At 40.6% G+C, this 139,661-nt stretch overlaps 1 protein-coding gene across 4 annotated transcripts; it reads right to left on the reverse strand.

The window, feature by feature from the left end:
* Positions 1–50,266: 50,266 nt before the first annotated feature.
* Positions 50,267–119,108, reverse strand: postnb (periostin, osteoblast specific factor b). 4 transcript variants are annotated; one of them, XM_063054362.1, is made up of 22 exons: positions 118,818–119,108; positions 118,522–118,620; positions 105,767–105,831; positions 104,001–104,158; positions 103,197–103,361; positions 99,229–99,375; positions 98,291–98,432; positions 95,909–96,121; positions 86,202–86,333; positions 85,290–85,438; positions 83,624–83,760; positions 81,914–82,044; positions 80,217–80,347; positions 79,086–79,188; positions 76,002–76,069; positions 71,849–71,894; positions 69,112–69,186; positions 66,937–67,017; positions 62,503–62,550; positions 61,025–61,111; positions 59,362–59,394; positions 50,267–50,496 (listed from the first exon to the last, which is right to left on the reverse strand). In XM_063054362.1, the coding sequence occupies exons 1-22, from the start codon at positions 118,934–118,936 to the stop codon at positions 50,435–50,437; spliced, it is 2,391 nt and encodes a 796-aa protein (XP_062910432.1). In that variant the 5' UTR covers positions 118,937–119,108; the 3' UTR covers positions 50,267–50,434. The 4 variants fall into 4 exon arrangements, with proteins under 4 accessions (XP_062910432.1, XP_062910433.1, XP_062910434.1 ...); XM_063054363.1 differs by lacking the exon at positions 69,112–69,186 and having other exon boundaries at positions 118,818–119,105; XM_063054364.1 differs by lacking the exons at positions 66,937–67,017; positions 69,112–69,186 and having other exon boundaries at positions 118,818–119,107.
* Between the last annotated feature and the right edge of the window lie 20,553 nt (positions 119,109–139,661).

The following is a 139,661-nucleotide window of genomic DNA, read 5'->3' on the forward strand; positions in this document are numbered from 1 at the left end:
GTATACAGGTAGGAGAAGGACAGCCAAAGGATCCGATTTACGATCCTAGTATAACAGTAGTCTAGTGTGTTGGGACCTGTGGTGCTACAGGTTATATGCTGATAGTAATTGGGCAAGGTTTTCTTCAAACAAGCCTGATTGAAGTCCCGGACTATGATCTGAAATGTGCTGGGATGAACTGTTTCTTGTTTGGAACAATATCTTAAGCACTAGATTATCGTCGGCTGCTGGTGTTATGTAAACTGAGGTCAAGGTTATGGAGGAGGACTCCCTAGGTAAATAGAACAGATGGTATTTGACCATCAGCTATTCAAGATTGGGGGAACACAAGTTCAACAAAACCTCCACATCAGCGCACCACCAAGAGTTTACCATGAAACACACACCTCCAGCTTTTGCTGTTTCCGAATCAGCAGTTTGATCCATTCTGTAAATTGAGAAGCCTTTGGGTCTGATCTTTGTATCTACCATTCTGGAAGAAACCCATGTTTCATTCAGACATAGGACAGAACAGTCTCTCATTTCCTTCTGATACAGCAATCTTGCCCTCGGGTCCTCAGTCTTGTTCTCCAGCAACTGCACATTTGCTAACAAGATGATGGGTAGCGGGGGCCTCATCCCTTTGCCTTTCAACCTGGTTTGGAGTCTCCCCATCCTGCCTCACTTCCGGCCATGTTGATGAACCTTTGTCTGCTTAAGGGTGCCGCACCTGCTTGAGTCCTTCCAAAGATCATGAAATCTGCAGATCATTAAGCTGATTTAAAAGCGCGTTGCTTAGGGGAGATTACATGCTACAAATTGCAGTGAGAGTAATTCAAAAGAGTGATATTGTACATAGCCTGGAGAACCTTGCTGTGGTTCATCAGTGCCATCTTGCATAAAAAACATAAAATAAGTTCACAGCTCTTGCGCCTTGCTATATGAGGCTCTGAACTAGGTTATAGCATGAGCAGAAATATATTCCAGGCAGCTGACAATGTAGCTCTTCCCATATGCCGCCCCATGCAAACTCCTCCACAACACATATGCCCTGGGACTTTTTGTGTCCACAGCCTTATTAAATTTATCCCACTCTTCTCCTCATGGCTTTCCTTTAAATTACAGGCCCAAAGCTGTGAAGGAGTCAATTTAGGAGTGCTATTTCAAAAATCACTAATACTAGCTCTACATTTAATAAAATCATTAAAAAAAGGCAAATAAAGCACTTTGGACAATTTCCAGAAGGTGTAAGTGTAGAGAGAACTTTGGTTAGAATACATTAAGAGCACGGAACACAATTCTAATCTCCACATTCCAGTGCAAAATAAAATTACCCTGATACATGATCTGTGAGGTTGAAGCTAACAGGAAAGGATATAGTCCTTTTTTTTCTCCAAAGGTCTGGGAGAGCATCATATTAATCTTTCTAGAGATTATGAAATTCTGATAGAGTAGATGTGACAAAAATTAGCTCCTGAGAGAGAGAGCAAAAATGTGATCAATAGAAGTGAGATGACTGATAATGGAGGTATCTTCCCAGAGTATGGCTAGAACATAGAACACTAACACATGGAATAGTTGGTGGTAATTAGAATATCTGCATTAAACTCAATCTCAATGAGCAATTGAGTGCAACAGGGTGAGAAGGTTGTGCTCATAGGCTTAAAGTAGAAAGGGGGTAAATCATTTGGATCAAGGAACTTGGTTCTCTACTGTTATAGATATAAACACTTCTCCAATGTTAATGCAGCTGTCATTTTTTTCATCGTCCTTAAACCTCAAAATCAGTATACATTTGAATTTGAGTATAACTACCTAAAATGGTTGCCCTTGACATTTAAATCCCTTTCTCATTAACAGGGTTTCACAGAATAGCAACTCGGTCCTTAATCAAGTAGAGAACTACCAGGATTCTATGCTCAGAGTCGTACATTGTGTGACCCTTTATTCATCACTATAGAGTCATTAAAATAAACACAGTTCACCACCATTCACACTTGCTTTCTTACTTATTAAAATCTGAAATTAGCTCTTACATTATTTTATTCATTGTCACTGTAGCACAAATTGAAATATTTTGGACTCTGTTGGATTAAACTGAAATGTTTACAATAATGGACTAACATGTAAAATGGAATGATTGTTAGTACAGAAGACTTCTCAGCTCTTATTTTCATTACTGGCAATGAAACAAACTCTTCTTTATAAAGCTAAGCTATTGTGAAAAACATGACAATTTACAAGTTCAAACTGGACAGTCATGGAGTAACACAGCACAGAAACAGGCTCTTCGGCCCAAATGGTCCATGCTAACCACAGCATCCTCTCTGCAAGTCCTGGCTGCCAACGCTTGGCCCATAACCATCCAATGCCTTCCCCTCCAAGTACCTATCCAAATGTCTCTTAAATGTTGCAATTGTACCCATCTTGACCACTTCCTCTGGCAGCTCGTTCCAGGTACCCACTACCCTCTGTGTAAAGACACTACCTCTTAGGTCTCTTTTAAATCTCTTCCTTCCTCTCTACTATCTCTGCCCTCTAGTTTTGGACTCTACAGTTGTGGGGAAAAGTCTTTTAATGTCCACCTTATCCATAGCCCTTGTGATTTTATAAACTTCAAAGAGTCCACTCCTCGTTCCCCAACACTCCAAGGAATAAAGAGTCAGAGTGACCAACCTCTCCCTATAACTTAGGCTCTCTTGTCCAGGTATCTTCCTTGTAAATCTCTTCTGCACTCTCTCCGGCTCGACAATATTTTTCCTATAACCGGGTGACCAACACTGCATACCATATTCCAAGAGAGGACTCAAAAGTAAATCACAGAACTACAACATAACGTCCCTACTCCTAAATGTGATGCCCTGGCTGATGACGGCCTTCATGCTGAAAGCCACTTTCACCACTCTGTGTCCACACATAGCATGCCACACACTTGTAAACACATGGTGACATACGCATATTCACAACAGGCACATGCAGAGGCACACTCAACACATGTATTAAACATGCAATGTCACAACCTCCCATGTATGACACACACACCCAGATATACGTACACATGCACGTCTAGAGACTCATATGTACTAATCCAAGCATGTGCCACACATGAGCACGTCTGACTTACACACTCAGTAACACAGTTACACACACACGTGATTGTTGATGCACCCTCACACTGAACCACTCTCATGTCTGACTGGATTTCTCTCCTCAGAACCGGTTCCCATGCTCAGCACGTCTTCAGAACCGATCGTGATTCGTGAGGTCGAACCCATCCCAGTGCCGAGCGGAGGCTTGTGTCGGGTCCCGATCAGCTGGCATTTGATAGGGGCTCGGGATATGTGTGTGCCTGTGTCTGATTGAGGGGTATGTACGTGTGCGCGCATTTGTCCCTGACGAGTGCACGTGCGCGGTGAATGACTGCGTCCAGTGTACGTGTGTGTGTAAATCTCTCAAACAGTGTAGACAGCACTCCTGATATGCAAATCAGCTCCCCGGCGCCCCTCCACACCCCCACCAGCCACAATTCAGTCTTTCACAGATTAGGAAGCCTGCCTCGGCCCTCCCTGGTGGGGCTGCACCCACCCTCATGCTCCGGCCTACACCGCGGCCCAACCCTGACAGCCCCCTGGGTCCCTGCATCTCAGTCTGTCTTGGTTGTGGAAGGAGTTTACTCAGCTCGTCATCACTGGGGAGAAAGTGAAGGAGGCAATGATGACCCACCAGAATCCCCAGCCCCGAAAAGCCCTTTGTAAGCAACAGGAGCCATGGGAGAACCCTCTGGTGTGCCTTCTGAACTGGAGGTTCCAGGAGCAGTTTCATCTATAAACAGATGGGGAAGATTTAATGCTGATCCTCCCTCCACAGCGTCCCATCACACAATCCCAGGGACAGGGTCAGATTCTTTACAAAGGGAGGGAGGCAGAGGAAAGGTAATTGCAGGCTTGTTAGCCTGACTTCAGTGTTTGCAAGATGTTAGGATGACCATTGTTAAGGATGAGCTTTCGAGGCACTTGGAGACTCCGAATAGAAGATTGAAGAAGCCGAAGTCAACATGACTTCCTGAAGGGGAAATCTTGCCTGACAAATCCATTGGAATTCCTCAAGGAAATAACAGGAAGTATAGGCAAAGGAGAGTCGGTGCATGTTGCTTATTTGGGGTGGTACTGTGGTGCAGTGGTTAGTGTAATGCTATTAAAGTGTCATCACAGTAACCGGGTTCAATCCTGCTGCTGCTGTCTGTAAGGAGATGTGCATCATCCGAGGATACATGAAAATGAATGTCCTGCCTGTTTCATAATCAATATGGATACATTCTCACTTGAAAATTATTTATTATTTAAAATTTTACTATTTACAACTTTTCCCTAAGAAAACAACAAGTCTGCTGTGGCAAAGAGCAACATAAGCAAGGACTCATGATGTGAAATTCCTCTCATTAATGCCCACATTTCCAATAATATTTTAAATCAAATTAGAAAATCTGGGTGATTTTTATATGTAGTAATAGCAATAGCAAAAATGTGGTAAAATTCTGCGTTTAAGAATTAATTGGAAGATCATGATTTTTAAAATGGGTCTTTTCATACAAAGAACATAGAACATAGAAATCTACTGCGCATTGAAGGCTCTTCGGCCCACAACATTGTGCTGACCATGTAAACTACTCTAGATACAGCCTAGAATTTCCCTAGCATATAGCCCTCTATTTTTCTAAGCTCATGTACCTATCTAAGAGGTTCTTAAAAGACCCTATTGTATCCGCTTCCACCACCGCCACGCACCCACCACTCTCTATGTGAAAATCTTCCCCTTGACATTCCTCCGGCATCTATTTCCAAGCACATTAAAACTATGCCCCCTCGTCTTAGTCATTTCAGTCTTGGGAAAAAGCCTCCGGCTATCCACACGATCAATGCCCCTCATCATCTTATACACCTCTCATCCTCCATCACAGGCGGAAGTTTATTGTGGTCAAGAGTGGTTGATGCATCTATGTTGTTCTGGGTTACTGAAAGTGAACTATTCACTTTACACTCACAACACATAATACTTGCTCAAGTATGTTCCTGAAAATTTCTCATTGATGCATTTCCATGGTACCTAGTTTAGCACACAGGGTTCACCTCTGGCAAAACGGCACCTCATGGAATCAATACTAAACAGAGTCATTATAGCATTAGAAAGGAGTTACTGACGGCAGTGGTGTACCAGGAAACTGGTATAAACTTCTGTCTCCTCATGGCTTCGCACTGTTGTGCTGAGGAGCTGGTGTAAATCAAGCAAAGAATTACCCTTCAGCTCAGTGTGGAGGCATATGCTTAGTGGCCACTTCATTTGGTACACCAGTTTGTTTGTGCAAATATCTAACAAACTAGTCATGTGGCAGAAACTCTGTGCGTAAAGGGAATGCAGATGTGGTCAAGATGTTTATTCAGACCAAGCGTCAGAATGGGGAAGAAGTGTTATCTTAAGGGAACGAATGTTGCTATCATATGGGGTGATATGAGTGTCTCAGAAACTGCTGATCTCCTGGAATTTTCACACACAACAGTCTCTAGAATTTACAGAGAATGCTGACAAAAACAAACAAACAAAAAGCATCTAGTGAGCAGTAGTTCTGTGGGTGAAAATGCCTTGTTAATGGGAAGGTCAGGGGAGAAAGGCTGAAGCTGATAGGAAGGTGACAGTAACTCAAATAATCACTCATAACAAATGTGGCAAGTACAGAAGAGCGTCTCTGACTACACAGCACATCAAACCTCGAAGTGGATGGGCTACAGCAGCAGATGATCAGAAACATGCACTCGATGGCCACTTTATTAGGTACAGAAGGTGCCATAGAGTGTCGTGCTGGGAGGAGTGATGTGGTTGCTCAGTGTTGAGATGTGGAACTCAGAGCTTTACTTGGTCAGCACACTGAGTGTGACCATTGTTGCTGGGGTTCGGGAGACCCTGATCTATGTGTTGACAGTCTTTCTGGGTCCTATGGGCCCTATCCCTCATCATCTCCTTGGATCACAACGGAAGCTGCCAATGAGCACAAACCCCATGAAGTCTCATGGCATTTGGCTAGATATGGATGAGGAAACCTCCTCCAGAACACCATCTACCACCCTCTCTCAGTGGATGCTGCTCCATATTGAGAAAAGCGATGCCAAGTAGTGAGGACATGGAACATGCCTGGGTTTCTGGCTCTTCAATACCCAACCCCAAGAATGGGTGTTAGCAATATCAACGCTGACTGATTACTGAAGGGCAGAGCTGGTAGGTTTGGTATGTGGCAGATAACCAATCAAAAAGAAGGATGAACCTATCTGACCTTGTTCCTCACTAGTCTATCTCAGATACAGTTTGGAAATTTCACACGTTTCTGCAGGTGTACTGTAGAGAGCATGCTAACTGGTTGCATCACTGTCTGGTATGGCTGGATCATTTGTGATCAATTCTACTTTCCTGTTTAATTCTCAGCTCCCTAGAACTCCAAAAATAAATAAAATCTGAGTTCAGAGAACAATCAATCTGTGATGCTAAAATGACAGAAATAACTATACTTGTACCATAACTGGGATTAGTAAATGTTTGTAATTTAGAATATTATTGAAAGAAATTCATGTTTGCACTTACAAATGGCACTTCAAGTATATTTGTTCTTCACAATCTAAATTACCTTGTAACGTAAACACGAGGAAATCTGCAGATGCTGGAATTTCAAGCAACACATAAAAAATGCAGAGCTGCGTTGACTGTACTTCTTCCTATAGATGCTGCCTGGCCTGCTGCGTTCACCAGCAACTTTTATGTGTGTACTTTGTAATGTGCAGCTTTTCTTAATAAGCTCATTTGTGAACTAAAATTGATAATGGGACCATTGTGAATGGCGAGGCCTCTGATTTGAAGTGCATCATATATCAAAGGTGCATATTCTGCTATCCGTCATGCACAGCACCGTGCACTAACTTTTAATTCACCTGCTTACCAACCTGCTGAGTTCCTCCAGCATGTTGCTCAAGATTTCCAGCATCTTCTGAATCTGAAGGGTCCTGCTGAAGTGTCTCAGCCCGAAATGTCGGCTGTACTCTTTTCCATAGATGCTGCCAGGCCTGTTGAGTTCCTCCAGCATTTTGTGTGTGTTGCTCGAGATTTCCAGCATCTTCAAAATTTCTTGCATCATTGATTCATCTTCTCTCATTTGTGACTAGTAAAATTGTTTGTACACTTCTTTTGATGTTTGGTTTCTTAAAACAAATAAAATATTTGAAAATATCTGCTTTATAAACTGAAGCAGATTATCAGACCAACAAATGGCAATTCTATTTATGTTCCAAATTTAACATTGAAAATGTTGCTTTGTTGGCAGGATGAGCTTGTGTCTTTCTGCGTAATCTATAGACATATCATTTAACAGAATCTATAGACGTATCGTTTAACAGAATCTCCAAGGCACTGTATATATACATAGAAACATAGAAAATAGGTGCAGGAGTCGGCCATTCGGCCCTTCGAGCCTGCACCGCCATTTATTATGATCATGGCTGATCATCCAACTCAGAACCCCGCCCCAGCCTTCCCTCCATACCCCCTGACCCCCTGTAGCCACAAGGGCCATATCTAACTCCCTCTTAAACATAGCCAATGATCTGGCCTCAACTGTTTCCTGTGGCAGAGAATTCCACAGATTCACCACTCTCTGTGTGAAGAAGTTTTTCCTAATCTCAGTCCTAAAAGGCTTCCCCTCTATCCTCAAACTGTGGCCCCTCGTTTTGGACTTCCCCAACATCGGGAACAATCTTCCTGCATCTAGCCTGTCCAATCCCTTTAGGATCTTATACGTTTCAATCAGATCCCCCCTCAATCTTCTAAATTCCAACGAGTACAAGCCCAGTTCATCCAGTCTTTCTTCATATGAAAGTCCTGCCATCCCAGGAATCAATCTGGTGAACCTTCTTTGTACTCCCTCTATGGCAAGGATGTCTTTCCTCAGATTAGGGGACCAAAACTGCACACAATACTCCAGGTGTGGTCTCACCAAGGCCTTGTACGACTGCAGTAGTACCTCCCTGCTCCTGTCCTCGAATCCTCTCGCTATAGATGCCAGCATACCATTCGCCTTTTTCACCGCCTGCTGTACCTGCATGCCCACTTTCAATGACTGGTGTATAATGACACCCAGGTCTCGTTGCACCTCCCCTTTTCCTAATCGGCCACCATTCAGATAATAATCTGTTTCCCTATTTTTGCCACCAAAGTGGATAACTTCACATTTATCCACATTAAATTGCATCTGCCATGAATTTGCCCACTCACCCAACCTATCCAAGTCACCCTGCATCCTCTTAGCATCCTCCTCACAGCTAACACTGCCACCCAGCTTCGTGTCATCCGCAAACTTGGAGATGCTGCATTTAATTCCCTCATCCAAGTCATTAATATATATTGTAAACAACTGGGGTCCCAGCACTGAGCCTTGCGGTACCCCACTAGTCACTGCCTGCCATTCTGAAAAGGTCCCGTTTATTCCCACTCTTTGCTTCCTGTCTGCCAACCAATTCTATATCCACATCAATACCTTACCCCCAATACCATGTGCTTTAAGTTTGCACACTAATCTCCTGTGTGGGACCTTGTCAAAAGCCTTTTGAAAATCCAAATATACCACATCCACTGGTTCTCCCCTATCCACTCTACTAGTTACATCCTCAAAAAATTCTATGAGATTCGTCAGGCATGATTTTCCTTTCACAAATCCATGCTGACGTTGTCCGATGATTTCACCGCTTTCCAAATGTACTGTTATCACATCTTTGATAACTGACTCCAGCAGTTTCCCCACCACCGACGTTAGGCTAACTGGTCTATAATTCCCCGGTTTCTCCCTCCCTCCTTTTTTAAAAAGTGGGGTTACATTAGCCACCCTCCAGTCCTCAGGAACTAGTCCAGAATCTAACGAGTTTTGAAAAATTATCACTAATACATCCACTATTTCTTGGGCTACCTCCTTAAGCACTCTAGGATGCAGACCATCTGGCCCTGGGGATTTATCTACCTTCAATCCCTTCAATTTACCTAAAACCACTTCCCTACTAACATGTATTTCGCTCAGTTCCTCCATCTCACTGGACCCTCTGTCCCCTACTGTTTCTGGAAGATTATTTATGTCCTCCTTCGTGAAGACAGAACCAAAGTAATTATTCAATAGGTCTGCCATGTCCTTGCCCCCCATAATCAATTCACCTGTTTCTGTCTGCAGGGGACCTACATCTGTCTTTACCAGTCTTCTCCTTTTTACATATCTATAAAAGCTTTTACAGTCCGTTTTTATGTTCCCTGCCAGTTTTCTCTCAATCTTTTTTCCCCTTCCTAATTAAGCCCTTTTTCCTCCTCTGCTGAACTCTGAATTTCTCCCAGTCCTCAGGTGAGCCATTTTCTCTGGCTAATTTGTATGCTTCCTCTTTGGAATTGATACTATCCCTAATTTCTCTTGTCAGCCATGGGTGCACTACCTTCCTTGATTTATTCTTTTGCCAAACTGGGATGAACAATTGTTGTAGTTCATCCATGCAACCTTTAAATGCTTGCCATTGCATATCCACCGTCAATCCTTTAAGTGTCATTTGCCAGTTATCTTAGCTAATTCACGTCTCATACCTTCAAAGTTACCCCTCTTTAAGTTCAGAACCTTTGTTTCTGAATTAACTATGTCACTCTCCATCTTAATGAAGAATTTCACCATATTATGGTCACTCTTACCCAAGGGGCCTCTCACGACAAGATCGCTAATTAACCCTTCCTCATTGCTCAAAACCCAGTCCAGAATATCCTGCTCTCTAGTTGGTTCCTCGACATGTTGGTTCAAAAAACCATCCCGCATACATTCCAAGAAATCCTCTTCCTCAGCACCTTTACCAATTTGGTTCACCCAATCTACATGTAGATTGAAGTCACCCATTATAACTGCTGTTCCTTTATTTCACACATTTCTAATTTCCTGTTTAATACCATCTCCGACCTCACTACTACTGTTAGGTGGCCTGTACACAACTCCCACCAGCGTCTTCTGCCCCTTAGTGTTACGCAGCTCTACCCATATCGATTCCACATCTTCCTGGCTTATGTCCTTCCTTTCTATTGTGTTAATCTCTTCTTTAACCAGCAACGCCACCCCACCTCCCCTTCCTTCATGTCTATCCCTCCTGAATATTGAATATCCCTGAACATTGAGCTCCCATCCCTGGTCACCCTGGAGCCATGTCTCTGTGATCCCAACTATATCATAATCATTAATAACAATACATGGATTAACTTAATCTATAAGAACTTCACTTAATTTAAGCAGGCAAATTCCATTCTGTTTTATCTGATACTTTTTTTCCACTAAATCTACCACTGTTGTGCTCGAGGTTTTTAATTATTGCTTCCTTCTCTCTTCATGTTGGATAATAATAGTCATCTAGCAGAAGTAAAATTTATTTTGATGCAGTGCTAAGAGACTGTGTTGTGTTATATGGGACTAAATGTTAAAGTCAGGAGATTTCCATGGTAACCATCATCTACTTGTACAGGAACTGAGGGTGACATTTCATTCTGAGACACCCATATTATAATATACTGTAGATCACTCTCCTTAAACAAGTGTCAAATCAGACACAAAGTGATACATGAAATACAATAACATTTGTAAATCAAAAAAAATCAGCTGTTAGAAATATTAAATAAAACGAAAACTGTTCATGCTATAAACAAGAGGTCACACAGCATTTGTAGAAAGAAAAGTGATGTTAATGTTTCCAGTCGAAGACTCTTCTGACAGATGCTGCCTTCCGTGCACTTAAAGTTGATGGCTAAGAATGGTTTCCTGAGGGAGTGGTGAAGGTGAAGGTATTCACAGACATGGCCCAGTACAGTACATGTTCACAGAATGGTCCCTCCCCACTTACTTTCCACACCACTCAAATCAATTGCATGGAGTTTGCACTCTGAGGCAGTGTTTGACGGAGAAGAAGGTGTACCTTGTGTAATCAGTGCAGAACAAAATGGCAGTGAATTTACACTCAGCTGAGCTTCTGATCAAGTAGTTCCACTTTAGCCTCATGTCAAAGCAGGAGACTATTGAATCCAAGCAACACACATAAGAGTTGCTGGTGAACGCAGCAGGCCAGGCAGCATCTCTAGGAAGAGGTACAGTCGACGTTTCGGGCCAAGATCCTTCGTCAGGACTAACTGAAGGAAGGGTTATCTCTTACTAACTCTTCCTTCAGTTAGTCCTGACGAAGGGTCTCGGCCTGAAACGTCGGCTGTACCTCTCCCTAGAGATGCTGCCTGGCCTGCTGCGTTCACCAGCAACTTTGATGTGTTTAACTTTTATGTGTGTTGCTTGAAATTCCAGCATCTGCAGATTTCCTCGTGTTTACAAGGCTATTGAATCCATTGAGTCTCTGCCAGTGCACGGAGATATTCTATCCTTCCTTCATTTCCATCAATGCTATCATCCACTGATTTACAGTCACCAGCTAACCTACCAATCTGTACATCTTTGGGAAGTGGGGAGAAAATGAACCATTTGGAAGCAGTTTACACCTTCACAAGGAGAACTTGCTAACTCCCCAATGGACCGCACTGGAGGTCAGAAATGAACCCAAGTTCCCCCAGTCTACAAGTCCACGGATCTATCGGTTGTGCCACTGTGCCATGCAAAGTATCAGCCCACCTCATAAAAACTGGCCTGCCTCCTGCTGTGGACCGAGTCAGTAAGCTACTCCAGCATGAGATCCCTTAAGGCAACGATAAATAGATTGCAGGAATATTTCGTACCTCTTCAAAATACATCTGAACCAAGCACACAGCATTACCCAGTAACAGACAGCCTGCTAAATGGAGGGCTATGAACACAGTGATGGGAGAACAAATTCAGATTCCAACACAGCTTGCAGATGTGAGTTTGCCCTTGGACTGGCTGCCTCAGTTTATCAATGGCAGATTTCTTTTTCTCTCACTTAAGTGATTTGCTGCCCATTTTGTCTACATTGTGCTGACTTTCCCCAAGCCTCCTTCCTTCCATGCTGATTTTGCAGCTGTGAAATGAACAGCAGTCAGCACTGAGGAAAGAAGCAAGCAACACTCACAACACGCTGGAGGAACTCAGCAGGTCGGGCAGCATCCATGGAAAAGATCGGTCGACGTTTCAGGCTGGAACCCTTCGTCAGGACTGTAGAGGGAAGGGGCAGGGGCCCTATAAAGAAGGTGGGGGGAGGGAGGGAAGGAGAAGGCTGGTAGGTTCCAGGTGAAAAACCAGTAAGGGGAAAGATAAAGGGGTGGGGGAGGGGAAACAGGGAGGTGACAGGCAGGAAAAGTGAAGAAGGAATAGGGGAAAGCACAATGGGTGGTGGAAGGACATGGAATCATGAGGGAGGTGATAGGCAGCTGGGGGAGGGGGCAGAGTGACATAGGGATAGGGGAAGGGAGGGGGAGGGAATTACCGGAAGTTTCAATGTTCATACCAAGGGGCTGGAGACTACGCAGATGGTATATGAGGTGTTGCTCCTCCAACCTGAGTTTAGCCTCATCATGGCAGTAGAGGAGGCCATGTACGGACATATCTGAATGGGAGTGGGAAGCAGAGTTGAAGTGGGTGGCTACTGGGAGATCCTGTCTGTTGTGGTAGACGGAGCGGAGGTGCTCGACGAAGCGGTCCCCTAATCTGCGTCGGGTTTCGCCGATGTAGAGGAGGCCGAACCGGGAGCACCGGATGCAATAGGTGACCCCAACAGACTCACAAATTAAGTGTTGCCTCACTTGGAAGGACTGTTTGGGGCCCTGAATTGTGGCAAGAGAGGAGGTGTAGGGACAGGTGTAGCACTTGCGCTTACAGGGATAAGTGCTGGGTGGGAGATCCGTGGGGAGGGACGTGTGGACCAGGGAGTCATGGAGGGACTGATCCCTGCGGAAAGCGGAGAGGGGTGGAGAGAGAAAGATGTGCTTAGTGGTGGGTTCCTGTTGAAGGTGGCGGAAGTTGCGGAGGATAATGTGCTGGATCCGGAGGCTGGTGGGGTGGTAGGTGAGGACAAGGGGAACTCTGTCCCTGTTGTGGTGGCGGGAGGATGGGGTGAGAGCCGAAGTGCAGGAAATGAAGGAGATGTGGGTGAGGGCATCATTGATGACAGCAGAAGGAAACCACGATCCTTAAAGAAAGAGGACATTTGAGATGTCCTGGAACGGAAAACCTCGTTCTCGGAGCAGATGTGGCGGAGACGGAGGAACTAGGAATAGGGAATGGCATTTTTGCATGTGGTGTTTATGAAAGAAGCAAGCTGCCTTCCATGTAATAGTCCTGCTGAGAGGCTACTTCAGCAAATGGGGCAGAGGATGACATTTCTCTTTCCTTGCCTTAGCCACAAAAATGCTAAAACCGAGACATATGAGGAGTGGTACACAGGCCAATTTCTTGAGAACAGTCCACAGGATATAAATACAGAATGTAGAACATTGCATAAACTCGCTGGACCACAAAATTACACAAATCTAATTCTTCCTTATTTCTGTTCAGCAACATGTGCTTTGCCTACTGTTCAACTCTCTCTGCACTCATGACTGCGTGTCTAAGCACAGCTTAAGCACCATCAATAAATTTGCAGATAACACCACTGTTGTTGGTAAAACTTCAGTTGGTAATGAGAAGTCGTACAGCAGTGAGATAGATTGGCTGATCGAATGGGGTTACAATCAGCAAGAGCGAGGAGTTGATTGGGAGTTTCAGACAGGAAAGTCCTGAACACATACCAATCCTACTTGAGGGATTCAGTGATGGAAAGAATTCCTGGGTGTCAGCATCTTGGAGGATGATTCTGGGCCCAAAACTTTGAGGCAATCATGAAGCAGGCATGTCAATGACTCTGCTTCATTAGAGGTCTGAGGAGATTTGGTATGTCACCAAATACTTGCAAATTTCTAACCAGTAGAGTGTTTACACTGATTACAAAACAACCTGGTATGGAATCTCCAATGCATGGGATTGCAGGAGGCTGCAGACGGTTCTAGACTCAGCCAGCTTCATCACGGGCCCTACCCTTCCCTGCACACCACCTCGAGGACATCTTCAAGAGCTGGTGCCTTAAGAAGCTTGCATCCATCACTAAAGACCTTCAGCTTCCAGGACATGACCTCTTCTTGTTACTACCATTGGGAAGGAGGTACAGAAGCTTGAAGAACCACACTCAGTGATTCAGGAACAGTTTCTTCCTTTCTGTCTGTCTGTATCAGCCATCACACTTCTGAATGATCCATGAACTCCTGAACACCATCTATTATTCCTTCCTTTTACTATTAATTTATTTTGTAATTTACAGTAATTCTATATTTTTGCACCGTGCTGCTGCCACAAAACAAAACATTTCACATTGGATGGAGTTGGATTGCTCTGGGCCCTGAGCCAATTTGGAGAGGTTGAGAACGCCAGCAAAATCTAGGCCTGGAGCAATTTTCAAACGGTGGAGTCCGGCTCCTGGTGTGAGGTTCAGACAATCTAAACATCAGACCAGATAGTCTGGGAGCTTTTCTTTCCATGATGCTAAGACTGTGAGACTGGATGCTGTACTTCATGTCTGTGAATTTTGAAGTGATTTGCCCTGTTAATATGATGAACTGAATAACGAGGCTTTGGGCCTACTCTGGACTGCTCCGGGGATTTGGATCTAAGGACTCAATTTGGTTTGGAATGCTGTGCTCGCTTCTATTGCTTACATGACTTACTTTGTGTTGTTTTCTCTTTTTCGCTGTGGGCGCGGGGGGGATTGGTCTTTTTCTTTAAATTTTGTTTTTTTGGGTTCCTGTAAGCAAACAAATCTCAAGGTTATATAAATTTACATATTCTTTGAAAATAAATGCATTTTGAAATTTTGAACATTGATATAAGACAGTGATAATAAATCTGCTTTTGTTTCCTTATTTTTCTTTCTTCCTGTCCAGGTTGCTACATTGCACACTTATCTCGAATATTTCTAGGCAGCTTCAAAAACTTACAGGCATTCTGTTAAGAACCTGTTCTCTGTCTTGTTTACGTTGAAACAATGATGGATGGACCTCCATCTTTAAACACAAACCATACGGAAGGCTCAGAACAGGCAGATCAAATTTTGCAATGAAAACAGCAAACAAAAGGAGGCATTTGCTCATTATTTGAGGCAGGAGTCAGTTATGGTTTAAAAATGGATCTGCATTAAGGAGGGACAGACATTAGGACAATAGTTTGCAGAAAGAGGCAGAACGTGGGGAAATCACGCAAACAGCGACCATGCAGCATTGCGATTTAAGATTCCATCCTTAATCACATTTCTGCACACCACTGTTGTAACACATGGTTATTTGAGTTACTCTCACCTTCCTGTCAGTTTGAACCAGTCTGGACATTCTCCTCTGACCTCTTACATAAACAAGGCCTTTTTTCCCACAGAACTGCTGTGCACGAGTTTTTTGCTTATTGCGCCATTCTCTGTAAACTCTAGAGACCGTAGTGCATGAAAATCCTAGGATACAGGTATCAGCAGTTTAAAAGATACTCAAACCACCCTGCCTGGCTCAACAATCATTCCATGGTCAAAGTCACTTAAGTAATATTTCCCAAGGATATTCAGCTTAGAAGTGCTTTCAACAAGGTTTTGGAGGTTAACCATACTTCATTTTTAAGACTTCATGTTTCTGTGTAAGGTTCCTTTACCTTTTCACAATGGTATTGAATACTGTCTAGGGTAATGGGCAAATTGACACTTGATGCTTCAGCTCCTCTTCCTTTCATGGCACACTGTGTCCATACCTAGCTTTTATAACGTTGCACTCCAATTTCCCATGACCCCTGTCAGAATGCTTACACTGAATATTCCACATATCACCAAAAATTGTTACAGCTACAGTATACTCAGACTCCCTGAGTCCAAACAATAGCCAATTGTAGTGCATTAGAACAGGGCGTGCCTTTTTACTCCTGCTGTTCACTCCCATTGCATTTTAAAGGGAAGGGTTAGCTGATGGATGGATGATATGGGGTTGCGAACTGACAGATTCTTATATCATACTGGAGTCAGTCCAATACTTGATTGCACTTCCCCTCCATTCCGGCTCCCCAATAGGTCAGCCTCTAGTGGCACATACCGAGGCCCTGGCTCCAAATTACCCCGACAACTTCCTGACAGCCTTTCTCCGTCATTCCTAAATGACTTAAAAAAAACCACTTCAAATAAAAATAAATTCAGTTAGAAATACGTTGAAGTTAATTAAAACACAAGTTAATTAATTAGAAATACTGAGTTAATTACAAAGCAATTATATAATGAAATATAGAGAAATAATTCAAAACTTGCACTTGTTTATCTTTTGGTGAAGCGGGGGTGACCCTTTCCAAAGAAACAGGACTTCATTAGAAACATCAGCATGACTGGAATAAAACTGAGAAGTGAGGTAATGGGCCAACGAGCTCAGGACAATCTGGAACTGCTCCTAGACTCACTAACAGAGTGGGATATCAGTTGCAACAGTGCCTGCAGAGTTTCCTTACAAACTTTTGGGACCGACTTTGCACATCGTTATTTTCTGAACCAGTATCCAACATTAAGCAGAGTCTCACCAAATAATGCTCAGCAAAGCAGTGTAAACATTAGGAGAATGCATTTTATTCAGGGTGATGCATGATTTCCAATCCCCATGAGGAATATCCTAAAACGGCACTTTCCATGAGTAAATTTCAACCCGAGAAACAAAAAAATTGGAAAGCATTTTTCAGAAGCAGATTCAGGGATAGCAGTAATTAATCACAGTCTCTTCATCTAGATTAATACATACTACATAATACATGTTAGCAGTGAGGAGGATGCTAAGAGGATGCAGGGTGACTTGGATAGGTTGGGTGAGTGGGCAAACTCATGGCAGATGCAATTTAATGTGGATAAATGTGAAGTTATCCACTTTGGTGGCAAAAATAGGAAAACAGATTATTATCTGAATGGTGGCCGATTAGGAAAAGGGGAGGTGCAACGAGACCTGGGTGTCATTATACACCAGTCATTGAAAGTGGGCATGCAGGTACAGCAGGCGGTGAAAAAGGCGAACGGTATGCTGGCATTTATAGCGAGAGGATTCGAGTACAGGAGCAGGGAGGTACTACTGCAGTTGTACAAGGCCTTGGTGAGACCACACCTGGAGTATTGTGTGCAGTTTTGGTCCCCTAATCTGAGGAAAGACATCTTTGCCATAGAGGGAGTACAAAGAAGGTTCACCAGATTGATTCCTGGGATGGCAGGTCTTTCATATGAAGAAAGACTGGATGAACTGGGCTTGTACTCGTTGGAATTTAGAAGATTGAGGGGGGATCTGATTGAAACGTATAAGATCCTAAAGGGATTGGACAGGCTAGATGCAGGAAGATTGTTCCCGATGTTGGGGAGGTCTAGAACGAGGGGTCACAGTTTGAGGATAGAGGGGAAGCCTTTTAGGACCGAGGTTAGGAAAAACTTCTTCACACAGAGAGTGGTGAATCTGTGGAATTCTCTGCCACAGCAAACTGTTGAGGCCAGTTCATTAGCTATGTTTAAAAGGAAGTTAGATATAGCCCTTGTGGCTACAGGGGTCAGGGGGTATGGAGGGAAGGCTGGGTTCTGAGTTGGATGATCAGCCATGATCATAATAAATGGCGGTGCAGGCTCGAAGGGCCGAATGGCCTACTCCTGCACCTATTTTCTATGTTTCTATGTTTCTATGTTTCTACTCTTGACATCTCCAACATAGGTCAACGTTCTTGCTGTGCTACTACAACAGGGAGGTTTGAAAACTGCACGTGACAGAAACTATTTCGAGATGTTGACATCCAATCTCCAATAAAGGCCAATTTTAGGTAATATTGGAAGAAAATATTATAAATTTTCCTCATGTTTAATTATAACACTCCTGAGAAGTCAATGCTTAGCTTGTTTTTTCATGGATCAGACTTAATTAAACTACAAAACTGAATTAATTTTCACAGGCTGGAGAGATCTTGGGGGATATTATTATATTTAAATTCAGGGCTTGAAGGAGGAATCATTTCCCAGTGACCAGAAAGGGCATGGGAAGATGGAACTAATTAATCCCACAGCTCAAAGAAGGGAAAGGAAGAGGCAGACATTTGAGGAAGGAAATCATTAATAAGTTCTGCAATTTAAACATGAAAGGGAGAGTGGAGAATCTATGCCACTTGCTCTACCTCATTTGACATTAAGTCAAAACTGTTTCCAGAAAAGGAGTACGATAGCTTTTTCAGCTATTTATAACTGGCCTTAAAAATGCCCAGTTGATTATCTTAATCCAGCCTGTCACAAGCAAAGCAGATTTAAACAGATGTTGAAATCTATATGAGAACAGAAAAATATTGGAAATAATCAGCAGGTCAGGTAGCATCTGTGGAGAAAGAAGCAGAGACTGGTGACTATTCACCATAACTAGGGAAGGTTAGAAAACACATACAGTAGGATGCCCTGGGCTAATTGCCTGTCACTTTAATTCTCTATTCCATTGCCAGTTGGACTTCTGTGTCTTTAGCCTGTCACTTTTCCAACAAAGCCGAAAGAAGACTGAAAGATGAACATCTTATCTTTCAACTGGCTGTGAACTCAATACTGACTCAGTAATTTTAGATCATCAGTGTTTCTTGTTGATAGTCTGACTGGACAGTTCTGAAGAAAAGTCATTGAACGATGCCATTGGATATGTTTTTCTCTTTCCTATGTTGTGTATTTCACCTCTAATTTTTACTTCTGATATGCCAATATAAGAGTGTTTTGTGAAATACTCTTAAAGGGCATCGGATTATTTATTTTTTTTATTGAGGAATAGGCCCTTCTGGCCCTTTGAGCCGTGCTGCCCAGCAACTTCCAATTTAACCCTAGGTCAATCAAGGGTTAAATTTACAATGACCAATTAACCGGTACATCTTTGGACTATGGGAGGAAATCGGAGCACCTGGAGAAAACCTACACACTCAACAGGGAGGATGTACAGATTCTTTACGGATGATGTCGGAATTGAACTATGAAGTCTGACTCCCTGATATCGCGCTAATCACTATGTTACCATGGCACCCAATGAGAGGGACATAGTCTGGCTTTGCTACTGAGGAACCAGTCTGTTTGAGGCTTTTCCTTATACAACCAGCCGCTAAACAGCTTTGACATTGGTACTGCAAAAGATGTTTAGAATGTTCCTCTGTAAAGCACAGAATGCAATATTGCTTTTCGTCAGGATCCTCAGGTAGATGAAATTTGAGCTGATTGTGATCTCAGATTCTGTTTGGTTTAAGTTAAGTGGCACAAGTGATCCACAGATGGAACATGCATTACCAAATTCCATATTTTCTTATATCAATGCAGGAGATGATTCAGTCCATTGAGAATTTGCCAATGCCCGGAGTAATCCTATTCTCCCTTCATAGCCATCAGTGAGAATTCACTCAGGGATCAGGCTACTTTAGATCTGCTAGTGCGAAATGATGCAGAATTACTTAAGGATCTAATTCTACACGACCTCTGAATGGATCCTCATTGTACAAGAGATAATTCTAAATAACTTTGTTCTCAATGCTATCCTCAGAAATTTGACTTGTCCTATTTGTATATTATTACCTTTCTCACAAACCGCCAATTATTCTTAATTTATGCTTTATCATTTTAGATAGATAGATACTTTATTGATCCCAAAGGAAATTACAGTATTACAGCAGCATTAGAATTGCACAGATATACTAATATACAGATATTAAAAGAAATAAATAAAAAACAATAATTGGTATTTTTACAGTACCAATGTCAAAGCTCTTTAGCGGCTGGTTGTTTAAGAAAAAGCCTCAAACACTCCAACAGGAGGGGTCATCGCTGCCCCAGCTATGGGTTGACTCATTATAGACCCTAACGGCCAAGAGTAAGAATGACCTCATATCGTGCTCTTTAGAACAGTACAGTTGTCTTAGTCTATTACTAAAAGTGCTGCCCTGTCTAGCCAGTTGTGTAGAATGTACATATTCCTTCTACCTTATTATTCTTTACACTTTTCAATCATCTTGCTCCCTTGCTGAGCACCAACCTGCTCTCTAGTAGTTGCTCCAGCACTCATTCCTCCTGATGAATCAGCTAATAGACAGACAATCTATTTAGGGGAACAATCTGCTGGAATTTGAAATCCAGTGTCAGGGTAACAAACTTGGTGTGAAGATAGTGTCCAAAACTTTAATAAAGGCAATTTGTAGAGTATCAGGACAGACGTGGTTAAAATGCTATGATGAAATAGGTTAAAGTGTAAGATGGTAGATTGATATGTTGAAAGAGACATTTCGTATAATCTTGGCCAAGATATATTTGAGGATAGTTGAGAAAGAATTGCTCCATGATGACTATAGATAACTAACACAGTTGCAGATTGTATCAGATTGAAAGAAAACGTGTGGAAATTAGTAACCAGAGGATTGGGAAAATGCTTAAAGACCAATAAACTAAAAAAAATGGGAAAGATAGAGTACAAGAGTAAGGGGTGAACGTCATCTAGACCGGTAGAGCAGAACGGTGGTGTGCCACGTAATGTAACACTATTATACCGCCAGTGACCTGGGTTCACCCCACTGGTGTCTGTGAGGAGTTTACACATTCTCCTTGTGACCACATAGCTTTCCTTCAGGTCTCCGGTTCCCCATATTCCAATGATGCAATGGCTCAAGGGCCAGAGGGGCCTGCTGCTGTGCGGTATCTTTAAATAAATAATAAACAAAACATACAGGAAGAGATTTTACAGGGGCATATAAAAGAAAAAGCAGCCAAAGGAAACTTTGGGTCCTTAGAGAATGAGATAGAGAAATTAATATTAGGAACCAGAGAAAAGACAGCGTTTTATATAATTGTTTGGAATCAATCTTTATAACAGACAACACAACAATATACCAATGGCTGTAGATAACCAACAGGTTGCAGGCAGGAAGTAGGTTAAAGCAATCACTCACTAGAATAAAAGTAATGACTAATGGGGCCAAAGGCCAACAAGTTTCCTGGAATTAAAAGCCCGGTTCTTAGCATCTTAAAGGAACTGGTTGAAGAGTTAGCAAGGCCATTGGTTGCAATCAACCAAAATTCCTGGTGAGGTGCCAGAGTTGGAAAACCACAAAAGTAATGTGAGAGAAACCCAAAGCAGAAAGCTGGAAAGTGGAAGCCTGTTAGTCTGCCATGTATAATGCAAGAACCCATTACTAAGCTGTAATAGCAGGACACTTCAAAAACAATGAGAGAGTCAAACAGAATCAACATGACTCTGTGAAGGGGAAGCTGTGTTTAATACATTTTCGGGAGTTGCTTGTATTCGATTTTCATGAGGCACTGATTGAAAGGTAACAGAACAAAAATGGACATAGAGGGTTGGGAGGCATGTGTTGGATATGGAACGGCGAACCAAGGGAAAATAGAGACAGGGTCAAATTGGGGATCAATAATTAGTGGTTAGTGCAGCATATCGATTACTTAAGATCTGTATTTTTAGCCTAGATGAAGTTCAAGTTCAACTTTAAATGAATTTATTGTGCACAAGCGTGGTGAGGTACAGGTAGAATGAAAAACTTGCTTGCAGTAGCATTCCAGGTATGTGGGTACAGACAACACACAGAATATCAACATCTTCATAGTATTATTGTTCTCTATATTTATTTATCATCTATTTCATATTACTGCTGCCACAAAGTTAACAAATTTCACAACATGTGCTGGTGCTATTAAACCTGATTCTAATTCTGATGCTCCGTGTCGTATGATGTGAGCAATCATGGTTTTATCCATGACTAACAAATACTCTACAGAAGTAGTTTGCCATTGCCTTCTTCTGGACAGAGTCTTTACAAGACAGGTGACCCCAGGTATTATCAATACTCTTCAGAAATTGTCTGCCTGGTGTCAGTGGTCACATAACCAGGACTTGTGATATGCACCAGCTGCTCATACGACCATCCACCACCTGCTCCTTCATGTGACCCTGATCAGGGGGCTAAGCAGGTGCTACGCTAGCAGAGAGGAGGAGTGCCTTACACCTCCTTTGGTAGAAATCTATCTCCATGCTGCCGCCCAAACACAGAATAAAATGTATACATAAATTATACATAATTATATAAAACAGTGAAGAGAGAAAGAGAGAAAAAAAAGACTGGGCAAAAAATAAAACACACTCAGAGACAAGTCCGTGGTAATGCGAGAGGTGGGCCACAGTGTTCCCTTGCTTCAGTAGGGCTAGGGTTATGCGAGGCAGCAGTGTCACCTCGATAGCATGAAGACCAGGCCTCAAGCCATGGGTTTGCGTTGTAGCAGGGCATGTGGGCTGACCTGCCTCATCAGTACTGCCCCCTAGTGTTGCATCAATAGAATTATAGGCTGGACTGCTGGGAAATAAATTGGTCTTGGACTAAATCTGTGCTTTCTTACGTGACCGTGTTCTTTTTTTTCCCTTTCTCGCTACTTTGAATGCGCGTGTATGTTTTTTTTGCACTTTGGCCCCAGAGGATCACTGTGTTGTTGGGCTGTATCTATGTATGGTTTGAATGACAATTAAACTTGATTTGACTGATTGATTGATTGGCCCATGGTATTCCCTTGCTAAGGTAGGACTAGGGTCATGCAAGTTAGTTCAAGAACCTGATGGTTATGGGGAAATAGCTGTTCCTAAAGCTGGTGGTGTTTCTCTTCAGGCTTCTGTACCTCTTGCCAGATAGTAGCAATGAGAAGAGGGCTTGACTTGGATGGTGGGGATTCTTGATAATAGATGTCGCCTTCTTGAGGCAGCAAGTCCTCTGGATGTTCCAGTGGTGGGAAGGCCTGTGGCTGTAATGGGCCTGACTGTGTCCACTACCGTGTGTTGGAATTGTCATACCAGGCAATAATGCAACCGGTCAGGATACTGTCTACAGTGCACTTGTAGAAGTTTATGGTTTCCTAACATGCCAAGGCTCCTTCAGCTTCTATGCAAATTGAGGTACTGGCATGCGACTAATTTTGCTGCTGATGGAAAAATGGGTGGTCAGCAAATTGTGATGTGAATGTACTAAGAGATATAAATATGTTTAGTGATTAGGAAACTCGTTGCCAGGCAGAGTGCAATTTAGGAAAATCTGATGCTATTCACTTCAGTGGAAAAAAAACTTTTTACTTAAAAGGAATAAGACTACAAAGACATTTTGGTGCAAAGAGATCTGAGGGTTCCAATGGCAGAAATGCAAAACGCTCTCAGGCAGGGAGGCTAATTGAATAATTGCCTTTATTGTAAAGGTTGTGCAGCATAAAGTGGGAAGTGCTGATGCAAACTTGTAAGGTGTTGACAAGACCATACTTGGAGTTTTGGCAACAGTTATGTTCTGCTTATTTAAGGGATGATATACTTGCATTGGAAGTGATTCTTAGGAAGAAAGGGTTAGCATTTGAGGTATTATGCAGTGGTTTCAGTCTCAACAATTTCTTGCCTCTCACCAGTGCTGCTCAAGCTGCTGAGTTCTTCCAGCAGATTGTGTTTCCCCTGTTCTTGTTCCTTATATTTTAGTTTTCTGTCTATAAAGTTGGAGTCAGAGTTGGACTGTGGTCGGGTGCTTCCAGGATGTTGCATCGGCAAGTTTGCAGTGCTGGAAGCTCATGGCAGGGAGAGTTTCTTCCTTCTACCGTCTGCATGAGATGTTGGGGCTTTCGGGACTTTGAGACTTTTTTTTACCGTGCCCATGGTCTGCTCTTTATCAAATTACGGTATTGCTTTGCACTGTTGTAACTATATGCTATAATTATGTGGTTTTGTCAGTTTTAGTCTTGGTCTGTCTTGTGTTTCTGTGATACCATACCGGAGGAACATGGTATCATATTTTAAATGCATGCATTTCTAAATGACAATGAACAAGGACTGAATGTCCTCAATCTAATCTAATATGCTAATTTCTACTTTGCCATCCTGCATCCCACATAATCTCAACCTCTCAGTCCCTCCTGATTCACCTCAAAGTTCAAAGTATGTTTAATATCGAAGTAGGTATACTATATACAACCTTGAGATTTGTCTCCTTATAGACAGCCACAGAACAAAGGACTCAGTAAAACTCATTGAAAAAGACCTGCAAACCCCAAATGTGCAAAAAAAATCGTGCAAACAATAAAAAGTAAGCACATAACATTCAGAACTGAAGTTCATGAAAGAATTCACAGCCACGGAACCAGTCACAGCTGAGCTAAGAGTCCGTTACAGAGATGAGTAGCAATCAGAACACCAGCCCATCTATTACCTCCAGCCCCGACACCCCGACCTTTCCAATCTGGCCCTGTTGCTTAAATTGGCCAACCTCTGCTTGCTGTTCGCTCATGGACCCAGGCCCCGCCACTTCAATACGCTCTCGGCTCTGACCGTTCCAATCTGGCGTGATGCTTAAATCGGTCAAATATTGGCTTGCTCCTCGCCCTCGGGCACGGGCCCCTCCTCTGCGACTCACCCTGTGTACGCCTTGCCGCAACTGTCCTGTATCTTCGAGACTTCAGTTCACACGGCAAAAATGCCAGGTTGTTCAGCCAGTTCAAAATGCTCAGCTCTGAAACGGAACTTACAGGCTATTGATTGAACAGATTGTTTTCCAGAAGAAGTGTGATTAAAAAACTGGTTAGTTTTGTTTGTTGCCAGCACAATTTTAAACTGGAATAAACTAGCTCCTTCCCTTACCTCAGCATTGACATTATCCCTTAATTTTTTTTCGATAAACCAGCTGTTGAGACAAAGGAAAAATAAACCTTATTGCTCAATCTGAGAGTTGCAATCGCAGTTTAGAGGGATGTTCTGTTTACTCTCTCTGATCTGCACCTCAGGTGTCATCAGCTGGGGTGGGGCGTGGGTGAGAGGGGGGAGGGGGGAGGGGAGGAAGTGGGGGGGGGAAGGGGGGTTGAGGGCAATGTTGTCCAGGTACCCATTCGATTGATAGTGAGGTCACATCTCAGCGGCAGATGCAGACAGTTAGCAGGGTTAATTAACATGGGTAATGTGCTGTCCAATTTTCTAGTAAGAGTGATTCTCGTGCAATATTTTCCAAGAACTAAATTCCAGGAAAATCAGCAATGGGAGGCCAAAAAAGAACATAGTGCTCCGAATAGGTTGGCTATCATTTCGTCAACAAATGTCTTTCCTGCATTATGGTGTTCCATGATTTTCCAGGATTCCCGTGCTTCATCTCATGCACCACCCCTTTACTCATAGTTGAAACATTCAAAATTCAAGATTTCCAGTACACAAGGGTAAAGGAGAACAAGATAATTGTTACTTCGGATCCGATGCAGCACAGAAAAAAAACACACGGCAATAAGATAAAGAACACAATAATAAAAATCAATAAATATAATAATGTAAGATAGCTTATATACACACATGGATTGATTGCATGTGCATAAAGTAATGGTAAGCACAGGAGTGTCAGACAGAAAATGATAAAGCAGTTGGTAGTGTGGAGGGGTGGGTTAGTGGGTGATGTTGATCAGCCTTGCTGCCAAGGGAAAGTAACTTGGTTTTGAGTCTGGTGGTACTGGCGTGGAAACTACGTAGTCTCTTCCCTGATAGGAGAGGCACAAACAGTCCATGAGCAAAGTGGGTAGGATCAAGATATATTATTTGGTTAAATTAATAACCAAGAGTACCATGCAGTGTTAGGTGGAGAAAATGCCTGAATAAATTGGATGTTCTGAATTGCTATAGTTTGCTGCATGTTATACGGTGCTGTCAATGGTAAGAAAAAATGATTAACATTCAAGAGGACAAATTGGAAAATGACCAGCTTTAGCAGCTTGCTGAAGCCTTGGTGATGAGTTAAACCAAATGAGTGCCTATAATCTAGAAACCGAGGAAACTTAGGTTCCGTCTGTGTGGTAAGCATCCCTCTGGCAAGCTGTCACAAACTTCAGAACATAGATCACAGAGCCTAGAACAACACAGAACAGTACAGGCCCTTCAGTCCAGGATGTTGTGCTAAGTTTTTAACCTACTCCAAGATCAATCTAATGCTTCCATCCTGCACAACCCTCCATTTTTTCTTAATTTTACCCATACAGCCTTGCAAGTTCCCTTCATAGACCTGGTGAATTCAAAGGAATGATGATGATACTGTTCCCTTGGGCATAAGATAACTTTTGTGTTAGCTTAAAAAAAAATGCCGTAATGGTGCTACTGTTGCAAAGAAGGAATGTTCTCTCCATGCAAAACATTTTACTCCAAGTCATAACTAGATTTTTTTTTAAACCACCTATCAAAATATTGCAACCTTCATGAGGAACACTTTCAATCAAATGAGATCAGGGCAATATCACAACAAAGTCCATCATTTACCTTCATCTTCCTTCCACAATTACATCGATTCACTCAACTGTTGATTTCAGATCCTCATATTTATTTATTTATTTATTGAAGGTCAACGTGGAGTAGGCCCTATGGGCCCTCCAAACCATGCTGCCTAGCAACCCCTAGTTTAACCTTAGCTTAATCACAGGACAATTTACAATGACCAATTAACCTACCAACTGGTACTTCCTTAGACCGTGGGGTAAACTGGAACACCCAAGAGAAACCCATGTGATCACGGGTAGAATGTACAAACTCTGTAAAGGCAATGTCAGGAATTGAACCCAGGTCATTGGGAAAGTTGGATTTTCAATGGCGAATCAAATGAATGCTATTCACCAGAGATTATGGCTGTATTTGACTGCAAGCCTCTAGTGTGATCTAGGCAAGAATGAGTTAGTTAATCCATCAGGCTGATTCTCCTATTGTAGGCCAGCTCTGTATCTGTAACCCTATACATACTGAATACTCAGAGATGTCACCCACCTTCAGAAATCCTGACATGAGGTCACAGGAGCTCCACTGAAGTCCAGGATCCTTCATCATAAACCGACAGTGAATAGTCTGCCGATAGTGACTGAAAATAAGGAGGCTACACAGAAAGCAACAAAAAATTCCAGATACCAACAATACAAAATAAAAGCTGGAAATACTTAAGTCAGTCAGCATCTGTGAGGAGAGAATGAATTAATATTTTAAGTTGACAATCTTTTAGCAGAAATGATCATCACAGAACTTAGAACAGTACAACACAATATAAGCCCATAATGCTGTGCTGGCCCCTTAATCTACTCCAAGATCAATCTAACCCTTTCCTCCTACATAGCTTGCCATTTTTCTGTCACTGCTGAGTTTTTTTAAAATCAGAGTTCATCGACTTGAGACATCTACTTATTCTGTGATCATGGTCTGACATATTCCACACTCTCACAGTACTATCAAACTAAAGGGTCAACTCTGGGTCAATGAGGAGAGTGAAAGTCAGCACCAAACATACCCAAAAATGGTGAGGTTCCAGTCTGATGGTGAGGTCCTGTTACTAGCGGTGTGCCACAGGGATCAGTGCTGGGTCCATTGTTATTTGTCATCTATATCAATGATCTGGATGATAATGTGGTAAATTGGATCAGCAAGTTTGCTGATGATACAAAGATTGGAGGTGTAGTAGACAGTGAGGAAGGTTTTCAGAGCCTGCAGAGGAACTTGGACCAGCTGGAAAAATGGGCTGGAAAATGGCAGATGGAGTTTAATACTGACAAGTGTGAGGTATTGCACGTTGGAAGGACCAACCAACGTAGAACATACAGGGAAAACAACAGGAATTCTGCAGATGCTGGAAACATACATCAAAGTTGCTGGTGAACGCAGCAGGCCACGCAGCATCTATAGGAAGAGGCGCAGTCGACGTTTCAGGCCGAGACCCTTCGTCAGGACTAACTGAAGGAAGAGTGAGTAAGGGATTTGAAAGCTGGAGGGGGAGGGGGAGGGGGAGATGCAAAATGATAGGAGAAGACAGGAGGGGGAGGGATAGAGCCGAGAGCTGGACAAGTGATAGGCAAAAGGGGATACGAGAGGATCATGGGACAGGAGGTCCGGGAAGAAAGACAAGGGGGGGGGGTGACCCAGAGGATGAGCAAGAGGTATATTCAGAGGGACAGAGGGAGAAAAAGAAGAGTGAGAGAAAGAATGTGTGCATAAAAACAGATGGGGTACGAGGGGGAGGTGGGGCCTTAGCGGAAGTTAGAGAAGTCGATGTTCATGCCATCAGGTTGGAGGCTACCCAGACGGAATATAAAGTGCTGTTCCTCCAACCTGAGTGTGGCTTCATCTTTACAGTAGAGGAGGCCGTGGATAGACATGTCAGAATGGGAATGGGATGTGGAATTAAAATGTGTGGCCACTGGGAGATCCTGCTTTCTCTGGCGGACAGAGCGTAGATGTTCAGCAAAGCGGTCTCCCAGTCTGCGTCGGGTCTCACCAATATATAAAAGGCCACATCGGGAGCACCGGACGCAGTATATCACCCCAGTCGACTCACAGGTGAAGTGATGCCTCACCTGGAAGGACTGTTTGGGGCCCTGAATGGTGGTAAGGGAGGAAGTGTAAGGGCATGTGTAGCACTTGTTCCGCTTACACGGATAAGTGCCAGGAGGGAGATCAGTGGGGAGGGATGGGGGGGACGAATGGACAAGGGAGTTGTGTAGGGAGCGATCCCTGAGGAATGCAGAGAGAGGGGGGGAGGGAAAGATGTGCTTAGTGGTGGGATCCCGTTGGAGGTGCCGGAAGTTACGGAGAATAATATGTTGGACCCGGAGGCTGGTGGGGTGGTAGGTGAGGACCAGGGGAACCCTATTCCTAGTGGGGTGGTGGGAGGATGGAGTGAGAGCAGATGTACGTGAAATGGGGGAGATGCTTTTAAGAGCAGAGTTGATAGTGGAGGAAGGAAGCCCCTTTCTTTAAAAAATGAAGACATCTCCCTCGTCCTAGAATGAAAAGCCTCATCCTGAGAGCAGATGCGGCGGAGACAGAGGAATTGCGAGAAGGGGATGGCGTTTTTGCAAGAGACAGGGTGAGAAGAGGAATAGTCCAGATAGCTGTGAGAGTCAGTAGGCTTATAGTAGACATCAGTGGATAAGCTGTCTCCAGAGACAGAAAGATCTAGAAAGGGGAGGGAGGTGTCAGAAATGGATAATAATTTCTTAATAATTTCTCCTTTTGCTCCTCCCATTTCCTCCAAACTAAAGGTGTATCTATGGGCACCCGTATGGGTCCTAGCTATGCCTGCCTTTTTGTTGGGTTTGTGGAACAATCTATGTTCCGTGCCTATTCTGGTATCTGTCCCCCATTTTTCCTTCGCTACATCGACGACTGCATTGGCGCTGCTTCCTGCACGCATGCAGAACTCGTTGACTTTATTAACTTTGCCTCCAACTTTCACCCTGCCCTCAAGTTTACCTGGTCCATTTCTGACACCTCCCTCCCCTTTCTAGATCTTTCTGTCTCTGTTTCTGGAGACAGCTTATCCACTGATGTCTACTATAAGCCTACTGACTCTCACAGCTATCTGGACTATTCCTCTTCTCACCCTGTCTCTTGCAAAAACGCCATCCCCTTCTCGCAATTCCTCCATCTCCGCCGCATCTGCTCTCAGGATGAGGCTTTTCATTCTAGGACGAGGGAGATGTCTTCATTTTTTAAAGAAAGGGGCTTCCCTTCCTCCACTATCAACTCTGCTCTTAAACGCATCTCCCCCATTTCACGTACATCTGCTCTCACTCCATCCTCCCACCACCCCACTAGGAATAGGGTTCCCCTGGTCCTCACCTACCACCCCACCAGCCTCCGGGTCCAACATATTATTCTCCGTAACTTCCGCCACCTCCAACGGGATCCCACCACTAAGCACATCTTTCCCTCCCCGCCTCTCTCTGCATTCCGCAGGGATCGCTCCCTACACAACTCCCTTGTCCATTCGTCCCCCCCATCCCTCCCCACTGATCTCCCTCCTGGCACTTATCCTTGTAAGCAGAACAAGTGCTACACATGCCCTTACACTTCCTCCCTTACCACCATTCAGGGCCCCAAACAGTCCTTCCAGGTGAGGCATCACTTCACCTGTGAGTCGGCTGGGGTGATATACTGCGTCCAGTGCTCCCGATGTGGCCTTTTATATATTGGTGAGACCCGACGCAGACTGGGAGACCGCTTTGCTGAACATCTACGCTCTGTCCGCCAGAGAAAGCAGGATCTCCCAGTGGCCACACATTTTAATTCCACATCCCATTCCCATTCTGACATGTCTATCCACGGCTTCCTCTACTGTAAAGATGAAGCCACACTCAAGTTGGAGGAACAACACCTTATATTCCAGCTGGGTAGCCTCCAACCTGATGGCATGAACATCGACTTCTCTAACTTCCGCTAAGGCCCCACCTCCCCCTTGTACCCCATCTGTTACTCATTTTTATGCACATTCTTTCTCTCACTCTCCTTTTTCTCCCTCTGTCCCTCTGAATATACCTCTTGCCCATCCTCTGGGTCAACCCCCCCCCTCCTTGTCTTTCTTCCCGGACCTCCTGTCCCATGATCCTCTCATATCCCCTTTTGCCTATCACCTGTCCAGCTCTCGGCTCTATCCCTCCCCCTCCTGTCTTCTCCTATCATTTTGCATCTCCCCCTCTCCCTCCCCCTCCAGCTTTCAAATCCCTTAATCACTCTTCCTTCAGTTAGTCCTGACGAAGGGTCTCGGCCTGAAACGTCGACTGCGCCTCTTCCTATAGATGCTGCTTGGCCTGCTGCGTTCACCAGCAACTTTGATAGAACATACAGGGTTAATGGTAAGGCACTGAGGAGTGCAGTGGAACAGATGGATCTGGGAATACAGATACAAAATTCCCTAAAAGTGGCGTCACAGGTAGATAGGGTCATAAAGAGAGCTTTTGGTACATTGGCCTTTATTAATCAAAGTATCGAGTATAAGAGCTGGAATGTTATGATGAGGTTGTATAAGGCATTGGTGAGGCCGAATCTGGAGTATTGTGTTCAGTTTTGGTCATCAAATTACAGGAAGGATATTAATAAGGTTGAAAGAGTGCAGAGAAGGTTTACAAGGATGTTGCTGGGACTTGAGAAACTCAGTTACAGAGAAAGGTTGAATAGGTTGGGACTTTATTCCCTGGAGCGTAGAAGAATGAGGGGAGATTTGATAGAGGTATATAAAATTATGATGGGCATAGATAGAGTGAATACAAGCAGGCTTTTTCCACTGAGGCAAGGGGGAAAAAAAACCAGAGGACATGGGTTAAGGGTGAGGGGGGAAAGTTTAAAGGGAACATTAGTGGGGGGCTTCTTCACACAGAGAGTGGTGGGAGTATGGAATGAGCTGCCAGATGAGGTGGTAAATGCGGGTTCCTTTTTAACATTTAAGAATAAATTGGACAGACACATGGATGGGAGGTATATGGAGGGATATGGTCCGTGTGCAGGTCAGTTGGACTAGGCAGAAAATGGTTCGGCACAGCCAAGAAGGGCCAAAAGGCCTGTTTCTGTGCTGTGGTTTCTAGTTAATCTGTAATACAGGGCTACTGAGCAAGAAAAGCAGTATGCAATGAAGACAACCATCTTACTGCCAATTGATCATAGCAAACCATCTAGTTGTGAATAGTGGTGGCCAGTTAAGCAGTTGTTGGGAGAAGGAGTCTCCAGGAATAATCCATTCTCAGTGATGCTGGAGCCTCTAGTCAAACTGTTTCAATACAGGGCAACACTTATCTATGCATCGATGTGGAAAATTGCCCAGATCAGAGCTTCCACAAGATCAGAATAAATAATCCACCCAGTATTCTGCTTTGAATCATCAGTGAAGTGATGGAAACAATGGTCAACAATGCTCACCAATAACCTGGTCATTGCTGCACAGTCTAGGGTTCATCCGGACCACTCCACTCCAGGTTTATCAAGGGCTTGGTCCAAACAAGGAGCAAAGAGCTGAATTAATGGTTACATGAGAGTTCTTGCCTTTACCATTAAGGCAACATTTGACCAAGTGTTGCCCCATTTCAAGATGCCCTAGAAATACTGAAGTGAATAGATATCTCACTTGAAGGCAGAATATAGGGTTAATGAAAGGTCTTGGCATTGTGGAGAAGCAGAGGGATTCTGGGGTCAATGTCCATAGTTCCCACAATGTTGCCACTCAAGTTGATAAGTTAGTTAAGAAGGCACATGAAGGCCTCCAGTAGTCAGGGGATTGAGATCAAAAGCCACAAGGTAATGCTGCAGCTCTATAAGACATTGGTTAGACCACACTTGATCAGTTCTAGTTGCCTCATTATAGGAAGGATGTGAAAGGTTTAGAGAGGGTGCAGAGGAGATGCACCAGGATGCTGCTTGGATTAGTGAGTGTGTCTTATGAGGAGAGATTGAGTGTGCTTGGGTTTTTCCTCCTTGGAGTGAAGGAGATGAAAGGAAACTTGATAGAGGTGTACAAGAGGTAGACTGCACAGCTGGTGCCTTTTTTTCCAGGGTGGAAATAACTAATACAAGAGGGCATAATTTTAAGGTGATTATTGGAGGAAAGTATAGGGAGGTAGCTTTTTTTTTTTAAAAAAAAGAGTGGTAGGTGTGTGGAACACCTTGCCAGGGTGATGGTAGGGGCAAATACATTAGGGACATTTAAGAGACTCTTAGATAGGCATATGGATGAAAGAAAATTGGAGAGCTATGTGTGAGGGAAGCTTTAGATTGATCTTGAAGTAGGTTAAAAGGTTGGTACAACATCGAGGGCTGAAGAGCCTGGACTGTGCTGAACTATTCTATGTCCTAAACTGAATGAACCTCAGACAAAGAAAGATGGTTGTGTTTGCCAAGATCAATCACACCAGCCCTAGGAAGTTCCTTAGGGTTGTGTCCTGGGCCCATCTACCTTCAAGTGCTTCAGAAATGACCTCTCTCATCATTGGGTCTGAGGTGGGAATGTCCCCTAAAGATGGCACAACGTTCAATTCCATTAACAACTCCTTAATAAATGAAGCGGTCCATGCTTGCATTCAGCAAGAGCCGAGCAACATTCAAGCACAGGCAAGTGGTAAATAATATAAAAGTTCTAGACAATAATCACCTCCAACAAGAAAGAATCTAAGTACCTATCCTTTGCATTCAATGTTGTCATTATCTCTGAGTCTCCCAATATTGTAATCAGCCTGACCAAAGGATAAATACTGCAGCAAAAAGAGTTATGAGATTGAGTATCCCGTAGTGAATGAGATCTCAAGACCTTTCTGCCATCTACAAGACATAAATCAAAAGTATGACAAAATAATCTATAATTGACTGGACGATTAGCACTCACCTCTCAGAACGTCAACAGTTTTCAGCCCCTTAACTCTGAAAGGATGTGCCGTCATTGGGGAGTCCAGAGGAAGTTCATGAAGATAATTCTGGGAACAAAGGGGTTAACATATGAGGAGTGTTTGGCAGCTTTGGGCCTGTACTCACTAGAATTTAGAAGAATGCAAGGGGATCTCTTTGAAACCCATTGAATGTTGAAAGGACTCCATAGGGTAGATGTGGAGAGTATGTTTCCTAAGATGGGGGTTGCCAGAACTAGAGGGCACAGCCTCAAAATTGAGGGGCTGTCAGGTTCTGTCAGGTTTCAGTGGGACTCAAGTGCAGACCAATGAATACTCTTTCACCAGGATTTATTAGGGAGCACAAAGGCAACAGCCTTTCAAAAATGGAAGGTAGGCACGAATCCAAAATGGCAGGCAGAAGTCTTACCAGGAAAGGCAGTCAGGTGAGGGCAGACAATCTAGAGCACACAGGCAAAAATCAGGTTCAAGAACAGGCAAAATCCAAAACACAGAATCAAGCAAAATCAGTTGGCAGAAGTCACAATGACAGGCTAAAACAACACAAGTCAGAATCTGGGACAAACTGGCAGAGAATGCTAGTCAAGGCAGGGTTTAAATGGACAGGGTAATGAGTGAAAATTAGACACAGGTGGGGGCAAATGAGGAGACAAGCAGGTAATTGGAGGAAGTCCAAAAAAGAAAGGGGCTGGGCCAGAACCCACATGGCCAGGTGAAAGAAAGCAAAAATTAAAGACTATCGTGATCCAGAGCTACCAGCAGAGGCCCTTCGACCCAGTGTTCAGGCCGGATCCTTAACAGTACACCCCCACCCCACGGGCGTCTCCAGACACCCTTCTCGCTGGTACGGGATGGCTCCTATGAAAGTCCTTAATGAGAGAGGGATCCAGGATATTTCGAGCGGGAACCCAACATCTCTCTTCGGGGCCATAGCCCTCCCAATCAACAAAGTATTGCAGTCCACGACCTCTGCGTCGAACATCCAGTAATCAGTGCACAGTGAAGGTCTCTGAGCCATCGATGAGATGGGGAGGGGGAGGGGGAGGGGGAGGGGGCTTGGGGGTGGGACAGAGGGGACTGCAGACAAAGGGCTTAATCCTTGAAACATGGAATGTAGGATGGATTCTGCGAAGGGTAGGGTGTAGTTTTAGACGTACCGCCGAAGGGCTGATCACCTTGGTGATGGGGAAAGGTCCAATGTAGCGTGGAGCCAGCTTGCGGGAGTCCACCTTCGAGGGAATGTCACGCGAAGATAACCACACCTTCTGACCCTGGCGGTAACGGGGGGGCCTCGATGCGGTGACTGTCTGCTTGCTGCTTCATTCTGGCTGTAGATTGAAGCAGCGCCTTTCGGGCTCGTCTCCAGGTCCATGAACACCTCTGGACAAACGCTTCGGCTGAGGGAACACCCACTTCCTCCTCCTGAGATGTGAATAAGGGGGGGGGGGAGTTGATAGCCAAGACAGCCCTGGAATGGTGATAAACCTGATGAAGCAGAAGGCAAAGAATTAATGGCGTACTCGACCCAGGGAAGTTGCTGACTCCAAGAGGAAGATTCCTGAGACGTCACACAATGGAGCATCACCTCCATCTGCTGATCAGCCCGCTCAGTCTGCCCATTACCCTGTGGATGAAACCCAGATGAGAGTTTAACCCTGATCCCGAGTAGTTTGCAAAAGGCCCTCCAAAAGTGGGAGGTAAATTGCGAACCTCTATCAGATACCACTTCAACGGGGAGACGGTGAATACAGAAAACATGCTGAATCACCAGGTTGGCAGTCTCCTTGGCAGAGGGCAGCCTGGGAAGGGGAACTAAGTGGACTGACTTGGAAAAAGGATCCACTATGGTAAGAACGGTAGAGTTACCGTCGGACAGAGGGAGTCGGGTGACAAAATCCAGTGCAATGTGTGACCAGGGCCTTCTAGGAACAGGCAGAGGTTGCAGGAGACCAGTTGGTGGCTGGCTGGAGGTCTTGTTCTGTGCACAGACTAGGCAGGCAGAAATGAAGCTCTCAACATCCTTCCTCAGGGATGGCCACCAAAATCTTCAACTGATGAAAGCCGTCGTGTGTCTGACACTAGTGTGACATGCCAGTCTGGAGGTGTGTGCCCACTGGAGAACCTGGGAGCAGACAGACTGGGGAACGTACAATAGATTATCAAGGCAGGCACTAGGAACAGACTCACCCTGCTGGGCAGATTGGACCACAGGTTCAATCTCCCACTGTGCTGCGGCGACCAGACATTGCTTGGGGAGAATGGTCGTAACCTCGGGCACCCCGTTGGTTGTTGGAAACTGCTTGGAGAGCGCATCAGGCTTGCTGTTCTTAGAGCCAGTACAGTAGGCCAGGGTGAATATAAAACGGGCAAAACAGGGATCACCGAGCCTGGCGGGAGTAGAGGCGTTTAGCTGAACGGAGATATTCCAGGTTCTTGTGATACGTCCAGACTAGAAAAGTAGTCGTTCCCTCAAGCCAATGCTGCCATTCCTCAAGAGCAAGTTTAACAGCCAATAACTCTTGATTGCCGATGTCATAGTTGCATTCTGTGGGCGAAAATTTGTGAGGAAAAAGGCGTACAGGTGTAGCTTGTCGTCCTCTGCTGAACGCGATGACAGTAGAGCCCCTACTCCTACATCAGAGTCGTCAGTCTCTACGATGAACTGCCTTGTAGGATCGGGCTGAAGGAGGATAGGTGCCGTGGTGAAACAAGTCTTTAGATCGGAAAAGGCTTTCTCAGCCGCTGGATTCCAGGCGAACTTCAACTTGGAGGAGGTTAGAGCAGTCAGCAGGGTGGCCAGGATGCTGAAATTATGAATGAATCGGCGATAGAAGTTGTCAAACCCAAGAAAACGTTGGACATCTCGTCGAGAGGCGGGTTGTGGCCACTCCTCTACTGCCTTGATCTTTTGAGGGTCCATCTGGATTCCTCCAGCGCTGATCACATATTCCAGAAACGAAGTTGAACTCCGGTGAAATTCACACTTTTCCACCTTCACAAATAACTGATTCTCCAGGAGTCGTTGGAGCACCCGAGGGACATGCTGGATGTGTTCAGAGAGGAACCTAGAAAGTATCAGAATGTCATCTTGTTACATGCCTCGAGGAGATCTGTTTTTTTTTGTGAGAATGATGTAATGGTCTTTTGGAGGTCTCCTAATGTAATTTTCCTGCCGTTGTGAGGTCACGTGATGACATGTGCACCACAGGTATGTAAAGGGAAGACCCAGATGACGCAGTTAGTTTTCAGTTTGTAGATTTCCAGGTAAAACATGCCATGTCTCCGTTTCTGTTGTATGTTTGTTTTTGTGATGCAGTTTCATTTTTAAAATGGAGTGTTGCGTTCTGTTGCAAGATACAATATTATTGGACTGGAAATTTTTGGCTAGATGTGCTGATTTACTCAATTCCAGCAGTAGAAGGGAGAATGAAGACTTTGTCGAAGTACAGGACCGAAGGATCGAGAGGAGTCGGCATCGGTCAGCAGCTTAATAAAGGATCGACCTTATTGAGTCTTCGTTGAAGGAGTTGCGACCTGCATCGAGATAACTCTTGCCAAAAAAGAAAAGAGTTCATGCAAAGGGTTGCTCTCTCTAAAAGAAATTAAGGTCAGTTGTTTTAAACTGTTTATTTACTGCATTGTGAATCCTTTGGACAGAACCAACAGGAAAGTTGCGTCTATGAAGAAATCCTTCTCCAGAAAAGTCTCTCCCAATTGAACGTATAAATCTGTTGGACTTTCGAATTTACCGTTTTAAGAACTATATCTGACTTCATCGCTTTACGAACTGTTTTCGCATTTAACGCTTTAAGAACCAGTGCTGAGTGACGATTTGTTAAATGGCTGCATATTTGTTAATTTCCGGTTAAAGTTTTCGTTTGTTTTTTTCCTTATCGTTTATCCTTGTTTAATAAATGTTTTCACCACACATAAAAGTTGCTGGTGAATACAGCAGGCCAGGCAGCATCTCTAGGAAGAGGTGCAGTCGACGTTTCAAGCCGAGACCCTTCGTCAGGACTAACTGAAGAAAGAGTCTTTGTCATAATAAATGTTTGGTTGTTTTTATATAACCTGTCTCAATTGATATTTATTGTTGCCATTTACGTAACATAATCTGTGGGGGCTAGTCCAGGATGTTCCGATTTTGAGTTTAAGTGCTGGTAATTGCCATTTTGATTTGGAAAAGAGAAATATCCGATTTTCTTTGGTTTGATTAGTGTGAGTTGTATTCGGTGACAACGGATATTGATGGGTTTTTGGACACGCCTAACTCGGGGTCTTTAGAGAATGCGAGAAAACCTGAGGTATTGGAGATTGCTTGGAAGTTGGATATTAAAGGAATTACAAGGAATTCCACCAAGGTTTTCATATAAAGAAAAATCGCTGAACATTATATTACTTTGAATTTGTTTGATGAGGAGGTGTTAGATAAGTTTCCAATGAGTAATCTGGAAATTCAGTTACATCTTGAATAAATAAAGTTAAAGCAATTAGAAGCTGATTTGGAAAAGAGTCGGTTAGAAGCTGTAAATAAACAGAAGGAATTCGAGGCTAGGGAGGCTATTAAGATAAGAGAATTTTAAGAAAGAGAATTTGAAAACCAGAGGAGATTTGAGCTAGAGATGCAGAAATTAATGTCCGGGAATCAGTCTTCTGGTTCTACAAAACAATTTATTGCTAGTCGTGAGGTTATTTTGGCTCCTCCATTTAACGAAGCTGAAGAGGACAAATATTTCCAGCATTTCGAAACTATTGCTCTGAGTTTAAAGTGGCCGAAAGACCAAAGGCCAGTGATGTTACAAAGTGTAATTAAAGGCAAGGCACAACAAGTTTATACGGCTTTAAATGCTGAGCAAGCACTGACTTATGATATTGTTAAACAGCATATATTAAAGGCATATGAGATGGTTCTGGAAGCGTACAGAGAAAGATTCAGAAGTTCGAAGAAATCGGTGGAAAAAAGCTTATGTGGAATTTGCCCATGAGACATCTGTGTCTTTTGAGAGATGGGTTTCCTCTAAAAATGTGAATGCGGAGTATAATAAATTAAAAGAGTTGATTTTGCAGGAGGAATTTAAAAGAAGCATTTCTGTTGAAGTGAGAACATACTTAAATGAATGGGACACTGCTACATTGCAGGAGATTGCTAAATTAGCTGATGAGTACGTTTTAATTCACAAGAATAAATTTTCTCCAGGAAAAAATTTTAAAAGGAAAAATAACACAGAGAATCAAGGTAAACCAGAAATTAAACCTGAAGTTAGTGAGAAAAGTAAGGATGAAGGGAGACATGTGAAGGAAAGACATTCTGGTATTATTTGTAATTATTGTAAGAAACCTGGACATGTAGTAGCTAATTGCTTCCAATTGAAACGGAAAGAGAAAGAAGTGGCCCCAGATGCTTGTGTGCAGCATATTGAAAAACCTGTAAAGCCACAGGGTTTAGAAAATACTAATGAAGATGTGTCAGAATCTGACCAAGTTAAGAAGGGATGTGAAACTTTTATAAGAGAAGGATTTGTATCCTTGAAAGAAAGATCCAATTCAGTACCAATAAGAATACTTAGAGATACTGGAGCTTCTCAATCACTAATATTAGACAGTGTGCTAAAGTCTAGTGATGAGTCTGACATTGGTGAGGTAAATTATATAAGCGGAGTAGGGAGTGCCCTTATGCCATTATATTTACATAGAATAAATTTAAGGTCAGGATTAGTTACAGGAGTTGTTAAAGTAGGACTGCAATCCAGTTTACCTGTGAATGATGTTTCTCTTTTTTTTAGAGAATGATTTAGCAGGTGGACAAGTTTTTCCTGAAGAGCATTTGACAATAAATTCAAATTCTGAGGAACCACAGAGGGATCCTAACACAGATTCTTCCTGTGTTGTAATAAGAGCTATGGCTAAAAAGACTGATGTAAAGGGTGAGGTTGTTACCCATGATTGTTCAAATCGAGATTTGAATTTTGAGGATGTATCAGAAACTACATTATTTGATCAGGATTTTGTTGGTAAGTGGGACCAGGAAGATTTGTCTTTATCTCGGAAGGAGATGATAACAGAGCAGGGTAGAGATCCTGAGATAGTTAAATTAAAAGAACAAGCTCTTCCAGATAGTGAAATTGAAAAAGTACTAGTTGAATATTATTTTGAAAAGGGAGTATTAATGAGAAAGTGGAGATCACCTACATTTCCTGCTAGTGAGGAATGGGAAGTTAACCACCAGGTAATAGTTCCTAAATTTTAATGAGATTTTAACTATGGCTCACAGTATTCCTTTGGGTGGTCATTTAGGTGTAAAGAAAACTATGAACAAGGTTTCTAAACATTTTTATTGGCCTAGTTTGAGACAAGATGTGGCGTCATTTTGTAGAACGTGTCATACGTGTCAAATTGTGGGTAAACCTAATCAGGTTACTCCAGTGGCCCCACTGCAACCAATTCCAGTATTTGGTGAGCTGTTCTCAAAAATCATTGTAGACTGTGTAGGTCCTTTGCCAAAAACTAAAACTGGACATCAATATTTATTAACTATTATGTGCACAGCGCCTAGGTTTCCAGAGGCAATACCTCTTAGGAATATAACAGCCCAAACTCTGACAAAGGCTCTTATAAAATTTTTTACCTATTTTGGGTTGCCTAAGGAAATACAATCAGATCAAGGTAGTAATTTTATGTCTGGGTTGTTTCAGCAGATAGTTTATAAATTGGGAGCAAAACAGATTATTTCATCAGCCTATCATCCAGAATCACAAGGAACCTTGGGGAGATTTCATTCTACCCTAAAAATTATGATTAGGACATATTGTGTGGAAAATGAAAAGGACTGGGATGAAGGTATACATTTACTACTTTTTGCAGTAAGGGAGGCAGTACAGGAATCATTATGTTTTAGTCCTTTTGAACTTGTGGTTGGACATAGAGTTCAAGGACCTTTGGCCTTGTTGAAGGAACAGTGGATTAATAAAGTAGTACACACTAATTTGCTAGATTATGTTTTGAAATTTAAAGAAAGATTGTATAAAGTTTGTAGCTTGGCCAAGGAAAATTTAAAATTAGCTCAAGAGAAGATGAAGACTTGGTATGATAAGGAAGCTAGGATGAGGTCATTTAAGCCTGGTGATAAGGTGTTGGTTCTTTTCCCAGTGCAAACAAATCCATTACAAGCCAAATTTCATGGTCCTTATGAGATTAAATCTAAGGTAAATCTGTTAAAAACCCCAGATTGGAGAAAGACAACACAGCTGTGTCATATAAATATGATAAAACTGTATTATAAGAGAGAAGCCGCTACTATGACTGTTGTGATCAATAATGAGTCTGATCTTGATGAAAACTTAATAGAGGATTCATCTGAAACTCATTTTAAACTCAACATTATTTCAGCCAGGTTACCAAATTCAAAAATTCTGGAAAATATTGATGAAAAATTAGCTCATTTACAGCCAGAGCAGAGAGAGCAGATGAAATCGTTAATTTTTAAATATAGAGGTTTATTTCCAGTAGCTACACATGATGTAGATGTTGGAGATGCAAAACCCATAAAACAACATCCGTATCGAATGAACAGGGAAAAATGTGAACTTGCTGAACAAGAAATTAAGTATATGTTAGAGAATGATATTATTAGACATTCTAATTTGAATTGGAGTTCATCGTGTGTTATGGTGCCCAAGCCAGACAATAGTATTAGGTTTTGTACGGATTACAGAAAGGTGAATGCTGTGACAAATACTGATGCATATCCAATCCCTAGGGTAAATGATTGTGTGGATAAAGTTGGACAGGCCAAATTTCTTACAAAAATTGATTTGTTAAAAGGTTATTGGTGTGTTCCATTGACGGATAGAGGTAGAGAGATTTCAGCATTTGTAACCCCATCTGGGTTATATGAAAATAATGTTCTTCCATTTGGGATGAAGAATGCACCAGGTACTTTTCAGAGGATGCTTATATTGATGATTTAGTTACAGGAAATAATACATGGAAAGCACATATTACTGTGGTGGAGAAACCATTTGAGAGACTTTCAAAAGCTAACTTAACTATTAACTTAGCTAAAAGTGAATTTGGTCATGCCACAGTGACTTACCTTGGTTACGTTGTGGGTCAGGGAAAATTAGCACCTGTTCAAGCAAAAGTTTAGGCAATTTTAGAAGTACCCACTCCAACTGGTAGAAAAACTCTCAGAATATTCTTGGGTATGGTAGGATATTACAGAAAATTTTGTAAGGATTTTGCAAACATTGCTCTTCCATTAACTAATCTCTCAAAGAAAAATGAAAAAAATTTGTTTGGACAGAGTCTTGTCAGGAGGGATTTGATAAATTGAAAACTATAATATGTAGTCAACCTGTACTTAAATCTCCTGACTTTGAAAAACCATTTTCGTTAGCTGTAGATGCTAGTGATGAAGCTGCAGGAGCAGTGTTACTTCAAAGAGATGATGGTGATGAAGTTGATCGTCCGGTAGCTTATTTTTCTAAGAAATTTAATGCCCATCAAAGAAATTATTCAACAATAGAAAAAGAATTGTTATCTCTTGTTTTGGCTTTACAACATTTTGAAGTGTATGTTGGTACTACTCATAAACCACTCACAGTTTATACCGATCACAATCCGTTAGTGTTTTTGAGTTAGATGAAAAACAAAAATAGAAGGTTATTAAGTTGGAGTCTAATGTTACAGGAATACAATATCTTAATCACTCATATTAAGGGTAAAGATAATGTGATTGCTGATTGTCTGTCTAGATGTTAAATGCACAATGAAAATTTGTTTTTTTATGGAGTGATATTTTAACATTTGTAACACTCCTACTGTACATTAGTTTGTAAAGGACTGAAAGATAAGATTGTATATATTGTGTATGTTGTAAATTTTATACCTTTGTATTTTTTTATATAAATTGCTAAAATTTTGTTCTTTAAGAGACCAAAAATTTTTTTTGGAGGAAGGTGTTACATAAATCAAGGAGATCTGATTTTTTTTGTGAGAATGATGTAATTGTCTTTTGGAGGTCACCTAATGTAATTTTCCTGCCGATGTGAGGTCACGTGATGACATGTGCACCACGGGTATATAAAGGGAAGACCCAGATGACGCAGTTAGGTTTTAGTTTGTAGATTTCCAGCTAGAACGTGCTGTGTCTCCGTTTCTGTTGTGTGTTTGTTTTTGTGATGCAGTTTCATTTTTAAAGTTTACGTTTGTTTTTTTCCTTATCGTTTATCCGTGTTTAATAAATATTTGGTTGTTTTTATATACCCTGTCTCGATTGACATTCATTGTTGCCATTTACGTAACAATCTAAGTACACAAATACAAATTGATTCAACATGTCTCTGAGGACGTCATTCACCAGGGACTGGAACACAGCAGGACCATTAGAAAGTCCAAAAGGCATTATCAGATATTCGTAGTGCCCAGATGGCGTATTGAACACGGTCTTCCACTCATCCCCCTCTCTCATGCGGACCAGATGGTAAGCGTTGTGGAGGTTGAGCTTGGAGAAGATAGAAGCACCCTGGAGCAATTCAAATGCAGATGACATAAGAGGAAGAGGATAGCGGTTCTTAATAGTAATCTCATTGAGACCGCTATAGTCCACACAAGGACGCAGGGACCCGTCGTTCTTGGCCATAAAGAAGAACCCTGCACCTGCTGGGGAGGAAGAGGGATGGATAATTCCTGCAGCCAGGGCCTCCTGGATATACTGGTCCATCGCTTCCCTTTCAGGTGGAGACAGGGAATACAGACGGCCCCTAGTTGGTGCAGTTCCCAGAAGGAGATCTATAACGCAGTCATAGGGGCGATGTGGGGGTAAGGTGGTGGCCCGAGTCTTGCTGAATACCAGCTTGAGGTCCAGATATTCCGGGGGTACAGAGGACAGATCGGGAAACTCTTCTGTAGGCAGAGGATCAGGACTTTGAGTAGCATGAGCAACACGCAGACAATGATTTAGGCAGAAAGCACTCCAGATTAACACTCTGTTATTAGACCAATCAATGTGTGGACTGTGCTGAGCTAGCCATGGGTGGCCTAACACAACTTCAGCTTTGGGGGAGTCCATTACATGGAAAGCAATGCTCTCCTGGTGATTGCCAGAAACGAGGAGACTCACTGGAGCTGTAGAGTGGGTAACCATGGCAAGTTTCACTCCGGTTAAGCCGCTGGCCTCCAGGGGTTGCTTCAGACGGGAGAGTGGCATCCCGAGATTGGCCGCAAAGCTGGAACTGATAAAGTTTCCCTCAGCCCCAGAGTCGATAAAAACTGAAATGGTGCATCTCCTCCCTTCAGCCAGTATAAAAGCAGGTATTAGGGTTCGAGTGACGGGGAGCTGGGGGAAGGAAGTGCTGCTCGCCCGTAGTCCCCTCTTTACAAGCGAGTGTTGGCTTTTACAGGACAGGTAGATACATAGTGACCAGCCTGACCACAATACAGACAGGAGTTGGTACTGACTCTCCTCCTTCTTTCCGAAGGAGACAGATGGGTACGATCAATCTGCATGAGCTCCGTTGGGCTGGATGGGGGTGACTGAGGACTCGGGGAAAGAGATCTGGGTGCTGGCTGGGAAAAGGTCAGACGCCTCCAGTGGTTCTTCATGACCCCCGGACATCACGCTCCTGCTGACGCTGTTTTATGTGGCTGTCAATCTTAATGGCCAAATCGCCAGCTCTTGGAAGCCAGCAGGCAAGTCGCGGGTGGCTAGTTCATCTTTAACCCCTTTGCTAAGCCCATAGAGGAACACATCTGATTGGCCGCCGAATTTCAGTTGGTAGTGGTGACTAGTGTGCGGAACTGAATGGCGTAGTCCGAAACGGAACGGTTACCCTGACGAACTCGCAACATTTCCCTTGCTGCCTCTCGCCCCTGCTGGGAACGGTCAAAGACTCTTCTCATCTCCTCACAAAGGTCCTTAAATGTGTGGCAGAAAGGGGCTCTGCTGTCCCACACAGCCATACCCCACCCTCTCACTCTTCCTGACAGCAACATGATAACATAAGCAATACAGGATCAATCAGTGGGAAAGGTAGTGGGTTGCAATTCAAACATCAGCGAGCATTGAGACAGGAAGGATCTGCAGGTGCCTGGTTCACCATTGTAAGGTTCAGGTGGAGGTAAACGGGGCTCTCAGGCTGGTTGGGTTGGAGTCTGTGGGGCTGATGGCACAGCAAGAGAAGGCAGGTTAGAGCTCAGCACCAGCTGAATCTGCTGTAGCTGGGAGGTCATACTGGTCAGAGTGGCAGAGAAGGCTTCCATCAACTGGTTGATAGAGGCAAATTGCGTTTCATGTCTCCCTAACAACACACTCTGTCAGGAGAGGGTGTCACGCACCTGGTAGGGGTCCACTGAGTCCATCTTAGCCAGTTCGTTCTGTCAAGTTTCAGTGGGACTCAAGTGCAGACCAATGAATACCCTTTCACCAGGATTTATTAGGGAGCACAAAGTCAACAGTCTTTCAAAAACAGAAGGCAGGCACAAATCCAAAATGGCAGGCAGAGGTCTTACCATGAAAGGCAGTCAGGTGAGGGCAGACAATTCAGAGTGCACAGACAAAAATCAGGTCCAGGAACAGGCAAAATCCAAAACACAGAATCAAGCAAAATCAGTTGGCAGAAGTCGCAATGAAAGGCTAGAATGACACAGGTCAGAATCTGGGACAAACTGGCAGAGAATGCTAGTCAAGGCAGGTTTTAAATGGACAGGGTAATAAGTGAAAATTAGAAACAGTTGGGTGCAAATGAGGAGACAAGCAGGTAATTGGAGGAAGTCCAAAAAGGAAAGGGGCTGGGCCAGGACCCACATGGTCAGAAGAAAGTAAGCAAAAATTAAAGACTGTCGTGATCCAGAGCTACCAGCAGAGGCCCTTCGACCCAGTGTTCAGGCCGGATCCTTAACAGGGGCGACCTTTTTGAACAGAAGTAAGGAGAAATTCTTTTAGTTAAAGAGTGGAGAATCTGTGGAACGCTCTGCCACAGACTGTGATGGAGGCCAAGTTTGTGGGTATATTCAAAGCAGAAGTTGACTGGTCGAGGCAACAAGGGATATGATGAGATGGCAGGTGTATGGGGTTGAATGAGATCCAGGATCAGCCATGATGGAATCGCGGAGCAGACTTGATGGGCTGAATGGCCTAATTCTGTTCCGATGTCTTATGGTCTTATGGTCCAAAGTCAGTATCATGCAGGAAAAAAACAGGCCATTTGATTAAAACCTCATCAACCATCCTAAACATTCATTCCCTTGACCACTAGTGCACAATGGCTGCTATGTGCTCCATTTCACTGTAATTACTCAACCAGGCTTCGCTAACAGCTCACACCAAATCCGCAACATCTGTCACTAGGGAGAGTCGGGAGAAGGCAATGACGTTAGTTCTTTCCTTCAGAGCTTTCTTCATGATTTTGTAAATATTTCACACCATATATTCATGCAATTCTTCCTGCAAGACCACAATGGAAATTGCTTTTACCTAATCTACAGGCAGTGCATTTCAGATTCCAATCATTTGCTGTGTAAATGTTTTCCTCATGTCACTCTTATTTATTTTCCCTTTAACCTCTAGTCCCTGACACCTCCATTAGCAGAAATGTACTCCCACCATTCACTTCGTCCTAATCACTCTTAATTTAATTTATATTTTTCGATAGACTTCCTTCAGTCTTCTCTATAGGGAATCACTCTAATCTATCCTTGTAACCTTAGCCCTTCATCCCAGGAAGTATGCTTATAAATCTTTTCTGGATCCTCTGAAATGTCTCTCTAATACTGAGGCATCCAGTACTAAACACAATACTCTAGCTGTGGAAGGAACAGTGTTTTAAAAAGGTTTAGATAACTCCCATGTTTTTATACTCTATGCCTCTGTTGATGAAGACCAGAATGGTGCTTGCCTTAATAGCTAGTCATTTCTATCATGGTCCTAGACTTTATTAAGACAATAATGATATTCCCAATTTCTTCTGAGCAATATGTTCATAATTAGCATTTTGAAAGGCTATACCTGAAACAGATTTTCAATCCATTTAAATTAAAAGATAAGGAATGAGCTATGATTCTGAAATTTCTGAATCAGCTTTTCCGGGTTTGTCTAACCTCTGCTATAGATGTGTGGTGGAAAGTGTGCTGACTGGCTGCATTACAGTCTGGTATGGGAGCACCAATACCTCGGAGTGGAAAAACCTACAAAAGGTAGTGGATTCAGCTCAGTATATCCCGAGCCGACCATTGAGCACATCTACATGAAATGTTGCTGTAGAAAAGCAGCATCCATCATCAAAGATATTCACCACCCAGCCCATGCTCTTTTCTTGCTGCTGCCATCAGGTAGAAGGTACAAGAGCCTCAGGCCTCCCATCACCAGGTTCAAAAACAGTTACTACCCCCTCAACCATCATCTCTTGAACAAAAGGGGATAACTACACTCATTCTATTTCTGGTGTTCCCACAACCAATGGTCTCACTTTAAGGACTCTATCTCATTATTTCATGTTATTGTTACTTATTGCTAATTATTTATATTTCCATTTGCACAGTTTGTTGTTTATTGATCCTATTTACAGTTATTGTTCTATAGATTTGCTAAGTATGCCCACAGAAAAAAAGAATCTCAAGATTGTATGTGGTGACATGCATGTACTCTGATAATAAATTTTACTTGGTACTTTGTAATCAGGATCCAATCCTTAAAGTGTCAGATCTACTAAAAATTAAGCTGGATTGTCACACAGTTACTGTATTACAGACCATTGGTGTCGCTCACTCCTGTCTGACATCCTAATTGCACTCAGGATGAGCACAGTGAGGATCCTCCTGCCCTCTGCTTTGTGGGAGACTTCAGTCAGCTGTGATCTATGGGTCATCAAAATTTACTGCCACTCTAGGATTGATAAAATGTTAGTGAAATCACACTGAGTAAAACTATGAAAGAAATGGTGTTTCCACACTTAATTTAAGTCTTGGATTGTGGTCGATGATGAGATGTTACTGCATTTAACATTTTTCTTTATTAATGCCAATACTAGTATATTTGACTGTATCCGACTATAGTTGGGTAAAAAGGGCAAGAGCAAATGAAATAGGCAGTCCTCCCCTCACACCGCTGCCTCCAAGTGTCCGATTTGTCTGCTGTGTGATGAACGGAATCAATTTCTGTGGAACATTCAAGAGGAAAAGTAAAGTTATATTAATGAAGAACAGGCCTCGATTTTGCACCCCAAATGCCTTCTGAACTCTAATTTACCAAAACCTTGTACAAGGTAGTTAGGCTTCCACTGACCTATTCCTGTCAGTTTGTATTGTAATTAGAATAGGGGTAAATGCTTAGTAATTGAGGGATTAGGGAGAGGGTGAATGCTGGCAATTAACTGGAAAGTAAGTGTTACATTTATTCCTGTCAGTGTGTATTGTGGTTAGAATGGGGGGAAATGCTTGGTCATTGGGGGATGGGGAGAAGGTGAATGATGGTGAGTATCTGGAAAGTGACTGTTTGACAATAGAGGTATCATGTGACAACTACTAATGTTATCTCTTGAAATATCAAAGGAAAACGAACCAGATGTTTTATGATACTTTCTTCTGACTTTTATAATCCAGTCACTCCACAAGGCAGTGATAATTAGCATGCAGGCTCTAAAGCGGAGGTTACATTTCCTTAAATAAAGGCAATTAACCTTGGTACGTATCTAGAATTGATCCAAAGGGAGAGACGTTCAGGAGGAAAGACGTTTTTGGAATGTTGCATTTGATGTTCAGTCACTTTGACTCAGCTTTGCTTTACTGTCTTGCCAAACAAATCACTTGCAGACAGGATTGAGTTTATGGCATTAAGGTATGTTGCCCAAATTCTCACATTTTCAAGTGTCTATAAATTTAGAGGAGATAATGTGTCCACATTAGTGATACGATATGCCAAGTGAAGCAATGAAATGATTAACATAGCCTCCATGTGTTACCCCAGTGCTTTCAAGGAGAGATTTTTTTTTAATTAGTGGGCTGGAGGGAGGGGTTGGGAAGTGGATTACAAAGGGTGGGCATTTCAGTGGGGATCAGGAGAAACGATAGGGTAGATAATCGAGGAGAGATTATATGTCATCCTGATCATTAGGGGTGACGGTAGCTCAGAACCAGAAGGGCACATGCTGTCTGACCAGTGCCTGGCTCAGTCTGAGACTGTTGGAATGGGCGTGGAGCACAATAGCTAGAGCTTGAAAAAACAATTCAGCAACAAGGTGGAGATAGGTGCACATCTTCCTGAATCCAACAGTTCTTACTTACTCAGCTATAAGCCCACACACACTTATTTTTCAGTTTGATGACTGTGGGGTTGTACACTACTGAATGATCATCAATTGTGAATGAACTAACTGGGCTGGGTGAAACCGAGTCTTTCTACCAGGCTTCTCTACCATCACTGTAGTACTCAGTAACACTGACCTCTCACACACTGAGGAGCTGTGCAGCAAAGCCACCAGTATCTATATCACTGCTTAATACTGGTGCTAAAGACATTAAACCTGGTTTCCTGCCTGTGTTTGCTGTTTGTTTAATATTGCCATCGTGTGATAAGCACCTCACATTCTGCCTTAATAGTCTACAGCTCAGCAACATTGAATTGTCCAATTTCAGGTAGCCTGCTCCACCTCTGTCCCTTTTCTCCTATTCCTCGATCTGCCTAATTCCCCCTACACACACCCCATCTCCAACTCTTGTTTTCCTCTACTCCTTCATCTACCAGGTCTGCCCATCACTGACACACTACGACCACTGGATCCTGACAACACCTCCCCCTGCATCTGACCACCCCATGTCCCTTGTAGCTTTCCAAGCTCCACCTTCCTATCTTATCAAATTCCATCATCTGCAGCCTTTTGCTGAGTGTTGACAGCATTTTCTGTTTTTGATTGATATTCATAATGCATGCTACAACATAACTTTCTATTTTCACATTATGAACAGTGGTCGAACTTGTAGGACAATTTTACTCCCATGTTCCTTAATGGATTATGCCTGGCATCATGGGCATGAGCAAAGGCCAGGTTGTAGATGGCTTGCATCCACCAGTGAGACCAGCGCAGCCCTGGTTTTGCTGGGAGAGGCGCTACTGATCCACAATGAGAGTCCGTAGCATCAAGGAGGCTTTGCCATCTGGCATTTATTGCAGTTGCCATAAGAAGTAGAAAGCTGCTTATTGTCAGAATGAACGTTCAAATACATCCATGTGAGAAAGCGGGTAACAAAACCAGGCATGAGGAAATATTCTTTAATGAATAATTGTTTCTAAAAGAAAGTACAAAAGAAAGCACCAAGTTCAGCATATTTTCTATAAACCTTTAGCCATTTTTAAGATGGTTTTCTAAAATGGCATCATGGCAGGATTCAAATTGCAAAATGCAGGAAAGAAAGAACAAGTTTTTCATTGATACAGAACTTTCATAGACAAAAAAGTCTTTCATTGATACAGAACTTTGTAGAAAAAATTTGGAAAAATATTAATACAATTCAATTTATAAAAGTACAATCAATCTGAATCTGTGTTTGTGAATTGCAAAGCTTTTTACGCCTTAATACAAAATGCATGTCAGAAGTAACCTATAGATACACTAGAGCAAGCAGTGACATTAGCTTTGAAATTTACATTTGCAGGATATCAGTTTCAATACATTAGCTAGTTTCCTATCTGCTCTTATAAAGCCCAGCTTCAAAAGTGGAAACAAATATATGAGACAAATAAACTTTTGATATGTTCTTGTACAGATTCCTGCCATGCTTATGAATATCCTACCACTGATAAAACTGGAAGATATGACTTTTTTCAGCTAGGACACATTTTAACTGACAGAAGAAAATGACTGCTATTAACTGGAGTAGGTGTTACAAAAAACCCACTATTTAGTAAATTACTCATTTTACATTTTCTAATATCCCTGATTTATTTGTCCAATAGTTCCAATGAAAAGCCTCTAGAACCTAAATGATGTTATTTCTAAAACATACCATAAAATAATCGCAAAACACAGGGAATTTGATAATTTCATATATTTGTTTTTTTGTTATTCAACATTCATGTGAACTGATGGGAATTTTGTGACATGTGCAAAACTTGACATCCTTCTCATCTGAAATTGCTATCGGCTAAGCCTCAAACTTAAGATCTTCTTCTTTGGTTGGATGTCCTCCGTTTTCAGAGCAAAAATTTCATATCTTCTTTAACCCTGTAACTTGTTGTTTGGGAGTCTCTTCATTGTGTTCCTTGTCCTTCTTATCCCAACTGGAAATTACAAAAATAAGACCCCTCAAACACTTGAATTCAAAGGTACATTTATGTAGTCCAGTATATTTACAAACCAACTCTGCACTAGAATTGCTTTAATATTTTTAAATTAGAGCTATTATTAAAATTAATATTGTTATTTAAAAGTTTAAAAAAGGGCAAGTTTTTCAGATTCAGATTCATTTATCATACTTACATCAAATATAATAAAGCGTGTTGTTTCTGTAAACAACCAATGCACCTGCAAGTGTTGCCATACATTCCAGCAGCAACAGAGCATGACTACCATGCATGGTAGACAACATAGAATATGCTAAGCAACATAGCAACAACAGCCAAACAAGTCTCATTCCTTCCACCCTTGCACATACACGATCCTCTAACCCCAGTCTTTGGTCTCCAGCCTCCAGTGGACTTGTGAATTCACAGACATAGGGCCTTTGACTTCCCCGGCAGACTCGTAGAGATCCACAGATTTAGGGCTCTGTTTTTTTTTGTTTCTGTTTCAGTTTTTTGTTAACAATTGAACTAGTTTATCTTGGTTAACCCGGTTTCAGAGTTTTGTACCAATTGATTTATGAGTCTGTAATACGTTTTTGAATAATAATTACAATAACATTTTAGGAAAAATTCATACAGCACCAAGCTGTTTCATTTTCTTTGGTGGTCGGTTAAATTGGATGTTTAATTCTGCTGATGCATTGACCAGCACTCAAGTATAATGTCAAAAGAAATACTACATGGATTACAGCCAGAAGTATTTACTGAGAACAGGAACTAAGGAACTATTTATCTGTATTTATATGAATAAACAATACAGCTAATTCTTTTCTCCCCAGAGGAGATGGGGATGAAAATTAACATTTTTAAGGAAGAAGTCAACGAATGCTGTGGTATTTAGGGAATGGTGAAAAGTGTATGAAAAATATGATTATACCCAGTACTTTATAGATTAGGCTTGACTATTTCTACACCACCTCTCCAAAGATTCTAATGGTCATACAGTTGTGCCTGTAGAACTAAATAAAAATGATTTACAGGGAGAAACACTTGTAAATGTAATTCTGACATTTTTTTTGCCTGAACAGGCATCTTTGGAATAGAAATTCCATAGAACCGTTCTCATTTTCCAGACACAGGACTGCTGGAATAAGCATCTGGTTTGGAGGACAGGGCATGCACATTTTACGTGCCCAAAGAGAGCTGTTAATGTATTGAAGGAGGCACAAAAAGAAACACCTGGAGCCCATGCCTAAAGCAGTGTTAAACACTTTCCATATTCAAACAGGGGACTGAACATGTGTTGCAAAACACAGTCAGTTCTGATCCTTAAAGGGACAGATGGAGGCTACTACCAAGATTATCATAGTAAGAACTCTTTATGAGTGTGAAACTGAGAGAAGCTTGCACTTTGGAGAAGCTAAATTGTCTTCCTCTGTTAAGTTACTCATGCTATTATCTGGCTGTATTATGGAATTAGAATTGTCTTTACTGGTACTGTGTCCCTCATGTGCCAGCAATTGGACTGGAACTTTTTTTGATGTATGCCAACTTTATTGCATTAGAGACTAATGCCAGAGTGGGCTTCCTTTAAAAAGAATGCAGAATTGGCTCCATTTGTCTGGAATAAGGTTAGGATGATTCACAGTCAAAACTGATACATTTGTAAAAAGACCTGCACAGTTCTCAACAGAACCACACAACTGATGGCAACGTCATACAGTTGGCTGTACAACACCAAGGGCTTACCACCCAGGACACACTGTGGAGAGGCAGCCGTGGGTTAAAGGAATAAGGACTCAAAGGGATGTGGAAGACTTGATTAATGAGACAAACAGCACAAGAGAAGATGTGCACCAAGGGAACCAGAAGACCCAGAGGGGCCATCATAAGGAGATATGAGCATTATTCTGTATTGCAGTGCGTACAGGCCCAGATTCATCAAATTCTCCTCATATGCTAAGCCTTTCAATTACAGAGTCATTTTCGTGAACCTCCTTTGAACGCTCTTTAATGTCAGCACATCTTTTCTAAGATAAGGGACCCAAAACTGCTCAAAATACTCTAAATGAGGCCTCATCAGTGCCTTATAACACCTTAACATTTATCCTTGCTTTTATATTCTAATCCACTTGAAATGCTAAAATTACATTTGCCTTCCTCACCACTGACTCAATCTACAAATTAATCTTTAGGGAAACCTGCATGATGACTCCTTTGTAGCTCAGATTTCTGATTTTTTTTCTCCATTTAGAACATAGTCTACGCTTTTATTTCTTCTATCAAAGTGCATGACCATATACTTCTCGACACCATATTCCATCTGCCACCTTTTTTGCCCATTTTCCTAATCTGTCTAAGTACTTCTGTAGCCTTTTTGCTTCCTCCACACTGAACACTCCGCCAACTATCTTTATATCATCTGCAAACTTTCCTTCATCCAAGTAATTAACAGATAACGTAAACACAAGCAGTCCCAACACAGCCAACCTGAAGAAGCTCCCTTTATTCCCAGTCTTTACCTCCTGCCGATCAGCCAATGCTCTACCCATGCTAGTACCTTTCCCGTAATACCATGGGTTCTTAACTTGTTAAGCAGCTTCATGTGTGGCACCTTGTCAAAGGTCTTCTGAAAAACCCAAGTACAATTTTCCAGTTCCCCAGAACCTTTCCAGAATCCATTGATTCTTTGAAGATCATTACTAATGCCTTCATGATCTCTATAGCCACCTCCTTCAAAACCCTGGGGTGTAGACCATCAGGTCTGGGTGACTTATCGACCTTTGGGCCTTTCAGTTTCTCAAGCAACTTCTCCCTAGTAATGGCAACTTCACTCACTTTTGCCCCCTGACAGTCTTGAACTTCCTTCATCTTGTAGTGCAGTTAGAGATTGGCAGGTGTGATGTTGTGGGCGATACTGAGTTGTGGCTGAATGACGATCATAGCTGGGAATTTAGCATCCAAGAATACATCTTGTATCGAAAGGACAGGCAAGTAGGGCAGAGAGAATAGGGTGGCTCTAGTGGTATAAAATGAAATCAAGTCCTTAGAAAGAGGTGATATACTACAGGACTGGAAGATGTAGAATCCTTGTGGGTAGAGCTAAGAAACCACAAGGGCAAAAAGACCCTGAATAGAATTGTATACAAGCTCCAAACAGTAGCCAGGAAGTGGGATAAAAATGTCAACAGGAGAAAGAAAAAGCACATAATAATGGCAATGTTATGATAATCGTGTGGGATTTCAAAAAGCAGGTAGATTTGGAAAATTAGGTTCAAGAGAGGGAATTTGCAGAATGCCCATGAGATGGCTTTTTAGAGCAGTTTATAGTCAAGCCCCTCCAGGGGAAACGCAATTCTGCATTGGAGCTGTGTAATAAACCAGCTTTGATTTTGTGAGCTTAAGTTAAAGAAACCCTGAGGAGACAGTGATCTATATGATAGAATTAACCCTACAATTTGAGAGGGAGAAGATAAAAGTCAGTTGTATCAGTATTACAATGGACTAAAGGGAAATACAAAGGCATGAGAGAGGAGCTGGCCAAAGTTGAGTGGAAGGGGACACTAGCAGTGATGATAGCAGAACAGCAATGGTTGGAGTTTCTGGCTGTAATTCAGAAGGCACAAGACAGATACATCCTAAAGATGAAGAAACATTCTAAAGGGAGAATGAGGCAACCGTGGCTGACAAGGGAAAGTCAAAGACAACATAAAAGCAAAAGAGAGCGTATGTAATTGAGCAAAAATTAGTAGGGTGCTAGAGGATTGGAAAGCTCTTAAATATTAATAGAATGCAACTAAAAAAATCATAAGGAGAGAAAAGACAAAATATGAGAGTAAGCTAGTTAATAATATAAAAGAGGTTACAAAAACATTTTCTGATTATTGAAGAGTAAAAGAAAGCAGAGAGTGGATATCTGACCACTGGAAAATGATGCTGGAGAGGTAGTAGCGGGGCAAAGAAATGACGGCAAACTTAATAAGTATATTGTGTCAGTGGAAGTATGCAGTATACCAGAAATCCAAGAGTGTCATAGGACAGAAGTGAGTGTCATTGCAGTTCCTAAGGAGTAGGTGCTTTTGGAAGCTGAAAGGTCTGAAAGTAAGCAAGTTACCTGGACCAGATACCTACCACCTCAGAGTTCTGAAAGAGGAAGCTGAAGAGATTGTGGAGGCATTAATAATGATCTTTCAAGAATCAACAGACTCTGGAATGGTTCTATAAGACCAAAAAATTGCAAATGTCACTCCACTCTTTAACAAGAGAGATGGCAGAAGAAAGGAAATGAGAGAGGAGCTGGCCAAAGTTAATTGGAAGGGAACACAGTCAGTAATGATGGCAGAAAGTCAGTTAGCCTGACTTTAGTGGTTGGGAAGGTGTCTCAGTCTATTATTAAGGTTTCGGTGTTCTTGGAGGGGCATGTTAAAGTAGGCCAAAGTCAAAATGGTTTCCTTAAGGGGAAAGCTTGCCCGACACATCTGATGGAATTCTTTGAGGAAGTTACAGGCAGGAGGGACAAAGCAGAGTGAGTGGATGTTGTTTACTTGGATTTTCAGAAGGCCTGTGACAAGAGGCTGCACATGAGGCTGCTTAACAAGATAAGAGCCCATAGTATTACAGGAAAGATACCAGCATAGATAGAAGATTGGCTGACTGGCAGGAGGCAAAGAGTGGGAATAAATGGAGCCTATTCTGGTTGGCTGCCAGTGACTGGTGGTGTTCTGCAGGATTGGTATTGGAACAGTTTCTTTTCACATTATATGACTACAATTTGCATGAAGGAATTGATGGCCTTGTGGCCAATTTTGTGGATGATATGAAGTTAGGTAGAGGAGCTGATAGTGTTGAGGAAGCAGGGAGCCTGCAGAGGGACTTTGACAGATTGGGAGAATGGGCAAAGATGTGGCAGATGAAATATAGTGCAGGGAAGCGTTTGGTCATGCACTTAGGTAGAAGAAATAAAAGCATAGACAGTTTTCTAAATGGGGAGAAAATTCAAAAAGTAGAGGTGCAAGGGGACTTGGGAGTCCTTGCGCAGGATTCCCTAAAGGTTAACTTGCAGGTTGAGTCAATGGTAAGGAAGGCAAATGAATAAAGGCCTAGATAGAATGGATGAGGATGTTTCCTACAGTGGGTGAGTCTACAGCCGGAGGGTACAGCCTCAGAATAGAGAGATGTCTATACAGTACAGAACAGAGATGAGGGAGAATTTATTTAGCCAAAGAGTAGTAAATCTGTGGAATTCATTGCCACGGATGGCTGTGGACGCCAAGTCATTGAATATATTTAAAGCAGAGGTTGATAAAACCTTGATTAGTCAGGACTTCAAGTTCTAGGGAGAAGGCAGGAGAATGGAGTTTTGAGGGATAATTAATGGTGGAACAGACTTGATGGGCCAAGTAGCCTAATTCTGCTCCTATGTTTTATGTCTAGTAGGAATAGCTAAGAGACTATTAATTAAAAGTGTTTGATAGTGCAGGTAAGCATGACAATACAGTGATCATTCTCAATTGTGTTGAACAGGAGGGAACTATGAAGGTCCTATTTGTGAGATTGATGAGTTATTCCCTATTATGCACCTAAACATTTTCATTTAGTACTGTGACTTAAATGGACTTCACCTCCAGTTCTGTGAACAATTTTCCTTCACTGAATGAATGTGGAATTTGTTGGTTTGAAATGTTAGCTTCTTAATGATTCACTTACTCATTATTTGCCAGTTGGATCAAAGGATTACAATATTAACTCCCAGATGAATTAATTATTGAATAGGCACTATCTATATTGAACAGCGGCACAAAATGTTCAAGTTTTTGACCAGTGCAGAGCTCAGATGTGCAAAGGAAGTGTTTTTTTCTGGTGCACATGCACAAAACTCTGGAGGTTCCAGCGTTCTGTGTGTTTTTCTCCACATTGCCAGCAACTACAGTCTTTCCTATGCCTCTGTTTTAATGTGGTGTTTAGAGTTCTTTTATCGAAGTGCCACTTGTCATGAAATGCAAGATGTTGCATCAAGCCATATAAATTATTGGATCGGTACAGGTGGACACGCACGACAGAATGAATGGGATTATCTTGAAACGTGACACTTCCCCACCTACTTATTGATGTCTTCTCTTTTTTTTGTGTGTACCTGTTTCCACTCTCACTTTGTTGGTTCTAGGGTGACTATAGTAAAGCTGAAGTGGTGTCTTTAGACTGTGCCACACCTGGGGCAGAAGGTGTTTGGCAGAGCATATCTAATTAGAAAGGAGAGGTGCTCCTTCTACCATTTATATTAGAGTCTGTGCATAGGCTCTAGGTTTTCAGTGCCACCTCGTTCTGTCCTTTGAACAGTCATGGCCATTAATTCCCAAGAGCCAGTAGCATATTCTTAAAGGAGGCTTTGCGAATATCTCCGAGTCTTTTCTTCTGTCTTCATGGCAATTTCTTGCTACGGAAGAGTGTCTGTTTTGGGAGTCTGGTGTTGGGCATGCAAACCTGAAGAAAAGCCCGCCCAATGAGTGAATTAGAGCCTTAACACTAGGGATGTTGGGCTGGGAGAGGGCACCGATGTTTGATCATTTCATCTTTCAGTGGCTTTAGAAGATTGTTCAGAGACAAATGTTGATACTACCTATCTCGAACTTATGGTGCCTATTGTAAATAATTCAAGTCTCTGCAGCAAGCTGGAGGACTGGGGGCATTGATATCTGGTAGATCAGAAACCTGTTGCTGCTTGAGCTGGTCTTAAAATAGTTTTCCTCGGAAATCCAAAGGCTGCATTGGTGAAGTCATCATTAATATCCACTTTTACTGGGTGATGATGTTCCTTCTGAGGTGTGCACACATGTTTTTTGCTACTAGTGCACAAAGGATTTTAAACTGCACACAAAAGATTGTCACCCTCTACCTCATTGGCATGTTAAATATATTTCATGATCATACACAATCACATTTCTTTTTCCTGTTTCTGCTGCGGGCAGTGCGACAACGTGGAGTTTGCGATAATTTGTCTGCAGATTTTAGAACTGGCTTATTTGTTCTGTTTTTCTTGAAGAAGTTGTTCAGTGTGCACATGTTGTCACGGAGGGAAAAAATTGCACAGCTCAAACTTTTTGCGCACACTGGTCATTACAAATTAGAGAGAATATTGCTGAGTGGTGACTATCCAAATATGTGGTCTTTGTTTTAGAAATGTGGTTTGGCAAGCTCTTATAAAAACAATCGTCGTGTCATGTTCCTCCTGTAGCCTAAACACAGACCGTTTGTCTCATCCACTGAGCTGAGAGCTGGATTTGTGGAGACACATCAGGGGCTTTCCTCCGATAGCTGCCTCATGCTCTTGATACTCTCTATCTTCTGTTTCATGGCTCTTAGGCTTCAGGTCTTCTTGGTGCTTTGTTTTTGATTGGCATGACTGCATGGTGTGTACTAAGGGATGGTGAAATCTCTGCATCTGCCTGATATATTCTGGCCTGCTCTTCATCTTCAGGAGATTTGAGTATTTTTCATGTGTATCCTGTCATTTTGGTGATTCTCATTATAGCTGCATTCAAGTTGAGATTTGTACTGGTGTGAACAGTCACAGAAGCTGATGCTAGAATTTATCCCTCAGATAAATGCTGGTTGGTTGCTGAAAATATCCAGTACTACAGACTCCTTGAGAATAAGTGAGGCAGATATGCTTCATGGAGATGAGGCATTCATAATTAGAAAATTCTCATGATTCACAATACTCTGCACACCAAGGGCGAGAAAAAACTTTCCAGATCGTTAGAAGATAAGGCATTAGAAACTATAAGTTAGGCCCAGTCACTGAGGTCTGAGATGAGAAGAAATTTCTTCACCTGTAGGATAGGATAGAGAATTTTGAAAATGACTTCTTAAGAGGCTATTAATGCTCATTCACTGAGCTACAAGGGAGAGGTTGCCTGCTGAATGGATATTTGTAGATCAAGGAATATTTGATAGGTGTAGGAAAGTGATGCTGAGGTAAAAAGATCAGTTCAGGGAATGGCAGAGAAAGACATAAAGGGCCAAATGTTCCAGTTCAGTTCTATTCTTACTATTTTGTTTGTAATTGCAGAGCAGACCCGATGGGCCAAATGGTCTAATTCTGTTTCTATACGTTATGGTCTTTATAACCGTGACAATCTGAGATCTGTGCCTTCTGGGGGATTTTGGATTAACATTTGAAGTTATTCATGAATTACCGTAGTGCTAAAAGGGCAAAATGATAACAGCAGGGCATTACGAAACTCATTTCCATTTATTACAGTAAAATGGAAAGTTTGAACTGGAGTGCCAAGTCCTGCTGCTACAAAGGGTGAGTTTCCAACAACTAAATTTCTGCCATTCTCCAGAAGATTTTTTAAATAATTATTTCATGTTTTATTACAGCACTGAAACAGGCTATTGCTTCTCTGCTGCTGGAATCTCATCTGTTGTTTAATTAATCTCAGTCAATATGCTCTTCTGCCACTTCCTCTATCACTGCATCCAATAAAATTCATGTCACCCATTCTACATGGTCACAGGGCTTGGTAACAATTTGGTGGACCTGAATATGGGGAGGAAAAATATCAAGTCCCTGTTGGGATGCCAACCTCTTTGTGTTAATGGCCAAGATAAATTTGTACCTCAGAATGCTTTCAGTTATGGGGGAGGTTGTTAAGAATGTGAAAGTATTTGCAGAAATATTACTCTGGATGCTACTTCTATAAAGTACTCTTCCAAAAGACAGAAGTTGCCATGACTCTAACCACTGGAGTGATTATTGCAGCTAAAGGATTAGCATTGTGCTAAAGTCTGTTAAATAACATTGGTGGCAATTAGCAGCGTGCCTATCATTCTTATAATAAATAAGGAAGTTTAACATACCTGCAGTGCTTCTGTGACTAAGTTCAGTCCTACCTGAAATTAATTTTAAATGGAAAAAATGAAAAATCCAGTTGAATTCTTGGTTGAATATGGAGTATAACAATTAAAAACAAAGTAAGTTTTGCAAATTCCAGACCGAGCTCTATAGGAGAGCTTGTAAATTGCTTTGATAAGATCTGTTTTATAACACAGCTTCTTCCCCTCCACCACCAGATTTCTGAATGGTCAACAAACCCATGAACTCAACCTCAATAATTTTCCTCTCTTTTTGCACGACTTGTGTTTAGTGCCAGCAAATAATCTCTGTTTAAATGGAGGATTGTGTAAATATGTTTTAAAAATGTCATTGAATGTCTTCTAAAAATCAAAAATAAATTACATATTTATGATTGCTGCTAATATAATATTATGTGGGTGTTGCAAAAATGGATAATCTTGCCACCTGTAGCAATTTTTCCTTTAAACTGAAAGAGTTGTAGTACAACACTTGCTAATCTACTTCTGAACTTGACTATGTTGACTAACTTATATTGTGACATCAAAACCTTGCAATACCACTTTTAGTTATTCTCGATCACATTTGTCATCACAACACTATTAATTTAAATAAGAGTTTCCTTACAATAGTATGGGAAGACTTGAAAATAATTATTCACAATTCAGAATGCAGTAATTGCTCTTTCCCTCTCTCTCTCTCTCTCTCACACACACACACGCACACACGCACGCACGCACGCACGCAAAAGACACACATGCACACACCCAGGAAATTCCTTTCCCTCACAGGCATTGTTCAACCTGTTAAATTCTTCCAACAGATAGCTTGTTGTTTTACACAAAAATTATTAATTGTGAAACATGCAAGGAAGAGGTTTCCATTGGCTGTGCATGAGCATTCCGGTATCTACAGTAAATAATTATTTTCCACATATTTGCATGTCCCATTCTTCCAGTGATGTTTGCCAAATCATCACAAAATGTAGATTGGAAGTGTTTATCCGATATCAGTTGTGATACCTGTTAACTGATAGATAGAAGTTAATGCCCTCAACCATACCAGCTCTTCAATAAAAATATTTACCGAGTTTAGCCAGGTATTTTTAATTTTATCAACATCCAGTATAACATAACCTTAATAATAAGTAGTAAAACATTTCCATGCGTCATGAATTAAATGAACAACAAAAGGGTTCCATTTATAAGGATTAAGAATTATTGCAAAAAGTTCAAAGTAGATTTATTATCAAAGTACGTATATGTCACCATATACTACTTTGAGATTTAATTTCTTGCAGGCATTTACAGGAAAGTAAAGAAATAATGAAAATAAAGAATACAAGTATCATAGGTATAAAGAAATGCAACCTTGAATTGTTAATAAAGGTTAAGAAGAACTTTTGACAAAGTTTTGACATCTCACATTCAAGAACATCGCAAGCAATTACAGAAGTCTTCTCCGATTTACGAGTAGTCTTCAAGTTTATCCAAGTATCACATGTCCAAAGAAAAATTAGCAAACACATGTTGCTATGTTAACTCTATTTAATAGAAGGCAAACAGATAGTACATACAGGCAATTAGTCAACTAGATTGGTAAATAGGAATGGGGATCCCATCAATCCATGCTTCAGGGTGAAAGGGTCAGAGCTTGCAGTGCACTAACCTCCGTGAACCAGTTTTTTGAGTTCTTCATCCTCAAGCATTTTGTGATCACCCTCTATTATCTTGGTGACCTTGCTGTACCGTGTTCCTGACAAGATACATGTCAATTGTGAACCTCTAACATTTTCTCTACTTCTACTATAGGAAGGTAACAGATGTGATATTCATTAGCATATGTACTTTAGATACATTAACACATATACTTTTCAGTTAATGTCATCATTTAAGTAATAAGCAGCAAAGTTTAAGACAATTACATGACATGCTTAAACAGCAGTATCTCAGAATACTTAGAGAGCAATAGTTTAAGTGGAGCAAACAGTATAATTTTAAAAATGCCTAATTCTTCCTGTGATACTTACCTTATCATTGGTCTAAGAAGTGATGGAAGCAGATCAACATCTTAAAAGTTGTGCTAAGGGAGTAGATTTTAATTTGTTTTCCTGAATTATTTCAGGCTCAAACCAAACCGTTTAGAATATTGATTGCTCTTGGAACAAAAAAGGGGTTTATTTAACATTTTTGATCAGATTCCACACTGGGACTATATTGTTTATTTCAAATCTTACTTTATTGGAGGCACAAGCAATTTTGTTCATAGAGGAACAAGTTCAACACCACAATGCTGTTCTTCACTATAATGTGCCATTTTCCACTATTCTGAGCTCCAAGAATGCTTCTATGGTCTCTGAACAAACAACATTTATAAGAAAGTAATACCTTACTCATTTATGTATGTAGAATTTGACTAGATTTTAGATGTAAAGAGACCCAAGCCATTTACTTGCATGTGTATTTTTGATCAGGTATATTTAGGTAGGTGAAACCAATTGAAGGAGCTTGATCACTGGAGATACACATGTTAATTGATATTAAAGCTGCCATATGAGTGCTATCAAGTAAATATTTAATTAATAGTTTATTTTTTTTGTTTTTTTATTTAATTTATTTAATTTTTTTGTTTGTCAGTTCAATAGAAAAACTTGAAGACAAGCCAACATTGAAATTCTGTTTATACAATCCAACTAAAATATATTGCAGCATCTTTTACCAGACCCACCAGCTCAGTGACTTCTTGTTTCAGAATAATCTATATGACTTGCAAGGAAATGAGGCATCAAAATTGAATGCAGTTGTAAAATGTTTGCCAGCACATGTTTAAAAATGTAAAACAATTCCCTATCAAAAATGAACCAAACATACTTCCCCTTTTAAGTTAAACCTATCAGAAACAAAGTTTGCAATTAGTCCCAGGAGTTAGATACTGCTAAATGTCAGGATGTTTTTTTTTTAAATGTGTAGGGAGAGAATCTAGTCAAAAACAAAAAATGACACAAGTCATTTTGGTTGGGGTACTGGGGTGGGAGTGGAAGGGTTGGGGAAGAAGAAGGAGGAATTTTATAGCAAAAACCCATTAGTCTCACTATAAAATGTAAAATTGAAAAATATATCAAAATATACTTTCAATAAACTACAGACCTCTTTCAATAACTTTGGAAAGGGCCAAAGCATCAGCATCACTTGTTCCTGAATCATCACCAAGGGAGAGAGACAGAGAGAAAAAGTAAACGATAATATTACATTAAGCCTCTGGAGAAATAATATCAATGATTAGTGGGCCTGAAGATTGTTACTTGCCCTTTTCCCATGATCTACTTGTATGCCACAGCTGTAATAACAACTGTATCAGTAACCTTTTCCTCAGGATATGGAGTAAATCTCAAATGTTTGCCAAGCTAATTCTAATGAGGTGACTAAGTAATGTCTGTCCAAGGTTGTCCATTATTTATCTACAGATCTTCATACAATATTGCTGTTCCAAAGCCCCAATTGGAATTATGTCACTATGTTTCCCAACGTCTAACCACTGGCTCCATACTTCTCCCTCTTCCTTTTGTCCTACTCTTTCAGTTTAAAAGTTCTTTGATCCAGTTCCTGTTTTAGCACAGTGTCATTCTAGCTTTCTGTCCTCTGAACATTTTTGCTCATTGCTCGGTAACCTCTCCTATTCATGTACTTATCCAGTTGTCATACTTGCCCAACTCCAACTGGAGTTTCACTAATGATGGTTTCAAATGTTGGCTCCTCATCCCAGCTCACAGAGCTTGCTCCCACATCCACTATCCTGTACTCAGTCACTGCCATTTTTGCTGGACCAACATTTGAGGATGACTCTTTCCTGTTCTGTCTCATTCTATGCTGGTCCCAAAACTTCCATCTATGTATCCTTTAGCTGTTTTCCTCTTTATTTAACACCATGAGTAGTTTTACTAATTTATTATTTATTTTTATGAGGTTCAAATTAGTATGAATCCTATCAAATATTATTGAGTAAATGGTGATGACTAATGTCTGATTTTTTATTATAGGATCATGGTGTCCTTTAACCCAATTCATCCATCCCTCCCTAGCTGTGTTCCTGAGCTAGTCCTATGCCTGCATTTTGCCCATATCCCTCCGAACCATTCCTATCAATCAACTTGTCTAAATGTCTGTTGAATGTTGTAATTGTATCCACCTCTACCACTTCTTCTGTTTGTTCCTTTTGCCCACCACCCTCGGTGTGAAAAACTTGCCTCTCTCACCTCCTTTAAGTCTTTTCTCCTCTCACTTTAAACCTATGCCCTGAAGTTTTGGACTCTCTACGCTGGGAAAATGACTATGGCCATTTACTTTATCCCCATATCCCTCATAAGTTTTATAAATCTCTGTCAGCTCATCCTTCAGCCCCCTTTGCTTTAGAAAAAACAGCGCCAGCCTATCCAGTTTTTTATTACTCAAGGTCACCAACCCCAGCAACATTCTTGTGAATCTTTTCTGAAAATAATCATAAATATAATACAATAAATAATAAGAATCATATGCCTTTTAACACAAGATAAAATTAAAGTGGTTAAATTATTTCATACGTCTGGGAAACAATCCATGGGTTCAAGTCTCACTATAGCACCTGGAAAAAATAATAGTGAAAATATCTCGAAATACAAAAGACAGTATCAGTAAAAATAATATTGGATTGTAAAATATCAGCTCATCCTGGAATTTTTACAAGAATGGAAATCTACCAGAGTCTGGCAGGTGATTTCAGAACCATTGCAGAATGGTTGACTCTCAGCTATCCTCTGTACTGATCCACTAGCCACTCAGTTGTGAAAATCTGCTATATGAAAATGCAAAAATGCTACAACTGGAAAGGCAGCCTAGCATCAGCACAGAAAATGGACATGAAAAAGGCACATCCAGCTTACTTTATTCACCAAAGTCCACTCAAAGATTAAACTTGGAGTCTTGTCCCTCAGATCAGTTAACAGACGTTATCAGACTCACAGCTATACTTTTCTGTATAGATTTCACATTGCAATCTATATACGTTTCCCGTCCTATTGGCAGGAAAGGCAAAGACAAGGTGTTTTATCAAAGGCATTAGGAGAAAATAATTGTGGAATTCTTGATATGTTTTCAAATCATACAAAATTTTATGGCAAGAGGTCTCAGAAAGGCAAGGAAATTTGCAGAGTATGATATACTTCTGCCCTTTAGTTGATGAATCAATATTCAGTATCCACATACACGACTGAAGAGAGGGTGCACAATATATTCAAGGTGAGGAACACCAATGTGGATTAACAAGAGTGGTAAAATCGCACCACAATTCTGAATCTGACATGGTCCTGAAGTTCATTGCAGCCAGAATAGCTGAGCCAGAGGGTGAGAATCAAAACAAAATGATTTTCTCATCCTCACCAATGTAATGATTACAGATACAGGAAGGACCACTCCACATCCCTCCTGTTTGATGTGTTGTGCTATCATCAAGCAGAATAGATCTCTTTGACAAGCCAGGGGAGCAACCTAGTTCAATGAGGAGCAGAAACATTAACTTGTGTACTAAGTACTGTGTATTAGCCAAATGAAATTGCAACAAATAAGCAGAATAAGCAGAAGCTGTTGCATGCTAATTTACTGGCAGTTCAGAAAAACATTTCATAGCCCTGCCTCATCCAGTGATGAAGTGTAGAAGACAATAAAAAAAGAGCAGGATGAGACCATGTAGACATTCCCATACTCCATGATGGTAAAGACCAGCAACGGAGTGTAACAGGGACAGCTGAAGGGCCTGCAAACATCTAGAGTCATAACACCTAAAAATGCTATTTGGTGCAGCTCATTCACGCTAATGAAGATGACCACATAAGCCCCATGTTTGGTCCATATCGCTCTGAACCAAATAATGGCAAGGGTCCAAGGACCCCTCGGTTAATGGTAGCGGTCCATGGCATAAAAAAAGTTGTGAACCCCTACTCTAAGCCTTTTATATCTATGTACTTATCCAATTGTTTTTTAAATATTGTAATTTTACCTGCATCAACTACAGTCCTTTCTCTGGCAGTTCATTCTATATACACTCGAATGCCTGTAGAACAGTTTTCCCCTCAAGCCCCTTGTAAATCTTTTGTTTATAACCATATACTTTCTAGATTTTGTTTCCCCTTCCCTGGAACCCGAGATGCCTTGACATATAGAAATGTTGAAAAATGTACTTAAATTAATCTTAGATATCTGCGATTTATCAAAGGATTCAATGCCTGTAGCAGCAATATGCTGCTTTGGGGTTGCGGTCTTCAGCATCTGAGACAGAAGTGTCAAACAGAGGGCTTATACCTCCTCTTTGATGGCAGCCTTCAGACAAATCATTTCACTTAAAATAATATGAAGAGTGGTTTAGACCACAGGGGTCAGGAGCCACCCAACAGAAGTGAAGACATTCTGACCACATACACACACACACACAAAAAAAATAATGATAGGTCAAATCTAATCCAGCCCATCATGGCCCCATCAGGTTACTCTTCTTCATAAACTGATGAAAGATATCACCGATCCTTCTGTCAAGTTGATAGTAGCATCAAAGAGCCAAAGTGAAATTGATAATGAGAATCACAGTAAAATTACCCCACAGACTGGAGTGATATCCATTGTTAGGAAGGTAGTCCTATTTGTTGGTGGACAACTTCATGACATCACTGCAGACGATCTTATCCTCAGTCATCTTCAGTTGCTTCATCAGTGAGTCTCTAACCATCATAAAGTTAGAAATTTGTATGTTGATTGAATAATGTTTGGTTCCATTTGCAATTCCTCAGGAAATGAGGCTGGCCATGCCCCACATGCAGCAAGACTCACATAACATATAGACTCAGGATGATGTAAGAAAACTAACACCTGCACCAGATGAGGGCTAAGCGATGGTTATCCCCAGCAAGAGGGAAGCTTAATTACCGTTGACATTCAACAGCATTGCCATCACAAATTCTCCACTAGTGAATCACCATTTCAACTAGATAACCACTTAAATCCTTGTGGCAGGTGATGGGCCAGGGAGTCTGTTGTCACCTTCCACTCCCAAGCCTTTCTACAACCTGTAAGGCACACTGATCATGTGGCAGATCTCTGGTTGCTAGATGATCACCATCTCAATTAAAAAAAAACTACTCAGGGCAAAGCCATCCACTTGTTTGAGGCTCCACCACCATTCTCAACCTTCATCCACCACTTAGGTATTCTGAGTTCAGTCTGTACAATCTATGAAACGTATTGCAGAAATTCAACAAGATCACTTCAACTGTATCTCTCTAATTTGCATCTTCTATCAACTGGGCTTAGAGAAGGCGGCCACTGCTTGTATGTTCCCTCCTGGAAGCAGGCGCTCTGTCATGTTGTTATTGTTTATTGGGTGAATATAATGAGACTTGCTATCTAAATCATCTCAACAGAACCCATCTTACATGGACCAGAGTGATTTAGAAAGTGGCTCACACTATCAACTCACCAGGATAGGTATTAAACGCCAACCTTGCCAGCGGTCAACATATCCCATGAGTGAAGTTTTTTTTAAAATAATTAATAACTCACCGCTTTGAATGACCTTTCCACTAAATACTCTTATTTCTGGTTTAGTTGTAACAACTCTTGTAATTTCTGTGACCTTAGTTTCTGAGAAGCAAAGATATTAGCGCTGTTATTTCACTAAATTCACTTCTTTGACATTCAAGTTTAGCAAACATAGCACCTTCAAAATAATAAGAAAAGGAAAGTCTTTGTTGGACTGAATTTGACATCATATTGAAAGCCAGTTGAATCTAATGAAACCATTAGTAATTTTGTCCCACTATAAACAAATGCTATCCCATTTAAAATGGAAGCTTACTTCATAAACTGCAGGAAAACCCTGCCCTTGGTGGGTATTAATCCTGTGATTACATTGAAGCTCAGATTTCAGAATAGTTTGTGATATTTCTATTTTGAACGACCAGCTGAGGTAAATGCAATCAATTTCACTTACTTCAGTTTAAAAAGAATCAGGTTATTTGCAATTTGTGTTTAGCAGGAATGGATAGTTCATATAACAATAGATCTCAAATACCCCAACATAAGTATAATGTTATTATATTTTAGTAGTCTCCTGTCTTATTATTCTAGTTGTGTAATTTTCCAAAAAGTGACTGAAGCTTAGTTGAATATTTAAGTGGGCTGATTACCAAATAAAGTGGCTAAAGTTACAAGACTTCACACCCAAATTAATTCTATATTATGGTCATGGGACAGTCCCTGTTACTGTACAAACATAATAAAATTAGTCCCTCGTCTATTTCTAGGTAGCCAAAGTATAGATAAAAATGATCTTCAATAAAAATCTATATTGGAAATCAAATGGATACAAATCAACCCAGTTTAACAGTAGGGCTGACTGAAAACCTTACAGGTGATGGTTTCATTTCTGAATTAGTCAGATCCTTGCGGCTATCATCCCAAAACTGAAGTTAGCTCTTGGCTGAGCCTTCTTAAGATATACAGTGAGATCCCAAATCCCATTGATTTTTGTACTTCTTAGATTATACATAATATGATTATGTCATTTTAATTCAACCTGCTACAGCCAATAGGATTATGGTTCCACCAGCAACATGTCCCATTGTTGCCCCATTGCACCCAGATAGTATTTCAGCCATTCAATCCAATGTAGACTGTCCTTTGAATTGCTGCAGGCATCAGTTTCCTGTTGCAGCTAAAGTTTTTTCTTAACTTTAATGAACAAAAATCCTGTTGGATGGCTTTTGAAATTATGATGGCAATCTGCACAACAGGAAATAATTTGGATCATTGCTGACTAATTCTTCCAGATTATTTTACCCCAGTGCTGTCAGCCAAAAGTCACTTTTGGTTTCCAACTCAATTCAACTGTACAGAAGGTCACATTTCATATGTAGATGATTTAAATTCTGTTGATTTAAATCCACAGAGGTGACTTTCTTTGGAAAGGCACCTTTAAGTTTGGGTTAATACCACATACGTAACTTTAGAAGTTCACATTCCCGTCGCAGATGACTATTTCTACGTGCAATTAATTATGAATTCACGTACATGCTCCTCATAAACTTCGATTCATTGATCATCGCATATGCTTAGGAGGTCAATGACTTGGGTAGCAGGTTTCTTGCAGGTAGGAATGGCTGGGATCATTATTGTAAAAGATGTACTGTAAGTTAGAGGTTAGAGATTATTTGTTACACAGGTGTTATTGGAGAATAAGATGCCATAGCAGAGAGAGCATGGCATCTTTCAAAGGTGAACGTGGGCAAGTGTTTGAAGCTGAAGAAGATACAGGACTAAGGAAAAGTGCAAGATCATAAAATCATTTTTGGATTGCTACATTGAGATGCATACACAAAGAGGAGACATCTTCTTCTTTTCTCTAAGTATCTATGGCTCCATTCCTGGCAGGCAAGGGGAATAAGATTATAAAATGATCCCTTATGTTTGATAAAAATCAAATTCCTGCCAAGACATGAGGCCAAGAACAGATTAAGCAGTCAGGCCAGTCCATTATTTAAAATACAGTTGCACCACAATGAGCTTAGGGTGCTCACTAAAAATTAAATAAAGAAGAAAAATAATTCATTTCCTTGCACCACCACAAAGCCTGTGCCCCGTTGGCTTCAAGAAAGAAAAAGGTAAAATAGGGAAAAGATTAGCAAAAAAAAAACTTTAGAAGAGAAAGAAGAGTTGCTGCAAATACAGTGTATCTACCATACGGAATCACTTCTTTGGTAATGCTTGATCCAATCTGTCTGATATCTGGTTGTATGACCTTAATAAAACGAGCTGAAAATTCAAGGACAACATGATTTACAGACAAGCACTCTCAAGCAATCATACATCAATTAATCACCATTTCGTCCAGTTTAACAGCCAGCCGCAATCTGTCTCATTGAGGTAGAAACATTGTCTTGAAACAATTAAGGCATTTTGTAATAATACAGATAGAGCACATAACTAAATAAACTTATCTGATTGTCAAACAGCTATTAATCAAGCTGGACAAGGTTACTATAAATTCTGATGACATTCTCTTTTCAGTCATCTGGTTCTGGGGGTGGAACTGGATTCCCTGGTGGTTGTGTCTGAGAGGAGGATACCTCTGGTCTTCCATTACTCACTCACTTTGTCTTAATAATTTTCTTTTTCTTTCTTTATCTTTTGACTTTATGCCTGGTCTTTGCCATCCAGACAGGATCTGTATTCAAATCAAGTTGCTTGACAAATTGGCTTAGTCTTACTCTGTCACTAAAAATTTTTAGTTGATAATGATCTTGATATCATGAATGCCATGCACTTAACCTTACTTCTGTTCCTTTGAAAGAGCCCATGTTTCAATATCATAAAGTAATACCATACACTTTCCATATTACTTATCATATTCTACAATCTATAAAGAAGAGAGAAACATTACATCATTGCAAATGTATAAAGCAAATGTCATCGCTTTGCTCAATGTGGTCCATGACAATACTGTACATGAAGGCTGGACATCTGGCATAGTGCATGGACTTGATTCCAATGCCCATGAAAGTTAATGCTTAATTGAATATCCACTAATTCCTCACCATCAATGATCCATTTCACTGTGCCCACAAATTATTCTAGCATTTCTCAATCAACTATCCAGATCTATTCAACATCACATCAACTGAGTTGCACTGATTACAATATGTAGTTTAAGTTCTATTCAGAAGTAAATAAACAGTTCCCCTGCACTCTGTACAGATATTTTTGGAAGTTTTATACTCCTCTTATTTAGCATTGCAATCAGTTTATTTTCTCGTAATATTTCTTGTTAATCTTCTCAGCTTTGAACTGTAACAACGCTATTTCTTTTGGCCTCTTGCCACTCATATAGTCTGCCCAGCAACACCTGTTATTCCCTTCTTGTAAAAGAGGGCACTACTGTTTGACAGGAAGGGAGATTCACTTTGTTTGTTTCTGTCCTGTTTGAGTTATCTTTTCACTCTTCTTTTCTTACCTTTTTTAGCAGCAGAATTTCATCCTTGCAATAAAAAATATAATTGTGAAAGCAAAGTACAATATTATTTTGCACATTCACTTTATGTATTCTGAGGCGAAATTTTTCTCCTCTTCTAATTTTAGCTCTTTTTATTAATTACCTTTTATTTTAACTTTCATCAGTTACATCTACAGCTTATGCCACTTCCAAATTGTGTGTACTTCACCCCGATCAGAAACAAAATTGGTCTTGTGACACTTTTCAGGACTTTGCAGTCAGACTGCATCATAAACTCCTGAAGGAATTCTATTATCTTTCCACCTCCTTCCTCAGCCAGAGTGACATTAAGGATGCATTGTTTGCCTATTCCCCCATGAGAAGGTTATTCTGTCAGTATACTCAGTTTGGTATTATGGACGTTCTTCCTGTCTTTCCTTGTTATATTGCCTAACAAAAGTCCAGAATTATCTCACTTAGATATCATTTCTTACACACAGAGACTTTGTGTCCTTTTCCTTACATCTAATTACTTAATGTTCCAGTCATAATGTTTTTGGATTTCCAAGTTAAGATGACTTACAATTAGTTTTATATAAATTGCTAATTGGTTCTGGCTAAAGCGTAACAGACATTTTCCGTGCTAACCTTCTGTGCCAATTATATGTCAACCCCAGAACAGAAGCATGATTTCATGTCTGGGAATTTGGCATAGATGTCTTTCATTTTATTATGGCACCAGTTCTTTATCTATCCTTTAAACATTTTCCCTTCATGCAGTCTGTAGAAGTTATCCATAAATTTTCATCATGGGTTTGAAATTGCTCTTTAAATTATTCCTTTTTAAGTCAATAGAAAAGGTCAGAGAATAAACTAGTAACTCAAGAGTGTATGGATCATTGAAGACATTTAATTTGGTCTAAGTAACCCTTTTCTCCATTGTTAAGCCCAGGAGTAAATGTTAGTACCAATCACTCCGCTTCTATGACATGTAAAACGAAGGAAAAACAGAAGAAATACCCAACAATTTGAAAGTCTGGAAGTGTTCTGAAGATCCAAAATCTGGCACCTGGCTAGATTCTGGCACAGATCAAAGCCAGCCTAAATAAGACAACTTGGTTAAGCAGGAGGAAGAAGGAACCACTACAACACTTTGCTTCTCCAATGTTTTCCTTCATTTGTTTCTTAAGTCCTACCCAATAACGGATGGCCCTGTGCACCAGACCCTTTTACTACTGTGAGGTCAGGACAGGACTCAAATCTGGCAGTTCTTCTCAGCTTCAATGGAGTTCAAACTATTCTTCTTATAACTCATGAGACTTTGAAGGCTTAAGCAGCATAGCCAATTAATCCAGTTATCCTCTAATACTTAATCAACTATTATTTTATATACACACATACATATATATATATTTCTTGAAACTAATAATGACATTAAGAACAATTATAAACTTTAAAAAGTGCAGATAATATTGAAGGACTTACTGATAATAGGCATTTCGATCCTGTGATAGGTATAACTTGGGATAAGCTGACAAAAAAATGACAGAGACAAACGAGACATTAAGTACTTATTATGCTCATTAGTCACACCTAAATGAAAACTTACTGAGGTTACATTCCTCCGGGGTTGATTTTTATTCATTTTAAAGTAACACATTAAGAAACTGCATATAATGCTGGCAACTCTTAGAATTAAGGATTATCTATCTGTAAAGAATTTGAAACACTCTTAATATTTATCCACTTGAACAAATTTTGCACATTTTTGTTTAAAATCTGCACAATTTAAACAAATTGATTTAGACAGATGGTTGCGCTTATTCTAACAAGTGAAATGAAATAATGGATAGTACACTATACGTTACACATTATTCCAGCTGTAATTTGCAGCTGGAAGTGAGGAAATTGAGGCCATGAGAAATTGCAACATGGATAGTAAATTTATGAAGGGTTACTTGCAGAAAAAGACTACCAGACTAATCAGGTATACTGCTGCATTGACTTAAGTTAATGACTTGTATTTGGGGCAAATTATATGATTTCAAATTTGCGACTGATGACATTCACTTATTTAATCTCTTAATTCATGGAGTTTCAAAGAGATTTATTAGAATGGATCCAGTAATGAGTATAAGTTGTTCTCCTTAGAGAAGATTTAAATTGAAGAGTTTAAAATCATGAAGAACTTAGATAAGAGAAAGGTTTTCCAGGATCTGAAAACCAATAAACAGAGTGCTCAGAACACACAGATGATAAGGACCAGATGACATGAGGAAACCTTTCCTTTAATGCATGTTAGGAAGGAAATGCAGTCTCATCTGAAAGAAATATGTGAAAGAGTTGGGAGGGGCAGTAGGGTGAGGCTAAGTGGAATATTCTTGGAAAGATTTAGCACAGATTTCATGGGTCAAATGGCCTTCTATTATTGAATGATTCAATTGTGTCACGGTTCTTTTCTTTTGCCAAGTTTTATATCAAGTATAATCTTTATGATTCATCTCCCTACACTCAATTCCATATTAGTTTTCAAAATATTGAAAACAGTGGACTCAAAATCTTAGGCGCTGCACTGTAAATCATCCTGATCTGCTTCCACCCACTTGCCAGTGCACATTTATAGAATTATGGAAGATCATAAATAAAACAAATAAATATTACAAACACACACTCAGTGACCACTTTAATAGGTACAGGAGTGGAATCTGGTGCGGTTTCAAAGGTCATAATTTGAGGTAAATTTATTATCAAGATACATATATGTTACCATATACAACCCTGAGATTCATTTTTTTGTGGTAAATCCAAGAAACATAACAGAATCAATAAAAGTCTGCACCAAACAGGACAGGCAAACTCCCAATGTGCAAAAACAAAACCACCAAACTGTGCAAACATAAAAGAGAAAAAAAGCAAAATAAGAATAAACAAATAAGCAATAAAAATCAAGAACATGAGATGAAGAGTCCATAAAAGTGAGTCCATAGGTTGTGGGGACAGTTCAGTGAGCAAAGCTGAGTGAAAATATCCCCACTGGTTCAAGAGCCTGATAGTCGAGGAGTAACAACTGTTCTAAAACTGGCAGTGTGGGCCCTGAGGCTCTTGCACCTTCTTCCCGATGGCAGCAGTGAGAAGAGAGCATGTCCGGGGTGGTGAGGGTCGCTGACAATGGATGCTGCTTTCCTGCGACAACATTTCTTGTAGATATGCTCAATGGTTGGGAGGGCTTTATCCGCGATGGACTGGACAGTATCTACTACATTTTATAGGTTTTTCCATTTAAGGGCAGTGATATTTTCATATCAGGCTGTAATGCCACTAGTCAATATAAGCTCTACCACACATCTCTAGAGGTTTCTCGAAGTTTTAGACATCATACCGAATCTTTGCAAACTTCTGAGAGAAAGTAGAGGCACTGCTGTATTTTCATCGTATGTGTTGGGACCAGAACAGATCCTCTGAAATTATATCACTGAGGAATTTACTGATCGTCTCCACCTCTGATCCCCCAGTGAGGATGGTTCATGAACCTGTGGTTTCCTCCTCTTGAATTCAATAATCAGCTTCTTGGTCTTGCTGGGATTGAGTGAGAAGTTGTTGCTGTGGCACCACTCAGCCAGACTTTCAATCTCCCTCCTATATGCTGATTCATCACCACCCTTGATTCAGGCAATGACAGCAGTGTCATAAGCAGCCCTAAATATAGCTTTGAAGCTATTCTTAGCATCACAGTCACAGGTGTAAAGTGAGGAGAGCAGGGGACTAAGCACACAGCCTTGTGGGTGCATCAGTGCTGATGGAGATTGCAGAGGAGGTGTTGTTACCAATCTGAGCTCAATGGGGAATGGAAGCGAAGAAATCAAGGACATCATTGCCCAAGGAGCTATTGATGCCAAGATCTTGAAGCTTATTGATTAAATAAGATAAAACTTTATTCATCCCGAAGGAAATTATCGTTGCAAGCTTGCTCAGTCAGAAACATATCCTTTAAGATACAAAATGTATGCGCCAAGGTACAAGCAAAGAATACAACATGTGCATTAAAAAAGTAATAATGCAAAATACGGATGTGCAATGAAACCATATACTTAAGGAGCAGGAGTTGTAGTCTTATAGCCACAGGGAGAAAGGATCTCCTGTGGGTTTCAGAGGTGCATCTCAGTGGAATCAGTCTGTTACTGAAGACGCTCCTTTGTTTGTCCAGGACGTCATGGAGGGGGTGAGAGGGATTGTCCATAATGCTCCACAGCTCCTGCAGCATCCTCCTCTCAGACACAACCAGCAGGTAATCCAGTTCCACCCCAGAACAGAACCAGCCTTCCTGACAAGCTCATCGATCTCTTTGGCATCAGCTGCTCTCACGCTGCAGCCCCAGTAGACTGCAGCGTAAAATAGAAAGCTGTCCACCACTGAGTCACTGAACACCTGCAGCATGGTACTGCAGATGTTGAATGTCCGGCGTCTCCTCAGGAAGTACAGTCGGCTCTGTCCCTTCTTGTACAGAGACCCTGGATTTTTTACTCCAGTCCAGTTCATTGTCAGGTGAGTTCCCAGGTATTTGTAGTCTTGGATGACTTCCACATCCGTTCTCTTGATGGAGATGGGTATGCAGGGTGTTTTAATCTTCCTGAAGTCCACCACCAACTCCTTTGTCTTAGTGATGTTGAGCCGCAGGTGATTCAGCCCACGCCACTCAACAAAGTCTTCCCCGACTCTTCTGTACTCAGCAATGGCATCTGCTGTGGTCCTGTTGCTGTGGTAGCTGGAGTGGAGTGGAACGAAGTCACCTATCAGGCAGGATTTGGTATGTTTCATCAGGAACCTCTCAAAGCACTTCATCAAAGTGGACGTAAGTGTGACTGGATGACATCATTGAGCCATGTTACCACATTCGACTTATAATAATTCAAGTCTTCTTGAAGCATGTGGGTACTTCAGATGACCGAAGTGAGAGGTTAAAGGCATCATTCTTCTGCTGCAGTAGCTCATCCACTTCAAGGTTTAATGTGTTGTGCATTCAGAGATGCTCTTCTGATCACCACTGTTGCAACGCACAGTTATTTGATTTGCAGTTGTCTTCTGTCAGCTTGAACAAGTCTGGCCATTCTCCTCTGACCCCTCTTATTAACAAGGCAGTTTTGTCTGCAGAACCGCTGCTCACCGGGTGTGTTTTTGTTTTTCACACCATTCACTGTAAATTCTAGAGTGTTGTGCATGAGAATACCAGGAGATCAACAGTTTCTTAGATAAACAAGCCACCCCGTCTGGCACCAACAATTATTCCATGGTTAGACCCGATTTCTTCCCCATTTTGATGCTTGGTCTGAAAAACAACTGAACCTCTTGTCCATGTCTGCATGCTTTAATGCATTCAATTGCTGCCACAAGATTGGCTGATTAGACATTTCAATTAGTAAGCAGGTGTACAGGTGTACTTAATAAAGTGGTCACTGAGTGTACAATATGTACATAAAGAGTATGTTCCTTTGTTAGTGTCATGATAAGAGATCACAGCTGTAAACCATTTGACACTCTTCTTGTAAAAACTGTTAATTGTATCTCACTACTGAATATTGTTATTTCTATGAGTAGTGTTAATTATTAGTATTGTGTAATACATTTGCGGTTTAAATCTTACCTGTATCTCTATAGTCTTGACTAGTTTTGAGAGAATTCTCCGCAAATTGTCATTTGTAACAGGCAGATCTAGTAAAGTACATTATAAATTTTAAGTAGTTAATTCATGAATGCTTATAAACATTTTTTAGATAATCATTACATTAATAATTCAAGTAAGCAACAAGTCCAAATTGTCCAACACACACAAAATGCTGGTGAACACAGCAGGCCAGGCAGCATCTCTAGGAAGAGGTACAGTTGACGTTGCGGGCCGAGGCCCTTCGTCAGGACTAACTGAAAGAAGAGATAGTAAGAGATTTGAAACTGGGAGGGAGAAGCGAAATGGTAGGAGAAGACAGGAGGGGGAGGGATGGAGCCAAGAACTGAAAAGTTGATTGGCAAAAGGGATATGAGGCTGGAGAAGAGAGGTTCATGGGACGGGAGGCCTAGGGAAAAAGAAAGGGGGAGGGGAGCCCAGAGGATGGGCAAGGGGTATAGTGAGAGGGACAGAGGGAGAAAAAAAAGAGAAAAATAAATAGGCAAACAAACAGATAAATAAATAAATAAATAAATAAGGGATGGGGTACGAAGGGGAGGTGGGGCATTAACAAAAGTTAGAGAAGTCAGTGTTCATGCCATCGGGTTGGAGGCTACCCAGACGGAATATAAGGTGTTATTCCTCCAACCTGAGTGTGGCTTCATCTTGACAGTAGAGGAGGCAGTGGATAGACATATCAGAATGGGAATGGGACGTGGAATTAAAATGTGTGACCACTGGGAGATCCTGCTTTCTCTGGTAGACAGAGCGTAGGTGTTCAGCGAAATGGTCTCCCAGCCTGCATCGGGTCTCGCCAATATATAGAAGGCTGTATTGGGAGCACCGGACAGAGTATATCACCCCAGCCGACTCACAGGTGAAGTGTCGCCTCACCTGGAAGGACTGTCTGGGGCCCTGAATGGTGGTGAAGGAGGAAGTGTAAGGGCATGTGTAGCACTTGTTCCACTTACAAGGATAAGTGCCAGGAGGGAGATCGGTGGGAAGGGATGGGAGGGACGAATGGACAAGGGAGTTGCGTAGGGAGCGATCCCTGCGGAAAGCAGAAAGAGGGGGAGGGAAAGATGTGCTTAGTAGTGGGATCCTGTTAGAGGTGGTGGAAGTTACGGAGAATTATATGTTGGACCCGGAGGCTGGTGGGCTGGTAGGTGAGGACAAGGGGAACCCTATTCCTAGTGGGGTGGCGGGAGGATGGAGTGAGAGCAGATGTGCGTGAAATGGGAGAGATGCGTTTGAAAGCAGAGTTGATGGTGGAGGAAGGGAAGCCCCTTTCTTTAAAAAAGGAGGACATCTCCTTCATCCTAGAATGAAAAGCCTCACCCTGAGAGCAGATGCAGTGGAGATGGAGGAATTGTGAGAAGGGATGGCATTTTTGCAAGAGACAGGATGGGAAAAGGAACAGTGCCCCACCTCCCCTTCGTACCCCATCCCTTATTTATTTATTATTATTTGTTTTTTTTCCCCCTTTTTTCCTCTCTTTTTTCTCTCTCTGTCCCTCTCACTATAACTCCTTGCCCATCCTCTAGGTCCTCCCCCACAACCTTTCTTTCTCCCTAGGCCTCCCGTCCCATGATCCTCTCCCTTCTCCAGCCTCATATCCCTTTTGCCAATCAACCTTCCAGCTCTTAGCTCCATCCCTCTCCCTCCTATCATTTCGGATTTCCCCCTCCCCCTCCCAAATCTCTTACTATCTCTTCTTTCAGTTAGTCCTGATGAAGAGTCTTGGCCCGAAACATCAGTAGTACCTCTTCCTATAGATGCTGCCTGGCCTGCTGCATTCACCAGCAATTATTGTGTGTGTTGCTTGAATTTCCAGCATCTGCAGATTTCCTCGTGTTTGCGAAGTCCAAATCATCAACTGTTTATTCCTCTGCATAGATGCTGCCTAACCCGTTGAATTCCTCCGCAATCCTCCAATTTAGTCCAAGCCTAATCACGGGATAATTTATAATGACTAATTAACCTACCAACCTGTACGTCTTTGGACTGTGGGAGGAAACCAGAACACGTGCGGGAAACCCACACGGTCACAGGGAGAAGGTACAACGTCCTTAAAGGCAGTGGCAGGAATTGAATCCGGGTCAGTGGTTTGTTATGCATTGTGCTAACCACTACGATACCATGCAACGACAGTAAAACACTATTTTTTGGCGCAATCCTTCTTTGTATTCATTCATGGACATTTATGTTTTCAGTGTGCCTACATTATACTGTGTACATAAATAAATAAGAAGTTACTCGATGTCTCTATGATTGATACTCAACATGCAGAAGACTGCTGGATTCATTCCCTGCTGCTCAGAAAGTGGGATGAACCTGAGGGATAACAAACAGGCTTTACACCCTTCAACTGAAGCAGGGGAATGTCAATCATAGATCCAGAAACTTACAGCTGATGTAGATTTATACTGAAAAAGCAAATATGTGTCTTTTGTAAGATCTCATTTCCTACATAATTTGCATGGACTGTCCATCTTTATAGCGAGCTGAGAAACACTTTGTCGAACATATGCAAGATCCTCACCCACCATTTAATCCCATCTTCTGTCCATCAAGAATGCGGACAGAAGAGTACAACTGGTAGTTGGTATTTTGAACATCCAAAGTTAAGGCTCCCCCCACCCCCCCCCCGCCCCACCACCACCCATGGGCCAGGCTGGTTATATGGCTCCAAATAAAAGCTAAAGTATATACCCTGACTTGTCACACTGGAAATATGTACATATCAGCCAAACACTTCACAAATCTTTTTGTAATAAACTATTAATACCAAAAAAATTCCTTTGTGAATTTGCTGATCACTTTTGTAACCCTGGCAGGACTTTTGAGAGAACTTTGCATACATTATGTAAAGAGGGTTGTTGATTATCATTCAGTAAACCATTGCAGCTGGTTAAAGGAATCTCAGATGTTGCTCTGCCATTATTCTGAGGCCCACATGATCAGAGAGGCAGGCAAGCAGGCAGACTGAAAGAATCAACTTAAAAATTCCAAATTTTACTAAATATAGTTTTCTACCGAGCATCACACAGAAAACAGAAAATTTACCTTTTGGAAAGAGTAAAGTGTTGACTACATGAATAACACCATTGCTGGCCATAAAATCGGATTGCTTGGTCTTCATGTTATTCACCATCAATGTATTGTTCAGCTAAAAGCAAAGAAGATTTATCATATTTCTAACCTTTAATTAACACTTTGCTTTCTTTACAAAAGATGACCCAGATACATCTTGAGTCATCTTTTCTTGGCTTCTTTAACAAAAAAAAATCCTGGTTTAAAGTTTCAGTGAATTTATGCACTGATAAGTCAAGCTGTATGAATAACAATGACTTCACATTCAATTCTTTCAAATTGGTTGACCCTTTCAAGATGTCTACAGCACCTCTGTGTAATGGAGGATAAATAGTCTGCAATTCTGACTCCCGAGTGGTATTTAGCAATCCCCATAACAAATATAGGAACAAACACAAAAGGGTTGATATGTAAGTGGTGGTAGTTGTGGGGTGGGAAAGGTGTCGTTTGGCTGTGAATTCCCAACATTTGTATTCTCCACACAGTTGGAAGGACTACTCACGTTCATTGAAAAGATTATGCATAAATAAAAGCCACTTAGGTAAATTCCCAAGAGTCTTGTGCATCAGTAGATCAGTAAACAGTCAATCTTTCCAGTTCTTACTGATATACTTAAGGGGAGAAACAGATCGACATAGGATTAATAAATCATTCCTCTTAGAGAAAGTGTTGTGCGTTAAAGATATATGTTCCACAATCAGTATTATTGTTTATCCCAATCAAATTTCAGTCGACCTTCCTTGCCAAGATGTTCCTCACAGAATTCAATCAGATGTCATACCATTTGATTTTGTTTACCTAATTATTTAAATGTTCTGAAGCCCGATGCCTTATGGGCAACATCCTGTTCCAGTACATTTCTTTAGAGATACAGTGCAACAAGCCACACTCGCCTATTTAAAACTATTCTAGTTTACAATTACAAAAAATTATTAACCTACTAAACGGTATGTCTTTGAAATGTGGGAGGAAGCAGGAGCACCTGGTGGAAACCCACACAGTTTACGGGGAACTGGGAATGGAATGCACATATTGAGGAATATTTCACCATTAATAAACTGTGCTGGGACATGCATGAATTCAGAATCCAGAAGTGAATCTTACCATTTTTACCATGACTTTGCTGCCCTGCCATGACTTCAGCACATTGGTGACTCCAGTTTCAACACCTCCTCCAATGTAAACTCCATTAAGGAGGTGATAAAATATGATGTGCCTGAGAATATTTTTGTTTTCTGCGAAATAAATAACAAACTTCAATGTAATTTACCCTCGAGAGTGAACTTGAGAAATCTCTCATTGGAACAGGATTTGAGCACATGGTCAAGCAGTGCAGATTTCACCAGTTGGATGACAAGGCCTGGATACTGTACTATGGTACATTTTTAACGTGCTTCTAGTTAACTTTGCTTTCTCTTCAATGTTTATAGCTTTTAAATGTCTCCAAATATCAGAAACAACTAAAAGCTGTTAAAATCATTTGCAGACTTTACTACTGCAAGCTTTGCCCAGCTTGACTGGTTGTCAGAGACATTTTTGTGAGAAAATTCCTCACTGTGTTGCCTGAAGCCCAGCTGCCACTGAACTCTGACACGTAAAGGATCATTCAGATACACCATTCATGTCCAGCTAAGGCAAATGTAAAAAAGTATAGGGACGTGGCATTGGATATGTCTTACACAAGGACACAAAGAGCCCTATTCTGTACAAGCTTGAATGGAGAACAACGGAGGCAAATGAAGTATGGTACATTCTGGATTTGAGAGTGGAGATGTAAGACGGTTGGTGAGGATGATAAGGATGACTGTGAGTTGGGTGTGGAAAATGGTGCTCAGGGGCTGGGGCCAATGGGGTGGCAAACTATATTGATGGCCATTGAGGAAGATTGAGAGATGAGTGGTGGGTAGGAGACTTGTCACTGGAAGGTGCTTGGGAGATCCCTTGAGCATGTTAGTAGCGAATTATAATTTCATATGCATGCAGCATCCAGATCAAATATCTAGAAGTGTCCTATATTCACATAGGGAGTCTAACAACATTCAGAAACACTCAAAAATACTCAAAATCTTCTAAGACACACAAAATGCTGGAGGAACTCAGCAGGCCAAGCAGCATCTATAGAAAAAAAAGTAGAGTCGATGTTTCAGACTGAAACATTGACTGTACTTTTTTTTCCCCATAGACTGTACTCTTTTCCATAGCAGGTCAGGCAGCATCTGAGTTCCTCCAGCATTTTGTGTGTGTTGTTTGGACTTCCAGCATCTGCAGATTTTCTCTTGTTTGTGTTTTTCAAAATCTTGTAAAAGGGGTTAGAAAAAATATTTTTAGTTAAAACATATAAGCAGTTTAAAATAATGGAAAACACTTAAACTACCTAAACTCATTAAAACTACTTAAATAAAATAATGTACAATTCAATAAAATGAAAATTAACATATGTTTAATAGTATTCCTCTGCACTGAAGTAAATGGAAATGTTGTCCCTGTGCTGAGTCTAATATGCTACAGGTTACCCAAGCAGAAATTGACAGTAAGTGAAAAGGAGTTTGTCACAAATTTGCACTCCACTATGGAAGAAAATCAGTGGCCAGGGATAACGGTGTGAATTGCTGCCTGAAATTGGGAGTTTCAATATAATCACATGCCTAAATGTGGGCGTCTGAAATACTGATATGGATATACGGAAATGTTGCAGTTCCATGCTCTACAGTGGTTTCCCAAAAAATCTGATAAAGTTAGAATCCACTGTTTAAAAAGAATCAGAAGCCATCAAATAGATCGTTATATAGCTGGTCACTTACTCATCAATTGATCTATCTCACTTTTTGAAAGGCTGGCAAATGCATCATTGGTTGGAACAAATAACGTCCAGTCTGTTCCTTCCTTGAGTATTTCAGTAAACCCAGCAGCTTCTACGAGACGCAGGAAAATGCTGATAAGGAACGTAAACAAAACCTCAGATGAAATTCATCGGCAGCAGAATTATGTAAAGTTGATACTAAAAAGATGGGCGTTCATACTAATCCAATATGATTACTTTTATTGAGAATCTAAATGGCTCAGTTTCATATTCCTTTTAATGATTCTGCATCATTTTGCTTCCTGCTGAGTCATTCAAATTAAAAAACCTGTCCCAAGTTAAAATTTACATATCTGATATCTACAGTATCAGTTTGGTTCAACGTTTGACTAATTTGTAAGGTTAGCTAATGTATTTCCTTTGGATGAAATTTTTGGAATTTACTTGTTATTAACAAGGCTGACTCAAGGCCAATCATATTCTTGTAGCCCAAACTCAGTCTCCCTCACCTCCACCCCTCTGACTCTCAACAGAGGAACCCCTCAGGGCCGTGTGCTCAGCCCCCTCCTTTACTCCTTGTATACCCATGACTGTGTCGCCACCTGGAGCTCTAATCTGCTGATTAAATTTGCTGATGACACTACATTGATTGGCCTAATCTCAAACAATAACGAGGTGGCCTATAGTGAAGAAGTCATCTCTCTGACACAGTGGTGTCAAGAAAACAACCTCTCCCTCAGTGTCACGAAAACAAAGGAGCTGGTTGTGGTTTACAGGAGGAATGGAGATGGGCTAACCCCTATTGATGTCAATAGATCTGGGGTTGAGAGGGTAAACACCTTTAACTCCTCAGCATCCACATCACCGAAGACCTCATGTGGTCTGTACACACCAGCTGAGTGGTGAAAAAGGCACAACAGCACCTCTGTCACCTCAGACGGTTGAGGAAGTTTGGCATGGGCCCCCAAATCTGAAGAACTTTCTACAGGGGCACAATTGAGAGAATCCTAACTGGCTGCATCACTGCCTGGTATGGGAACTGTACCTCCCTTAATTGCAGGATTCTGCAGAGGGTGGTCCGGATAGCCCAGTGCATCTGTGGTTGTGAACTTACCATGATTCAGGACATTAACAAGGACAGGTGTGTAAAAAGGGTCGTAGGATCATTGGACACATGACACCAACCACATTCTATTCCAGCTGCTACCATCCAGGAAACGGTACCACAGCATAAAAGCCAGGACCAACAGGCTCCGGGACAGCTTCTTCCACCAGGCCGTCAAACTGATTAACTCACACTGATCTGAGTGTATTTCTATGTTACATTGACTGTGCTATTTATTATAAATTACTATGATTGTGCATTTAGACGGAGACGTAACATAAAGATTTTTATTCCTCATGTATATGAAGGATGTAAGAAATAAAGTCAATTCAGTTCAATTCAATTCATTCCATCCCTTACAGCTTTCTGATTGATGTGCTGGCCTCAAAAAGGCTGTAGTCTACTTCCCTTTAGAATGAGGCAAGAATGCTTCACCAGTCAACCAATGAAAAGTTAAAGTTTGCTGCTGGATGTGAGGATGTACGTGTTTACTTTCCTTTATTTTACTATACAAAGAGTACAATATATAAAGAAATTGACTGACAGACTCTGATAAATGGTTGAAATGACAAAGGATTTTCTCTGCATGAACAGTGGAATAGTTACCTAAAGCGGGAATTCTCTCTCAGAATTTTCATAATCGACTTCTCTGCAGGAAAAATGATCTTTTTTATTGAGTGCAACACGCCATTTCTTCCCTCCTTACTGCCACGGTACATGCAAGAATTCTCAATGCAAACTGCCTGCCAAAGAAACAAATATAAACTCATTACATCAGTCTCACATTATCAGCGCTGTCTTAGATCAAAAGCAGTGACTCTCTCTGTAATTCCTGCCTAGTATGTGTGCTTATCAAAGATGATTTAATGTTTCCTTTGTTTCATTGGTGCATATGGCCAGAATTATTCTATTCTACTATGTTGAATGAGTTAATTTTAAATAACAGCAACCGCTTAGGATGTTACAATTTAGAGTATATCTGCCATATCTGTCATGACATTTTACAGGACAATTCTTTCCATATATGCAGTAGCACTAAAGATTTAGTCTCATAGAAATCAGAGTTATTCCCCCCAAAATTTTTCATTGAATGTATTATTGCCATTTTTTAAAAACACAAACTTTGGATCAAATCCACTGTAAATACATGAAAATCTGGAGTTGAATCATTTAATGCATTGAAATATGGTTTGGATTTGCAAAATAATTGACTGGGGAATAAAGAATCGTGCCAGGGAAAACTGTTCAGATTATATGATTCAATAAACTTCTACCACCTCTAAATAATTTACTTGAAGAAAATGCCTATTCTACAATGTATCATTATTACTGAAAGAACTGTATTCAGAAAAAAATATATATCCAGATGGGAAAATGTTTTCTGCACAGGAATTATTGCAGTATTTCAGTACGTATACTATGAGCCCTTCTGCCTCCTAATGCATGATTATTAAAAAGTTTTATCTGGAAATGATTTACTCCACACAACTTTCTCAATCAAATGATTTTGTATCATTCTTCATGACCTTTTTTTATATACTGGTAATTACTTTTCATGAGTAAACTAGCTTCTATGAACATTCTGAGCAATCACTTGTTAAGCCATATCTAAACATTTGGAGACACTCGCCAGAATGTACCAATTTTTAGCTGATGGTTCTGTTGTTGCTGTAAGACAGGTGTGCCAGTTGCTGAGCTCAGCAGATACATGCTGAGGTGAGGAAACAATTCAGCTCCTTAGCTTAATGCCAGAGATGGCTGGCATTTCTAAAATAATCTAAGCCATTTGAATAGAGTTACCAACCTTTCATTTAATGGATATTTTTCCATAAGATCTTATTAATTAATTTCTAGCATTTAAATATTTTAAGTATGTTAATTACTTTTATTAATATTTTTAATGAAGGCTCAGCCTTCATTCTGATACATCACACTTTATGGCACATCCACAGTAGCCATGGAGACCTCCAGTATAAACAAACCTCAGATATGTAAAAATGCAACCATGAGAATTGAGCCAGCAACAGACATACAATCTGGCCTGTTACTATCAACATCTGTTCTCAGCTTTTCCTTTCTACCCTGTTGAACTCCTTCTACTTTGCCCCTTTTTTGTCTTCAAAAATTCCATGTAAACTACATCCAATTCATTAACATCTATTTATTATTTATTGCTTCCTCAGAAATTTGTCCATTTTAAATGACGTCAAGGTTAAATGTTTTAAATCACTGCAGCATAATGTATATTGGAATTTTGTCCTTCCATACTTACAGTGCGGTAGACAAAAACTCTGAGGAGATTCCCTCCAATTGTCTCTAGTCTTTGTCCATTGTACAACTCATTGAGGACCACTTTTACTTTCAGAATATGATTTTGTAGGATTCTTTTCAGATATCGCTGATCATAGCTCCTAATTTCCTCTATGGAATGAAAGTGAAAATGCTATGTTAAAACTGAGAGGTCTGCATGGCAACGAGACGTGTATCCACTGTGAAGTCATATGTATAGATACAAGTTCAGTTACTGCAATTGTATAGTTTAATCACCCTTTCACTCCTATGTAATCCCAATTTACACTGTATAATGAGACTCACTATAATAAAAATGATGGATTTATATAGATTCACAGAGATTAATAAGCAATGACCAACATGAACTGAACTTAGGACTTCTATGCAACGGTATGTTGTAAGGATTGATACTGCCAAATAGTATTGCTATAACCAATTCTGCAGTAATTAGTAGCAACAACAAATGCTACTACTTTTCAGTCTAATTTGAACATGGTAAAATAATTATTATATTCACAAAGTTACCATATCTAAAGTTTAATAAAAACAATTACTTTTACCAGATTGAAAGTGCCTAAGAGAGCTACGGTATCTCAAAAGTTTCGTAAGTAACCCATTTTGACCAAACATTAAAAGTAGATGACAACTGACACCAGAAAAGGATAATTTGCAATAGTACTAATCCATGGGTATTTAATGTGCTCCTATCAAACTCTCTTGTCTGCTACTTTAAACAAGATATTAAAAAGGTTGGAATGGCCAGCAAAACTCTTATCCTTTTAAGCATCAACCAAAGAAATTTCATGTGTTAAATGCTTATGTACAGACTATCAAATAAAATAGTTATGTACAATATAATACATTGTCCAAAAAAATTGATGTGATAGTTTACCAGTGAAAGCTTCATTGAAAGGAACAAATAAGGTGTAGGCTCCTTCAGTGAAAGTAGTAGAAATTCCAGTTTTTACCAGAAAGTCACGAAATACTGTTTGCTTGCTGCTTGTCAATTCAAGAACCTGCTTAGCTTTAAATGCAATAAAGGAAAAGTTATCAATGAAGCTTTATCAGTAGGGTTAAGATAACCTTTAGTTGTACAAATTTGCATAAAACTTCAATGCAGTTTAGCAAACAATTCTAACTCAGTTCACTGCAAAATATTTAACTAGCTGTCATTCATATAACAAGTACTAAGATTTTATCATTAGAAGCAAAGTTTCAGTCTTTCATCTCTGCCATAATCAGTTTTGAGTTTATAAATACTCTGGTCACATGATCAAAGATAAAATATTGTTTATTTTTTATTCACAAAATTTTGGCACGCACTAGACTAAATTCTGTATTGCACTTGCTCTTTCTAGTAGTTAATGTGGCATTAAAAAGCAGATCAGTCAGCACAATTTAATTTGATTGCTCCAAAGTAACTATGACGTGTTGTAGTGATAGCTCAGTTTTGGTCTGCACCATCCATGCCATTGTGTGAACAGCATTATAGGCTCCAACTTAACTTTTCAAGACAACAAACAATGTATGAATCAGTAAGTTTAACTTGCTAGGTTAGATTATATTCATCGTGGAGACTGGTTGGTCCATTGACTAAGTAGCACTATAAGTACTGTGCAGGACAATGGGACATTCAGCACTAAAACTGTATCAGATTCATGAGAGGAGAGCCATCTGCAGTACCACCGATGCGGCAGAGAGGGCTTCAAGATGGCTGTGGCTCAAAAGAGGGGAGCCATGGAGTCATAAGTAGCTAGCCATCTGGACACAAGCTGGGTTCTGATCAGCCCCGGCTGGGTCACCTGGAGGAGGCTGTATGATGTTGAAAGACCCAAAACACCCGATGATTCCAGGAACATCACTGAAGATGTGTCCAGAAGCATCAATAGATGTATTTACACAGCAATAAGCGGTATAGGGAATCTAAACAGTTACCCTCAATATGAATTTTTTTCTGAGAAACTTCCATACAAATACTGAAGATTAATAATATAAAGAAAAAAAATCAGGAAAATAGAATGCATAATACTAGGAACATATTTGGAATGTTGTTCAAAAAATTTACATATACTATCCTTAAATAATACCTTTTCACATATTTGCCTTTCCATATTGAAAATACAAGGACCCGGTCAGGAAAAAGAGGCATGTGTCAGGATTTGGTTGCTACGATCACGCAAGTCCAATGAGGAGTAGAGGTGTAGGAGTCATTTAATAAGGAATTTCAGAGGGGAAACTGGAGAGGCATGACATATGCCTGGCAAAGAAGCTAACTGAGAATCCAAAAAGGTTCTGTAAGTATATTAACAGCAAAAAGTTTCTAGGGAAGAGAGTTGGTCCCTTTAAGGATCAGTGTGGTAATCCATGTGTGGAACCTGAAGAGATGCCCAGGAACTTAATTGAATACTTCTCGTTTGTATTTGCCATCAAGAAGGATGTGTAGCAGATAAGCTCAGAGGAGATAACAGTGGGATACTGGAACATTACAAATCAGAAGTGTTACAGGGAGTGGAAATGCATGAAGGTGGATAAATCCCCAGAGACTGACCAGAAGTATCCAAGGATTTTATCAAAACAAGGCAGGAGATTGCAGTAAGTATTTTCTATATGGACTTCAGCAAGATCTTTGACGATGTTCCACATGGTAGGACGCTCGAGGAGGTTAGAACATATGGGATCCACGGTAAGTTAGCAAATTAGACATTAAATTAGCCTGGTGGTGGGAGGCAGAGGATGATAGGGTTGTTTTCCTGATTGGAGGCCTGCGACCAGTGGCAAGTCTTAGGGTCTGAAGCAGGGCCCTCTGTTGTTTGTCATAGATATTGATTAGGATGAGAATATAAGTGGCATGATCGGTGGGTTTGCAAATGGCATCTAAAATAGGCAGTGAAGAAAGCTGTCCAAGTTTGCCACATGATGGATCAACTTGAAAAGTGGACAAGGGAATGATAGATGGAATTTGATATGAACAGAGTGTAAAATGATGTATTTTGGGAAGTCAAACCAGGGCAGAACATACACAGTGAATGGTGGGACCGTGGGGGATGCTGCTGGAAAGAGAGAATGTGGAGTACAAGTATGTAATTCCTTGAAAATGGGATCAGATGTACAGAGGATAGTGAGGAAAGTATATGACATAACTGCCTTTATCAGCCAAAGCATCAATTAAGAGTAAGACAATAGTGTTAAATTTGTCTAAAATGCTGGTTAGGCCTCACCTGGAGTACTGCATGCACTTCTGGTTATCAGCCTGTAGGAATGATGACATTAAGCTGATAGAACGCAGAAAAGATTCATAAAGATGTTACTTGGTCTGGGGGGGGGTGGTGGTTAAGTTACTTGGAGAGATTGGATAGGCCAAGGCTATTTTCTCTGGAGCAAAGGATGCAGAAAGGAAACACGATAAAGCTATATAAAATTATTAGAGGCAGGCAAGGTAGGTAGCCAGTGTCTGTTTCCCATGGTAGAGATGTCTAAATGCAGAAGACACAGATTTAAGGTGCTAGAATAAAGTTTTAAAGCAGATCTGAGGTATAAATGTTTTCACACGTTGTAGTTGGGATCTGCAATGAATTGCTAAGGAGGTGGTGGAGGCAGAGGCAGTAGCAGCATTTAAGAGACATCTGGACAGGTATGAATGAGGAGGACATAGAGGGATACGAATTAATGCAGGCAAGTGGGATTAGTATGAATAGGTATTGTGTGAATGGTCAGCATTGTCACAATGGGCCAAAGTATCACAATTGTAGGCCGTATCTCGGGTAATGATGAGTTTGAGTACAGTGAGGAAACTAAGAACCTGGTGGCATGGTGCGAAGACAATAACCTATCCCTCAACGTCAGCAAGAAGGAATTGGTTGTTGACTTCAGAAGGAGTAGCAGACCGCACGACCCTATTTACATCGGTGGTGTGCAAGTGGAACAGGTCAAAAGCTTTAAGTTCCTCGGGGTCAATATCACAAATGACCTGACTTGGTCCAACCAAGCAGAGTCCACTGCCAAGAAGGCCCACCAGCGCCTTTACTTCCTGAGAAAGCTAAAGAAATTTGGCCTGTCCCCTAAAACCCTCACTAATTTTTATAGATGCACCATAAAAAGTATTTTTCTAGGGTGCATCACAACCTGGAATGGAAGTTGTCCTGTCCAAGACCGGAAGAAGCTGCAAAAGATCGTGAACACTGCCCAGCACATCACACAAACCAATCTTCTATCCTTGGACTCACTTTACACTGCATGCTGTCAGAGCAGTGCTGCTGGAATAATCAAGGACACGACCCACCCAGCCAACACACTTTTCGTCCCTCTTCCCTCCGGGAGAAGGCTCAGGAGCTTGAAGACTCGTACGACCAGATTTGGGAACAGCTGCTTTCCAACTGTGATAAGACTGCTGAATGGAGCCTGACCCGGATCTGGGCCGTACCCTCAAAATATCCGGACCTGCCTCTCGATTTTTTTTGCACTACTTTACTTTCCCTTTTCTATTTTCTATGATTTATAATTTAAATTTTTAATATTTACTATCGATTTGTACTCCAAGGAGCGCGAAGCGCAGAATCAAATATCGCTGTGATGATTGTACACTCTAGTATCAATTGTTTGGTGACAATAAAGTATAAAGTAAAGGGGCTACTTCTATGCTGTACAACTTAATGACTCCATGATAAAGAAACTGACTTTGAATGTATATAATTCTATTCGCAGTGTACAACTTGAGTTGAATTAATAAAAGCTTCTCAGTGCAATAGAATCACTGGATTTCCAGAAACTTCAGAAATTATTTAGATATATTGCACACTTAAAAGGGTTTTCTCTTGATAAAGTGTTTGGAATACAGCCCTTTTATAATGAACAGCCAGTTTGATTAGAGCAATAAGGACTAGGTGTCATGGCAAAACTTCCAGTCAAAGCACTACCATCTGTTAAAATAATTCTTCAACTGAGCAAGAACCCTCCCCCCCACCACCGAGATATACATATTAACTGTGCTTTGAGAGGCACTGATGATCTCTAGACTGAGCATTGTTTAATCTTCCTTATTATAACTATAATCCTGACTCCAAAACATCAGTGTAAATGGAGTTTTGCCGCATTAACATCAAATTTGAAGCCCTCAACCACCTGACAATAACTGCTCTCCTCAGACAGTTCCCCGCAGAAAACCTGTCACCTCACAGCTTACAAGAGCCATATGGCTGCTTCTAATCTGCCATAAGTAGTCACTGCAAAAAGACTCTTATCTTTTCTACCAAAAAGAACCAGGAATAACAACAATACGATCGAGGAGATAATCAATGAACACAACGTAAGATGATCTTTTACTGGAAGTTCCAGTTTACTCAAGGGAGAATAAAACTTCTATAGGCATATGAAGGCAGAGTTTGTTGACCTAAAGAGAATGAAGAGACAAAACCAGGCTCAAAAACTCACTGGCAGGTATAACATGTGGTACTTTCAGCCCTTGTGTGGTTGAAACACACCTGGCCCACCTTACAGCAAACCAAGAATGGAGATGAACTCATCAGGGATAGAAAGGTAGTTAATATTTACTGGAAAGAACACATTGAAAACCTTCTCAGCTGCGACTTTGTTCCTGATGCAAGTGTTCTGACTTTCATCCCACAGCCACCTAATTCTTCCTAGCCATGCTGCTATTCCCAACCAGGAGTAAAAAGGACAAATCTGTTGGAATTCTTTGAGGAAATTACAGGTAGGATTGACAAAATAGAGTTAGTGGGTGTTGTTTAACTGGATTTTCAGGAGGCCTTTGAGAAGGTCCCACACATGAGGCTGCTTAACAAGATAAGAGGCCATGATATTACAGGAAAGATATTAGCATGGATAGGACATTGGCTGACTGGCAGGAAGCAAAGAGAGGGAATAAAGGGGGCCTTTTTTGGTTGGCTGCTGGTGACTAGTGGTGTTCTGCAATGGTCAGTATTAGGGTTGCATCTTTACACATTATAAAAAAACTTTAAAAATTTGGATAACAGAATTGATGGCTTTGTGGACAATTTTGCAGGCGATACAAAGATAGGTGGAGCGGCAGGTAGTGTTGAGGAAGCAGGGTGCCTGCAGAAGCACATAGGCAACTTGGCGAATGGACAAAGACGTGGGAGATAGTATACAGTATAGGGAAGTGTATTGCCATGCATTTTGGTAGAAGGAATAAAGGCATAGACTATTTTATAAATGGGGAGAAAATTCAAAAATCAGAGATGCAAAGGGACTTGGGAATCCTTGTGCAGGACTCCCTTACGGTTAAATTGTCGGTTGAGTCAATGGTAAGGACAGCAATAGCAATATTAACATTTATTTCGAGAGGGCTGGAATATACAATCAAGGATATAATACTGAGGCTTTATAAGCCATTGGTCAGACTGTATATGGAGTACTGAGAGCGGTTTTGGGCCCCTTATCTCAGAAAAGATGTGTTAGCATTGAAAGAGGTCTAGAGAAGGATCATGAGAATGATTCCAGGAATGAATGGGTTAATGCACGTGGAGTGTTTGATGGCTCTGGGCCAGTACTTGGAGTTCAGAAGAATGAGATGTAATCTCATTGAAACCTATCGTCTGTGGAATACTTTGCCATAAACGGCTGCGGAGGCCAAGTCATTGAGTATATTTAAAACGGAGGTTGATAAGTGGAGGGTGTCAAAGGCATGATCGAATAGGAGAGCAGGCTCAAATAGGCCAAATGGCCCGATTCTGCTCCTTTATTTTATGGTCTTAATTCCAAATCAAAAATAAGAACAGATAGTATCCCTGCTGAAATCCTAAACCAGCAGTGAAGAGATTAAATTACAAATCCACGTCTAGGAAGTGTAGGATTTTCCAGGGGCCCTCTGAAATGCTGTAATCACGATGATCTTCAATAAGGGAGATATGTAGATTTATCTGCTGTCCTCCATAGGAAACGTCAAAGACCGGGTCCTTCTCAGACATGTTTTCTGAGTGATCGGAGAGTTGCTCTCAAATCTCAGCTAAGATTTCATTCATGTATAGGTACTGTGATCGTGATTCTCGCCGTGCAGTGACTCTAAGAAAAAAGGTGGGGAGCAGCACCAGCCACAATATCAGGTTTTCTTCAACCTCACATAAGCCTTTGACCCTAATTTCTGTTTTCGCCATGTCCATCTCAGATGTGAGCCATGTTTCTAACCAGTGGTTAAGTCAGTGAGCCAATCTCAGTCATGTCAAACAAGGTTGTGCAATCGTCCCAACACTTCTTTTCAATCTTATTCTCCTTCTTGCACTTCACCTCTGTGAAACAGAGCTAATAGCAAGAGCAAATGGTGATCACACTCTAGAACTAGCAGTCAAGCTGAATATTAGAGGTTGAGTTCCAAGATATTGTAAATTCGTTCAACAGGATGAACCTAACTCTCAGCATTTGAATACCAAGGTCGTCCACCCACCTGGCACCGCTGCGTCAAACTGTCCTCTGACAAAGTTTACCGCAAGATCCTGGAAAATATATATTTTTCTCATACTTTGAGACCCACCTCTCATCAAATGCAAATATCTTTGATGAAATTCATCACTACTGCCAATGTACCTGCACAGCCTGTGGTAGAGTGAGAAAATGGTGTTCATAAGAAGGCTGTCTGGCCCATCGAGCCTGCTCCACCAGTCAATAAGATCATGGCTGATCTGGCCAAGGATTCATCTCCACCCAGCTGTATTTTCCACATAACCCTTAATTCCCCTACTGTGCAAAAATCTATCCAACCTTGTCTTAAATATATTTACTGAGGCAGCCTCCACTGCTTCATTGGACAGAGCATTCCACAGATTCACCACCCTCTGGGAAAAGCAGTTCCTCCTCATCTCCATTCTAAATCTACTTCCCCTTGAAGCTATGTCCCCTTGAGTCTCACCTGCCAGTGGAAACAACTTCCCCGCCTCTATCTTTTTCATAACTTTATATGTTTCTATAAGATCTCCTCACATTCTTCTGAAATATTCAAATGTTAACAACTTGCATCTGACACAAGAATAATCATCTACTAAGAGCATTGATCCATGCCTACCTTTATGTTTCTGAGGCTTGCAAGGCATTGCAAAAGTAAACATAGAAACATAGAAAACCTACAGCACAATACAGGACCTTTGGCCCACAAAGTTTTGCCGAACCTGTCCCTACCTTAAAAATTACTAGGCTTACCCATAGCCCTCTATTTTTCTAAACTCCATGTACCTATCTAAAAGTCTCTTAAAAGACCCTATTGTATCCGCCTCCACCACTGTTGCTGGCAGCCCATTCCACGCACACACCACTCTGAGTAAAAAACTTACCCCTGACATCTCCGCTGTACCTTCTCTCCAGCACCTTAATCCTATGTCCTCTTGTGGCAATCATTTCAGCCCTTGGAAAAAGCCTTTGACTATCCACGCGATCAATGCCTCTCATCATCTTATACACCCTTATCAGGTCACCTCTCATCCTCCGTCACTCCAAGGAGAGAAGGCCGAGTTCACTCAACCTGTTTTCATAAGGCATGCTCCCCAATCCAGGCAACATTCTTGTAAATCTCCTCTGCACCCTTTCTATGGCTTCCACATCCTTCCTGTAGTGAGGCGAGCAGAACTGAGCACAGTACTCCAAGTGGGGTCTGACCAGGGTCCAATATAGCTGCAAGATTACCTCTCAGCTCCTAAATTCAATTCCACGATTAATGAAGGCCAATGCACCGTATGCCTTCTTAACCACAGCGTCAACCTGCACAGCTGCTTTAAGCGTCCTATGGACCCAGACCCCAAGATCCCTCTGGTCTTCCAAACTGCCAAGAGTCTAACCATTAATACTATATTCTTCCATCATATTTGACCTACCAAAATGTACCACTTCACACTTATCTGGGTTGAACTCTATCTGCCACTTCTCAGCCCAGTTTTGCATCCTATCAATGTCCTGCTGTATCCCCTGACAACCGTCCACACTATCCACAACACTTCTAACCTTTGTGTCATCAGTAAATTTACTAACCCATCCCTCCACTTCCTTATCCAGGTCATTTATAAAAATTGCGAAGAGTAAGGGTCCCAGAACAGATCCCTGAGGCACTCCACCGGTCACTGACCTCCATGTAGAATATGACCCACCTACAACCACTCTTTGACTTCTGTGGGAAAGCCAGTTCTGGATCCACAAAGCAATATCCCCTTGGATCCCATGCCTCCTTATTTTCTCGATAAGCCTTGCATGGGGTACCTTGTCAAATGCCTTGCTGAAATCCATGTACACTACTGCTCTTCCCTCAGCATTGTGTTTAGTTACATCCTCAAAAATTTCAATCAGGCTCATAAGGCACGACCTGCCCTTGAGAAAGCCATGCTGACTATTCCTAATCATATTATACCTCTCCAAATGTTCATAAATCCTGCCTCTCAGGATTGTCTCCATAACTTACCAACCACTGAGGTAAGACTCACTGGTCTATAATTTCCTGGGCTATCTCTACTCCCTTTCTTGAATAAAGGAACAACATCTGCAACCCTCCAATCCTCCGGAACCTCTCCCATCCCTATTGATGATGCAGAGTACTGTGCTGAACTGCCAATCGATAGTTGGGAAATTAAAATCTCCCATCACGACAACCCTGTTATTATTACACCTTTCCAGGATCTATTTCTACCACTGCGTCCATGAAATCCTCCAAATTCTCTACCATTGAGATTCTAGTTACTACATTTGGCAGTGAACAGAATTCAAAATGCAGAGAGAAAACAATTTAAGGATGTGTTCAATGTTTTATTAAAGAAATGCAACATTCTCAGTGACTCTTGAGGACATCTGGAGCAAGATTGGTCGAAATTGGAGAAGGATCATTCAGAATTGCACTGATTATGTGAGGCCCTGTGGATGGAGATCACCACCTCACAAATTACACAACCAACCACCCACTCCAGCAGCAACTTCCTGCCCATCTTTGAAATAACCTGCCGTTGCCACCCCGACCTTATTCACTGCCTCCGAACTCAGTAAACTGGAGTGGAATTAAGTCATTCCCGATCTGGAGAGGCTGCCTAACAAGAAGGGCACTTATGAGAAAATGATGCATTGCACTACTGAAAATCATCGGGCACAACTCTAAGGCCAAAAGGCCTGAATGTCTGTATGCCAAAATATAGAACTCCTGCATTTACGTACTGCAACCCATGTGTACAAACGTCAATAATACCTGGATGATAGCTCCAGAATGAATTGGAATTGCTTCAGCTCTTATTGACCTACTCATTAAATCTCTTTAGAAATGGTGCAAATCTAACTAATGTTCTCCCCATTCTAAGGATATTTGTGCTCTTGTAAACTAAATGGGACTGCAGCATTGCCTGCCCTTGTGTTAACAAAAACTCTATATGGATCAAATTTTCAAAATGATATATTTTCCCTGAATGTATAATTTTATACAGAAAGCCATTAACATTTTTAAAATGCACAACGTACTCATTTCAGACTAAATGAAAATTTATTGCACTTACTTATTATTTACTTGTCAAACTAGAAAAGCAACAGTACATTTGGAAAATATAAGAGGAAGGGAAGAAACACATCGCAATTAACTACAAATGTAAACCATTATCTGTCGTCAATTACCTGCATCGGGAATCAGCACTTCATCAATTAAGTGGATCACACCATTAGTTGTCATAATGTCTTTACGATTTACCATCTGATATCCATTAATAGTCAGACTATCACCGTCACATCCAATCTCTATATTTGATCCTTCCAAGGTCGTGTATGCTGAACCATGCATGATAGCTTCAGAACACTGGACAGAGTCAAGAATGTGGTAATTCATTAGAGCTAGAAGAGAATGGCAGAAGGTTAGGAGAGTATTCAAAAAATGACACACGGGTCTCAAGTTTAATTTAATCTGATGCACAAAGCTAGGAGATGCATTATTTAAGCAGGCCCATTATAACCGGAGTCAATAGAAGTCATAAGTACAAATCAAATATTACTATTTGAAACATGTTTATGAGAGATTCAGTTCCTAATTTTATTAAAATCAAATTCACTACCAAACTGGGGATATAGCACAAATCAGCAGCAACAGCTTGGAATGATCCTAAGACTATAAGGTGGCTTCCATGGGCAAAGCACATGGGTGAAGTAAAGCCTGAGAGGGTCATGGATTTCAGTGATGCAGTTTGAGGGTAGTCATCTGGTCATGATTGTTGTTAACGATCTCAAACATGGCACTATTTCAGGTGAAATGGAGTTGGTTCTGGCGGGGTGTTTCTGAAGTAATGAGAAGTCATTGAGGTTGAATTCCATTTCCTGACCAATTTGCCACAGTTGATTTCACTTGAGGAATTCTATACTGGAAATAACGTGCTGGAAAGAGAGAAATCCTAAGTATCAGGTCAAAAATCGTCATAGGTGCAAGGACTTTCAAAAAAAGTGTGCAGAACTGTTCTGTACCAGATTTTTGATTTGCACAGCCCTTTAGTGGGTGCTGATGAAAGGAATTTCTAGGATGATATATAATGTCTAGAAAATCATAGGCAGATAAAGTTTAAATAGGTTTTAATGCATTTTCTAGAGCATTTCTAACTCATCAAAATGCTAATCTGACAATGTGGAAACAGGATTATTGTATGTGGTTTCTAAGTCTCAGAGGGCCACCTACATGGAACATTTTAGAAAACTTCAAAATTTATCAACAGTACAAAAATTGGAGTTAATCACTAAGTTTTTTACAGTGTAAATCATGAACTTTGTATGTGCTATGAATGTTTAGTGCATTTTGCCCGGTTATGCTACTAGTTCCATAGTTTCTATGGTTTCTATGGTTTCCCACTGATTTTTCTGATGTCATTCACACGTCATGATGTCATTTGAGCAGGAATCCAACAATTTTCCATCCACAATCCGAAAGGCATATTAGTCTGATATGTTATGATTACTGTCACACTCCTACAACTTCCAATGGCTTTGGCCACTCTCAGTATGGGATTCCCCTTTGTACAGACCATCGCATGGGATTGAACGGCGACCACCGCCCTCCAGTAGTGCAGGACCATGGCTGCTATGGGAGGCCTACTGAAAAGCAAAGATCCCTTGTGGTCAGTGTCAGAATGATGCAGCAGCTCTATGCTGGTGCAGAAAAATGTTCAGGTCATATTTCAATGAAAGAAAATGGCTGCAAACTATTTGAACCATTTCTCACAAACATAACAACTTTTGGCAAAGTACCTTATTAGGCATTAGAACTAAATTAACATTAACACACCAATTAACACACCTAAAATAGGTGCAATCTGATTTCTGTGCTAAAATGGTTAATTTATTATTTAAACTTTATTTATGTAGCGTGTGGGCATGTAGCCAAGTGGTTAAGGCATTGGACTAGCCACCTGAAGGTCGTGAGTTCGAGCCCCAGCCGAGGGAATGTGTCGTGTCCTTGAGCAAGGCACTTAATCACGCATTGCTCTGCGATGACACTGGTGCCAAGCTGTATGGGTCCTAATGCCCTTCCCTTGGACAAGATTGGTGTCATGGAGAGGGGAGACTTGCATCATGGGCAACTGCTGGTCTTCCATACAACCTTGCCCAGGCCTGCGCCCTGGAGAATGAAGACTTTCCAGACACAGATCCATGGTCTCGCAAGACTAACGGATGCCTAAAAAAAATTATGTAACACCATGACCAAAGGCAAAAGGATGTCATGATGGACTGAAGATGTTGATTTTACAAAATGAGTGATGGCATGTTATGTGCCTCTTTGAGATCTCTCACAATGTTTTCCCCATTAACTTCAATTAATTGCTATCAGCCATTTTACACCATACCCAGATTTGTATTCGCGTGTTAATTATGTCAGGAAATTGTTTTAACATGTCTGAAATACAAACACCAAAACAAACTAGAATGCAGGCATAATGCCCAACACATACAAAGGGCATTCCAAATGTTTGCTTTGAGGACATGTCAGTCATTTGTTGCACTCCACAGCAATTAACAAAGTACCTTGCAGGGCCACGGGGTCACTCATAATGCGTTCTAGAGCACCTCGATCAAGTTTGTCAAAGGCTTCATTGGTTGGAGCAAAGATTGTGTAATAGCCACCTTTGCCAAGGGTTTCAAACAGCCTTGAAACAGCTGCAGCAGCCTACAAGAGAAGAGTTAAATTCACAATGCATTATATTAAGAAACTCTTGTACTAATGTTCTTCTTGGATTCTATGCATAAACATTTACCTGTGTATCAATGATCCAATACGAAAACAGAGATGTATATTAAAAATAGTTTCTGTATTAGTTATTAGAGTTATCGATAAAGTAAATGGTCTCCCTTTATGCCAAAATACACCATCATTTCTTTGAGAAAAACCATTAAAAATCAACATCATGATTTCAAAGACTACTACAGACATAGATATGCTTTTAGTTCCCATAACATTAAAATCCATTCTAGATTAAGTAGTTATTCAATCAGATATTTGATATGTCACCTCTAATCAGTTAATGAGACTCACTCCAGAATCATACAATGTTTCAGTTTTGATGACTGTGTGTCACCTTGTATGAATGGTATTTCAATAATATACAAACTTTAAGTTGCATGATGTAGCATCAGAAAGCCAAAGAGAGATACAGCAAAAGACACAGGTACTTCAGCTCATTGACAACAAACTGGCAACCACCCACTTCACACCAATCCAACATTAATCCCATGTGCAACTGATGCACTTTTGTTTGCGACTTCTTAAAGGTTTTTAGTTAGTACTAGACAACCTGGTGACCCATTGGGGCACGTTTTGAGAGAAAGGTAGTGCAGTGTGATGTGACTATCAAAGGCAATTTATCTATGTTCCTCCTGCATTTTGTGTGTGTTGCAATTAATCTATGATTTTGTTGTATAAAATCTCTATTTTAATATGGATCTTCTGCCATTCATCATCTTACCCTAAAAGTTCCAAGCTCATCGGTATCTTCAATGACTTCCTCTAGGGTATTACTGACTGACGTAATAACTCGGTCAATTACATGAACGACGCCATTAGTTGCAATTTGATTTGCATAAATTATTCTTGCGCAGTTCACTGTAACAACCTGCAAGGGATACAGAAAAGCAAGAAGTTCTTCAATTAGCTTTTTTTGGTATGCTTACAATATTCGGATATTTTGAAAGTAACTTCATATTCCCCAGGAATGATAGGAATGATTAAAGTTATTAAAAAAATGGGGAAGTGCTGGAAACACTTAGCAGATCAGGTAGCATCCATGGAAAGGAAATAATGTTAACGTTTAAAATAAGACACTTTGGCTAGCCCCAATAATTCATCAGAAGGATCTTGGACATCAAGTTCTGTGCATGCGTCTGCAAATGCTGTCTGAACTGCTGAGATTTTCCAGCAGTTTGTTTTAGCAGTTTTTTTTCCCTCATTTAAACCATATAACCATATAACAATTACAGCACGGAAACAGGCCTTCTAGTCCATGCCGAACTCCTACCCTATCTAAGTCCCACCGACCTGCACTCAGCCCATAACCCTCCATTCCTTTCCTGTCCGTATATCTATCCAATTTAACTTTAAATGACAACATCGAACCTGCCTCAACCACTTCTGCTGGAAGCTCGTTCCACACAGCTACCACTCTCTGAGTAAAGAAGTTCCCCCTCATGTTACCCCTAAACTTTTGCCCTTTAACTCACAACTCATGTCCTCTTGTTTGAATCTCCCCCACTCTCAATGGAAAAACTCTAACCACGTCAACTCTATCAACCCCCTCATAATTTTAAACACCTCTATCAAGTCCCCCCTCAACCTTCTATGAATAAAGACCTAACTTGTTCAACCTTTCTCTGTAACTTAGGAGATGAAACCCAGGCAACATTTTAGTAAACCTCCTCCGTACTCTCTCAATTTTATTGACATCTTTCCTATAATTCGGTGACCAGAATTGTACACAATACTCCAGATTTGCCCTTACCAATGCCTTATACAAATTCAACATTATATCCCAACTCCTATACTCAATGCTCTGATTAATAAAGGCCAGCAAACCAAAAGCTTTCTTCACCACCCTATCCACATGAGATTCCATCTTCAGGGAACTATGCACCATTATTCCGAGATCCCTCTGTTCTATTGCATTCTTCAATGCCCTACCATTTACCATGTTTGTCCTATTTTGATTAGTTCTACCAATATGTGGCACCTCACATTTTTCAGCATTAAACTCCATCTGCCATCTTTCAGCCCACTCTTCTAACTGTCCTAAATCTCTCTGCAAGTTTTGAAAACCTACCTCATCATCCACAACACCACCTATCTTAGTATCATCTGCATACGTACTAATCCAATTTACCACCCCATCATCCATAGCATTAATATATATGACAAACAACAATGGACCCAGTACAGATCCCTGAGGCACACCGCTACACACCGTCCTCCAATCTGACACACAGTTATCCACCACTACACTCTGGCGTCTCCCATCTAGCCACTGCTGAATGCATCTTACTACTGCCATATTAATGCCTAACAATTGAACCTTCCTAAATAACCTTCTGTGTGTGAAACCTTGTCAAAGGCCTTACTGAAGTCCATTTAGACAACATCCACCGCTTTACCCTCGTCAACTTTCTTAGTAACCTCATCAAAAAATTCAATTAGATTTGTCAAACCTTCCACACACAAATCCATGTTGACTGTTCCTAATCAGACACTGTCTATCCAGAAAATTATATATACCATCTCTATGAATACTTTCCATCAATTTACCCACCACTGACATCAAACTCACAGGCCGATAATTGCCAAGTTTACTCTTAGAACCCTTTTTAAACAATGGAACCACAAAGTCAAATATATTTTCCCTACAAATGCAAGAGTATGTCCCAGGAATAATTGATTTTTTCCACTGTTTTCCTCCATGGCTTTCTTTGTGGCATCATCTTTTTCCTATCTGCCCAAGTTCTAGAAACACCATCATTTTCTTTGTACACAGACCTTATTATCCAGTTCCTAAAAGCTCAACTCCTATTATAATCGTAAGCTTTTGTTTAGACTTGTAAACTTTCTCCAAAAAACAGCTAAAAAGCAACTGTTAGTACTGTACTAACTATCAAAAGGAAATTTTTATGAATATATCCATATCTTGTGGTAAGAGAGCATACTAAGATTGTAAGTCACAGGAGCAGAATCAGGCCATTTGGCTCATCAAGTCTGCTCATGGCTGTTCCTTTCTTTCCGCCTCTTCAGCCCCACAATCCGGCCTGAGTTCAAAGCACATCAGTCTTCATGAAGGGGAAAATATGTGACAGCTCTTCCAGGTGGAGCAGCATTTCTGAATAAACTCCAGGTATTCAAAGATTATCTCCAAGAATGCTGGTCTGTAAAATCTATCTATGCACTTGATAACAAGCTGTCACGCCAGTGTGTTACCAATAATAAATTGAAAAAGCAGTAGTTATTGATGATGTCATTAATGTTTTCTTTACAGGTTGAAATTTCAATGCAGATAGAGATTGAGGTTATGAGAGACTCAAGCCTAGTCAGTAGCAGGAATTGTACTGCAGAGGCAGAGTAAAATACCCTCATAGAGTTATAGAGCAAGGATACAAGCCCCTCATCCCAACCAATCCGTGCTGGCCATCACCAAGCTAGTCACAATTTCCTGTGTTTGGCCTACATCCACCAAAGTCCCATTCATCCATGTACCTTTTCAAGAGCTTTTTAAATATTACTACTCTACTAGCCCCAACCACTTCCCCTGGCAGCTCATTCTATACTCATCAGCTTCTTTGTGGAATAAGTTGCCCTGCAGGTACTTTTAACCTTTTCCTTCTCACCCTCAAGCTATGCCATCTCATTTTGGACACCCATACCCTGGGGGAAAAGCCTGTTATCATCTACATTATTTGTGTTTCTCATAATTTTAAAGACTGCTATAGATGTCACACATTCTATTATAGAAGCAATACAAACCTGGACTGACTAATCTCTTGGCTCTCTACTCCTGGCAACATCTTTGTGGATCTTTTCTGCTTCAGTTTAACTACATTTTCCTCCAACAACTGGATTTCTATGCAAAGAATTCTTCCATGAGAACTTTGTGGAAAAACATTCCAGGAACTAAGAAGGCTAGTAAACTTAAAATGTTATCGGGGGGGGGGGGGGAGGTCTCAAAATAAAATCTAGTTCCATGCTGTCCACTGACTTGTTTGATGCAATGAAAGGGGTGTAATGATTGGCCACGATACAATGAGAGGTGGGTGTAATGATTGGCCATGATACGATGAGAGGGGTGTAATGATTGGCCATGATGAAATGAGAGGGTGGTGTAATAATTGGCCATGATACAAAGAGAGGGGGTGTAATGATTGGCCATGATACAATGAGAGGGGGGTGTAATGATTGGCCATGAGGTGATGAGAGGGGGGTGTAATGATTGGCCATGACGTGATGAGAGGGGGCATAATGATTGGTCATGATGCAAGGAAAAGGGGGTGTAATGATTGGCCATGATGCGATGAGAGGGGGTGTAATGATTGGCCATGATGCGATGAGAGGGGTGTAATGATTAGCCATGGTGCAATGGCAGGGGGTGTAGTGATTGGCCATGATGAAAAGAGAGGGGGTGAATGATTGGCTAGAGCACCTTTACATCTGAATCACCAGGCCAGCATCTCAGTAACTGCCAACGTGAAATGAAGGCAAATTATTACCAAATAAAGCAGCAGATTAGAAAGTGATATCCTCTGGGTTGATAGCCGACAGTTCTAATTGTAAAAACATTAGCACCGGGGCTTTAGATGAAGCATAATCAGGGAGTCAGTAACTTGAAGAGGAATGAAATATGTTCAAACAATCTGTATTTTCACACAATTAGAAGTTGTAAAACAGTAATGACCACAAACCTACCCCATTTGGATAATGATTGATGAGAATTTTGAGGTCATTGTACATTGAGGGAACAGTCATTCCATTCTTCATACTCTTAGTTAATAAGCGGTAATTCACCATGTGGTAGTGTAAAGCATTGAGGAGTTCAATATTCACATTGCTTAGCAGTGCATCACGTATGTCCTGTTGAACAAAAGGAAATGTCAGTTACTCAATTGTTCTTTTGTACCTGGAATCTACAATTTAATGTCTAAATTTAGGTTTATTATTGTGAAGCCTTATTGAAGTAATAACCAAGACTATCCAATCAAAAAGCCTTCCAATCAGTTATTGACAGCGCCACATACTTTTTGACAATCACAGACAACCTGTAACGTTTAGGCTGAGGCACCAACACCTTTTTCTCCCCGGTATCATCTCCATTCCCCTTGCTCCCTCTGCCCTGGTTAATTTTGCTATCCATCTCTCCAGCACAGATACTGCCACTGCTTTGTAGTTTCTATGCTGAGCTAGCAGTCTCCTGATTCACAGCCTAATTGAATGGTTTAATTCTGTTAATGTGCATGTTGTTTTTAAAAGAACCACTTTTAATTTTTGGAGGGGTTTCTTGAGGCAGTGCGGCCCCAGTGTAGTTGGGATGACTACTCAGTGCATCTAATGATTAGTTCTATTAGCCCAGCAGTAGAATTTAAACCATTACCACAGCTGTTCAAATGGACTCTACTGGGTTAGTTTATAATACCATCTTCACACAAGTACAATGTTTTTTTCTATTGCCTTTTGAGTCTGCCATCTTTTGGAAATGATTTATAGAGAACTTACAAACTCCAGCAAATTCCAGGCTTCGTCACTTGGTGCAAAGAATGTGTAAGTCCCGGCTCCTTCGATCTCTTCCCTTAGGTTGGATCTATCTGCATAACTCTTTGTTTCTCTGGCAGCCACAATGCTCAAAGTACCATAGACATGATCAATAGCGGCAGCTGTAAAAGCAATTAAAAAGGGAAGGATTTTAGTCAAAAATAACATTTTTAAAATAGTAGTCAGACAATACATTTGGAGAAAAATTGGGATCAATAGCATATTTTTAGTGGCTTTTTAACTGCATATCAAGCTCCAACTACACAGTCCTTGTTCCAGCCACAATGCAACTTCCTATAATGTGCAGGCCTGCATTAACAAGTGCTAGTCATTCATAATGTCTTCCTATTAAAGCCCAGTAAACAGTGCAATTAGCATTTGCTACACTGCTACAATTTTAAAGAGGAGCCAACAACATGAAGACAGTGTGTCATCAATGTTATTTCATAATTCTTAGAGTCATAGAAAAGTACAAACAGAAACAGACCCTTCAGCCCATCTAGTCTGTGCCAAACCATTTAACCTGCCTATTCCCATTAACCTGCACTGGGACCTGGGACCATAGCCCTCTGTACCCCTACCATTCATGTACCTACCCAAACTTCCTTTAAACATTGAAATCGAGCTAGCATGCACCACTTGCACTGGAAGCTTGTTCCACACTCTCACAACCCTCTCTGAGTGAAGAAATTTCCCCTCATGTTCCCCTTAGACTTTTCACCTTTCATCCTTAACCCATGACCTGACCTCTAGTTGTAGTCCCACCCAACCTCAACACAAAATGCACATACCCTATCTATAGTAAAGGCATCCGTTAGTCTTGCGAGACCATGGATCTGCACCTGGAAAGTCTTCACTCTCCAGGGCGCAGGCCTGGGCAAGGTTGTATGGAAGACCAGCAGTTGCCCATGCTGCAAGTCTCCCCTCTCCACGACACCAGTGTTGTCCAAGGGACGGTCATTAGGCATTAGGACCGCAGAGCAATGTGTGATTAAGTGCCTTGCTCAAGAACACAACACATTCCCTCGGCTGGGGTTCAAACTCACGACCTTCAGGTTGCTAGTCCAATGCCTTAACCACTTGGCCACATGCCCACACCCTATCTATACCCCTCATAATTGTGTATATCTCTATCAAATCTCCGCTCAGTCTTCTGCATTTCAAGGAATAAAGTCTTAACTTATTCAATCTTTCCTTATAACTCAGGTCGTCCCAACCCGGTAACAACCTTGTAAATTTTCTCTGTATTCTTGCAACATTTTTTCAAGGTTATGGACTCGCGTTTCCTTTGTTCGACTTTGGACTTATTAAATTAAGAAAAACATTAAGATTCTGTCTTAGCAAAAGACTATTGCCTTGTATTAAACCTAAGTGATAATATTCAGCATCCTAGATGCTTTTTCCTAAATCCCTTAAAATTACATTACTCGTGAACTGCTTCATTTAAATTAAGTCAAATGGATGCTGATGTTTTGAAAGTATCATTCAAAATAAAGTGTTCTACACTGAGTCATTGGCCATTGTAAAGTGTAAAAGATTATTTTTTGTTATTTCATTTACATTGGATCAAGGGCATTCATTTTGGAACCAAGTGTTTGTGAGAAGCTAATCTTCAACCCACCACAATCTGTTAGAATTATGAAGGTTTCATAATATTTTGATATAACATGAGAGCTAATGCCAAACATTTCTGAGGCAGAGCCAAGTTAAATATTTAGCACTATAATTACCTGCAGGGCACCCAAGCAGTCCTTCAAATCTCATGTATCCTGGGCAGCATTCATACAGGGTGGTCCTGCAGTTAAAAGCAAATTAAAACATGAATGTAGAAAACCCAAAAATCGATCTGATAAGTTGGATTTAGATATTGTTCAAAGCTTTACTGGCAACAAACAATATGCTTGATGTTAAGGAACGACGGACTTAGACCATAAGGTATAGGAGCAGAATTAGGCCATTTGGTCCATCGAGTCTGCTCCACTATTTCATCATAGCTGATCGAATTTTCCTCTCGGCCTCAATCTCCTGTCTTTTCCCTTATCCCTCCATGGCCTGACTAATCAAGAATCCATCAACCTCTGCCTTAACTATACATAAAGGCTTGGCCTCCACAGCTGTCTGTGGCAAAGAATTCCACAGATTCATCACTCTCTGGCTTAAGAAATTCTTCCTCATGTCAGTCCTAAAAGAATGCCCTTCTATTCTGAGACTTAACATGTTCTATGCACTGATATTGCTTGGTGAACGTAAGGCTGTTTTAAAATTCAAGATCTCCAGTAGGAAAACAAGCTCCCACTACCTATCAAATGCTAACAGTCTACTTTAGACCACTCACCATTGCCCATTCTAATATTGGAGTTTCTATTTTGCTTAACTGTACTGTTTTGCGCCATTGTTGAAGTTATCCTTAGAAGAGATACTGCCTGAGAATGCCGCACTTGACCTTAATAAATGATCCAGCTACAAGAAGAATTCCCTCAGTTGATAAGCATCAGCTAAATCATAAATATTGTAAGATTTCCCGTTTTTATGCTACCAAGCAAAAATATTCTAAAAACCAGTTTAGGATTTCACTGTAACAAGCTCATTAACACAAAGAGATTTGATCAGCACTGTTGATTGTTCCAGCCTTCTTTTGTAGTAGAAATAAAATAAGGACTACATTAGTGATTCTAAAGAAAAAAAGCAATTGAGTCATGCTATTGAATCACTTAAATCATATAGTAAATATTGTGTGTTACGTCTGCAGCCAAATACCAGACAGAATTTTATCAGACAAAGCATCTATGGATTAGATATGTCTGGTTACGACAATGGGAAATTTAAGTCAACCATAGGATTCACAGGTCACCTTTAGTGGTGCACAGACTGCTTGCATGTGTCCACGATTCATGTCATGTTGCTATGAAGCAATTTAAACTCATACTTTTCAGGTGGGAGTTTGTGATGCACAACAAACCGAAATCAGACCACTTTTGTTATGTGCTTGAGCGCATGCCTAGTTTAGAACAGCTGCTAACCTGATGGAAAAGGGCAGCTGCAAGAAACAAAAAAATGACACAAAAAAAGATCAGTGCAAAAATGCACAACCAAATGATTCTCCTTTGAGCTTTTCTTAAAAACTGTCATTGATTAGGTTCACAGTCATGTCACATTCCGAATAGTTCATGTTATTGTGGCAATGTGGGCGTAATAACCTGCCTCGGCTTTATTTTTCGACTAGCGCATTCTTTGGAAAACTATGGAAGTCAATATGCCACATCTGACTTTTGAGTAAAGAAAATATTGGCACAGGAATTGGGATGTGACATATTGCACAGGCCACGTGGTAGAGGGACCACAATAATTACTTATTCTCCTCCCTCATCCTGACTATATTTTATTAGCACATTTAGACTTGTGAGTAATAGTGATCATTCTCAGGTCGCAATCCCTAAGATTGCTATCCTGAAATCCATGGATACAGATCAAAGTTCCCTGAAAGGTTCCTATGGCTGAGAATACTGGAGAGCAGAGGGATTGTTTATGAGGTCTGGAGGGAAATTGTCCCCTGTAGAGTACTTGGTTTTAATAAGTAGCCCGGAGGCATAATGTTTTTTCCATTTTCAAAATAAGGATCTGAATTCAGGCTTTGGGAAAAACAAACTGCTGAAAGAACTAAACAGGTCTAGTAAAATCAGTGCATACAAAGGGATCATTGATATGTCCAGAACCTGCATAGGGACTGAATTCAAACTTAGCTTTTTGATAACAGTCTACAAAGGTCAATTATGATGGTGACTACTCTCCACTGGAAGAAATTAACTACAAAATGAAGGCACATACTGCAGTGAGCTGAAATTTGCAAAGGGATATTAAACTTACATTAAGCCTCGTATTTATATCTGCAAAACTGTTCAATGACTTTGCTAGATGGTCACGCTGTGGTTTGTGAAAGAACTCTAGTTTCCAACACAGAATGATAATCAGTATTCAGCTAATGATATTGAATGAAAACAGATGATATTACAATGCTTAAAATTGTTCTCTAAAGATACTCACCTATCTAGCAAACTCTAAAAGCATTGAGAATCATTATCTAAGGCATAAAAAGAGGACATCACTGCAATCCCATTTCCTCAATTATTTTACAAGCGAAAAATTTTCTCTAACAAGCCCATTGATCTGCATCCCCACTCCCATTATCCAAATTGTTCTATCAGTCACCTACATCAGCAGTAATCTACTGTGGTCAATTAACCTACTAAACAGCACACTTTTCAGATGAGGGAGGACACTAGAACACTGGCTGGAAACCCACTCGATCGCGAGAACAATGTGGAAGAGGAAGGAAAGCAGTTTTTATGTCATGACTTTTGACTGATGTGATGTTATTCTATAACACATGCCCACTTATCTTTGTAGATTCCAGAACATGTTCGACACAGCTTTGTGGGCGGAAGGGCCTGTATGGTGCTGTAGGTTTTCTATGATTCTAACATCCCATTTTTAAGAGAGGACTTTAATGCGTAATAACATGTATTATGAATTAAAGGCTATGTGTAAAAAAGTCCAAGTAGAATGCTCAGTGCCATAGAGATATACAACACAGAAAATGCCCCTCATCCAGTGTGTCTTTCTGAGTTACTCCCATTTACCTGCATTTGACTTATATCCCTCTAAAACGTCCCTCTCCATGAACCTATCCACTGCAGTTTGCCACTTTCTGGCAGCTTGTTCCACATATACCCATCACTGTATATGCAAAATACCTACCTCTTGGGTCCTATTTAACCATTTCCTTTCTCAACTTTAATTCATGACTGTAGTTTTAGGCTCCCCTAGCTTGGGGAAAAAGTTCTCAGATTGTTATGACTATTCAGTGTACTGAATCAAATTACTGAATTCCATTCACAATTTGTGATTTTATAATGTTAGTTCCATGAAGCTATTATACTCAAATATATAATTAAAAGCAACAGCGTAATGCTTTCACAAACAAGAGAAAATCTGCAGATGCTGGAAATCCAAGCAACACATGCAAAATTCTGGAGGAACTCAGCAGGCCAGGCAGCATCTATAGAAAAGAGTACAGCTGACGTTTCGTGCCAAGACCCCTCGGCAGGACTGGAGAAAAAAAGACGAGGAGTCAGAGTTAGAAGGTGGGGAGAGGGGAGGAAGGAACGCAATGTGATAGGTGAAACTGGGAGGGGGAGGGGTGAAGTAAAGAGCTGGGAAGTTGATTGGTGAAAGAGATAGAGAGCTGGAGAAGGAGGAATCTGATAGCACAGGACAGAAGGCCTGAGAGGGAGAACCAGAGGGAAGCAATGGGCAGGCAAGGAGATACAGTGAGAGAGGGTAAAGGGAATGGGGAACAGAGAAGGGGGAGGGCCACTACCAGAAGGTTGAGAAGTCCATGTTCCTTATGCTTTAATTTTTTTTTTAACTGTTAAGTTAATGAGCAAAAGATTGGTAAATGTCTTTTCCAACCTCAAAACTCCAGGGCCACTTTCCATGCAAACACTATGTATAGATGTATTCCAATATGGGATTTGAATTTGAAGTAGATTGTTAGTACCCTTGTGTATAATCTGGATTATATCAGTTGGATTAATAGGATACTGCAATAAATGCAATAAAGTTATATATCTGCAAAGAAAGAAAACATGTTTAACTACTTTGTAGGCCACCTGTTCCCAGCAGGAGTGGTTATTTGCTGCACTCAGACCTCTGGAAACTGCCTTGACTATTTTGGAAGGAAGCCATCTGGAGAAGCAAGCCTACATTCCAGCCGGTTTTACAAGACAGCAGGAAATTTGGGAGGTGATATTATTTTCAGTAAGGTGCACATTTTCATTTAATAAAAACTTATACGGAGAAGGAGTCACAAAATCATGATCTGTAAGACCAAATCCATATGTTTGAGTGAGTGGCAGCAAGCAGATCATTGTCTCAGCAAAGGTCAATACAGATCTTGTGCCCAGATACAATTCTGAAGGAAACATTGGTGAGCAACTGAAGTCAATGGTTGGAAAACTGCTTATATAAATATGTGACATAATGCATCAAACTAACATTTTATCATTGCAATGTAAACATCTTACCTCTCAGGACAAGAGTTTCCTTATCAACCACAAGTCAAACTTACCAGTAGACCAGAAAGTAAGGAGCCAATTTAGTAAGAATAAACTTGGCAAGATTATTTCCTGAGTAGATTATCTTCCTGATTACCTTCACAAGAAAGATTCTTCTAAATGTTTCACAAACAAAACAGATAACCTGGAAACATCTGATGAAGGATACACTCAAGATGTTGAACCTTATCTGCTCCCTCTACAAATGACACTTGACTGTTGACAACGTCCACCAATCTCCATTTTTAATTTAGCTTTCCAACATCTGTTGCAATTTACATTTAACTACAAATATCGTGCGTTGAAATAGTATTTGCTTGGAAGCTGATTTCCCATTGTAGCAGTATTTAATGTCAAAAGCTTAACGGAGTCCAGATTTCACATGAGTCTATTTTTTTTAATGACACTGATGATCTTCTTCTTGGACAGTTCCTCAGGAGTGAGGATGACTTGACTCCACTCCAGTTCTTAGGAATGGAAGATGCTTGTGTGTGAGTTTGGTTAACCTCAGATAGTTTTTTTGCACAGCAAACACCACAGGGACTTGATCGTGTGAATTCTGGGTGCAATGCTCCAAGATCAGACGTCTGCTAAACATCCACCACCATATTCAAATCTGGTACTGCAAATCTCTTAAGAACCGAAGCTTTGATGCATTTTGTTATCAAGGTATTTCATTTATCTTTAGAAACAGGAAGATCAAATTTTACAGAAATGTTTGAAACTTTCATATTGCCAAGGTGATATTATTGTCTCTTTAGGCTTCTTTAAAAGTCTCATGGAGATTGTATTCACTTTAATTAGTTTTGTTATTCATTGAAGGTACTATATTACTATTGAAGGATAAGTGTTACTACCAGAAACCTAGAGATGTATAGAACCCCTGTAGGAGCAATTGACTTCTGAATGTTCTTCTCACTGAGCATTACCATGCCCCGTCTCTGTGTTTTCTAAGTTAACTCATCAACACCATGATACACAATTACATGTGTGAATTGCATCGCACTCTTCTTCTCCTCATTAATTTAATACAACTTGTGAAAAATCAAAAAAAAGCCTGCAGATGCCAGAAATCTGAAATGAAATGAATCAGAAAATGCTGGAAACACTCAGCAGATCAAGCAGCAATTGTAGAAAGAGAGCCAAAGTTAACGCTTCAGGTTGAAGACATTCCATCAGAACTGTATCACAGTTCACACATCTCGTCTGTGTGCTTGTGAAGGTTTTTTTCTTCCCCAATTTACCAGTATACCCGACAATTTCCTCATAGCCTTGGAGAAAGACCCTAAGCAACCTTGGTCTCCAAGGCCACCTTCTAGACCACTTCTTACCATCACCTGGCTCATCTAAGTAAAGACAATTGCAAAGCTGTGGGAAAGGTGGATAAACGTTGTCATCCTGAGAAGGGGCAGAAAATTTGCTCCAAGAAGTCAAAACTCCTCCTCTAACAAAGCACCTCACAAGTCCCTGGGCAGTTTGTTGCAGGACATAATGCTGGGAGACCTTCGAAACTCCTTTGAATCTTCCTCCTATGACCCATGATAGCAGATGTTTGAGATTCCACTGAAGCACTCATGCTTTAAATGGATATTACCTTAAGTGGATTCTTCTCTATGCTACAGTGACTGAATGTTTTATAGTACTTTATCATATGGCATTTGAAGATTCATATTTAGACTGTGACTTCATTTTCACTAACATTCTTTGTTACCTCATTGAAAACTCAATCAAGTTATCAGGTGAGCTTGTCTTTAATGAAGTAATGCTTGTTTTTTTAATACATGGTTCCCAATAAAAAAAATTGATGCAGTGATTTTGTTGTTATTCATTTAAACAAATTAGCACATAGTTAATGACTTTATGTCTCTCTCCATTTTGTGGAATGTCATGTAATAATTTGCAATCCACCTGTCCTCTGGAAACACCGAAATACCCAAAGTAGTATGAAAAGTCGTGATCAGAGTTTCTGCCACTTTCATCATTACATCCTTTACTAATCTTGGATGCATTCCTCTGTTGGGCTGAATTGTTAACTTTGAGTGATCCCAATCTATCTGGCCTCCAGTTTTTAATTATTTACACCTTACTCAATTTCCTATTCCCTTCTCTGCCATCACACCATTAAATATTCTCTTCTTTCCTGAAGAACAGATGCATAGAATTCATACCCTCAGTCATGTCTTCTGAAACACAAGCATGAGAAAATCTGCAGTTGCTGGAAATCCAAGGCAAAAACACACAAAATACTGGAGGAACTCAGCAGGTCAGGCAGCATCTTTGGGATTGTAGAAACTGTCAATGTTTCAGGCTGAGACCCTTCTTCAGAACTGGAAAATAGATGAGAAGCCAGAGCAAGAAGGTAAGGCGAGGGAGGGGAGGAAGAAGCGTAAGGTGGTAGGTGATAGGTGAAACCAGGAGAGGGGGAGGGGCTGAAGTAAAGAGCTGGGAAGTGGATTGGTGAAAGAGATAAAGTGCTGGAGGAGGAGAAATCTGATAGGAGAGGGAAGAAAGGGAAGGAGGAGCACCATGCCCCCTGAATCTGCTTTCACAGGAAGATTTATGTTTTTGACCTTAACTAGTCACAATTTTAACTGTGTGTATACTTATAAAACAATGTTTGTTTCCATTTTGTAATGTGCTACTTATTCCAAACATTCCCACACAGCTCTTCATGTATTTCTTCTCTTTTTCAGTTTGCTCAGTATGTTTTCCCATTGTATTCTTTGCCTGATATTTGTCAGTAATCTCTCTAATTTGTTCATAACACCCCTTACCTTTGCTGTCTGGAGAGCTCTAGTTTTATGTGCTAATATTTTCCACCTTATGAGAATGTGCTTGTTTTGGATTTGCTCTTTGCCCACCTTGAGATCTTTCCATTGCTCATTTGCTCTTTTTTTTTTGTAGCTAATCTTTGTTTCCTGTGCACGTGTGTTAGATCCACTCCCAAAGATCACGAGTGTGGCTCTCCTCCGGCTGGATATTTTCAGCACTGCCTTTTCTTTGTTCCTTTCCAAAGTTTTGTTAAACCTAATTTTATTATGATTGCTATTACTTTAGATGTACAGCCACTTTTTAACACTTTATAAATGCCTTATTTCATATGATTTGGAATGTATGACCTGAACCGGTAGCACGTACCGTGGAGACCATACTAACTGGTCGCATCACCGTCTGGTATGAAGGGGCCACTGCACATGATCAGAAATAGCTGCAGAGGATTGGAAACTTAGCAGGCTTCATCATGGGCACTATCCTCCCACCATCCAGGACATCTGCAAAAGGCGATGCTTCAAAAAGGCAGCGTCCATCATTAAGGAGCCCACCATCCAGGACATGGCCTCTTCTCACTGCTGTCATCAGGGGGAAGATGCAGGAGTCCACACACACACACACACACACACACACACACACACACACACACACACACACACACACACACACACTCTCAGTGGCACTCTCAGGAATGGCTTCTCCTTCTCCACCATTAGATGGAAAACTATGAACCCCTGAACACTATGTTGCTATTTTGCATTTTTGTGCATTATTTCTTTATTTTTAAATATTTCTATTGTAATTTATAATACACTTTATGTACGGTACTGTAATGCTACTGCAAAACAACAAATTTCATGACACATGTCAGTGATAATAGATCTGTTTCTACTAGGATTCTGATTCTGCAGTGGAACAGTTGGACATGTAATAGGACCATAGCCATTTTATTCTATTAAGATGTGTTTTTTTAAATATATTCCTTTGTTCCTGAACCAGAAATAAACTGATAAAAAAGTTCTGGTGTATAATCCTCCTTGTCCTTCCTTACAATTTCTTTCCAGTCGTTATTAGTATTTGCAATCTCTGTAATCAATGGTATTATTATTAGATGTTTTGACATCTTCTTTAGATTAGCTACACTAATCTTAATATTTTGGGGTCTATGGAGGCCACTCAGTACTATTATATTCATATAGAATGGGGGAATCACCCAGCACAGAAACCAGCCCTTCTAGCCCACCTCAACTGTGCCAGTTGTGATGCTGTCTGCACTAATCACATCTGGTCACATTGGACCCCTACCCCTCTGTGTCTTTCATATCCAAGTACCTGTCCAAATGGCTTTAAACCTTGTAATTGTAACTCAGTCTATCACCTCCTCTCACAGCTTGTTACAGATAACTAGCAGCTGAGTGAAAAATATACCCCTCAGTTCTCCTGTAAATGTCACCCCCTCACCTTAATCCTGTGCCCTCTAGTTACATACTGTACTTCCCTACTCTCAGAAAAAGACTCAGATCAGCTACTCTATCTATGTCTCTCAATTTTGTAGACCTCTATAAGTTCACTCCTCAGCCTCCTACAGCCTGAGAATCAACTCAGCTTGACTAATTTCTTATAACCACAGCCCTCCATTCCAGTCAACAATCTGTCTGCACACTCTCTATTGCAACCACATTGTTTGTTGTAGTGTTTTTTTATGTTACTTCAAGTGCAAATTATAGAACTATGCAACCATAATATTATCCTTGATCAATAATGTACCCCGTCGACCCCCTCTGTCTTCCTTGCATCTCTATTCCTCCTGAAATCATTGTAGATAGTGTGACGAGAATACACATAAAATTAAGATGTTTGCTGGCCTGGGTTAGCATCAGTGGCATCAGCAGTTGGTCTGCCACCTGTCCTCAGGGGGAAGGAGAGATAAGGAACAATGAAGCAGCATGTGGAGATGTTAATGAAGGAGTCATCAGTCTGGGTATTGCCAAGATCGGCTCCCCCTTTGAACCCTGAACTGTTTGAAGTGATGGACAGGCGATACCCCAGCAGTGGGATAAAAAGGGACAGGTTCGCTAAGGCAGGACACACACGACACCCGAGGTAACGAGACCCTGGAAGCGGTGCGCCTCTCACAAGTCGGTGGGAAGTACCGCACCTTAAACGCACAGGGTGGAAAGGTACGATCAGTGGGAACCCGGTGTGTGTCTACCCTTGCCTGGGTGCCGGGTTCACTGCAGAGGATCGACCACATCTGGAGGAGGGGTCACAGTCGGTGACCTCAGGTGACATCACCAAGGACCCGCCCGAAAGCTGCTTGTGAGCAATATCGCCGGTCTGTGAGTGGAAGCCGTTTCTGAATGATCAGTCGTTCCCGTTCTCTCTCTCCTTCCCCCCACATTGTCCATCGCCATGGCAACGATTACTGCGAACTGAACTACTAAATTGGACTGAACTTTGTGTCACTTTGAAATTGGTCATTTACCCCTAGACAACGATAGAGCTTGATTGATGCTGTTATCTTAATTCTGTGCACATGTGTGGTTAACATTGCTGAACTGTTGCATTTATTATCCTTTTGATTACTGTGTTGCTTGTTTCTTTAATAAAACTCTCTTAGTTCTAGTAATCCAGACTCCAACTGAGTGATCCATTTCTGCTGGTTTGGCAACCCAGTTACGGGGTACGTAACAATAGTAACTTTTATTTCTCTTTCATGTCCTTATTTAAGCCAGATTTACGTCACAGCCAACAGAGTAAAACGTCACCTTCTATATGCTACATGCAGCTTGGCAAATGCATTTCAAATATTCCTCACTCACATGCCTTCCAGTGCTGCTCATCTCTTGACTGTTCCTCTACCCAAATTGTGTTTAAGATCAAGTACATACAAAAGCGGCTGAAAAATGAAAGGTGCTCTGAAAATTCTGAATGCTCAGCTTTCTCTGAGGAGTTGCCAATAAAGTGCAGAAATGCAATTTATGCAATTACTTACTATCAGTTAAGTAATCCAGTGTGACAGAATTGGTGCCTATTGGTTTAAATGCATTTTGCAAATATGTATATTGAATGATTAGACAGAGATTTAGATTTAAATTGCATGTGATGGCGAGCTAGGAGATATCGTGCCTTTTTTTTTGTTTTGGGGAATGTCACAATACTTCCCTCAGGTTTGGAACAGGAATGAACCTGTAGTTCAGTGATGGTATGAGAATAAGGTACAATGCTAAGTGATAATGCATTCTTAATGATACATACACCAAGCTAATGCATGATAACAAATTCTGTTGATTAAACAATATTTGTGCAATATTAAGCTGTTTATTTTAAATGAACTTATTTATATTTTTCTATTATATTGGTTGCATCCATTGCTCACCTTTGTCTACTTTCCGTATTTCTTTATGAGATAGAAGATGGCCATTTTAGCCAATGTAATCTATTTATATTGACTTTCAGAATAATCCCATTACCCATTAGTTTTCACAATACTCCAGTCACCACATATTCCCATCTATTTCCCTCAGATTCTATCACAGACCCACATTAGGCAATTCATATTAGGAAATGCCAACTGTGAGAGGAAGCTGGATCTCTTAGAGCAAACCCCCACAGTCGTAGGGGGAATGTAAAAACTTCACCATGTCAGCACTAGAGGTCAGGATCGAATCTAGCAGCAGCTCTACGAGCCCATGTCCCACCAATTCTCACATTGACTGGGAACATTTGTAACCGAAAGCTCATCCATATCATTGTCTATTCCAGACTCATCATTTTAAAATCCGTCTAGCCATCTTCCACCTTCAATAAATTTCATCTCATCCAAAGCAAGGCTGTTCACGTGATATATCACACAAACGGATAGTTGACTATTATTTGTTGGCTGCCGATTTTAAAGTAGGTAATCTTTGGTTGAATCCATTCCTTGAGGTTTAACATCATGAATACATTCTACATCAATTCACTTAACACACAGAACAAAAGTATTTTATGTGTTTTCATTACATTTCTTTTCAAATTGTCTTCGTCATCTCAGAATAATTGATAATGGTACAGGGATTCCTAGGATTTCCAAAAGGTTACTATTACCTCACAAATATCTTTAGGATTTTCACTTGTACAATTGTTTTGATATGGGACCTGTGCTTCTGCATAAGGAATAGCAATATTATTCCGCTTATAGTTACTTTATTTTGATTTAGTTTGATTAACTCTTTGAGTGACATCAAAGTAGAATGTTAGCCCCTGATATTGATGACATGCAGATTGCATGCCAGATTACAGGTTGATTGCTGTTCTGGTTAATATTACTTAATAGAAGCAGATGTTTTGTCAGGGTGCTTATTGGGCTTGGCAAACTCATTTGTGATTGGGAAGAATAATAACCAATCTAAGCAAAGGCATAAGGACCTGAACAAAGCAAGTACTTTTGTACAAATTAACAAAAACATTACCCTGCTGACAATGAATTTAGGGGATACTCCAGGGTAATTGTAGGGGCATTTGCAACTGGACCCCAATTCCTGAAGTTTAAACTTTTAAACAGTTTCAAGATTTCCACATCTGTGTAATCTTGTTTCATTCTAGGTCTTGTGTTTCTACCTTTATTCTGCTGTTGGTGATTGTGCTATCAACCCTTGGATGGGGCATCTGGAATTGCTTCTCCTTTAAGATCTCTCCTCCTGGACCAAACCCTGATTTTCTTCCAGCTATCTGGTTTCGTTAGTATGTAGCCTTTTCTTATTGGTGGCAATATCACTCTTAAGTCTTTCTGAACTAAAGTGCTGCTTGTTCTTACATCTTAATATAGAGTTACATGGCAAGGAAACAAGCCTTTTGGCCCAATTTCTCCATGCCAATCAAGACAACTTTCTAAGTTCACCCTGTTGCATATAGACAAATCTTGCCCCTCCCGTGTCCTTTCCACCTCTCCTCCTCACCTTAAACCTATGCTTTTTTTTTATTTTTGGAAGCCCTATCCCGGGGGGAAAAAGACTGCGACTGCCCGTCGTGATTTTCTGTACATCTGTAAGGTATACTTTACAGACTCCTTTCCCGCAAAGAAAATTGTCCCAGTTGATTTAATCGCTCTTTATAATTCAACCGCCCAGTCCTCCCAACATCGCCAGCATTATAGTGAACGCTGATCAGCCCCGCAGCTCTCTGCAACCTCGTCGGAACCGCGGGTGGGGTTCTCGCTCCTCCACTTACACTATCCCAGAGCCAAGTAGCAAGCTATACATGTATAGTCCCCTCTGAACAATGCAGTCTGGTTACAGTGCAATTTACATGACTTCAGTATTTCAACTATTATGACAATAGTAAGTCGAATAACTTTTATATGGGTTACACCCGTTTCCCAATTGTTGTAAATGCACTGTCTACTGGTTAATTTATGTACCCTCTCTGAAAGGTACCCTCTCAGAAAATAAAATGCTTTGATAGTTTAATGTGACAAATTTTGACCCAAAGGGCTCTGTTAATACTCGATTCCTTGAAACCACAGCAACTCATTCTATACATCAAACAGTTTGCACCCCGCCAAATGGAAGTGGCTTCTGGCTGGGAATTGTTTGCTTGTACATCGGAAGTGCACTCACGTTTTTCTGCCGCAGATGGACTTGCGATACCAGTTTCTGCAAGTACTGAAGTACTTCTTTTTAGTGCCGACAACTTGCTGAAGGGCGCACATATTAGGTCTGCAAATAGAACAATGAAACGGTCAGTGATTAAACCGGTATTGATTAACAGGATTTAAAAATCAATTTCAAAATATTAACGAAAATTATTTTAACACTTTAAATTGTTTGCTACAAGTAAATAACTTTTTGTATGATTATTCTAAATTCATGCCTTTCCAATTTATATTTTCAGATGAAATTTAATTCTCTCTTACCCCTCTTTCTTTGCTCGTATACGACTATGCATCAATATTTTGTCATAGTACGATGATTCGACTTGGTCAAAGGATGTTAAAACAAACAGGCTGAAGAGGCTTAAAAATAAAAGCTTCATCTTTGCTCTGTCACCTTCGCGGCGCTGAAGTAGCACTGGTCAAGAACAAGGAGCTTTTATGGAACGGCTCAGCTCGGAGGAGGAACAGCACCTGACAGACACAGTACAACACCCAGTTAAAGTGCAGCCAGATTACGGAGAACAACGCTTTGTCGTTCACTTCAGATGGAACCACCGCCGCTAATTAATCACAGTCCTACAGTTTGCCCACTCCCACTAGAACAAACAACGAGGGTACAGAATACCTACACATTTACGTATAAACCACAGTAATGATTGCGCTTTTACTGGATTCAGTTCTGCGAAACGATAACTGCCTTTTAAGAGCCGGTATTATTTGTTCATACAGAAACGATTACACTTGAGCCTAATACATTTTCCTCAACAGATTAGCTCCCCTTAGTATATTTGAATCCACATTCGGGCTGTTCTGAATTCACTTCACGAACTCGATACTTTATTATGGAGTCTATACCTAGCGTTCTGCTCCTCTTTTAACCAAATACATACAATGTAAACCAGATAGTGAGTATAAATGAAAGTTAATGGTCAAACGAAGTTCGAAGTTCAAAGTACAATTTCTTCTCAGAGTACATACATGTCACCAATACAACCCTGAGATTCTTTTTCTGCAGGCATACTTAGCAAATCTACATAAACGACTCTGCGAGCTGCAGGAAAACATCGCTATGCAAAGAATGTTAGAATATTTTGAAATAAACTTTACTTTTTAACTCAAGGCGCAATACATGCTACGAATATAGAAGTACATGTATTGCGGTAGTTAAATCACATTTCTACTTTTTTGTCATTGTATTAGACTAACATTTTTAGTTTGAATGTTTCAAAGAGTCACATCTGTGAAGTACTAAGGGGGCGATATTATACTACAGATATTTTAAAAGTATTTTTAAGTATTATTTCCAATTGTTATTTAAGTGGGATCCAGTTTCATTTTTTTCCCTCTATCAAAACTTGTTTCTAACTATGGGTCCCTTCCATTCCATGTTCTTTCAGTTTGAATGTGCCTCCCTCTACTGGCAGAAATCAGAATGAAACTATCTCCTAGGCAGCAATTACATTTCACGCCGTCGGTATAAATCTAGTGTGTCAAAAAATATAATTTATCTCCAACTGAGATTTAAAAACGTTGATATTTGATCTTAAGTCTTTAAAAAATCACGTGATAGAAATGTGATGAAATAAAATTTGTTGATATTTCCCACCATGCAGAAGTGGGTGGCGCCCTGGTCTATTTCTTCCAGGGAGGCAAATTCACTGAAAAGTTACCTAAACCATTGAAATCCTTAACTGCAGCGAGATAACATTAGAATACTAATATTGTACATCTAGCATCATATTCCGTCTGTCTTTTGTGAACCTGTAGACATTATTATACAGATCGACCTTCACTAATCCGACTACCTGTAAACCAGTTCCTTTGATAATCCGGAACTGAGTATGCTTAATGTGATCCTTCTGTAATTCAGCATTTTCACTAATCCGGCACTCCTCAGATCCCAAAGGTGCTGGATTAGTGAACGTCGACCTATACCTTCTTTGTAGCACATTTGTTCAAAATATTCCTGTTCATTGCAGGAGAATAGGGCCAGCACATACCAAGTAAACAAGAATGGAAACTGCAAATGAAAGTTCAAAATCCAGCCATCAATAAAAAAAAAGGCAAAGCAAACTGCTCAAAACACATGCTGGCGTGTTACACTTTTTTGTACCCATACACACGTGTATGCACACCTAATTTAGCTCAATCATTCTTAAAAAAACTCTTCAAAGTGTTGAGGGTACTTATTTATATGGATTAAGACCTGATCTAAAATTCATGTGGCATAAATAATGTTAAATAAAAAGCAGAAAATGGTGGGATTACAATTTAGGTTGCAATTATGGAGAGAAAAGAAAAATTAACCTTTCAAATAAATAATTTGGTAAGAGGACATCAAACTAAAACATTAAGCCTTTTTCTTTCTTCACACATGCTGTCTGACCAGTGGATCAGACCTTCCACCTTCTTCAGATTTTAATTTATCTGTGGTTTTTGTTTCAATTAACAATGTCATGCTTTGATAACAGGCTACAAATAAAATTAATAATATCTAAATCCACTTTTTTTCAGCTTTACAGACTTCTCAAATAGCAATACAAGAGAGAAGTACCCAGGTACGGAAACTTACCTCATCCCTGCCCTTTTATAAATATGTGGTGTGGCACATAATTACATGACCTAATAGTAAACGAAAGAGCGATGGCCTTAATTTCTTTGATTACATATTAGAAGATTTTTTTTCAATTAGAGCCATAGAGCACAACAGTACAGAAATAGTTTGGGGTGGGAACCGAACTGAAGAGATGGAAGAAGGGGTGGTTGGCTTACATATAGAGAAAGCTTGGAGACAGTGCGAGAGGAAGGATAGGCAGGTGATAGAGAAGGGATACACTCAGACCGATGGTTTAAGATGTGTCTACTTTAATGCAAGAAGCATCGCGAACAAAGCGGATGAGCTTAGAGCATCGATCAGTACATGGGGCAATGATATTGTGGCCATTACAGAGACTTGGATGGCGCAGGGACAGGAATGGTTACTTACAGTGCCAGGCTTTAGATGTTTCAGAAAGAACAGAGAGGGAGGCAAAAGAGGTGGGGGTGTGGCACTGCTGATCAGAGCTAGTACTGCGGCTGCAGAAAGGGAGGAAGTCATGGAGGATTGTCTATTGAGTCTCTGTGAGTTGAAGTTAGAAACAGGAAGGGGTCAATAACTCTACTGGGTGTTTTTTTCATAGACCACCCAATAGTAACAGAGACATCGAGGCGCAGATAGGGAGACAGATTCTGGAAAGGTGTAATAATAACAAGGTTGTCATGGTGGGAGATTTTAATTTCCTAATATTGATTGGCATCTCCCTAGAGCAAGGGGTTTAGATGGGGTGGAGTTTGTAAGGTGTGTTCAGGAAGATTTCCTGACACAATATGTAGATAAACCTACAAGAGGAGAGGCTGTACTTGATCTGGTATTGGGAAATGAACCTAGTCGGGTGTCAGGTCTCTCAGTGGGAGAGCATTTTGGAGATAATGATCACAATTCTATCTCCTTTACCATGGCATTGGAGAGGGATAGGAACAGACAAATTATGAAAGCGTTTAATTGGAGTAAGGGGAAATATGAAGCTATCAAGCAGGAACTTGGAAGCATAAATTGGGAACAGATGTTCTCAGGGAAATGTACAGCAGAAATGTGGCAAATGTTCAGGGGATATTTGCATGGCTTTCTGCATGGGTACATTCTAATGAGACAGGGAAAGGATGGTAGTGTATAGAAGCCATGGTGTACAAAGGCTTTTGAAAATCCAGTCAAGAAGAAAAGAAAAGCTTACAAAAAGCTCAAAAAAGTAGGTAATGATAGAGATCTAGAAGATTATAAGGCTAGCAAGAAGGTGCTCAAGAATGAAATTAGAAGAGCCAGAAGGGGCCATGAGGAGGCCTTGCTGAGCAGGATTAAAGAAAACCCCAAGGCATTCTACAAGTATGTGAAGAGCAAAAGGATAAGATGTGAGAGAATAGGACCAATCACCCTTTCAGAAGGGATTAATAGCAACTATTTATGATGTAATTATGAAATTACAGCCAGGTATATCTGATAAAATTAAAAATGAATAGGAAAGGGAACTTCAACTTTGCCTACCTATAGAGAAATGGGATAAAATTTTTCGATTAGTTAGCTCTTCCTCTATATGTACTAAACATACACTAATACAATTTAAGGTAGTGCATAGGGCCCACATGTCTAAAGATAAACTAGCTTGTTTTTATTCCCATATAAACCCTATTTGTGACAGATGTCACTCTGAGGTGGCTTCCTTGACTCATATGTTCTGGTCCTGCCCTCTCTTGGAAAAATTCTGGAAAGATATTTTTGATATTATTTCAACAGTTTTGCGTTTTGACTTACAACCCCATCCTATTATGGCAATTTTTGGTTTGCCAATGACGGAACATAGATCTTTATCCTCTTCAGCCTGTCATGATCGCATTTGTTACTTTAATGGCCAGAGGATCCATTTTATTGAATTGGAAGGAGACCAACCCTCCTACTACATTTCAATGGTTTTATCAAACTATATCATGTTTAAATTTAGAAAAAATTGGAAGTGTCATTTTTGATCCTTCGGTTAAATTTGAAGAGACTTGAAAGCATTTATTCAACATTTACATATGATGTAACTTGACCTTTTCCGAATCCTTCTTATTAACTTAAAATATATGAATAGAGGAGCGGAGTTGATGACATTTTTGAATGTATTCGATTTAAGATATTGGTCCAGCCTTGTTTTGTTCCATTTGCTTTCTCTTTGGGTTTAGTATTTAGTTTTATTTTATTTTTTTGTTTTATGGGGGGTTTTTCTTTGCATTATTCTTTTCTTTTTATTTCTTTTTTCTTTCTGATTAACTATATTAAGAGTTTGGAAGTCTATCACACCAGTATTATTTGAAGTCTTTTTTGTACATGTTTATAAACAATAAGATGATTCCAATCTCTTTGTATCAATATTGTTATTCTGTTTATAATTTTGGAAAATTAATAAAAAAAGAAAATTAATAAAAAATTAAAAAGAAAAAAAGAAAGGACCAATCAAGTGTGACAGTGGATAAGTGTGTATGGAACCGGAGGAGCTATATGAGATACTTAATGAATATTTTGCTTCAGTATTCACTACGGAAAAGAATCTTGGTGATTGTAGGGATGACTTACAGCGGATTGAAAAGCTTGGTCATATAGGTATTAAGAAGGAGGATGTGCTGGAGATTTTGGAAAGCGTCAATGTGGATAAGTCTCTGGGACCGGATGGATTATATCCCAGGCTACTGTGGGAGGCGAGGGAGGAGATTGCTGAGCCTCTGGCGATGATCTTTGCATCATCAATGGGGATGGGAGAGGTTCTGGAGGATTGGAGGGTTGCGGATGTTGTTCCCTTATTCAAGAAAGGGAGTGGAGGTAGCTCAGGAAATTATAGACCAGTGAGTCTTACTTTAGTGGTTGGTAAGTTGATGGAGAAGATCCTGAGAGGCAGGATTTGTGAACTTTTGGAGAGGCATAACATGATTAGGAATAGTCAGCATGGCTTTGTCAAAGGCAGGTCGTGCCTTACGAGCCTGATTGACTTTTTTGAGGATGCGACTAAACGTTGATAAAGTTACAGCAGTAGATGTAGTGTATATGGATTTCAGCAAGGCATTTGATAAGGTACACCATGCAAGGCTTATTGAGAAAGAAAGGAGGCATAGGATCCAAAGGGACATTGCTTTGTGGATCCAGAATTGGCTTGCCCACAGAAGGCAAAGAGTGGTTGCAGACTGGTCATATTCTGAATGGAAGTCGGTGACCAGTGGAGTGTCTCAGAGATCTGTTCTGGGACCCCTACTCTTCGTGATTTTTATAAGTGACCTGGATGAGGAAGTGGGGGGTTGGGTTAGTAAATTTGCTGATGACACAAAGGTTGTGGGTGTTGTGGAAAGTGTGGAGAGCTGTCAGAGGTTACAGAGGGACATTGATAGCATGCAAAACTGGGCTGAGAAGTGGCAGATGGAGTTCAACCCAGATAAGTGTGAGATGGTTCATTTTGGTAGGTCAAATATGATGGCAGAATGTAGTATTAATGGTAAGACTTTTGGCAGTGTGGAGGATCAGAGGGATCTCAGGGTCTGAGTCCATAGGACATTCAAAGTTGCTGCTCTGGTTGACTCTGTGGTTAAGAAGGCATACGGTGCATTGGCCTTCATCAACCGTGGGACTCAGTTTAAGATCCGAGAGGTAATGTTACAGCTATATAGGACCCTGGTCAGACCCCACTTGGAATACTGTGCTCAGTTCTGGTCACTTCACTACAGGAAGGACGTGGAAACTATAGAAAGGTGCAGAGGACATTTACAGGGATGTTGCCTGGATTGAGGAGCATGTCTTATGAGAATAGGTTGAGTGAACTCGGCCTTTTTTCCTTGGAGCGACGGTGGATGAGAGGTGACCTGATAGAGGTGTATAAGATGATAACAGGTGTTGATCGTGTGGAGAGTCAGAGGCTTTTTCCCATGGCTGAAATGGCTAGCATGAGGGGGCATAGTTTTAAGGTGCTTGGAAGCAGGTACAGAGGAGATGTCAGGGGTAAATGTGTGGAATGGGCTGCCGGCGATAGTGGTGGAGGCGGATATGATAGGGTCTTTTAAGAGACTCCTGGATAGGTACATGGAGCTTAGAAAAATAGAGGGCTATGGGCAACCCTAGGTAATTTTTAAATTAAGTACATGTTTGGCACAGCATTGTGGGTCGAAGGAACTGTATTGTGCTGTAGGTTTTCTATGTTTCTATGTTTCTAGACCTTTTGACCCATCTAGCCAATGCTGAGTGATGCCCTTGTCTCACCTGCCTGCTCCTGGACCATAGACCCCGTACCCCTCTTATTTCCTTGGGTTGGACATAAGCTTATTTCACTTTTGGAGACAGAAATAAGAAAGATGAAGTCACTCCTATTGGATTATATTAGACACTACAACAGGACATTGAGGAACACATATGTTGGCAGATTAGGGAAAGGTTAAAACAACAGGGTTGTTGTAATGAGTGTATTCAACTTTCTTGTTATAGATGGGGACCCCTTAGTGTAAGATATCTAGATGGGTAAGAATTCGTTGGGTGCATTGAAGACAGTTTCTTAAATTAACATGTGAGTCATGACAGTTGGGCTGTCGTGCTACAGTTGTACAAATGTTGGCTTGACACACTTGCAGTGTCGTGTACGATTCTGGTTGCCATATGCATGAAACATGTGACTAAGCTAGAGCGGGTGCACGGAAGTTTCATAAAGATGTTGCCTGGACTGGATGGCTTAAGTTTGAGACTGGATTGGCTGAGTTTGTTTTCTCTGGAACACAGGAGGGTGAGAGATGACATAATACTGGTATACAAAATAAAGCTCAAAGTTTAAAAGTTCAACATTCTAAGTAAATATATGAGATTCATTTTCTTGTGGGCATTCAAAGAAACACAATCAAATCAATGAAAACTACACACCAAGACAGACAACCAATGTATAGAAGACAAACTGTTGAAATATAGAAATAATAATAATAAATAAATAAATAAATAAATAATATTGAGAACATGAGTTGTAGGGTGTGATACGATGGTCAGAATAGACAAAGCGGGCTGAAGGGCCTGTTTCTATGCTGTATGGCTTTGTGACACTAATGTATAGTCGTCAATTCAACTAATCATAAATTCACCCATTATGCTTTCCATGAACTGTTTATTACCAGCTGCACTTGACACTTCTGAAATATTCATTCTAGGCACCGAGATCCGGTAGATCCTTTCTCCATGTAGACTTCAAAACAACTTGTCTCAAATCCTATTCCATAATTGTTGCTCCAGAACTGTGTTATTCATAATGGTGAATATACAGCATTAGCATGTTGATGGTGTTACCTGTTCATACAACACTGTTCAACCTCCATTCATGTAGTGACCTCCTTCACAGGACCTTCAGAGTTTCTGAACTCTCTCTACAAGGCAACACAGTCCTTTGTTAATACTCATCCTGAACACTAGCAGTCTTGGAGATGGTGAGATTTTCAGCGGAACTTCTATAGTCTCCATCATCTCTATTGCTTTCACTTGTGCAAAGCATGATCAAAACTAACTTGCTATAGCACCAAATGAGCTAGTTGCTCTTTTTTAGTTACTTGCAATGAAGTCTATCCTGTTGAAACAAATTACAGACTCTTTCTTTGAGTTACTTGTTGTTGAGGTTTGTGTCCAGTCCCATTGTTCTGAAGTGGTCATGTCACTGCCCAAATTTACATCTTTGATGTAGCTAATCATAACGATACCAGAGTATTTTTGGTAAAGATAGCACCAGTGCACATCGGCGACTCTCCATAGGCTGCAAGAACTTGTAGCAGTTGTCCTCTTAATAATACCCCTTTTGAACTACTTTCACTGCAGTCTGCAGCATGTAAGTTTCCTCTTAACAACAGATTACGAAATTACATCAATGATCTTCAGATCTCATGTTTGACAGTTAAATGTGAAGCAGTTAAATGCGGCGCCTTTAAGGGTCAACACCAAAGCCAAGGCCAAAAACGCAGCAGGAGAGGTGGGATTCAAACCAGGGCGAAGCACCGAGGAATAAGGCCTCTGCCTACCATCTTGTAGCGAATGTATCATCACTTGAAAATAAGACTGAGGATCTCAGGCAAGGCTGCTGTGTCAGAGGCAGATCACAATTGTTTGTTGCACAGAGATTTGGTCAACAGTGAACATGCCGGATGCAGCTACCCAACCAGAAGGTTTTACCATTTTCAGAATGGATTGAACCTCGAAATCTGGTAAGGAAACAGGCTGTGGCATATGCTTTTTAGTTAATTCTCTTTAGTACACAAATGTTGGAGTAATGTCCACTTGTTGTTCCCCTGATTTAGAACAACTAATGATTAAATGTAGACCATTCTATTTGCCTTGGGAGTTCTCATCCACGATCCTGACGATAGTTTACGTTCCATCAGCGACCGACTATAAGCAAGCACTTATAAAACTGCACAATGCTGTCTGTAAACAAGAAACGGCACATACCGATGCATTTCAAATTATCGTCAGTGACTTTAACCAGGCCTATTTGAAGAAAACCCTGCCCATTTATCACCACCACGTAACCTGTTCCACCAGAGGCCCCAAGACACTAGGCCACTGTTAACTGCAATAAGAAATGCCTGTTGTTCCTTTCTGAGACCGCATTTTGGCAAGCTGGATCATTTGGCTGTACTCCTCCTACCTGCATACAGACAGAGCCTAAAGGGCAAAGCTCTAGAGATCAAAACAACCAAGAGGAGGACCCGGGAGGCTGAGGAACGGTGACAGGATTATCTTGAATCAGTGGACCGGGCTGTGTTCAAGAACTCATCTGAGGACCTGAATGACTACAACAGGGTCGTTACAGACTTTATTAAAACAGCTGTGGATGAGAGTATCCCCACAAAATTATTCAGGGTTTTCCCTAATCAGAAGACCTGGATGAACAATGAAATCCGGAAGCTGCTGAGAGCTAGATCAAAGGCATTCAATTCTGGAGATCAGTAATGCTACAAGAGGTGCAGGTATGACTTCTGGAAAGCCATCTCTCAGGCGAAGTAGATATTACAGACTAGAATGGAATCAACAAGGGACGCTCGACAGCTATGGCAGGGTTTGAATGCCATAACCTTGTACAAAACTAAATCTTGTGACATAGAGGACAATAGAGCTTCACTTTCAGATGAGCTCAATGCCTTCTATGTTCGCTTTGACTACCAGAACAGGGAGGGACCATTGGGCACCCATTATCTCCCAATGAGGCTTTGGTCTCAGTATCTGCAGTTGACGTGTGGGCTGCCTTCAAGAGAGTGAATTCAAGGAAAGCATCTGGTCTGGACAGAGTATCTGGCTGAGCACTGAAGACCTGTGCTGACCAGTTGGCTGATATATTCACGGATATCTTCAACCTCTCGCTCCAGCAGTGTGTGGTACCCACCTGCTTCAAGCAGGCTTCAATTTTACCAGTGCCCAAGAGGAGAATGGTAACCTGTCTGACTATCACCCGGTGGGACTTACATCCACAGTGATGAAGTGTTTTGAGAGGCTGGTGTTGAAGCATATCAGCTCCTGTCTGAATGGTGACTTGGATCCGATCCAATTCACCTACCGAGGCAACAGGTCTACAGCAGATGCTATCTCTTTGGCTCCTCACACAACCCTGGAACATCTGGACAGCAAAGGTGCATACATCAGGATGCTCTTTATCAATTACATCTCAGCATTTAAAACCATCTTCCCCTCAAAACTAATCAGTAAATTCTAAGATCTGGGCCTCAATATCCCCTTGTGCAATTGGATCTTGTATTTCCTCACTTGCAGACCCCAGTCAGTTCAGATTGGCAAAAATATCTCCTCCACGATCTCCATCAGCACAGGAGCACCGCAGGGATGTGTACTTAGCCCCCTGGTCTACCCGCTTTACACCTATGACTGTGTGGCTAAGCACAGCTCCAACATGACTGACGACACCACTGTTGTGGGCTGTATCAAAGGGGGTGATGAAACAGGAGGGAGATTGAAAACTTGGCTGAGGGTTGTACAACAACAACTCCTCATTCAGTATCAGTAAGACCAAGGAACTGATTGTAGATTTCAGGAGAGGAAAACCAGAGGTCCATGAGACAATAATCATTGGAGGATCAGAGGTAGAGAGGGTCAGAAACTTTAAGTTCCTGGGTGTCACTATCTCAGAGGACATGTCCTGGACCCATCATATAAATATTATCGTGAAGAAAGCATGACATCACCTCTGCTTCCTCAGGGATCTGTGGAGGTTCGGCAAGTCATTGAAAACCTTGGTAAACTTCTATAGACGTGTGGTGACGATGTGCTGACTGGGCTACATTATGGCCTGGTATGGGAACAGTAATGTCTCTGAGGAGAAAATCCTATGAAAGGTAGTGGATTCGACCCAGTACATCATGGGTAAAGCCCTCCCGACCATGGAGCACATCTACTTTGAAAAGTTGCCATGGAAAAGCAGCATCTGTAATCAAAGATCCTCACTATCTAGGCCATACTCTTTTCACTGCTGCCATTAGGTAGAAGGTACAGGTACCTCAGGAATCGCACCACCAAGCTCAAGTACAGTTACCACCCCTCAACCATCAGGCTCTTGAACGAAAGTGGATAGCTACACTCACTTAAGGACTCTGTCATGTTGTTATTTCATGCTCTCATTACTTATTGCTATTTATTTATATCTACATTTGCACAGTTTGTTTAGTTTACAGCTCCTGATCTTTACAGTTTACAGTTACTATAGATTTGCTAAGTATGCCTGCAGAAACAGAATCCCAAGGTTGTATTGTGGTGACATGTATGTACTCTGATAATAAATTCTACTTTGAACTTTGATAATGGGCTGTTCTCCATTCACCTTGGACTCTATTTATCCTTCCCTTAGGGAAGCCTCACACATGTTTGAGTCTCTGGCCAGGTTGTTACTTTGTTTTTTTTTCAATCTTCTTCTCAACCTTCAAGTGACTTTCACAAACATTTTTATAGTGAGCATTTATGACTCAGTATTTCACCACTATTGTGAAGCAGTAACTGTTTCACCATTTGAACTATGGCAAAAGAAATATCTGTTCAGCCCTTATTGGCAAACACCCAAGATGAGCGCACTGCATATCCATTATTCTAGAGTAATATTTACAGTACTCACTACATGTCTTATATATTGTCCCTCTCATTGTAACCCCATTTCTAGCATTGTCACTTTCTCATTCATGTTGTATAGTTTTTTCATAGGCTTTGTTCTATACTGTATGACCTCTCAATTCCTTTGGTAACATCAGCATACTTCAGCAAAACTGCTTTCACTGTCTCAGGTGGCCCATTATTCCATAATCCTGGTCTTCCATTTCTTGCTATGTTGCGGCTTCCCAGCACTACTTCAGCCCACCTGACTCCATAAGACATAGGAGCAGAATTAGGCCATCTGGCCCATCGAGTTTGCTCCGCTGTTCAATCATGGATGATCCTTTTTTCCTCTCCTCCTCAACCCCAGTTCCCGGTCTTCTCCCTGTAACCTTTGATGCCATGTTCAATCAAGAACCTATCAATCTCTGCCTTAAAAGCACCCAATAACCTGGCCTCCACAGCTGCATGTGACAACAAATTCCACAAATTCACCACCCTTTGGCTAAAGAAATTTCTCCACATCTCTGTTTTGAAAGGACGCCCCTCTATCCTGAGGCTGTGCCCTCTTGTCCTAGACTCTCCCACCATGGGAAACATCCTTTCCACATTTACTCTGTCTAGGCCTTTCAACATTCGAAAGGTTTTAATGAGATCTCCCGCCTCATCCTTCTGCATTCCAGTCGGTACAGACCCAGTCCCATCAAACATTCCTTGTATGATAACCCTTTCATACCTGGAATCATCCTTGTGAACCTCTTCTGGACCCTCTCCAATGCCAGCACATCTTTTCTAATATGAGAGGCCCAAAAATATTCACAATACTCAAGGTGGAACCTCACCAGTGCCTTATAAAGCCTCAATATCACATCCTTGCTCCTGTATTCTAGACCTCTTGAAATGAATGCTAACAGGGCATTTGCCTTCCTCACCACTGACTCAACCTGCAAGTTAACCTTCAGGGTGTTCTGCATAAGGACTCCTAAGTCCCTCTGCATCTCAGATTCTTGGATTTTCTCCCCATTTAGAAAATAGTCTGTACATTTATTTCTACTACCAAAGTGCACGACCAGGCATTTTCCAACATTGTATTTTATTTGCCTCTTTCTTGCCCATTCTCCTAATCTGTCTAAATCATTTATATACAGCATAAAAAGAAGTGGTCCCAACACCAACCCCTGTGGAACGCAACTAATCACAGGCAGACAACCAGAAAAGGATCCTTTTATTTCCACTCGCTGCCTGCTACCAATCAGCTGATGTTCTAACCATGTTAGTAACTTTCCCGTGGGCTCTTAACTTGGTAAGCAGCCTCAAGTGTGGCACCTTGTCAAAGGTCTTCTGAAAGTCCAAATATACAACATCCACTGCATCCCTTTTATCTATTCTATTGTAATCTCCTCAAAGAATTCCAATAGGTTTGTCAGGCAGGATTTTCCCTGAAGGAAACCATGCTGACTTTGTACTATTTTGTCCTATGTCACCAAGTACTCCATCACATCTTCCCAACCACTGAGGTCAGGATAACTGGTCTATAATTTCCTTTCTGCTGCCTTTCTCTTTTCTTAAAGATTGGAGTGACATTTTCAGTTTTCCAATCCTCTGGCACCATGCCAGAGTCCAATGATTTTTGAAAGATCAGTTCTAATGCCACCACAATCTCTAACACTACCTTTTTCAGAACCCTCAGGTGGGAAGTTTTTAAAAACCTACAGAGAGCACTAAAAAAAATCATTAGAAGGGAAAAGATGAAATATGAAAGCAACCTAGCAAATAATATCAAAGTGGATGGTAAAAGTTTTTTCAAGTATGTTAAAAATAAAAGAGAAATGAAAGTGGATATAGGACTGCTAAAAAATGAGGTGGGAGAAATAATAATGGGGGCAAGAAGATGGCTGATGAACTAAATGAGTATTTTGCGTCAGTCTTCACTGTGGAAGTCACTAGCAGCGTGCCTGATGTTGTAGTGTATGAAGGAAGAAAAGTGGGTGTAGTTACTATTACAAGAGAGAAGGTGCTCAAAAAGCTGAAAGACATAAAGGTACATAAGTCACCCGGACCAGATGAATTGCACAATCCTCTGTCTTCTCACTAATTTTTGCTTTGTTATATGCTCTTTCTTTTGCTTTTACAATAGCTTTGACTTCCCTTGTCAGTCATGGTTACACTATTTTACTATTTGAGTTTTTCTTCATTTTTAGAATACATACAGTACATTAGATGAGATTAGATTCAACTTTATTGTTATTGTGCCGAGTACAGATACAAAGCCAATGAAATGAATTTAGCATCTGACCAGAAATGCAAAGAATAGTGTTATTTACAAAATAACTGCGAATAAAGGAAGTACTACAGCACGCAAATATAAAAGTACTGAGACAGTACAATACAGATGCAATACTACTTAGCGCTGTGATGAGAGGTTCAGTAGGGTCACAGCTTCAGGGAAGAAGCTCTTCCTGTGCCTGCTGGTGCGGGAGCGGAGGCTCCTGTAGCGCCTACCGGATGGAAGGAGAGTAAAAAGTCCATGGTTGGGGTGAGATGCATCCCTGATAATGCTTCTTGCCCTGCCCAGGAAGTGTTTATCCTGCACCTTCCTCATTTTTCCCAGAAATGCACACCATTGCTGCTCTGCTGACATCCCTGCCCTCAGCTCCTTCCATTCACTTTAGCCAACTCCCCTCGCATACCACTGTAGTTTCACTTACTCCACTGAAATACTGCTACCTCAAACTTTACTTTCTCCCTATCAAATTTCAAGTTGAACCCAGTCATATTGTGATCACTGGCTCCTAAGGATTCTTTTACCTTAAGCTCCCTAATTGCCTCCAGGTCATTACATAACACTCAGTCCTGTATAGCTGATCCCCTAGTAGGCTCAATGACAAACTGCTCTAAAAAGCCATCTCTTAGGCATTCAACAAAGTCACTCTCTTGAGATCCATTACCAACCTGATTTTCCCAATCGACCTGCATGTTAAAATCTCCCATGACTATCATAACATTGTCCTTTTGACACGTTTTTTCTATTTCCTGTTGTAATCTGTGGTCCACCTCCCAGTCACTGTTGGGAGGCCTCTATATAAATGCCATCAACATCCTTTTACCCTTGCAGTTTCTTAACTCAATATGTTCCAATCCTATATCACATCTTTCTACTGATTTGATGCCATTCTTTATCAATAGAGTCACACCATGCCCTCTGCCTACCTTCCTATCCCTCCAATATAATGCGTAACCTTGGACATTCAGCTCCCAACTATAAACCATCCTTCAGCCACAATTCAGTGATGCCACGACTCCAGCCTATTTCAGTGGGCCAGGGCATTATAAACATGAATTATTCCAAAGCTATGATTTCTTCAAAAAATACAATCCCTCAATTTCAATGACTTGATTCAATCTATGCCTAGTCTCACGAGACCAAACCCATGGCCCATAAGCTATCATCAATAACTTGGCCAATCAGTCACCACTGGCAACTCAACCTCCACCAATGATTTAAAATAACCTTTTGGTATGTGTGCCCAACACAAAGTGGTTGAAGTATTTCAGAGATATGAGGGGTGATTGATAACTCTGTGGCCTAAGTTAGAAGGACCCAATTTTAGAAAACCTAGCACATTTATTTTTCAACATAGTCCCCTCCTACATGTACAGACGTAGTCCAGTGGTCGTGGACCATAGGGATCCCTTCTTCGTAGAAGTGGTCCACAGCAGGGGTGTTTGATAAGTTCGTGGCCTAAGGTAGGGGGACATACCATAGAACCATAGAAACTACAGCACAGAAACAGGCCTTTTGGCCCTTCTTGGCTGTGCCGAACTATTTTCTGCCTAGTCCTACTGACCTGCACACGGACCATATCCCTCCATACACCTCCCATCCATGTATCTGTCCAATTTATTCTTAAATGTTAAAAAAGAACCCGCATTTACCACCTCGTCTGGCAGCTCATTCCATACTTCCACCACTCTCTGTGTGAAGAAGCCCCCCCAATGTTCCCTTTAAACTTTTCCCCCCTCACCCTTAACCCATGTCCTCTGGTTTTTTTCTCCCCTTGCCTCAGTGGAAAAAGCCTGCTTGTATTCACTCTATCAATACCCATCATAATTTTATATACCTCTATCAAATCTCCCCTCATTCTTCTATGCTCCAGGGAATAAAGTCCTAACCTATTCAACCTTTCTCTGTAACTGAGTTTCTTAAGTCCTGGCAACATCCTTGTAAACCTTCTCTGCACTCTTTCAACCTTATTTATATCCTTCCTGTAATTTGGTGACCAAAACTGAACACACTACTCCAGATTCGGCCTCACCAATGCCTTATACAACCTCATCATAACATTCCAGCTCTTATACTCAATACTTCGATTAATAAAGGCCAATGTACCAAAAGCTCTCCTTACGACCCCATCTACCTGTGACGCCACTTTTAGGGAATTTTGTATCTGTATTCCCAGATCCCTCTGTTCCACTGCACTCCTCCAATGCCTTACCATTAAACCTGTATGTTCTACCTTGGTTTGTCCTTCCGACATGCAATACCTCACACTTGTCTGTATTAAACTCCATCTGCCATTTTTCAGCCCATTTTTCCAACTAGTCTAAGTCCCTCTGCAGGCTCTGAAAACCTTCCTCACTGTCTACTATACCTCCAATCTTTGTATCATCAGCAAATTTGCTGATCCAGTTTACCACATTATCATCCAGATCATTGATATAGATATTGACATGAGTTATTAACTTTAAACTTTCTGCATTATCACTAAAAGAGTTGAACTGCATGTGCATGTAACAAGAGCATCTTGGACCTCCAGGTAGTCCACATCAGGGGTGATTCATAAGTTCGTGGCCTAAGGTAGAAGGAGATGAGTTATGCAGCTCTCAATACATGCACGTGCAGTTCAACTCTTAGAGTGAAACTGCAGAAAGTTTGAAGTTAATAACTCATCTCCTTCTACCGTAGGCCATGAACATATCAATCACTCCTGCTGTGGACCACTTCTGGAGGACCAAGACGCCGACTTCTACAAAGAAGGGATTCGTATGCTCCACGACCACTGGACTAAGTGTGTAAATGTAGCAAAAAATAAATGTGCTAGGTTTTCTAAAATTGAGTCCTTCTACCTTAGGCCACAAACTCATCAATCACCCCTTGTATATTGTCACCCATGACAGACATACGCTAGAGCTTAAAGTGATTTAAAGTTCAAAGTAAAAGTATTATCAGTCGATATATATCTGACCATATAAAACCCTGAGATTCACTTTCTTGTGGCCATAGACAATAAATCCAAGAAACACAATAGAATCAATGAAAAACTGCACACAAGATGGACAAACAACCAATGCAAAAAAAGACAACAAACTGAGCAAACACAAATGAACAAACAAATAAATAAATAAATAAATAAGCAATAAATATTGAGAACATGAGATGAAGAGTCCTTGAAAATGAGTCCATAGGTTCAGTGAAAAGGTGAGTAAAGTTGAGTGAAACTATCCCCTTTGGTTCAATATCTGATAGGTGATGTTCAAGGGCATTGGTGTTTCCAAATCAGGCCATGATGCAGCCAGTCAATACACTCTACACAACACATCTATAAATGTTTGTCAGAGTTTTAGATGACATGCTGAATCTTTGCAAACTTCTAAGGAACTGTACTGATAGTTCCTTTCCTAATCAATTAGCTAACCATAAATATATTGCCTTCATCCTTCTCCTTAGATATGCTATAGATGTTTGACATTCCTCACTATCTGATTTTATCCTGCATATAATTCCATACCACTACTCCTCACATGGGAACTATTATCTTTAATGCAAGTCAAGTCACTTTCTTCAGGGACTTATGTACACACCTCTTTTAATTGCCCTGTGACACCACATGGCCGTCTTGAATGGGTATTTTGTAATTAGATTGCTCCCAAATTATCCATGTCAAAGCCTTTCTCCTTTTGCATTGTGGTCTTGCATCTTTTTTACCTTCTGCACACAGATTCCGAAGTGCAAGTCATAAACAAGTTACAGAAATGATAATGGTAGTGTGAAGAAATCCATACTACCATTACTATTTCTGTGGTCCTATTTATGTCTTGCACCTTAGAGTTCTGTCCTAAATGAAATGGCCTCACACCTCTTTTCCTTCCATATGATGTCTTGAATGTTAAATTTCACTTGAGCTCTTTCATTTGTCAATCTGCAGATCAAGTAAATTCACACAAAAATACTGAAAATTATCTTTTACCAAGCTTATAATTTTTAAAAATCTCTGATGATGGCAAACTCAAGTGTTCCTTCAAGGTTTTTACTGTGTCCTTGTATGAGATCTTGCCTATATTTCTAGTGATTAGTCATCTCATCAATATCTCACATCCCTGTGCATTCATACAGTAATTTGGTACTTCAGCTGATCTTTCACAGATAGGGTTTCATTTCAAATGATTTTCTGCATAAAATGATCCCAATCATATCTTTACTTAACAGTACTTTAAGTAAATTAATATTTACTATTTACTTAACAGTACTTTCAAATGACTTGTGGAAAGAATTAAGCAGTGATTAACAACAATACCCTGCCTACTTGCTGGTTATGCAGATAATTTTTTTCACATCTTGGTTAGGAAACTTAAAGGCTCTAACTGTATTATTCAGGAAAAAAACAATGCATTGTTATTAACGATGGTTTCTTCATAGAATTTCATGACAGTATGTGCTTATTTTTGAGTTATTAGCTTAAATATATGCCAGCCTAGACTTTTCTCTTTTAAACATTTCTCTATCACGTTGATAAAAGACTAAACAGAAGAATGCCATCTTGATATTTATCATTCATTGAGTATATTAAACATAGCAAAGATCTAAGCCCTTAACATGATCTTATATCTCAGTATAGCTGCCATAATCCTTGTAACAGAACTGAATAAACTGTATTTCTTGTTAAATTTGCATTTATTAAAATATTTCATGGTGTTTACTTTCCAGTGCAATGCTTCTTTACTGCCATCCAGTGCAGGTTTACACATCAGAATGTGAATCTAAGTGACTTTGACCATGGAATGATTGTTGGTGCCAGATGGGGTGGCTAGTTTATTTCAGAAACTGCTGATTTCCTGGGATTTTCATGCATAGCAGTCTCTAGCGTTTACAGAGAATGGTGGAAAAAGCTAAAGACACTCAGTGAGTGGCAGTTCTATGGGCAAAAAAGCCTAGTTAGTGAGAGAGGGCAGAGAATAGCCAGACTGGTTCAAGATGACAGGAAGGCGACAGTAACTTAGATAACCACACGTTCCAACAGTGGTGTGCAGAAGAGCATCTCTGAATGCACAACATGTCGAATCTTGAAGTGGATATGCTACAGCAACAGAAGACCACAAATATACACTCACTCGTCACTTTATTATTTACAGTAGGTATCTAATAAAGTGGAATCCACAGATGCTGCCTGACCCATTGAGTTCCTCCAGCATTTTGGGTGTTGCTTTGCATTTTCAGCACTTGCAGACTTTCTCATGTTTATTAATATTTTAATGACTTTTATTTCAGGTAGTTCCAACTTAGTTGCTGTTAGTTTTTAAGCTTCCAAGATTATTGCTCAACATGGAAAGCCACTCAGTGATGGGAAACACATTAAAGAATCATGACTATGGTGTACACTTTTCCTTTTTGGTGGTTTTCTAGAAAAGGAAAAATATGCAACACGTTAAGGGTTGAGAGTGAGCAGAAACACAATAAAAGATAGAATGTTAATTATAGGAACAAACGTAGCAGAAGAACTAACAAAAGATATTAGTCCATTTAAATTTCTTCCTTTTTGTCTTAATGAGAGCACTGATGTTATTTCATCAGCTAGGCTAGTCATTATTGCTCAGTTTGTAGGGGTGGTGAAATACGTGAAGAACTGTTTAACTTGGTAATATTACCTGAATATATCACAGGGGTCGAAATGTGAAAGGCAATAGTAAAAGAATTGTCTGGTCGAGAAGTTAATCTTGTAATAGTTTCCATGACAACTGACCGTGCACCTAGTATGATTGGTAAAGGGGCAGGTTTTGTCAATTTGTTTGATAAATATGTTGGATATTTATTGATAGGCTTTCATTGTATAGTGCATGAAGAGGATTTGTGTGCAAAAGCTGGCCTTAAGGAACTTGAGGAAATGATGAAAATTGTAACTAAGGTAAGTAATTTTATTTCTGGATTTACTTTGAAAAACAAAAAAAACATTTCAGTATTTAATGATTGAGGTGTATTCAGTGTACCTATGTAAAATGATGTTCACTGTCTTAGTAGAGGCTCTATCTTTAAAAGATTTATTCTGTTGATTAATTCTGTTTAGATTAGTTTTTTTTTGGGGGGGTATTATTTTTTTTCCTTTTTCATGATTTTTGTTTAGATATTTTTCTTTGTTCTATATTATTCATTGGTATCCTATATGATTGGGAGTTTTATCATTTAGGTATTATTTGGCTTTATAATCACATGTTAATTATAACAATGTATTCCCAATAACTTTGTACTACTACTATGTCATGTTTATATCTTTATGAAACTAATAAAAAGATTGAAAAAGAAAGAAAGAAAAAAGATTTATTGAGTGGATAAAATTCATCTGTTTTGATGAATGAAAAAATTCTTGTCAAGAATTATATGATGTTGTGTGGATTTGTAGATTGATGTTTTTTCCAGATGTCTCCTTACATTGAAATGATTTGAACACCAAATCACAGGGATCTGGCAAAATACTTGATACTATGTTTCATAATATAACTAAAACTTTGGAAACAAACTGGAAGTATTTAAATGTAATACCAAAACTGGCACTTATAACTATTTCCCAATCCTAAGAATAAACACATAGCAGATTTTGAAATTCCTGAAAAGATCACCATTAAGAGCCTTCCAATGCACTATTTGAACATCATTGGTTCAAATACTGAACAATTTTCTGTAAGATTCGCTAAGTTCAGGTCATTTGAAGAAACTGCAAACTTCATAAAGTATGCAGATAGTGTGACATTAGACAAATTAAAAAAGGAATTATTGCAGTGGATTGATTTGGATAATTTTGAAATACAATTGTTTTATTCCCAAAATAGCTCAATTTTGAGGCAAAAAGTTGTTGACTTAAGATCTGAAATAGAAAATATTGAAAGATATCGAATTGTGTCTGGGTCAAAGCATAAGAATCTAGACATTGAGGTTCAGAAACTCTGGAATTTTTTTTCAGAAACTTTTAATTGTCTGAAAACACTTGCAATGGAAATCCTTACAGTATTTTTATCACATATTTATTTGAGTCACTGTTTTTGGTGATGAACTTTGTCAAGTTTAAGTAAAGGAGTAGACTTATTGATTAAACTAGTGCTACGTGCATAGTTCTCAAACCAGCAAAATACAAGTTGGATATAAGATATTTGTCATCACTACTGCAGCAATAAAAGTC

The sequence above is a fragment of the Mobula hypostoma genome, chromosome 7 (assembly GCF_963921235.1).
Source record: "Mobula hypostoma chromosome 7, sMobHyp1.1, whole genome shotgun sequence".
In the NCBI taxonomy this organism is placed as follows: Eukaryota; Metazoa; Chordata; class Chondrichthyes; order Myliobatiformes; family Myliobatidae; genus Mobula; species Mobula hypostoma.

What these genes read in the sequence shown, in the direction of transcription:
- postnb (XM_063054362.1), bottom strand. Translation starts at nt 118,936, where the DNA reads ATGAAGCTTTTATTTTTAAGCCTCTTCAGCCTGTTTGTTTTAACATCC. An exon ending in TCAATCATTATCCAAATGGG is followed by an intron (nt 99,376 to 103,196) that starts GTAGGTTTGTGG and finishes TATCCCTTGCAG; the next exon opens with GTTGTTACAGTGAACTGCGC. An exon ending in TAGTCACAGAAGCACTGCAG is followed by an intron (nt 50,497 to 59,361) that starts GTATGTTAAACT and finishes TGTAATTTCCAG; the next exon opens with TTGGGATAAGAAGGACAAGG.